This window comes from Electrona antarctica (genome assembly GCF_951216825.1).
Source record: "Electrona antarctica genome assembly, chromosome: 15".
In the NCBI taxonomy this organism is placed as follows: Eukaryota; Metazoa; Chordata; class Actinopteri; order Myctophiformes; family Myctophidae; genus Electrona; species Electrona antarctica.
Genome location: NC_136796.1, coordinates 22,890,227 through 23,034,405, shown reverse-complemented (window position 1 = coordinate 23,034,405; position 144,179 = coordinate 22,890,227). Strand labels below are relative to the sequence as shown.

The window sequence follows — 144,179 nt, the reverse complement described above, 5'->3', positions numbered from 1 at the left end:
GAAATCGGTCTTGAAAGTAAAAACTTGAGTGGGGTTTGAACTCACCATCTCCCGATCATGTGGTAGTGTCCTAACACACTGCGCCACAGATTCCAGACAATTCAACTGCTTTTTTATTGGTTTTCTTCTTCTGAAATCGGTCTTGAAAGTAAGGACTTAAGTGGGATTTGAACTCACCATCTCCCGATCATGTGGGAGCGTTCTAACACACTGCGCCACTGGATCTAGACAATTCACACTGATTTTTTGTTGGTTTTCTGCTTCTGAAATCGGTCTTGAAAGTAAAGACTTGAGTGGGGTTTGAACTCACCATCTCCATATCATGTGGCAGCGTCTAACACACTGCACCACTGGTTCCAGACAAATCAAGTGCTTTTTTGTTGGTTTTCTTCTTCTGAAATCGGTTTTGAAAGTAAAGACTTGAGTGGGGTTTGAACTCCCCATCTCCCGATCATGTGGCAGCGTCCTAACACACTGCGCCACTGGTTCCAGACAATTCACACTGCTATTTTGTTGGTTTTCTTCTTCTGAAATCGGTCTTGAAAGTAAAGACTTGAGTGGGGTTTGAACTCACCATCTCCCGATAATGTGGGAGCGTTCTAACACACTGCGCCACTGGTTCCAGACAATTCACACTGCTTTCTTATTTGTTTTGTTCTGGTACCATATGGTAACCAATCTGGTAACAGACAACTAGGGTTAGGGTTAGGGCTAGTGTCCGTTGGCGGGTAATTGGGTGATTTAACATGGAGTTGATGAGAAACCGTGAAACACCCAACCCACCCTCAACAAAATCCGGGATGCCTTCAACTTGATAAGAAGATGGATTAATGGGATTGATATGCCTTTGAATGTGTTGGTTGATAGGTCGTTGGTTTTCTTCTTCTGAAATCGGTCTTGAAAGTAAAGACTTGAGTGGGGTTTGAACTCACCATCTCCCGATCATGTGGCAGCGTCCTGACACACTGCGCCACTGGTTCCAGACAACTCAACTGCTTTTTTGTTGGTTTTCTTCTTCTGAAATCGGTCTTGAAAGTAAAGACTTGAGTGGGGTTTGAACTCACCATCTCGCGATCATGTGGCAGCGTCCTAACACACTGCACCACTGGTTCCAGACAATTCAACTGCTTTTTTGTTGGTTTTCTTCTTCTGAAATCGGTCTTGAAAGTAAAGACTTGAGTGGAGTTTGAACTCACCATCTCCAGGTCATGTGGGAGCGTTCTAACAGACTGCGCCACCGGTTCCAGACAATTCACACTGCTTTTTTGTTGGTTTTCTTCTTCTGAAATCGGCCTCTAAAGTAAAGACTTGAGTGGGGTTTGAACTCACCATCTCCGGATCATGTGGCAGCGTTCTAACACACTGCGCCACTGGTTCCAGACAATTCACACTGCTTTCTTGTTTGTTTTGTTCTGGTACCATATGGTAACCAATCTGGTAACAGACAACTAGGGTTAGGGTTAGGGTTAGGGTTAGGGTTAGGGTTAGGGTTAGGGCTAGTGTCCGTTGGGGGGTAATTGTGTGATTTAACATGGAGTTGATGAGAAACCGTGAAACACCCAACCCACCCTCAACAAAATCCGGGATGCCTTCAACTTGATAAGAAAATGGATTAATGGGATTGATATGCCTTTGAATGTGTTGGTTGATAGGTCGTTGGTTTTCTTCTTCTGAAATCGGTCTTGAAAGTAAAAACTTGAGTGGGGTTTGAACTCACCATCTCCCGATCATGTGGTAGTGTCCTAACACACTGCGCCACAGATTCCAGACAATTCAACTGCTTTTTTGTTGGTTTTCTTCTTCTGAAATCGGTCTTGAAAGTAAGGACTTAAGTGGGATTTGAACTCACCATCTCCCGATCATGTGGGAGCGTTCTAACACACTGCGCCACTGGATCTAGACAATTCACACTGCTTTTTTGTTGGTTTTCTTCTTCTGAAATCGGTCTTGAAAGTAAAGACTTGAGTGGGGTTTGAACTCACCATCTCCATATCATGTGGCAGCGTCTAACACACTGCACCACTGGTTCCAGACAAATCAAGTGCTTTTTTGTTGGTTTTCTTCTTCTGAAATCGGTTTTGAAAGTAAAGACTTGAGTGGGGTTTGAACTCCCCATCTCCCTATCATGTGGCAGCGTCCTAACACACTGCGCCACTGGTTCCAGACAATTCACACTGCTATTTTGTTGGTTTTCTTCTTCTGAAATCGGTCTTGAAAGTAAAGACTTGAGTGGGGTTTGAACTCACCATCTCCCGATAATGTGGGAGCGTTCTAACACACTGCGCCACTGGTTCCAGACAATTCACACTGCTTTCTTGTTTGTTTTGTTCTGGTACCATATGGTAACCAATCTGGTAACAGACAACTAGGGTTAGGGTTAGGGCTAGTGTCCGTTGGCGGGTAATTGTGTGATTTAACATGGAGTGATGAGAAACCGTGAACCACTGGTTCCAGACAACTCAACTGCTTTTTGTTGGTTTTCTTCTTCTGAAATCGGTCTTGAAAGTAAAAACACAAGTGGGGTTTGAACTCACCATCTCCCCGATCATGTGGCAGTGTCCTAACACACTGCGCCACTGATTCCAGACAATTCAACTGCTTTTTTGTTGGTTTTCTTCTTCTGAAATCGGTCTTGAAAGTAAGGACTTGAGTGGGATTTGAACTCACCATCTCCCGATCATGTGACTTCAGTGTTTTGTACCAAACTATTGTATGAGTACCGAACAAAGAATGTTTGCTTTCGCCATCTTGGTTGAAGAAGAGTCTGGGCAATTAAGTTTTAGTCTTAAAAAATGTCTCAATCTTATATTTAGTTTTAGTCAGGCTTAATCTAGTCGTATAGCTCTGAGGTCAACGATTAAAGTGTTGATTGATGATTCAACCTTGATGATTAAACTTTTGAGGGGATTAAGTCCACCCATCAAGCCCATTAGTGTCAACCTCAGACCAAGATGGTCTGATTTTGAATCTGAATGGCTTTGTGTTACTGCTATTGTCCTGGCTCTGTTCTAATTAAGAGCCATTTAGGAGTTTAGCATTTATTTACTATCCTGTTCCCTGTAGGCCTATTGGATTGGTATTGTTTAAGCTGTGTGGAATTTTGGTGTTTAATTTGAAAATCCACTGCTTCTCTGCATATCTCCTTTTCCCCTCTGTCCAGGTTTGAACCCACAATCTCCAGATCATGCAGCCAGTGTGCTAAGTCACTGATCTACTTGCTACCTGCCACAACACAGTCTGCTGTTCCCTTTGAGTACAACATTGATACAAAAATAAAATACAAAAAATAAAATAACAGGAGATTTGTCTATTGTTTCTTTTGCTGTTGTTTATCTCTAGACGTTCGAATGTTTATGAACCACAATGGAAACAAGTCTCTGGCTCTTCTGTCATTATCTATTCGGCCTTTTAAGAACAGCATGCACAGTGGCTCACTGGGTACAGAGCCTTCCCGGGAATCAGGAGGCTGCAGGTTCAAGTCCTGGCTCTGACATAGTGTCCCGAAAATATGACAAAATATATTATGCCGTCCCAAACCATGGACTATAGTATGTCGTTTTTTCATGATTTTCACCTTTTTTTCAAATCCTCCAAAATCATGAAAAACGACATGCTATAGTATGCCGTCCGAAGCCATGAACTATATTATGTCGTTTTTTCATGATTTTCATCTTTTTTTCAAATAGTCCAAAATCACGAAAAACGACATGCTATAGTATGCCGTCCGAAAAAAATTATAACTTTGGCATGCTACTAGTCCTACATACTTACACCTAGAATCCCCATTCAAACCTATTTAGGTTCATCTTCCGGTGGACATGTTTGCCTGAAAAGGAATCTTTGAAATGTTTCATAGTTTTAGAAATATAGTGCTTTAAATTTGAGAAATTTATAATGGCAGATAGTGGCACGTCAAAAAATTATTCACCTAGAAACTCCATTCACACTTTTTATAATTCAGCTTTCTGTGGAGACACATGATGGAACTTTTTACTTTGAAATGTTTTGTAGTTTCTGAGTTATTTAAGTTAAACGCCCAATGCATTCCCAATGGCAATAGCACAAACTTTGGCATGCTACTAGTCCTACATACACCTAGAAATCCCATTCAAACCTATTTAGGTGCATCTTACGGTGGACATGTTTGCCTGAAAAGGAATCTTTGAAATGTTTCATCGTTTTAGAAATATAGTGCTTTTAAATTTGAGAAATTCAGAATGGGGGTCAATGGCAGATTTTGGCGAGTAAAGATTTGAGTTGGGTTTGAACACACAATCTCCAGATCATGCAGCCAGTGTGCTAAGTCACTGATCTACTTGCTACCTGCCACAACACAGTCTGCTCTTCCCTTTGAGTACAACATTGATACAAAAATAAAATACAAAAAATAAAATAACAGGAGATTTGTCTATTGTTTCTTTTGCTGTTGTTTATCTCTAGACGTTCGAATGTTTATGAACCACAATGGAAACAAGTCTCTGGCTCTTCTGTCATTATCTATTCGGCCTTTTAAGAACAGCATGCACAGTGGCTCACTGGGTACAGAGCCTGCCTGGGAATCAGGAGGCTGCAGGTTCAAGTCCTGTCTCTGACATAGTGTCCCAAAATCATGAAAATATGACAAAATATATTATGCCGTCCCAAACCATGGACTATAGTATGTCGTTTTTTCATGATTTTCATCTTTTTTTCAAATCCTCCAAAATCATGAAAAACGACATGCTATAGTATGCCGTCCGAAGCCATGAACGGTCAGGGGACCTTAGTATAATTGCCTTATTTGAATCTGAATCCAACATATAAAAAACATATTTGTGATTTTTGTTCGTTTAATTTGCTAGTTTTTCCTTTTTTTGTTCAGAATTGAAAAATGGGAAAACGCTAAACGAAAAATCACAAAAACTGGTCAAGGGACCTTAGTATAAGTATGTTTGTTCAATTTAATCCAGCAAAAAGAAAATTGCAATTTTTTTCCTTTTTTTGTTCAGAATTGAAAAATGGGAAAACACTAAACGAAAAATCACAAAAATGGTGGTGCCTTAGTATAATTCTGTTTGAGTCCAGCAAACAGAAATTTGCAATTTTTTTCCTTTTTTTTTGTTCAGATTTGAAAAATGTGAAAACTCGAAGCCAAAACCCAGCTTTTAAAAGCTGCGTCAAAGTTGAGTTTTCAGGAGAAAAAAAGCACGCAAAAAAAGCTGTTCATTCCAAGCTTCAAAACGAAAAAGCTGGTATACATAGAGATAACATGGGAGCACGAAGCAAGAAGCTGCTTCTAGCTTCCTTGGTGTTAACGCGGCTTAAGTCTGATTATGCCTTTGGTTTTTTTGCACTACTGATTGTTACCCGTTTCCTTTCTTGTCAGTTAAAATTATCATTCATCATCACTTCCATCTTGTCCATCACCTAACCCTAACCCTAACCCTAACCCTAACCCTAGTTGTCTGGTACCAGATTGGTTACCATATGGTACCAGAACAAAACAAACAAGAAAGCAGTGTGAATTGTCTGGAACCAGTGGCGCAGTGTGTTAGAACGCTCCCACATTATCGGGAGATGGTGAGTTCAAACCCCACTCAAGTCTTTACTTTCAAGACCGATTTCAGAAGAAGAAAACCAACAAAAAAGCAGTGTGAATTGTCTGGAACCAGTGGCTCAGTGTGTTAGAACGCTGCCACATGATCGGGAGATGGTGAGTTCAAACCCCACTCAAGTCTTTACTTTCAAGACCGATTTCAGAAGAAGAAAACCAACGACCTATCAACCAACACATTCAAAGGCATATCAATCCCATTCATCCGTTTTCTTATCAAGTTGAAGGCATCCCGGATTTTGTTGAGGGTGGGTTGGGTGTTTCACGGTTTCTCATCAACTCCATGTTAAATCACCCAATTACCCCCCAACGGACACTAGCCATAACCCTAACCCTAACCCTAACCCTAACCCTAACCCTAACCCTAACCCTAACTCTAACCCTAACCCTAACCCTAACCCTAGTTTTGGTTACCATATAGTACCAGAACAAAACAAACAAGAAAGCAGTGTGAATTGTCTGGAACCAGTGGCGCAGTGTGTTAGAACGCTCCCACATTATCGGGAGATGGTGAGTTCAAACCCCACTCAAGTCTTTACTTTCAAGACCGATTTCAGAAGAAGAAAACCAACAAAAAAGCAGTGTGAATTGTCTGGAACCAGTGGCTCAGTGTGTTAGAACGCTGCCACATGATCGGGAGATGGTGAGTTCAAACCCCACTCAAGTCTTTACTTTCAAGACCGATTTCAGAAGAAGAAAACCAACGACCTATCAACCAACACATTCAAAGGCATATCAATCCCATTAATCCGTTTTCTTATCAAGTTGAAGGCATCCCGGATTTTGTTGAGGGTGGTTGGGTGTTTCACGGTTTCTCATCAACTCCATGTTAAATCACCCAATTACCCCCCAACGGACACTAGCCATAACCCTAACCCTAACCCTAACCCTAACCCTAACCCTAACCCTAACCCTAGTTGTCTGGTACCAGATTGGTTACCATATAGTACCAGAACAAAACAAACAAGAAAGCAGTGTGAATTGTCTGGAACCAGTGGCGCAGTGTGTTAGAACGCTGCCACATGATCGGGAGATGGTGAGTTCAAACACCACTCAAGTCTTTACTTTCAAGACCGATTTCAGAAGAAGAAAACCAACAAAAAAGCAGTGTGAATTGTCTGGAACCAGTGGCTCAGTGTGTTAGAACGCTGCCACATGATCGGGAGATGGTGAGTTCAAACCCCACTCAAGTCTTTACTTTCAAGACCGATTTCAGAAGAAGAAAACCAACGACCTATCAACCAACACATTCAAAGGCATATCAATCCCATTAATCCGTTTTCTTATCAAGTTGAAGGCATCCCGGATTTTGTTGAGGGTGGGTTGGGTGTTTCACGGTTTCTCATCAACTCCATGTTAAATCACCCAATTACCCCCCAACGGACACTAGCCATAACCCTAACCCTAACCCTAACCCTAACCCTAACCCTAACTCTAACCCTAACCCTAACCCTAACCCTAGTTTTGGTTACCATATAGTACCAGAACAAAACAAACAAGAAAGCAGTGTGAATTGTCTGGAACCAGTGGCGCAGTGTGTTAGAACGCTCCCACATTATCGGGAGATGGTGAGTTCAAACCCCACTCAAGTCTTTACTTTCAAGACCGATTTCAGAAGAAGAAAACCAACAAAAAAGCAGTGTGAATTGTCTGGAACCAGTGGCTCAGTGTGTTAGAACGCTGCCACATGATCGGGAGATGGTGAGTTCAAACCCCACTCAAGTCTTTACTTTCAAGACCGATTTCAGAAGAAGAAAACCAACGACCTATCAACCAACACATTCAAAGGCATATCAATCCCATTAATCCGTTTTCTTATCAAGTTGAAGGCATCCCGGATTTTGTTGAGGGTGGTTGGGTGTTTCACGGTTTCTCATCAACTCCATGTTAAATCACCCAATTACCCCCCAACGGACACTAGCCATAACCCTAACCCTAACCCTAACCCTAACCCTAACCCTAACCCTAACCCTAGTTGTCTGGTACCAGATTGGTTACCATATAGTACCAGAACAAAACAAACAAGAAAGCAGTGTGAATTGTCTGGAACCAGTGGCGCAGTGTGTTAGAACGCTGCCACATGATCGGGAGATGGTGAGTTCAAACACCACTCAAGTCTTTACTTTCAAGACCGATTTCAGAAGAAGAAAACCAACAAAAAAGCAGTTGAATTGTCTGGAACCAGTGGCGCAGTGTTTTATGACACTGCCACATGATCGGGAGATGGTGAGTTCAAACCCCACTCAAGTCTTTACTTTCAAGACCGATTTCAGAAGAAGAAAACCAACAAAAAAGCAGTTGAATTGTCTGGAACCAGTGGCGCAGTGTGTTAGGACGCTGCCAAATGATCGGGAGATGGTGAGTTCAAACCCCACTCAAGTCTTTACTTTCAAGACCGATTTCAGAAGAAGAAAACCAACGAAAAAGCAGTTGAATTGTCTGGAACCAGTGGTGCAGTGTGTTAGGACGCTGCCACATGATCGGGAGATGGTGAGTTCAAACCCCACGCAAGTCTTTACTTTCAAGACCGATTTCAGAAGAAGAAAACCAACAAAAAAGCAGTTGAATTGTCTGGAACCAGTGGCGCAGTGTTTTAGGACGCTGCAACATGATCGGGAGTTGGTGAGTTCAAACCCGTCTTTACTTTCAAGACCGATTTCAGAAGAAGAAAACCAACAAAAAAGCAGTGTGAATTGTCTGGACCCAGTGGCTCAGTGTGTTAGGATGCTGCCAAGTGATCAGGAGATGGTGGGTTCAAACCCCACTCAAGTTCAAACAAAAAAATAAAGGTCCAGGGTGCAATCCCACCCCAGTCTTTACTGTGACACTTTGCTTTCCACACTGACATCAAGTAGCACAGAAAAGCTGTGTTGTAGTAACCATCAGTTAGCTCAGTGTGATGAGAGGCTGTCCTTGGGAGCCACAGGTCCAGGGTTCAAATCCCACATTAGGCATAACTGTGACACTTTGCTTTGCACACTGATTTCCTGAAGGACAACTTTAAAGCAGCCCAGAAATTCACCATGATTGTGTGCCGGTAAGTGGCCCAGCGGATAAGTCAGATGATATCCGTAGTATACCTAGTAGAAGTGTGCCGGTTCAAACCCGACATACTCCTAGTAGGCGGTGATGGTTCAAATCACTGACACCTAGAGTAGGAGTGGCCCTGTGGATAAATCAGATGATATCCGTAGAATACCTAGTAGAAGTATGCCGGCCGACATACTCCTACTAGGATGGTGCTAGTTCAAACACCTACAGTAAGTAGGAGTGTGTGCAGTTAAGTGGCCTGGTGGATAAATCAGATAATATCCATAGAATACCTAGTAGAAGTCTGCCGGTTCAAACCCGACATAGGATGGTGCTGGTTCAAATCACCATCACCTAGAGTAGGTAGGACCGTGTGCCGTTAATTGGCTAGGTGGATAAATCAGATAATATCTGTACCTAGTGGGATGGTGCTGGTTCAAATCACCATCACCTAGAGTAGGTAGGACCGTGTGCCGTTAATTGGCCCGGTGGTTAAATCAGATAATATCCGTAGAATACCTAGTGGGATGGTGCTGGTTCAAATCACCATCACCTAGAGTAGGTAGGACCATGTGCCGTTAATTGGCCCGGTGGATAAATCACATAATATCCGTAGAATACCTAGAGTACACCTAGAGTAGGTAGGGGGTCAGGTAAGAGTATGTAGGGGCAGGTTGAGGTGTAGATAGGGGGAGAGTAGGCGAGGGTTGGTCAGTTAGGTGGAGGTGGAGGAGTAGGTGAGGGGGGTCAGGTAGGGGGAGAGTAGGTGAGGGGGTGGCAGGCAGGGGGAGAGTAGGAGAGGAGGGAGGCCAGGCAGGGGGAGAGTAGGAGAGGGCGGAGGCCAGGCAGGGGGAGAGTAGGTGAGGGGGGAGGCCGGGGGAGAGTAGGTGAGGGGGGAGGCCATGGGAGAGTAGGAGAGGAGGGAGGCCAGGCAGGGGTAGAGTAGGAGAGGGGTGAGGCCAGGGGAGAGTAGGAGAGGAGGGAGGACAGGCAGGGGTAGAGTAGGAGAGGGGCGAGGCCAGGCAGGGGGAGAGTAGGAGAGGGGGGAGGCCAGGCAGGGGTAGAGTAGGAGAGGGGGGAGGCCAGTCAGGGGGAGAGTAGGCAGGGGGGCTCTTCCTATTTTTAAAAAATATTATAATACAAAAAATTATAATATGTTTATAAAAAAAGATTTTTTTAAACTTATTTACTAATTATTTTAAAAAAAAGTCAGGAAGAGCCCTGCCTGGCCCCCCTCGCCTACTCTCCCCCTGCCTGGCCTCCCCCTCGCCTACTCTTCCTCTGCCTGGCCTCCCTCCTCTCCTACTCTCCCCCTGCCTGGCCCCCCTCGCCTACTCTCCCCCTGCCTGGCCTCCCTCCTCTCCTACTCTCCCCCTGCCTGGCCTCCCTCGCCTACTCTCCCCCTGCCTGGCCTCCCTCCTCTCCTACTCTCCCCCTGCCTGGCCTCCCTCGCCTACTCTCCCCCTGCCTGGCCTCCCCCTCGCCTACTCTTCCTCTGCCTGGCCTCCCTCCTCTCCTACTCTCCCCCTGCCTGGCCTCCCTCCTCGCCTACTCTTCCTCTGCCTGGCCTCCCTCCTCGCCTACTCTTCCTCTGCCTGGCCTCCCTCCTCTCCTACTCTCCCCCTGCCTGGCCTCCCTCCTCTCCTACTCTCCCCCTGCCTGCCCCCCCCTCGCCTACTCTCCCCCTGCCTGGCCTCCCCCTCGCCTACTCTCCCCCTGCCTGGCCTCCCCCTCGCCAACTCTCCCCCTGCCTGGCCTCCCCCCTCTCCTACTCTCCCCTTGCCTGGCCTCCCACCCTCTCCTACTCTCCCCCTGCCTGCCACCCCCTCACCTACTCTTCCCCTGCCTGCCACCCCCTCACCTACTCTTCCCCTGCCTGCCACCCCCTCACCTACTCTTCCCCTCCCCCTATTATCTGATTTATCCACCGGGCCAATTAACCGCACACGGTCCTACCTACTCTAGGTGATGGTGATTTGAACCAGCACCATCCCACTAGGTATTCTACGGATATTATCTGATTTATCCACCGGGCCAATTAACGGCACACGGTCCTACCTACTAGGTGATGGTGATTTGAACCAGCACCATCCTATGTCGGGTTTGAACCGGCAGACTTCTACTAGGTATTCTATGGATATTATCTGATTTATCCACCAGGCCACTTAACTGCACACACTCCTACTTACTGTAGGTGTTGGTGATTTGAACTAACACCATCCTACTAGGAGTATGTCGGCCGGCATACTTCTACTAGGTATTCTACGGATATCATCTGATTTATCCACTGGGCCACTCCTACTCTAGGTGTCAGTGATTTGAACCATCACTGCCTACTAGGAGTATGTCGGGTTTGAACCGGCACACTTCTACTAGGTATACTACGGATATCATCTGACTTATCCGCTGGGCCACTTACCGGCACACAATCATGGTGAATTTCTGGGCTGCTTTAAAGTTGTCCTTCTGGAAATCAGTGTGCAAAGCAAAGTGTAACAATTTTGACTAATGTGGGATTTGAACCCTGGACCTGCGGCTCCCAAGGACAGCCTCTCATCACACTGAGCTAACTGATGGTTACTACAACACAGCTTTTCTGTGCTACTTGATGTCAGTGTGGAAAGCAAAGTGTCACAGTAAATACTGGGGTGGGATTGCACCCTGGAACTTTATTTTTTGGTTTGAACTTGAGTGGGGTTTGAACCCACCATCTCCAGGTCATGTGGGGGCGTTCTAACACACTGCGCCACCGGTTCCAGACAATTCACACTGCTTTTTTGTTGGTTTTCTTCTTCTGAAATCGGCCTCTAAAGTAAAGACTTGAGTGGGGTTTGAACTCACCATCTCCAGATCATGTGGCAGCGTTCTAACACACTGCACCACTGGTTCCAGACAATTCACACTGCTTTCTTGTTTGTTTTGTTCTGGTACCATATGGTAACCAATCTGGTAACAGACAACTAGAGTTAGGGTTAGGGTTAGGGTTAGGGTTAGGGTTAGGGCTAGTGTCCGTTGGGGGGTAATTGTGTGATTTAACATGGAGTTGATGAGAAACCGTGAAACACCCAACCCACCCTCAACAAAATCCGGGATGCCTTCAACTTGATAAGAAAATGGATTAATGGGATTGATATGCCTTTGAATGTGTTGGTTGATAGGTCGTTGGTTTTCTTCTTCTGAAATCGGTCTTGAAAGTAAAAACTTGAGTGGGGTTTGAACTCACCATCTCCCGATCATGTGGTAGTGTCCTAACACACTGCGCCACAGATTCCAGACAATTCAACTGCTTTTTTGTTGGTTTTCTTCTTCTGAAATCGGTCTTGAAAGTAAGGACTTGAGTGGGATTTGAACTCACCATCTCCCGATCATGTGGGAGCGTTCTAACACACTGCGCCACTGGATCCAGACAATTCACACTGCTTTTTTGTTGGTTTTCTTCTTCTGAAATCGGTCTTGAAAGTAAAGACTTGAGTGGGGTTTGAACTCACCATCTCCCTATCAAGTGGCAGCGTCTAACACACTGCACCACTGGTTCCAGACAAATCAAGTGCTTTTTTGTTGGTTTTCTTCTTCTGAAATCGGTCTTGAAAGTAAAGACTTGAGTGGGGTTTGAACTCCCCATCTCCCGATCATGTGGCAGCGTCCTAACACACTGCGCCATTGGTTCCAGACAATTCACACTGCTATTTTGTTGGTTTTCTTCTTCTGAAATCGGTCTTGAAAGTAAAGACTTGAGTGGGGTTTGAACTCACCCTCTCCCGATAATGTGGGAGCGTTCTAACACACTGCGCCACTGGTTCCAGACAATTCACACTGCTTTCTTGTTTGTTTTGTTCTGGTACCATATGGTAACCAATCTGGTAACAGACAACTAGGGTTAGGGCTAGTGTCCGTTGGCGGGTAATTGGGTGATTTAACATGGAGTTGATGAGAAACCGTGAAACACCCAACCCACCCTCAACAAAATCCGGGATGCCTTCAACTTGATAAGAAAACGGATTAATGGGATTGATATGCCTTTGAATGTGTTGGTTGATTTTCTTCTTCTGAAATTGGTCTTGAAAGTAATGACTTGAGTGGGGTTTGAACTCACCATCTCCCGATCATGTGGCAGCGTCCTAACACACTGCGCCACCGGTTCCAGACAATTCACATTGCTTTTTTGTTGGTTTTCTTCTTCTGAAATCGGCCTCTAAAGTAAAGACTTGAGTGGGGTTTGAACTCACCATCTCCCGATCATGTGGCAGCGTTCTAACACACTGCGCCACTGGTTCCAGACAATTCACACTGCTTTCTTGTTTGTTTTGTTCTGGTACCATATGGTAACCAATCTGGTAACAGACAACTAGGGTTAGGGTTAGGGTTAGGGTTAGGGCTAGTGTCCGTTGGGGGGTAATTGTGTGATTTAACATGGAGTTGATGAGAAACCGTGAAACACCCAACCCACCCTCAACAAAATCCGGGATGCCTTCAACTTGATAAGAAAATGGATTAATGGGATTGAAATGCCTTTGAATGTGTTGGTTCATAGGTCGTTGGTTTTCTTCTTCTGAAATCGGTCTTGAAAGTAAAGACTTGAGTGGGGTTTGAACTCACCATCTCCCGATCATGTGGCAGCGTCCTAACACACTGCGCCACTGGTTCCAGACAAGTCAACTGCTTTTTGTTGGTTTTCTTCTTCTGAAATCGGTCTTGAAAGTACTGACTTGACTGGGATTTGAACTCACCATCTCCCGATCATGTGGGAGCGTTCTAACACACTGCGCAACTGGATCCAGACAATTCACACTGCTTTTTTGTTGGTTTTCTTCTTCTGAAATCGGTCTTGCAAGTAAGGACTTGAGTGGGATTTGAACTCACCATCTCCCGATCATGTGGGAGCGTTCTAACACACTGCGCCACTGGATCCAGACAATTCACACTGCTTTTTTGTTGGTTTTCTTCTTCTGAAATCGGTCTTGAAAGTAAAGACTTGAGTGGGGTTTAAACTCACCATCTCCCTATCATGTGACTTCAGTGTTTTGTACCAAACTATTGTATGAGTACCGAACAAAGAATGTTTGCTTTCGCCATCTTGGTTGAAGAAGAGTCTGGGCAATTAAGTTTTAGTCTTAAAAAATGTCTCAATCTTATATTTAGTTTTAGTCAGGCTTAATCTAGTCGTATAGCTCTGAGGTCAACGATTAAAGTGTTGATTGATGATTCAACCTTGATGATTAAACTTTTGAGGGGATTAAGTCCACCCATCAAGCCCATTAGTGTCAACCTCAGACCAAGATGGTCTGATTTTGAATCTGAATGGCTTTGTGTTACTGCTATTGTCCTGGCTCTGTTCTAATTAAGAGCCATTTAGGAGTTTAGCATTTAAGGGTATGTTTACTATCCTGTTCCCTGTAGGCCTATTGGATGGGTATTGTTTAAGCCGTGTGGAAATGTTGTGTTTAATTTGAAAATCCACTGCTTCTCTGCATATCTCCTTTCCCCCTCTGTCCAGGTTTGAACCCACAATCTCCAGATCATGCAGCCAGTGTGCTAAGTCACTGATCTACTTGCTACCTGCCACAACACAGTCTGCTGTTCCCTTTGAGTACAACATTGATACAAAAATAAAATAAAAAAAATAAAATAACAGGAGATTTGTCTATTGTTTCTTTTGCTGTTGTTTATCTCTAGACGTTCGAATGTTTATGAACCACAATGGAAACAAGTCTCTGGCTCTTCTGTCATTATCTATTCGGCCTTTTAAGAACAGCATGCACAGTGGCTCACTGGGTACAGAGCCTGCCCGGGAATCAGGAGGCTGCAGGTTCAAGTCCTGGCTCTGACATAGTGTCCCGAAAATATGACAAAATATATTATGCCGTCCCAAACCATGGACTATAGTATGTTGTTTTTTCATGATTTTCATCTTTTTTTCAAATCCTCCAAAATCATGAAAAACGACATGCTATAGTATGCCGTCCGAAGCCATGAACTATAGTATGTCGTTTTTTCATGATTTTCACCTTTTTTTCAAATCCTCCAAAATCATGAAAAACGACATACTATAGTATGCCGTCCGAAGCCATGAACTATATTATGTCGTTTTTTCATGATTTTCATCTTTTTTTCAAATAGTCCAAAATCACGAAAAACGACATGCTATAGTATGCCGTCCGAAAAAAATTATAACTTTGGCATGCTACTAGTCCTACATACTTACACCTAGAATCCCCATTCAAACCTATTTAGGTTCATCTTACGGTGGACATGTTTGCCTGAAAAGGAATCTTTGAAATGTTTCATAGTTTTAGAAATATAGTGCTTTAAATTTGAGAAATTTATAATGGCAGATAGTGGCACGTAAAAAAATCATTCACCTAGAAACTCCATTCACACTTTTTATAATTCAGCTTTCTGTGGAGACACATGATGGAACTTTTTACTTTGAAATGTTTTGTAGTTTCTGAGTTATTTAAGTTAAACGCCCAATGCATTCCCAATGGCAATAGCACAAACTTTGGCATGCTACTAGTCCTACATACTTACACCTAGAAACCCCATTCAAACCTATTTAGGTGCATCTTACGGTGGACATGTTTGCCTGAAAAGGAATCTTTGAAATGTTTCATCGTTTTAGAAATATAGTGCTTTTAAATTTGAGAAATTCAGAATGGGGGTCAATGGCAGATTTTGGCAAGTAACGTTTTGAGTGGGGTTTGAACCCACAATCTCCAGATCATGCAGCCAGTGTGCTAAGTCACTGATCTACTTGCAACCTGCCACAACACAGTCTGCTGTTCCCTTTGAGTACAACATTGATACAAAAATAAAATACAAAAAATAAAATAACAGGAGATTTGTCTATTGTTTATTTTGCTGTTGTTTATCTCTAGACGTTCGAATGTTTATGAACCACAATGGAAACAAGTCTCTGGCTCTTCTGTCATTATCTATTCGGCCTTTTAAGAACAGCATGCACAGTGGCTCACTGGGTACAGAGCCTGCCTGGGAATCAGGAGGCTGCAGGTTCAAGTCCTGGCTCTGACATAGTGTCCCAAAATCATGAAAATATGACATACTATAGTATGCCGTCCCAAACCATGGACTGTATGCTGTTTTTTCATGATTTTCATATTTTTTTCAAATCCTCCAAAATCACGAAAAACGACATGCTATAGTATGCCGTCCGAAACCAAATATGAGAAATGTATAACTTTTGGCATGCTACTAGTCCTACATACTTACACCTAGAAACCCCATTCAAACCTATTTAGGTTCATCTTACGGTGGACATGTAAAAGATTTGCCTGAAAAGGAATCTTTGAAATGTTTCATAGTTTTAGAAATGCACACATGCTGGAACTTTTTACTTTGAAATGTTTTGTAGTTTCTGCAGTTATTTTCGTCTTTTTTACAAATCCTCAAAAATGATGAAACGGCATGCTATCGTATGCCGTCTCGGACAGCTATAGCCTATGGTATATATGGTATACGCTATAGCCCATGGTCATAAATGGTCAAAAATGATGAAAAACGAGGATTTGAAAAAAAGACGAAAATCTCTCCGAGACCATGGGCTATAGCCACTTGCCCAAAATGTGCTGACCTTATCACATTTTTCATGACGTATATGGCCGTTTTTAGCCCAAGGAGTGTTTTTTTGTGCAAAACTAATGCTTGGAATGGATTCAGAATCATGACAACGCCTTAGTTTGACATCACATGCTACTTATAGCATAAGGAAAGTTTGACATTTTTGACAATTTTGCCTGCCATATATTTTATATTAAAAAAAGCCCAATATTAACAGCCGGTCAGCAAGTGGATTCATGAATGTATGTATATAGACAATATTTTAGGCCAATAAAAAAGACTATATACCAAATTTCCCACTTTAAACAAAATAATCCTGTCGGCTGCCGGACTAAATGGAAAAGTTCTAACTGCACTCACGTAAAAAATGCACCATCAAACTTTCTGAAGTTGTTTTTCTCCCAGTGTGGAGGAAGAATGATTAGGATTTTTAACGGGAGGTGCGCTCATGATAACGGCAGCAGAGCCTGTTTGTCCATGGCTGCACGCGCACCTGCAGCCCATCAAGTATAATTTATGCTTCGTCCCGCGATGGTGTCGCACAGATGCACACGCAGACCTCTACGCTCACAACAGTCACATCCGCAATGCGAGCTTGTATATCAGCTGTTCTCTGTGCGCAATACTGTTGCGCTTTGAAGTATAAATGTCTCCTAGGGTGCATCTCACTAGCCAACACACAAGAGAGATTGAATGGACTGAAACCAGCGCTCCCCAAATCTGTTGGGAATTGATTACATGAAACAGTCACCTGTGCGCCCAGTCCCAATGTTTGTAAACAAATAATTGGTCTATTGGAGGCAATGTCGGGTTCAGTATCTTGCCCAAGGACACTTCGACATGTGGACAGGAAGAGCTGGGATTCAAACCGCCGAACCAGGGACCGTTGGACGACCTGCTCTACCTCCTGAGCCACAGCCACCCATGCTTCCACTTATGCTATGGAAGCATGGAAGATACAACTGACAGCTATAGCTCATGGATGAACATTTTCCAAGTGCTGGTATCAAACTAACAAACTTCCAATTCCAAATGACACACACTATCCCCTATGCTGCAGTGGATTCAATGATACTGGTGACCACAAAATAGTTAAGCCAATAGCCAATAGTTAAGCCAAATTAAGGAATTAGATTCAAAATACAAAATAAAACATTTGCATATTACACACCTCCAGAGGGAGTCGTTTAAGAAAACTTGCATATTTCACAGAATCCTATAGTGCTTCTCATTATTAGTTTAATATCTTTTTTAATTTGTTTGTTTTTTACCCATTTTGTATTCACTTCATTAGTTAAGTTGCTCCTGACTGTGCCCACAAGTTAAGTAGGTACAGGGCCAGAGGTGACCAAGCTTATTTTAAAGTAATGCTTTTTACCTTTAAGGCTGGAGCTTGGATGACAAAGAATTCCACCCACTTTTTATTTACACCGCTAACCCTGTGATGTGAAAAAGTAGAGTTGAGTGTGTGCAAAAAGAGAAGAGTGTTTGTGTGTGAGACAGTGAGAGACCAAACCGTACCCAACAGAATAAAACTTTGAAAACTTTCTAAACTTGCAATTTTGACTCTTAACTCTTTCCTGCAAGTTTTGGTAGACAAAAGCATCTCTCAAGACTACATCTGTTTGCTCTTTTGGCCTCGCCAGCCATCTGGATCACACAGCGCCCGTCTCCACGCAGCACGCAGGTAGACAGGTGTGTGAGTGGTTCAAATGAGAGAGTTCTGAGTTGCCATGTTGTTGGAGAGATTTCATCTGTTGAAGTGTCTTGTTCCTCCTGCTGGCTGTGAAGAGCTTAGAGGGAGATGCTTCAACAGCTGGATGGGGGCCGCAAGTCCTGCAATCTGGCACCCACCCACACACCCACGCACACACTCAAACAACACAAGAATACAAACACATGCACACAATGTTTCTCTTAGACATGCATTCATACTGTACTAATACATGGGCGCACAATGGCACACAGACACACATGTACTCTCTCTCTCGCACACCCGCACAGTGTTTGTGTGTTGCACTCTCTCTTGCCCTCCCTCACAGGCGTACACATCATTTCCCCCTCATCGTCACACACTTTGTATCATGATTTACTCTCTCTCTCTCTCTCTCTCTCTCTCTCTCTCTCTCTCTCTCTCTCTCTCTCTCTCTCTCTCTCTCTCTCTCTCTCTCTCTCTCTCTCTCTCTCTCTCTCTCTCTCTCTCTCTCTCTCTCAGGCTGAGCTCTTGGCAGATGCTGTACAGTCTCTGGGGGCTGTGGTTGAGTTGGTACAGTCCAGAGAGTTCTCTGTAATCCTCTGGCCCCCCAGGGCAAACTGGGCAATGGGCCGACCCGGATCCCAACTCCAAAACCTGATACTAGTGCATGAAGCTCAACCCTGTGTGTGTGTGTGTGTGTGTGTGTGTGTGTGTGTGTGTGTGTGTGTGTGTGTGTGTGTGTGTGTGTGTGTGTGTGTGTGTGTGTGCACGTGCGTGTGTGCGTGCGTGCGTGCGTGCGTGCGTGCGTGCAGTTTTTATTTTTGCCTTAGAGAAAGAATATGAAATATGGTTATACTGTATACTGTATGTTTCAGAGAGAGAAGCGTATGTGTGTGTGTGTGTGTATGTGTGCGTGTGTGTATGTGTAAAGGGCAGATCTCTCCAGTAAAGGGATTCTTATACTACTCACAGCTTCACACATGCCCCCCCACCTTCTCTCCTGTTGTGTGAGAGAGGGAGTGCACGTGCGTGCGTGCGTGCGTGCGTGTGTGCGTGCGTGCGTGCGTGCGTGCGTGCGTGAACAAATGTCCTATTGTGAGGACCATTTTCTTTTTTATGGTTATATCTGTGCAGTTCGTAACCTGACTCCGCCAGATGGTGGCAGCATTGAGTGAACTCAATCTGGCGGAGTCAGGTTACGCAGTTCGGGCATATAATCAGGAAAAGGTTCAGGTTGGTTCAACTGGCATCCGTATTGTGGGGAAATTAAGCTATCGCTGAAAATAGCAGATCGACAAGCTTGTCAATCGGAAAAATACACTAGTATAGAAAACATTGCAAGTAATACGAACGTGTGTGTGTGTGTGTGTGTGTGTGTGTGTGTGTGTGTGTGTGTGTGTGAGAGAGAGAGAGCAGCCTGGATGTGTGATGGTGTGATGAGAGCTGCGTGACAGTCGGGGTGAGTGATAGAGTGCATGCAAGAGCGAGTGAGATAATCCGCGTGCATGCATCTGTGCTCCATAGTCAAGTCACTTTCAATTACATAGCACATTTAAACAACAGGGCTTGACCCAAAGTGCTTTGCAATCGAGGCAGATGGATAACAACAAAAGTATACATGAATAAAAGGAACGAGGAGTATGAGTCAAAAGCAGGACTAAGAGAAAACACATAAGCACAAGAACATAAGAACTAGAAACTGGCGGGCTGAGGCCTGGTAAAGCATGGATAACCCTTTCTAGGTCCTTTAGCTATGGTTGCCTGTTAAAGGCTGCCACTCTCTCGCCCCCTTTCCTGTCTAATTACTGTACCCTATCAATAAAGGCAAAAAAAAAAAAAAAAAAAGCTGCCAATCACAACACTACCGACGATAGACCATAAATTGAACCTTGGGGGTTGAAGAACAGTTCCCCATTGAATAACTTTGAGTCCCTAGAAAAGGGTTATATAAATCTGAGATATTATTAGGTTCTTTCTCTCAGGGAGTAGGAGAAACGTTGCCCTGCAAGCTTTTAAAAGAAATGTCGATTGTATCAAATGCTACCCTGGACTAAATGACACCAGAACCAAAAATCAACAGAGAGGATGTTAGGCAGTATTCTGTACTCTGCAAGAGCCTTAAAACCAGACAGGAATTTGTCAAAGATTTTGAATGATTTCAAGTAAGAGAATACCTGAGGACACAGCTTTTTCCAAATATCTATATAAAAGAGACGTAGCGTGGAGATGCGTCTGTATATTTATGTCCGTGTTGTTTGGGTGAGGTTCCTTTAGTAAGGGTTACACAATTGCATGATTAAATAGCTATTACAGCCAAAATAAGGGAGCATATTGTGACAGAAACTTCCATTAAGGTAGCTCTCCACCGCACCGAGCATCTGTTGCCAAAAATCAGCTGTTGAATGGGTGGTGGGTACACTGTCGCGTCGGGTCGCAAACTGTAGGGAAGAGTTGAAAAACCGTCAGATAGCAGCGAGTGTGTTGCTGAAAAATACATCAAGCCATAGGCTACTTTTAGCATCATAGTAGCCGTCTGTCGGTGTCGGCTCTCAGGTGCCTTCAGCAACTTTCTTCACACCTTCCAACCGACAGACTGATCCCCCGACTTCATTGGACTGCCAGTCTGTGGTAATCTGCAGTAGAATGTCTGGTGGAGAGCTACCTTTACAGTCTGTGGTAATCTGCAGTAGAATGTCTGGTGGAGAGCTACCTTTACAGTCTGTGGTAATCTGCAGTAGTCTGTCTGGTGGAGAGCTACCTTTACAGTCTGTGGTAATCTGCAGTAGTCTGTCTGGTGGCTGGATCTTTAAATAATTGGTTCTCAAAGTGGGGTCTGGGTACCCTCAGGGGTCCATGGAGGGGTCACAGGGGCCCTCAGCAAAATGTGTTACTATAGCGTCGCAATCATTTTAACCACTTGTCTTTAACCATATGTTGTACTTTAGAAATTTTTTAAAATGTGTGCAAATCTTCAAATATATTTGTTAACACATCAAGAACCACTGCATGTCTTTAGGGACAGAAGGTGGAATTGATGTGTGAGAACACCTCAGACAGCTGGGAGGAAGACCTCACTGGTTGAAACTGTTGGAGGTGACTGAATGGGAGTGCGATGACAAGATCTCATTTGGCAGAAATTCAGAAACTTCTCACACTTTTTTCTGTAGTGGCACCAGAGGTGTAGCAAGGAACAGCAGTATTGCATTGTGTGTGTACATGCGTGCTCAACCCTCAATGATAACAGGCCAGGTGGTGCGGAAACCAGATACTCCTTCAACCCTCAACACCACCACCCTCTTCACTCTCGCTCTGTCTTTCACAGTTCACACACACACACACACACACACACACACACACACACACACACACACACACACACACACACACACACACACACACACACACACACACACACACACACACACACACACACACACACACACACACACACACACACACACAGTTAACTGTGAGTGGACGACCCAATTAAGCATTACACTTGTTTACAAGAGGGTCCACCATGTTCAATTCATCAAAACATTTAGAGACGTACAAATAGACACTTCTATATAGTCAAAGAACTTCTGCTGAACTGCTTCTGAACATATTGCTGGTTTGACCACTTCAAATGCTCTAATGTTAAAAGAATAACCAAATATAGCCCATTTATAAGTTCTGCTACAGTACATGCTTCCATAGAAGACATGTTGGCTTCTATAGAATCCTAATGACTGAAATCGTGACAACTGCAGAACATTAATCCATGCAGCGTGCTAAATGGAGAGTAAAATTGGCACTCTGGACTTCACTGTGTTCACCACTCTCCACACCGCCACCTTCTCCTTTCTGTCCCTCAACTAATTGCACATATTGTGTTTCTGAGAGTGGAAACTGTGAAACGATATGAGTAGAGCTTCACCTCCTCGACCGCTCCCTGTCGGTCCGCCACAGACCACACAGACACCTCTCGCCTCGGAAGAAAGCAGAGCAGATGATCAAAGCACTCATCGCCTCGTAAAAGGCCAAACCGCATCGCTATACTTTCCTATACTTCAGCAAAGCGTTATGATGCCTCTTATGATCTCACTCCCATGCTACCTTGAGACCAGAGAGAGGGAGAGAGGGAGAGAGAGAGAGACAAGGCGGCCGGGGGTGGTTAACCTGACAGGAAGATGCGACTGGAGCAGCAATCCTCTCTACTGTGGCTGTGTTTCTTTTTCAGAGTGTCAAGTACACCAGGGGTGTTCAACAGGGAGTCCGCCAAATCTGATAGGCACTTTTTTACATTAACCACTTGAACCCTTGCATCCCTATTAAATTAATATAGTGGTTGCAACTGTATTAATTGATTGTGGTGGGAGTTCTGCTCTGGTTTTGGTGAAATATTAAATTTATTATATAAGTATTTCCGGTCATTTTGTGGGGGGCACAGGGGGCCACGCATTAAAAGTAAATTAATTATAGTGCAACTTTCGTTCGTTTTTGTGGGGTTCCCTGCTTCATCTCTTTCTCAGCTAAAGGGTCCTTATTGGCCTGAAAAACCTTGAAGATCCCTGCTCTACACAATACTGTATCTCTTATAGCCGATGTACAAGCTCACAACACGTGCTGTGGGCTTGTAGATCTGCTGTTTTTTGACCCCAGAATATGAATGCCAGAGTTCAAGTGGTTAAGTCACTGTGCATGAGAGAGTGATTCTGAGCAAGCTGCAATAAACAAATTAAACGAATTCACCTATACTGAGGCTGGCTGTGCAAACACAATTGTGACCTCGATTGCGACCTTGACTAAACAAAAGTTAATCACCACTTTAGGGCATATAGCCGACTGATCATTTCCACCAGTCTTCATGTAAATTCCGCCAACCATTGTAGACCTTGACCTTGACCTTCCTAGAACGAAACCAGCCCTCCGTGTCGGGCAGCCTTCTCATCACTCCCACAGTTTAAATGAATATCCGGCCAACCATTTTGCGAGTTGTTTTGCCTATTGTTAGACTGTGACCTCGATTCTGACCTTGGATCTGTTATGATGACCCTAAAAGATAATCGTCTATTCAGGCCAGACTACTGATCATTCCCTCCAAGTTTCATGAAAATCTGTCTGTGAAGTTGGGAAGAACATTAGGAAAGTAGAAAACCTTTTTCAAATATACCCAATACCTAAATGTACCCAATTATCTTAATATTAAGGGAAATTGAGTCCCTATTGTTTACAATGGACAAGCTGCTGTTGTTGTGATCGCCACTATGGAATCATTTCTACACTTTCTTTTCAAGCGATTACACTGTGTGAAGTGGATTTTCATGACAAGCAACTCAGTGGTCAGTGCAGTGGCTGTTCAAAGGTAACTTTAAACAGCTGTCTAGCCTGGAAGACGGCCGTAAATTGTCCACAGTCAACCTGTTAATCACTATTCATGTTTTATTTATTTATTTATACTCGGTAATTCAACTAGCTCTATTCTTATTAAGCTACAAGCTTCCTTTCTACCAACAACGCACACCACACGCAGCAACAGGGAACCATTGCTCTTCCCAGGGACAGAGAAGGTGAAGCACTTAGCACCTCATAAAAAGCATACTAACATGAGCCCCACGTCGCTTAGGCGTACTGTAAACGTAGTTGCGTGGTTATTACCACCGCTGCTGCCTCAGACACGCGGCCGTCTTCACAGGGAAACAGCAGGTGAACCAATTATCACCTCACCATGAGCAGCAACAACTGGAAGGGCTGCAGAAACAGCCAGCAGGGCGAGAAAAGTAGAAACCCCCCTTTTTGTGTTTTATTTTTGAGTGGTGCAACCACTCCTATATATAGACAGTGTGTATGTGTGTGTCCCAGTGTCCGTCCCTGTGTCCCAGCACGGAAGTAGCATATTGTCACCACCAAGTGTTGTGCAGAGTGTCACTGTTGTGCAAGCCTAACACACAGGCCAGGGAGGAGAGCTTGTACAGTACAGTACAGTACAGTACAGTACAGTACAGTACAGTACAGTACAGTACAGTACAGTACAGTACAGTACAGTACAGTACAGTACAGTACAGTACAGTACCACTCACTTCAGACGGGTCTGATTTTTATTTTTTAACCATAATAAGCATCCCTATTCTGGGCTAATCGAACATTCAGCAGAAATAAGCAGAACTGAACTACAATCATGAGTTTCAATGATTCTCAAAGTCGGGTCCCCAGCCTAAATTAGTTAAAGCGGCACTATTTATTTCTCATGAATAAAATGTTAATAAAAGGTCGGTGAACCAATAGGATTCACCGTCTATTTTCGCCAGGAAATGTTGAATTTGCCCCTTTTTTGAAAATCTTTAGAAAAATTATAATAATTAAAAACAAAATGGGTCCCATCCCGACCCACTGTTTGGGAAACCATGGTCCAGAGTCTTTCATTTCTGCTCAGAGGGGCTCTAGGCGAGGAGGATACAAGGGAGAGCAGCCTTCCCTTCCCTTCCCTGGAAGATTTACCAAGCTGAACGGCCTGACCTTAATGACTCCACCCCTACATCTGGAAATGTAACGAGGCGTCAGAGACGTTTCATCCATGCACAGCCCGTTTAGTCATGTCATAAATCTAAACACTAACAGGCCCCCTAACATGGGTTATGTCTATTGTTCAGCGGGCCCTGTGTTAGCAGTGGCGGCCATGTTGTGGTTCCACAAACCCCATGCATTCTTCCCATATGAGATTTCAGAAAATATTTGCATTAATTATTTTAAGCCTGGAAACGAGCCATCGAAACATTTGATTCTGTGTCTATTTTTTTTTAAATATAAATATTTAAATATATTTCTGTCTGTCTGTCTGTCTGTCTGTCTGTGTGTAATCCATAACTCGAGGACCGTTCGCCCCACCGACTTCAAATTCGACACACGCGTTCCACACCACCACAGGGGGTGCAGTGCCCGGTGTCGAGTGGACCCATGGTTGTCCAGAACCGCCCCTAAAAAGGACTCTGCCCGGGCTCTGAACCGGGCCCCTGCCCAGCGTTCATATATGGAGCTGGCCTGTTCTGACCTCACAACACTCCATATTTGGGCATGCTTGACACAGAACTCCATAGGAATAAAGGGACACAGAGAGACACATACATACATCTGACATCATTCTGATGTTGGGCATAAAAGCAACACAGACATGATATCTGGGTGGGGCATTCATTTCCAACTTGCATCATTCCAAGTAGGCCAGTGCCCAACAGGCACCACCGTAGAGGCCCCACGGGCACCTCTCTTGTATCTATACATGCACCAAGTCTCTTTGCGTCTGTCTGTACGTCTGTCCGTGTGTAATCCACGTAACTCGAGAACTGTTTGCTCCACCGACTTCAAATTCGACACACGCGTTCCACTCCACCACAGGGGGTGCAGTGCCCGGTGTTGAGTCGGTCGGACCTACGGTTGTCAGAACCGCCACAAAAAGGCCTCTGCCCGGGCTCTGGACAGGGCCCCTGCTCAGTGTCCATATGGAGCTGGCCTGTTCTGACTTCATTCTGACGTCTGCATATAGACTCCATATTTGGGCATGCCTGAAAAATAACTCCATATGGGCATAAAAGGGACACAGACAAGCGGGTGGGGGCATGCATTTCCAACTTGCATCGTTCCAAATAGGCCAGTACCCAACAGGCACCGCTGTAGAGGCTCCAACGCATACTATCTGGGTGGGTCATTCATTTCCAACTTGCATCGTTCCAAGTAGGCCAGTGCCCAACAGGCACCACTGTAGAGGCCCCATGGGCACCGCTTTAGTATATGAAAACCTGCAAAACCGGTCAGTCCGTCAGTAGTCTCTCGAGACAGACTGTTGACTGGCGTCAATAATGAAAAGAGGGCGCTGTTTTTCCTTTATTTTTTGACGATTGGTTTTCAGATTGTTCCGTCAGTGACTGTCACGCCGCCATATATAGCCGTCAGTCCATAACGCCTTGTGACACGCTCCATATATGGCCATCTCCATATATGAAGATCATAACACTGACCTCATCAAACCCTGGATAGCCATACATGGAGAAGACTGGATCATCACCTAGATCTGCATTTGGAGTCGGCCAGTCAGGCGCTCAAAAGTGTGGGGACAATTTATTATTTTCGTCTAGCAAACCAATGGAATAACTATTAACTTTGCAGAAGTGGGGGCTTATAAATGAATTAGAATAATTAGAATTATTTGTACAGGAATTGTTCATCTTCTTTGAGGTTAACATCTAAAAATCAATAAGGGTTGTCGTTTTCACATTTAGTTTATGCGTTGTAAGCTTATAGATTGTCTATTTTCACTTATAGGGGAAAAAGGATGGAGCCTAGTATATACCCCTGGGGTACCCATGTCAACAGTACAGTATAGGGTTTAAGTGGTTGACATGGTTTCACACTCACTTCCCCACTGTAGCCACTCAGGCAAACAGCGTATACTGTATACTCACGGCAGTGCAGGATAAAAGCATCTACCAAATGCTCTGAACTCCAGCTCCAAATACCATATGACCTTCACCGGCTGACGTGCACCACAGGAGAGATCGGCAAAGGGGGCAGAAATGTCAGAGGAACACAAGACACGTAAATACAGCACGCGCAGTTTGATCTCGCATCCGTCATTGATCAGCAAGACCTCTTTTATTCCCTCTCATTTTGAGAGTACAAAGCGGGAGCGGCATTTATTCAATATTCACAGAACTAGATGAGCCAAGCCGAGTCAGATTCCTCCCCGAGCCATCGTAGCTGCTAATTAGATCCGTGATCCCCACCGGGCAGCACATGACCCGACCCCTTCCCCTTATATCGGATCAACTTCATATTAGAAATAACTTTGTGACCTGCGTCGACCCAGATCTATGTCACACGGGAGATGAGAGGAGCAAGGGGTTGGAAATGTCAGAGGTGTTGCGGGGACACCGTTTGTGTGTGTTATCTCCATATTTTAAGTTTTTGTGTAAATTAACGGCCTACTTGATCATATACTACTGCGTCACACAAAAGTATCAAGAGTAGCAGATCTGTGTTGATCTGCTACTTTTGCCGTTTTTGTATTTAAATCAATTACAAAAGTTGTCAGAATGGTTAAAATGAGCCTGGGTGTGTGTTCCATGATACAATTAAGTTCACTATTCATTTGTGATCGAGATGAGAAAGAACACCTTAACGCTGCATTCATTTGTAATATTCCTGGTCATCACAACAAGGCCTGAAACTAAAATGATAGTATGATCGGTTTCAGTCGATGTGGTTCGCGGGCATCTAATATGGATGCCAGCTGGGCACGTCCCCAGGGACATTTTCCAGGTATGCCCAGCTGGGGAGAGACCACGGGGCAGAGCAAGGACCAGATGGGGGGGATTATATATCCACGCTGGCCTGGGAGGATCCCCCCCCCCTCCCCCCTCCTGTTAGATTGGACTAATGTGGCCAGGGGAAAGGGGAAGTCTGGGATTCTTTGCTAGAACTGTTGCCTCTGTGGCTTGTCTCTGGAGGTGGATGGACGATGGTTCCATTGAAATACAACACTGCCAACCGTTGTGCACGAAAAGTCCAACATGGGTCTGATTCACTAAGCTTGTTTACGCCAAGTTTTTTTACTTAAAAACTCTGTCCCAACTCTATCTGCCCAGTGTCCCCCCAGTGCCTCCTCAGTGCCTCCCCAATGTCTGCCCAGGGCCTCCCTAGTGACTCCCCAGTGCCTCCCCAGTGTCTCCCTAGTGCCCAGTGTCCTCCAAGTGCCTCCACCGTGCCTCCCCGGTGTCCCCCCCTCCTTTAATTAAAAAACTGATAATTGATCAGTTCTTGTTTTACATTCCGTTTCTCTCCAAAGTTGAATGTTGCCACTACTGTTGGAGCAGCCATAAACTACGCAGGTTCATCCCGATGTTCTGGGCATCTTTGTAAAGTTAGTGTTAGTAAAAAGCAGGTAAAAAAAGAGTAACGTTTGAGCAGACTAACATCAGTCACTCTACCATTCAATGTAGTAGAAGACCTGCCTGTTTACAATTTACAATTTACAATTTAGGCATTTAGCAGACGCTCTTAATCCAGAGCGACTTACATTAAGCAATAACAAAAAGCATGGCATACATCACATGTATAAAAAGTAGTTATCATGAATCATGCGTAAACTAAGAACGTAACAGTGGAGTATCTATGTAAACTATACATACTATACTATATAATATATTATACATGTGTACTATAAAGTGCTATGACTACATAAAGTGCAAGCTGTCTACATAACAAGCTATAAGTCTGTTTAAAATACTATCTAAGTCTACATAATGTGCTATCTAAGGGGCTAGGCTAGGGCAAGTGCTGCGGGCCATGGTGGAGTCTGAAGAGGTGGGTTTTCAGACTACGGCGGAAGATTGGGAGTGAGGCTGCAGTTCTGACTGCAATGGGAAGTGCATTCCATAGTTTTGGAGCCAGAAGGGAGAAGAGTTTGGGACGTGTGGAGCGTTGTCCCGGCGTTTTTAGTGAAGGTACCTCCAGCTTCCCTGCGTTGGCTGATCTGAGTGAGCGGGAGGGTTTGTAGGGTACGATCATACTTGTGAGATATGGGGGGGCCATGCCTTTGGTTGCTTTGAATGCCAGCATCAGAGTTTTGTATTCTGTGCGGGCAGCGACCGGGAGCCAATGGAGCGAGCGGAGAAGGGGGGAGACGTGTGAGAATTTTGGTTGGTTGAAGACCAAGCGTGCTGCGGCATTTTGGATCAGTTGGAGGGGCTTAAGTGCACATGCCGGTAGGCCAGTAAGGAGGGAGTTGCAATAGTCAAGTTTTGACAAGACTGTTGTCTGGATTAGGAGCTGGGCTGACTCCTGGGTGAGGAACGGTCTAATTCGTCGTATGTTGTAGAGTGTAAACCTACAGGATCTAGTGACAGCTGTGATGTGTGTTTTGAACGAGAGCTGACTGTCCAGGACAACACCAAGGTTCCTGGCTGTCGGGACAGACTTTACCAGGGCGTTGTCTACGGAGATAGTTAGCTCCCGCATAGGGCAGGACTTAGCTGGGAAGAACAGAAGCTCAGTCTTGTCTGGGTTCAGCTTGAGGTGGTTGGAAGACATCCACTGTGAGATGTCAGCCAGGCATGCAGTGATGCGCTCTTCTACCTGGGTGGCAGAGGGGGGGAAGGATAGAAACAGTTGTGTGTCATCGGCATAGCAGTGATAGGATATATTGTGAGCAGAGATGATGGTGCCAAGGGATTTAGTGTACAGTGAGAAGAGGAGGGGACCAAGTACAGATCCCTGTGGGACCCCAGTTTGGAGGGTGCGGGGGGGTGATAGCAAACCTTTCCAAGAAACCTGGTAAGTCCGGTCAGAGAGGTAGGAGGAGAACCACTTCAGCGCCGTCCCGCCTATGCCTAGATCAGCTAGGGTGCCTAGGAGCAGCTGGTGGTTCACTGTGTCAAATGCCGCCGATAGGTCTAGGAGAATCAGGACTGCAGAGTGGGAAGCAGCCTGGGCAGCATGTAGTGCTTCTGTGACTGCGAGGAGTGCAGTTTCCGTGGAGTGTGCCTTCTTGAATCCTGACTGGTTGGGATCCAGCAGGTTGTTCTCTGAGAGATGGAGAGAAAGCTGGTTAGAGACAACACGTTCAAGGGTTTTGGAAAGAAAGGAAAGGAGTGATACCGGTCTGTAGTTCTTGACATCTGAGGGGTCAAGAGTTGGTTTTTTGAGGAGTGGTGATACCCTGGCTGACTTGAAGGCAGATGGGACGCAGCCTGAGGTTACTGAGGTGTTGATAATGGAAGTGATGAAGGGGAGCAGGTCAGGTGCGATGGTCTGGAAGATTGGAGACGGGGCGGGGTCGAGAGGACCGCAGATATGTCGTCTCCGCATACAGGAAATACGTTCGCTGCCTATATTTGTCTATACAGGATCTCCTCTCCTCAGTGGTCAACAAAAACACCCTGAAGACCCCAACAGGAGCCCTCGTACAAGGTTTCTTCGACTATGCATGCACCTCTTGGTACCACAGCACCTCAAAGGCCCTTAAAACAAGGCTCCAGACTTCCCAAAACAAACTGGTCAGGCTACTACTTGGCCTCACTCCCCGAACCCACCTCACCCCTGCCCACTTTGATAGGTTGGAATGGCTTAGGGTTGGCGACTGAGTACAACATCTTGCAATGGGTCTGGTCCACAAGATTCGATACACCACCAAGATACCCATGTACCTGTTTAAATACTTCCTTAATGTCAACGAAGTCCACACCCATAACTCTAGAGGGAGTTCAACAAACCATGTGCAACCCAGATTCGGCACAAACAAGGGACTAAATTATTTTCGCTCCTATGCCACCAAAATGTGGAACGCCCTACCAACAGTCATTAAGACATGTGAATTCCTTGACTCCTTCAAAACCGCTCTCAAAGGGCACCTATGGATGGCTGCAATTCGAAACTGGCCCCCGTAATATCCGAATCCCCCACCCACCTCTTTTTCCCCTCACTGTATATGTTTTTTCCCCCTTTTACCTCCTCTATGATGATTTCCTGTTTTTGGCAATAGAAGTGTATATTTGTACTAGGGCCGGGACTTTAACGCGTTAATTGAGATTAATTAACTACAGAAAAATTAACGCGTTAAAAAAATTAACGCATTTAATCGCACCTTTTTTTTCCACCGCGGAACGTTTCTCACTGGGTGCGTTTCTAGTAGTACTGAATAGGCTGCGGCACGCGAGCAGCAGCAGTTGTTTACTCTACACTACAGGCTACAGCTCCGTCAGAAAGCCCAAACCCAAATTAATCGAATGAAGAAGCCGCTTATATCGCTTTTGCTTTAGATGTAAAAGCTATCGGATGGACGCGTGGATAGCGGCATGGCTGTGTGCAATGTCAGAGGGAAATGATCCATTTATGACCAACGTTAGCTTATATGCTAGGCTTGCTAGCTGCTTCAGTTTAACATGTCTCACAGACCACCGGAGACGCGCGGTGATTTCACCGCTGTCAAGCTGTCCTCGATGCGAAACATACTGAAGTAGCAAGCGTGGGTCAGCCCCAACCTCATGTGAAATGTTTCCCCCATAATAAAGTTGTTTTTATTTGTTCTCATGCCCCGCCATGTAAAGCACATTTGAGTATTCATATACACACTGCTGCTCTTGTTTATCTGTTGGGATAAAAAAGTTGTATTGCTTAAAGGGGAATACCACTCATTTTCAACATTTTTCTATGGAGTTGTGTGCACTGGAAATAATAAAGTCCCCCCATTATGTGTTGCCTATAGAACTGGAGGTCTGAAAAAACAGTAACGTTATGAAGTACATTTTTGTGATGTCACTGAGATGTACTTCATAATGTTACTGATTTTTTTCAGACCTCCAGTTCTAGGCAACACAGAATGGGGGGGACTTTCTTATTATATCCACACAACAACTCTAAGGTATATTAATGACAGTAAAATGTTGAAAATGAGTGGAATCCCGTAGTCACTATTCACTGGGATACCAAAAACATTTGAAAAAAAAAGGTTTCTCACTGTTCTCGGGTTGAATAATGGTATGCGATTAAAATGCGATTAATCGAGATTAATTAACTACAAAGCCTCTGATTAATTAGATTAATTTTTTTAATCGAGTCCCAGCTCTAATTTGTACGTCTCTGGACCCTATTCTAAACAAGTGAAATGCTTTATGGTGTCGTCCACAGTTTTGTATTGAGTTGTGCTTGAAATGTACTGTAATTCTCCAATCTGTTAACACTTAGCCCGCTAGCATTTATTGAAAAATTAGGACCTAATTCACGCCAGCATTTTTTCCAGTCGAGCTCTTATTTTGAAAAGCCACATTTTCAGTCGACCGGAAGTGGATTATCCCAGCAAGCTAGACGGAGCCGAGACAGCCTTTGTTTAAATCTATGCCGGGGCACTGGAGAGCTCCACATCGCCGTCTCTGTGCCGTCAAAGAAACGCTGTTTTGACCAAAATGCCATCTGGGACAAGGAATAGGAGATACAGGCGATTGAAAGAAACTGATAGAATGGATTATTATGGCTACGACGATCTAAGATGAACGATCCAGTGCTGTGCTAACAACACAGCTAGCTAACCGGCTAACGTAAGTAGCATTATGGCTCGATCCATCGAATGCACTATAAAAGCGCAATTGACAAAGGTCTTCGGCAATGGCGGTAAGCGTTAGTATCAAAATTAGGCTTCAATTGTTAATTGTGTTAACACATACTTCAATCAATCAATCAATCAATGGGACCAAAGATTGCATAAACAACAAACTTCTTATTGTCATTACACGTGAGTCGGTTATTTACTTACGAGTTCAAGTGGGTGCATCCTGCCAGCTTGTAGATCTGTCAATTTTGTGGTGACATTTTTCGTCTGACGTTTCAATGTTTCTGGTTGCCTTTAAATGGGCCGTGGATCAATGCAAATGATTCTCTACATGCCGTTTCGTGAATCACAGATCAGTTTGTGCTGAGATAATCTACACACCCCTTTAGTCACTTTATGTACATGCTATTTACAAAGAGTTTGAATCAGGCCTGTTGTCTTCCAGTTCCACTCTATTATGCCTGATTTATACTTGGTTGTGCGTTGTGTCGTCGTGCATCACAAATTGCAGATCTAGCTCAGAACACAGCTCATAGATGGGCTATTTTCACGTGAAGAGAAAAAAGTATGGGGCCGGGGGACTTAGGTCAAGGAAGCAGTATAGGGTTTAAGTGGTTAAGTGTTACCTTGGGATCCAACCTTTGCTCGTTAAAATTCCAAACCTCTCACAACAACGGTGGTGCATTATCCAGCGCAAGATGACCAGTTGTAACCAAGTTGTCTTACTTTGGCTGGGCTTTAATAATTTAGCCAAAATTGTTTATCCAGCACATTCCTATGCGATTCCTAGCATTGCAGGTAACCACAATGAGAACCCACGGAGCCCTGGCATTACCACTAGGGAACATGCCAGGACAAGAGTGAAGAAAAGTTCAATGAACCGCAGATGCCAATTTCCATGTATCAACATGGGAAACTTCATTAAGCCCTTAATGTTTACTATGAAAGGAGGAGGATTCTTAGATGTTCATAATAACAAAACAACAATAAAACGTGCACCAATAATGCAATAACTTTGATATAACTTGATATAGAGAACAACCAAATCCACGACAGATCTTTGTCAGTAAATGAGCTTATGGAACAACAAACATGACCTTTTAGAGCGAGGATGTCTCTGGGAAACCCAGTCCCCTGGGGTCCAACTCAACAAACCCATTGATGATCTAAGTTAAAATGCAAAACAGAAAAATGTGTGTGAATATAACCTAGTGTACTGTAAGGGTATTACAGAACATGATTACCAATTAATAACAAATCGCTTATCTCCATATTTTAACCTTTTATGTTTTTTTGTAATTAACGCCATAGTATTTATCATACTACAACGTCACACAAAAGCATCAACAGTAGCAGATCCACATTTGAATCCTTGAAAGTCACAGTTTTGAATATGCGGTTTCCCCCCCGACAGAAAGGATATGGATTACTTGAGGGGATTCCAAATGGAATCAAATGGTCCAGTATTTGTACACTCTCACAGTTATGGCGGTCCTTGAAATTAAAACATTTGAGAACAAATGGTATCGTAATTGTATAGCAGAAGTCCAGAATACAAGCTTCGCCAGTGAGGGAAAAAAAGAGAAAAGAAACTGTTCCAAATGTGATTGAACCATGATTGAATCCTCGCCGCTGGATCTGGTTCCGGATCCCAAGCCTATTTGTCACTTCCGACATCCTATTATTACGAAATAGCAGATCACAATGCATCTCGCAAACGTGTTTTTCAGCAATGTTATTTGGTGTAGAGGGGAAAAGGCGGCATAGACCCCTGGCGGTCTAATTGGTTTATGATAATCACCTGGCATTTATTCGCATAGTGCAGCTTTAATGTGAGGTATACTCTGAATTTACTGTCAGAGCCAGAGACTCAGTGATATTATATAACGCTGATACTTTTCAGGCTTGTGTGCTCCACAAACTTTATCTTATCTCCACGAGCTAGTACTGTGCCATTTGACCTGACATCGTTGTCTGCCCTTTCTATGATTTGCAGCCTAAAAATAAAAAACGGCTCCAACTGTCCGAGTTGCTCCTCCTGTGCCTTCTTCTTTCTACTGTGCCATTTGTCAGATTATTCTTTGCATACACAAGTGCATGCTACTGTATGCTCTCACTGTCACTTCCCACACAGTACAGACACATCATCTCTGGCAGGGTGGAAACCTCAAATGTCGAAACTTACTTTTCAGGATTCAAATTCAAAAATGGCAAAAGCAGCAGATCTACAAGCTAGTAGATCAAGTACTGTATGATCAGGTACATTTTCGGGGAAAAAAACACAAAAAGTTAAAACATGATAAGAGCTTCCTGGCCCGACAGCAACGTCATCTGTGTGTGTTCGTGCTTGCCTACATACTGTGCAAGCAAACAAGCACGCACACACAGGATGTGAGAATCTTGTGCGATCATTCAAGTTTATTTTCCTATGAGAGGAAAAAACAAGCAGCAATAATGAGAAGAATGCATAAAAGATGCATCAGTGGGTGTATGGGGCTGAAGCCTGGCAACAAGTCTCATTCCAGGTCATCACCTCACCCTCCACAGTATAAGCCAACAAACACCTGCTCCACCCCCCCCCCCCCCCCCCCCTTCATCCCCATCCCTACCATTTGTGCGGGAACCCCCAGGAGAGATTTGTCCTAAATTGATAAGCAAATAGTAGATGTATAAGCTTGCAGTGAGGCACAAAGTGATGCGATGTGAGCTTGTAGATCTGCTATTTTTGAGAATAAGAGTTTTCTGAACAACGTATGTTGCTATACAGTATATTCTGTATAGCTAAAATCCCAAATGACACAGATGCTTCTTGGTTTTAACTGGATTTTCAAAATTTCTAAAATAATGTCTGACAGTATGCAGACAAGGCACAATTTAATTGGAATACATTAAAGCAAGGTCATGACTCATGGCTGATATCTATAACTGCACTAGTGACTCCTACAGTGCATGTTCAGAAGCATATATACAGTACCTGCCAACATTAGACTGTGAAAAATCAGGAGATTTCCTTCAAGGGGAGAAAAGGTTGACACTTTCGAACACAGGGGGGATGTCATTTCCTGTTTTCTGGTGCATTTTAACAGGGATTTGATATTTTATTTTTTTAACATGGATACATTTTGGAATTTCAATTTAAACCTAAAAGTTCAGAAATTGTTAGGTTTAGGGTTGAGAGAGATGCCCCAATTCCAAAACAAAAGGAATAGTGTGTGTTCCTCCACATGCGTTACATCCTCCTGGTTGAACATCTCACTGTCGGGTTTTCGCACATTTCGCAACTTTTTGCATATTTCGCAACTTTCCGCAACATGCCTCAATTTCACAGCATTAAATCACATAAAAACCCTACATATTTCATCGCAAAAGGCCTGCGTCACTTCGTGTCATGCTGCAAGCTTGTACGTCTGCTAAAATGTGTCTTTTGTGTAATGTCTTGAATTTTAGATTTTTAGAATTTAGTTTTTAACACAAATCTTCTCTTTTGGGGGTCCCTAGTGGCACAAAACATTTTCAGATGGGCGTCCGCGGCCCGGCCAAATATATTTCACATCATTTTGGGGGTCCATGACACGAAAAAGTTTGAGAACCACTGGGCTACATCACCTGAGGAGGTGTTGAAGGATGAGGAGGAGGAGGAGGGGGCAATGGCAGCGAGAAAGGCAAAATGTCACGGGCGCCGGCGAGGACACGGTATAATAATTCTCTTTGACGGCCACTTAAACGGCTGCTACCAATGCTTCTGCTGCTGCTCGCTGTTCCTCGCCCGCTCAGGGAACCGGTTGGTTGATGTAACTAGGGTGAAATCACAGATTTGACAACCCGGTGTGTCGGCGAATCTTAGCAACAGACAGTCTTGACACCAGCCGGCGCTGCAGAAGTGTCAAATCACCTGCACAGGCGAGGCAGAGGCAGGCAGGCAGGCAGGCGCACGCGCACACACGCACACGCACACGCACACACACACACACACACACACACACACACACATACTCCGTACTTAGAGGCTAGCCTGGCTCTTAGACACATGCACATACACTTAAGAATACACTAAAGCAGGCTTTAGACACACGCATACATGCTGACATGTGGGCCCACACACACAGACAGATACCCACAAAGGCACACTAGTAAATGAGGCACACATATACACGCTGAAATAGATATGCACATTCACTTGCCACATACTCATACAGCTTACATTTGTACATGCAGGCAAATGCATGCGGTTAGATTTGAAAATAACATGTTTTGGGTGAATTGATCAGGACATGCCTTCAGATCATTTCTACTGTGATTTAAGCCTTGACTAGACTAACACAGAATAACTAACTCAAGATAGTCTCATAGACTCAGAAAAGTCTATCTATCTATGTCATCACGCAGTAAAAAATATAAATTATAATAAGTATAACATTTTATCATCTATTGTTAGGTAGGCTTTGTCCATATTATGATAGGCTCTAAAAGTGTGGAAAATGTACTTTTCATTTCACCACGTCTTTAAAAAGCTACAAGAAAACATTGCTTGTAGCCATTTCAGATTTTTTGCGTGACACCATCATATGAGTAAGTCTAAAATATGTCTGGTTAATTAATAAATGAATATTTAACTCAACTTAAAACACCACACCATCATGATTGGTTGGGGTCACTGTTTAATATCATTCTTCCATTCTATTCCTACACTTCTTGGGATCCAACAACGCTTTGTAATTTACACTTTCCCATGCACCTTACAAAATGTGAATCTTAAAAATCTATAAAAATCACACCCGTGTGAAGTGAGGGGCGCTAATATATTAAAGTCTAACTCATGTTGATGTAATGGTGATGTAAAACAAACGGTGCCAACACAAACATTAAACGCCATTAACAATAAAGAGACAATATGACGTAAACGAAACATTATGACGTAAATTTTCCCTTCATTGTCAATGCGTTTACTAAACAAACTTTGAACTAAAGACAAACATTAAACCTGTGTGTAGGAGGGGCTAGCGCCCCTCAAAAACTGATGAAACATTGGCCAAATTGTCAAATAATATAATAGATTTTTTTAAATGCCAGTTTTCACAATCAAAGTAATCAAACTAAATGTAATACCTCAAGTCCTACAAGTCCAGCTGCTTCTCAGGGTGGGGGGTCCCCAGGGTGGGGGCTCCCCAGTTCAAATGTGATTATTTTGGGGGTCCTGGCCTGAAAAGGCTCTCCTGCATGATATGGACAAAATGTCATATCTCGATATTTATACGACCGTAACAAGCGTTACAATTGCAAATTCTATGTTGCAACATTGAAAACTAAACATTATTCAATACACACACACACGCACGCACACACGCACGCACGCACGCACGCACGCACGCCAGCAGGAGCATGAAAGAAGGAGAAACAGAGTGGTTTATTTTCCGAGGGGCACAAGGCCTAAAACAGTTGTTGCTGGCTTTAGAAGTGGACGATATATTGACCATTTTTGTGATACTGATATTGCGCATGTGCATACCTCTATAACGATACGATAAATTGTATAGTCTTATATGACCCAGGGCCCCAGATGTGCAGTGCGGTGAGCTTCTAGATCTGCTATGCTTGGAGAAGGTAGCAGGGACTCAAGTCAACTAGATATAGGATTCAGCTGGTAAAAAGAGTTTTGTCCAACCCAATTTTACTGCACGACTGACTTTAATGGTGTTCATGTGAGTGGAGGAGTTAGGTGAACGGACACACACACACACACAGGTACTCTGTGTCCGACCAGCAGCAGATGGTGAGTGTGATTCTGAACAGACAAATAGCACGTCTGAATACTGTCTTTGTACAGGCCAGACCTCAATGGTGGACACCACACAATTGTGCCACGGACCTCCTTTCGCTCGCTCGCTCGCTCGCTCGCTCGCACGCACGCACGCACGCACGCACGCGTGCGTGCGTACACACACACACACACACACACACACACACACACACACACACACACACACACACACACACACACACACACACACACACACACACACACACACACACACACACACACACACACACACACACACACACACACACACACACACACACACACACACACACACACACACACACACACACACACACACACACACAGTGAGTAAAGGGTAGGGAGGGGGGCTTAAAGAGAAGGGAGGTGTGTGTGTGGGGGGAGACAACAGGGTGATGGAAGGAAGATCAATGACAGACAGAAGGAGAGAATATAACCATAGGAGTGATAAAGAGAGAATGACAGAAAGCCTGGCAGAAGAAAGAGAGGCTAGAATGTGTAACAGAAAGATAAAGATAAGAGAGAGATGACAGACAGAAGAGAAAGAGAGAGAGAGAGAGAGAGAGAGAGAGAGAGAGAGAGGGAGGAAAGGCAGGTGGAGGACAAACATAGGCATAAACGAGAGAGAGAGAGAGAGAGAGAGAGCGAGGCCAGACTGAGAGTTTAAAGAAAACAGTAAGTCAGCTCAACAAGACAAGAGGAGAGAGACAGACAGAGAGAGAGATAGAGAGAATAATAAACCTAGACAGAGAAAATAAAGGCAGCAGAATACTAAGAGGAGTTGAGAGTGGTGACTGACTGCGGTTCACTTTCTCTCTCTATGGTCGAGGCAGGTTGATCTGAACTGGAGTTGTGGCGCACTCGCTGCATGTTCTATCAATGGCTCCTGAAACTCTCGCTGCCCTCAAGTCAACTGTCCTGCAGTTTCCAGGCTTGACACAACCACCAAGACATGACATACCATGTGTATGTGTATGTGTATGTGTATGTGTATGTGTGTGTGTGTGTGTGTGTGTGTGTGTGCGTGCGAATGCAAGAGCGCATATTTTTGTGTATGTGGCGTGCGTTCACGGTGTACATAATAATGTATCATCTTTCAAGTGTCTATAGTGTAGTCTGTGTGCCTTTGTGTGTATGACTGAGTAAGGTTGTACGAAAGTGGGTTTGTTTATGTGCCAGGGGTATGTCCATGCATGCGTGTGACAGGGCATGAGTAAGAGTTCTAGCACACCGGAAGTTCACAAAATGTACAAAAACAAGTGTGAGACATACATGCACTGATTTGCACGTACTGTAAACACACACACACAAGCACAAACAATATGTGTTTATACGTTTGTGTGTACATACATATAGGCCTATATATAAGCAGAATGAATCGCCTTCATCTCCAACCGTTTGGTGCTGTTAGTTGTGCCGTTACACCATAGAGTATATAAAAGCGTTACACCCACGCTCTGCATAGCAGAGTGCTTAAAAAAAACCCACAAAAAAACCACATCTTGCAAATAATCTCTATTTCACCTATACTGTCCAACAAAAACAGTTTCTGATTAAAGTTTATAGGCGAGATACAGGCAGTTGTTGCTCAATCTTGATTTATTACACAGCTTTTTTAAAAGTTTAAAAGTTTGTTAACAACATTGGGGAGTTTCCATGAGGGAATGGTTGCATAATATCCCAATGAAATTTGCAGTTGGGACTATCTCACCTTTGACCCTCTCCTCTCCTGCTCTGCCGTCCCACAATTAGGCCCGTCACAATTATTACATAATCGTCTAATCGCAATTATTTGAGATAACCGCCACAGTCGTAATAATCGTTTCCATGTTGAAAAATGTTCATAAAAAAAGCAAGAAAAAGAGGGATAACCGCGATTACTCCCCATTTATGTAGGAAATGAATGGGAACCGATTGGGAAGGAAAATCACACCCGTGTGAACTGAGCGGTGCAACGATACATTTATTGATATAGTTATTCTACTGTACTGTGCTCTGTACTGTACTTTGAGAAATGACAGTTACCATGTGGGGGTCCCCAGAACATCCAGACCCACAGGAACGCGCCCAGGGGGCCGGCCCAGCTCCTTCCTGCATCCGAAACGGTCGAGAAATAACATAGTTACCGCGCAGGGGTCTCCGGAACATCCAGACCCCCAGGAACATGCCCAGGGGGCCGGCCCTGTTCCGGTGAGCCTTCCCACATCCCAAACAGTCGAGAAATGACAGAGTTACCGTGTTGCAGCTTTCCGTGCTCGGACAGACACGTACAGGGACACGTACGTATGGACACACATAGCTGCGTAATGGAGCGGAGGCACCGCTCCAAAAAAACACCACACTGCCTACGTGTGTAACGTGTATCTGCACAGTGTGTGCGTTTCTGAGGGCAGGGGCACACATGCAATGCCCACGTGTAGATTGTAGGTGCGCTTATGCGTTTGACTCATGATTTGACTGTACGTTGTGTGCCTATGTGTGTATTTTGTGCGTGTGTGAGCACATGCATGCATGCCTGTGTCCACATGTATTGCAAATGTGCATGGCTGCACTAATAGAAATCTCAAGTCTGGTTTATTGCATGATTATATGGAGTAAAATGCAGTGAACACAACTTTACACATCAGTTGATTAAATCCAAGTAATCGAAACTCAGTATGTTATATTATCTCTACAGTATACTTTATTCCTTGCTACTTTGCATTTTCAGTCGTCTCTGTCATCATTTAGCTGTGTCCTTCAGAGTGACTTACAGCACAATGACAGAACGGTCACATTGATTGTGATGGGGATTAAATGTGTGAATTCTTATCCACAGTAAGATAGGCTATTCAAGTCACATTTGGTTGAAAACCCTGCTTTGTCTGTTCTACGACCAACATTTTTATAAAAGGTGCCATTTTAGCCCCAGCACCAAATCTAATCAGCTTTTTTGGCATGTGGACATTGCTTTCATCTTCAAAGAAAAATTCTTATCCAGAGTGACGTGCATTGACTGAACAGATTTTTAAATCCTGTGTTCATTTATCCATGTGTAACACAGAGTGTTAAATTAACATTACAGACCAACATTTCAATGCAACTCGATTCATCAGAGCTAGCTACAGGATATGATCCATGCAGCCCAACACAAGGCACAGCTGGGAAGTGAAAGAGGCGCACAACCTACATAGACACACTGCGGCATGACAGAGGAGCTGAGCCAACAACACAGCAGAGCTCATGAATGCATACTGCCAGTTACTGGTGAATCTACATTGGTATACATGCTGGGAACGCTATGCACCATTTGCACACATCGTTACCTCAGTGGTTTCGCTGCGGCCACCTTGACTGAGGAAAACCACACAATTATGGATTATATTTGGACCAAAAGAGTCACGCGAGTTTCAAAGTTGGATACAGTGATCAACTGCCACATTTAGATACAATTACAATGTACAATTTGATGTTTGTAGCTGCTCCAAAAGCTACAAAAAATGGTGGCCTGTATCTTTGTAGCCGCCAGTGTGAATGCAGCATAAGGCTCACAACCTAAAATGAGTTTGACACCCCTGTCAGTGACTGTCTGACCTCCCTGTCTGTCAGGACAGCAGAGTCACACTGCCCATCTTTCACCGCAGTCTGATATCTTCATAATATAGTAAATAGTAAATTGATTTGAAGCCTTGAATTCATGGAGATTTTTTTGTGTTTGTCGCATTCCTGAGTCAATAATTTGATGACGTAGAGTATCCGGTAGGACTCAAATACTGTAGTCTCCTACAAAATCTGATTGAAAGAAACCTGACTGAGTCTCCTACTGAGCAGCCATCATAAAATCAAAAAGTCTGCATCAATTCAAGGCAATTGATAGAAATTGATAGAAAATACAATATTTTTTTTGGGTGAACTACTCCTTTAACCCATTCTGGGTTTTGGTGTTTTAAAGGAGCATTCAGTGATTTGGGTGATTTGGACAACCACCCGGTCCGCCCCGGTAACAAAATGTGCACATGCACACGCTCTACAGTGGGGGGAAGTGCAACAGGCCAACAGCATGTGCCCCAACTCGATCATGATTGGAGGAAGGCCCCTCTCATCCTGATTGGATGAAGGCTTTGCCACCCGCCACCAAAACTGAAACTAGGGTTTTTTGACCCCAGGGGCTCACTGGGGACAGGGAGGAACTCCTTATATGGTCAGCACACTCTATGGTAGGGAGGATTATCAAAAAGAAAAGAAAAAATAAGTGATATTTGAATGAAGTGAAATCACTGAATGCTCCTTTAAGCATTATGTTATACTTTAGCTATTGAAAAATAGCAGATCTACAAGCTCATAGCGCTGCACTCTACAAGCTTGTAGGTCTGCTATTTTTTATTGCAAAGTCGTGAAAATGCAGCACAAATCTTTAAATATATATTCTTTCAGAGCAAACGTTTTTAACTCAAAACTTTGCTTCTGAGGGGTTCCTGGAATAACATATTTTCAGATGGGGGTCGTGGCCAATTACATATCATTTTTGGGGTCCTTGACATGAAATATTGAGCACCATGGATACAGAAACATAGGTAGCCTATTTCAGAAAACTGTCAGGATTTAGAAGACATTTTTTAAATTTCGACCTAGGCCTAAAGTATGTTATTTAAATGGCATGTTATTGTTATGACAGATTCTAGGTTTCATGTACTATTTTTATAGAATTATATTCCTAGCACTATAATTACTCAATCACTGTTGTATGTTGCCTAGGACCATGCCTGTTACCTGATCCTGTACTTTTGTACATTACTCTGGATAAGGGCAAAAAGGCCTAAATTGTAAATTTGAGTCAAAACCAAACATGACACGAGGGCTGTTGTAGGGAATCGGGATCAAGATCGTGACCTTAATGGTCACTGGTCCACTTAGCCAGCCTCAAACCCCATTCCTAATAGCAAATACCCAGAAGCGTATTCACCTCGTCATGTTCAGACTACAAGGGAAAAACTCTGCTTTCCATGTCCCCTTTGTTAAATTGTGACAAATTGCCCACTTGAGTTGATGTTGGCAAAATGCTCTACATAAAACAAAATTGCATCCACCAGTTCCAGAGTGCTGCGCCTCTGCAGAGGAGAGTCCAGTCATTTACTTTGATACCTCCAGTGTAAAAGTAGGTTAACGATACAAATTGGCCCACAAACACTGCGGTACAATTGGTTGGCGAGCTGGAGCGATATTTGAGTATATGAGGTCATTTAAGACAACCTGCCACCTGGCTAGTTAGTTGAATGTCTGTCTGTCTGTCTGTCTGTCTGTCTGTCTGTCTGTCTGCCTGCCTGCCTGCCTGCCTGCCTGCCTGCCTGTCTGTCTGCCTGCCTGCCTGCATGCCTGTCTGCCTGCCTGCCTGCCTGCCTGCCTGCCTGCCTGCCTGCCTGTCTGTCTGTCTGCCTGCCTGCCTGTCTGCCTGCCTGCCTGCCCATCTTACTGGATGGTTGTCTGTTTCTGTCTGTCTGGTGAGTTGAACTTCTTTCCGGATGGTTGTTCTGGTACATTTGCATGTCACTTTGGGACATATGCATGTTTTGAGTGTGGGTGTACTTCCACCATGTAGATTCATGTGACTGCTTGTTTATCCACATCTTGAGAACAATCTGGCCGTACACAATAAAGGCAACATTTATAAAGGAGAAGAGAAAACTAATGTATAAAGTAGGTTAAATTAAAAACACAAACTAGTCCACAGCTATACCAGTACAACCGGCTTAGAACGTGGGGTGGAAATGTAGCACACATTGAGGTTACCCAAGGACAGCTAGTCAGTCTGGTTGGTTGTACACATTGTGACAGCTAACTCGCAGTGCGTAAGCGTGTTCGCGTGCATTCATGCATGGGCATGCATTCATGCATAATGTATTTGCGAGTGTGTAGGTTAAGTGTGTATCTGAGCTTGCTTCGCAAATACACGTAACTTGAGTTTTCGGATTAACTCGCACACATAACATTAAAAACACAAACATGTACACGCTGTGTGCGTATGGTTGTGTGCTAGCAGCATTCTTCTATGTGTGTGCGTGCGCAGTGACCTAAAAAAGCTGTTAGCTAATGTTTTAGTTCATGTGAACAGGAACAGTATATAAATCTCCCCTGCCTGATTGAGTGTCTGGCTGAATGGGGTCTTTTTAGGACAGTGAACCTCGTGGCCAGCCAGCCAGCCAGCCAGAAAATCAGCCAGTTCAGTCCACTGTAGGGCTGCTGAAACTAAGATTATTTTCTTAGCGACTATTCTGCATGGATTACTTTTTCGATTAATCGAAAAATCGAGAAGTGCAGGGTAGATTATAGATATGATTGAATTTAGTTGATTTTTTACAATCTACTAAAACAATTAATCTGATGAACCACTAATTTCTCCTACAACAGTGCCGTGCAAAAATAGCTGATCTACAAGCTCATAATGCGATCGCGATAAGCTTTTCTGTGCTTTTGAAAAATTGATTCGTTTGGACAGCCGTTGGTTGCACCCGACGTTGAAAAAATGAAAAATCACACTTGCTATTTGTTGCTTTATACTCTGTAACATGTATATAACGATGCAATGTGACATAGCTCTGTTTACAAAATGCTGTACCCCCTGCAACTGAATATACTCCCCAATTTCAACTGTTTTTATTGTATTTTGACACTTGCTTTGGCAATGTAAACGTACGTTTTTATCATGCCAATAAAGGTCCTTTGAATTGAATTGAATTGAATTGAATTGAGGGGCACCCACTGTGGCCGACACATGACGTCACAGCTTAAGCCTTAAAGCAAACATCAAAGGTCCATAGGCTTGGCTGCCACATGACGTCATGAGTGGGGGACTGTTTTTATTTTTATTCTTTTATCCATAGACTTGGCTGAGTTTTAGGGCGCATGAATAAGACAAACATTAGATGTTCATAGACTTGGCTGAGTTTTAGGGCGCATGAATAAGACAAACATTAGATGTTCATAGACTTGGCTGAGTTTTAGGGCGCATGAATAAGACAAACATTAGATGTCCATAGACTTAGTCCAGATACTGCCATATGACGTCATGTCTGAAAGCCCCTCAACAATCACACCCAGTGTGAAGTGAGTGGTGCCTACCCAGGTGTTGAAGTAAGGGGTCTATATAGTAGCAGTTCTGAGAACAAATGACATCTCGAACATCACTACACAGAAGTGTTGGATCGGCTAGCACAGCAAAAAAAATAACAAGCAGTCAGACATTGAGTCATGGAAGTAAGTCTTCAAGTCCTGCTATAATGAAATTACAATACCAGTGGTTCTCAAACTTTCTATTTTTAAGGGGCGCTGCCCCTTCTATAAACAGCTTTTGTCCCCACACGTCTCAAGGGTTGCCATTGACAATGAAAGGGGAATTCCGGTCAAATGTCCACTAAATATGACGTAAATTAAACATCAAAACATTAAACGCCATTGACATTGAAGGGAAAATTGACGTCATATGTAAACGTCGCAAATCAGCCAAATCATCGGCAACAGGCATTCTGATTGGCTAGTATGAGATGATCCATGATGATGTATGATGATAAGAGCTGATAATTCCGCTAAATATGACGTAAATTAAACATCAAAACATTAAACGCCATTGACATTGAAAGGGAAAACTTCACGTCATATGTAAACGAGCAAATCGGTTAACCAATCAAATGTTGGTGAGATGAGATGATGAGATGAGATATACTTTATTGGTGGGAGCGCTTGGCCATTAAGGGACCACCTTATGTACATTATGTAGCAATGTCAAATGTCCGCTAACATAAATCGATGTACGATGACAAGAGCGCCCCTCATTTCACACAGGTGTGACTTTTTATTTTTGTATTTTATTTTTTCAAGGACCATCATAACTCTCAGGGTTACAGACCTGTAGGGGTCCATTTGAAACGTCCTATACTAGGAATTGTTACGGGAATCGTTAAGTGGGAATCATTAAGGAACCGGGAACGCTAACATCCTAAAGGATCCCAACCTACAGCTAATATCCCAACAGAGCACATGGTCACGTGCTCACGGTCTAGCGTCTGCGTGCTCCCACCACCACGGCAACGTGAGTGTGTTCATGCGTGTGTTACGGTGTGTGTGTGTGTGTGTACATTCTGCTGACTGCCTCCGTGTCCCGAGAAGCCCTCACTCTCTCTCTCTCTGCATCACACACACGTGACTCACATCTGACAGTTCTTCTGCATTAATGAAGATTAGAAAGAAAAAAGAAAAGCCAGCGGTATGGGGCCCTGCAGTCTAAGCGCTGCCAGCACACATCCATCCACAGTCAATACGAGGTGGTCTTCTGAGGACACAGCCCCAGTCTGTCAAACAGACAGTCAGCCATTTAGCCAGCCAGTCAGTCAGCCAACCAGACCACTCTGAGCAAGTCATCCAGCCATTAAGCCGGACGGGGCAATCGATAGGCCTGTCATAATTGCCTGATTGTAATTATTTGAGCTAATGGAACTTTTTCGCATAATCGTTGGAATAATTTCCTTTCATCTGTTATCGGTATGAAAAAAGAAAGATAAAAACAGCTCAAGAATCAAAAGGTACAAACAAGTAGTGAAATGCAAGGGCCGCAAGACTAGCTGCTAATATTAACACAACAAGAACAGTATAAGTACAGTATATCCTCGGTGTCGGGCAGAAATCTCCTATCTCCAGTCCATATTAAAACTTTGTTTTTGTTTTGTTTTTCGTAAATGAATGCCCTACATGGTCATACTACAGCATCACACAAAAAGCATCAAAAGCAACAGATCAACAAGCTTGAAACGCGGCACGTTATGAGCTTGTTGATCTGCTTCTACCCGACAGAGACAAAATGATAATATGAAATGTAAATGTCATATTTCCATCATATCTCATTGTCCACACGTGTTTAACCACTTTATATACTTACCGTTTGAGGTCCAATGGAGTAAGAGGTTTTCTCCGAAGCACTTTTAGTTTTTACTAATTTCCATTTTTGAGAGGCCGTCTGACTGATAATCACAAGGTCACTGGATCATCTCCCGGCCCCCGGGCCTATGTGCCAAAGTGTCCTTGAGCAAGACTTTTAACCCCAAGACAGCTCCCTCCCAAGCATCATAAGTAGATTTAATAATAATAATAAAAATAAATCTTCCCCTGCGGGACAATAGGGTAATCAATCATTAGTCATTCAGTAAGACAGCCGTTTAAGAAGGTAGTTACACCAACCTATATCATGCAGGCATACAATACATAGATCTGTGGTGCAAAGCCTGACAGTATAGAAGTGCATGTGAGTGCATTGGAGCATAATGTCGCTGTCGGGCAAAAACCTGGTATCTCCATATTTCAAGTTTGGATGTTTTCTTTTCTTTGTATATTAATAATAATGCCCCACTTCATCGTACAAGGATATCAGAAGCAATCTACAAGTTCAGTTCACATCACGTTGTGATGCTTGTAGATCTTAGCCTGATTATCAGACTCTGAAGCTTCCTGAAGGGCTCTATGGGCTGGATGTAGATCTGCTATTTTGGAAAACTTTTGAATGTGAAATTAAAGCGGAAGTGTATGGGTTTTATTCATATTTAATCAGTACAAAGTATTATGAGCGTGTGACTAAATAATACCTACATTTAATCTATTGGAACACAGGTTATTTTTTTTTACATTTCCTGAAAGGTAACGCTTTTGGTCATACAAGGTTTCAGAGACAGATGAGCCGGAAGGCATATATACTGACTCAACCACTTTTAACTACTCATATCCTGTAAAAGCCTCAGCCTATATAAAAAGGGTATTTTGAGGACAGCAGGTAATCCATCCAGCCAATCTGTGCATATTGCGCGTGTCTGAGACAGCCATTAGTTCAAATGGAGGCTGGGATGGATTGACGGCAGCTGATGTTCTCATGTTCGAGGGGATTATGACCAAACGGAGAGAGGGAGAACTGCTGCATTGTGAGGTTTGAGGGGATTATGACCAAACGGAGAGAGGGAGAACTGCTGCATTGTGAGGTTTTAATCTATGCTAGCAGAGGATTGGACTATCGCAGTTATAAATGGACGAAGGATGGGGGGGATGACACCATTTCAGGCGGACGGCACAATATGGCTGAAAGCAATCTGCGGAAGGGGGAGAGTAATGTTAGCATCCATGTTAACATGAATAGCACATTATTTCAGGGAGAATTTTGTTCCAACATGACATACCTAGTCATACTTGAATGAAATATGAAATGACTGGAGCAGCTCCATTAAATCAAAATGTGATTCTATAAAGGCAGTTGGTTAACTTATGTGTTGAGTTGGGAAAGGTATGCCATTTCCATTAAGTCCCATTAATATGTCATATTTTGGTATTTAATTCTAACTTTAACGAATTAAAACATATTCATTTAGCAGATGTGCTCATCCAGAGCAACTAAAAGGGTGAAGTCAGCGTGAATCTCAGTCACCACACAACAGAGTAAAGTCACATATTAAGTAGAGAGGAGCAAAGAGATGACTAACAATGTAGCGCTTCAAAGAGATTTGCATACCAGGTGAAAACATCAAACCTAGTCTCGCCTGAAACGCCCTGAATGTCTATGCAGAATCTGGTTCACTAATTGATCTACCGCACAGCATCTACTAATGAACTCACATTCCCACAGCAATACCCACAGCAATACCGTATACGACAAGTTGCAGCTGCAGACGCCAGCTGTTCCATTGTCCACATAATGGAGTGCTTAATTTACACACCTATTTATATCGTATGTACAAGCTTGCAGAGGACGGCTGTGTACGCAGCCAATAAAAAAACAATCCCTTCCAGGCCCCTTTTATATATATAGACACAGAGGACGCCATCAATAATGCAGGCAATGCTATTTAAGTGATGTCACAAAGTTATGAATAAATGAATGAATGGGCTGCTTGACTCGGATGCATGAATGAATGGATTTGGTGGGAGAAAAATGACTGTTTAACACTACTCAGTACATTTCCAACAAGTACAATCTAAACGAGTAAATTCACTGTATGTGTATATACACTGCATTGGCTGAGTGCAGGCAGTCAACCAGTTAAGATCTATTTTATATTTGCAAGACAATGTTCCAAACTTGGCTACAAGATCACAATGCATCGCATTTTTGAAAATGAAAATGTGATATTTGATTTTGTCCATATATCGTCCAGCCATATCAGGAGTGTGGTCTGTTTTTATGCACTCAAACACTGCAGATTATCCAGCCATCCATCCATCCAGTCAGACATTAGGCCAGCCATCCATCCATCCAGTCACCCTGTCAGACATTCAGCCCGCCAGGTAGCTAGCTGGTTGGCTAGGCGGTGCCGAGGTGTTCTAATATGTAGGCCGATGCAGCGATCGAGGGACCGCGGGCGCAAGCAGCAGACACACTCGGGAGAGGAGGGAGGGTGAGGCGGAGGGAGAGAGAAAGAGCGATAGGAAGGAGGATATAGGAAATGGTAGAGGAAGAGGAGGGAGCTTATTGGAAGGCAGCGGGAGAGGAGGTAGGAAAGGGAAGTGAGAGGAATAGATGGTGATAAAGAGAGAGATACAAAGTGAGACAATGGAATGGAAAGAAGGAGTCAAGAGAGAAGAGAGTGAGCTTTGGGGATGAACAGAGTGATGAAGAGGAGGGGTTTGGGGATGAAGAGGAGGAGTTTGGGGAGGGGTTTGGGGATGAAGAGTGATGAGGAGGGGGGTTGAGAGAGGAGAGGTGTCCTCAGATTGACCTGCGGAGTACCAGATAGCCTAGGCCGCCTCTCTCTCTGCTGCGTAATCGGCTGAAAAAAAGAGAAAAAAGCTGTAGCAACCGCTGCCAAGATGGGTGGGGGAGTGGTGATGGGGGGGGGGGAAGAGTGTGTGTGTGTGTAGAATGCATTAAGCGCAGGCTTAGTTTCTGCCAGCTACCATATAGACCCCCTTCCTCTCTTTCTCCCTAGAACAAACACACACACACACACACACACACACACACACACACACACACACACACACACACACACACACACACACACACACACACACACACACACACACACACACACACACACACACACACACACACACACACAGAGAGCGTACAATCAATGTATTAGTACAAGTAGGTCAGTGGTGAAAGGGTATTCTTATGTCCTCAGACGGCCTCTGTTCTCCCAATGCAGTCCCGTCACACACCATTCTTGTCGGGTTTAATTTTCTCTTCCTCTTCTCATCTCATTCCCCCTTCTTTGGCCCCTCCCTTTCTCCCTTCCTCAATTCTTTCCTCATCCTATCATCCCCCTCTCTTGCGCTCTCGCATTCACAGTGCTCTCTCTCTCCTTTTCTCTGCTCTGATTAGGAAGAGAACAGGTCCCACCCCTGGTTCAAATGGCTCTCCGGAAGGTTAACTCTTCCCTAACTGAAAACAACCCAACAGCTACAGTACCCTTCCTTCCTCACTACTTAAGCCCTATATATACGCACTTCATCATACGACGCATAGCATTACGACACACGTTAGCTTGTAGATGGTCAATTTTCACCAGTTTTTGTAAAATGTAAACACCAGCATCAGCCAAGCTTATCAGGCATGTCATGCTCACTCCACAGCTGCTTGCAGCAGTGTGAGGTTTTACTTTTTTTTTCTTCCTAAGTTTTTATAACTGCCATTGCCAAACCATTTGTGGTGTTTTCAAGGGAGACCCAACACCACAAAATGTAACCCAGTACAATCTCGTGAACGGCAATAATTCAGCACTTTCCACACGCGAGTTACAAGATATTTTTAAAGGCTCCAGCTACCACCATACTTCCAGGAAGTAATGTCCAGATCTGAGCCCAAATGTTATATTACCTAACCCTACCCAGCTTTACATGATTTACATTTTACAGTACACAAGCACAGCACACTTTGCCATGAGAAGGCGGGCAGCACCATCTGCTGGTGACAGGATGGCAGGCGTGCACAGCTGGCACCCGCATGGCACAAAAGGCTGGGCACAATTTCTCCCTCTTGTGCCAATCTGTCCCAACATGGCTCCATTGGCTCCCGAAAATGTCCGTGGCAACCTTAACGGTTGATTAATGCACCCCGATTCAGGGCCAGGTTATTGTTATTCACAACCCAGTTAAAAACCCAGGGTGTGATATGCTCCTACAATTCTCATTTCTCCCATTAAACAAACAAAAGGATTAAGTGCAAGGAGGTGAGTACATTCTGTTCCCGGTCCGGACTGGTTAGACTGCTTTCTGTGTTTAACAAAAGCACATTAAACTCTTGATGCCGAAAAATACCATTAATACCTTTGGAAGGACTCATCAGGCCGCAAGCCACAGCGAACAAGGACATTAAGCTATTGATCTCAAATGAAGGGATCTCAGCCCTTAAGCTCATAAACCACTGCATGGGTACACAATTTGTTACATTCAATAACAGAGTTTTACAATATGATAGGCTATAAATAGCACTCTCCGTCTCAAGCAGGTCTATTTTAAGACCAATGATTAAAAGTATGAAAAATAAATTGCTTTTTCATTCCAACATAACGCTTTTAAAAGTAATTCTTCATACCAATACAGATGAGAAAGGCAAACCTTGGCCCACGCAATTTGGATAATTTCACCATTGTCAATATGAACCGAAAAACTAGTGGGATTCAAAATGTAAAGACCTTTACATATTCAAGTTGTCAGAAACAAAACGGTAAAACCTACCATCTACCTAATATGTGTGCATATTTACTCTGAAACCAAAAAGTACTGAGCTTGTGGATAACCATGTTGTTGCACGCGTTTCGATAGTTAGAGAACCATACTGTTTATTTTTTAAGAAGATATCTGAATTTATCTTTAGGTAGGGGGGCCAATATGGGACGACATTGACACCCTCCCATCTCCTGAATGGTTGGCTATTGTGGTTAATCAAACAATATTTTAACAATATCATATAGTCTTACATGTATGGAAAAATGTGTTCAAATCTAATGGTCCGGAAAAAAAGACAATCTTTTATTATCATTATTTTAACAGGTTTTATTAATTTTGCTTGCAGACAAAAAGTTATCCATTAAAGTCCAGATATAATAAATAAATTAACTACTAGAAACTGTCAGCTATTAAAGCAACTTTTAAGAATGGCAGCAAGGCTTCATTTGCAGATTTAAAAAGAGCACGTAGATGAAATCATGGAAAGCCCAACAAATACAAATAAAATAAAAAAAGAAATATAATTGTACAATTCACAATCCACCACTCTAGTTACTCAATGATTGTTCCATGATGAATATCGTTGCATATAGAAGATGCTAGAGAGAACTTCAACATAGTCTACACGGTGCAGTAAACATCGGAAGGTAAAAGTGAAGAAGAAAGCGTTTTTGAAGCGTAAGAAAAAGTTAAAAAGGTCCTCACAGGAACCGAGCGAAGTGCTTGTGGTTTCTTGTCCCCTAGAAGAATATTAGCCTATGTTTTTGTCCTGCGGAACACCTGAAAGACATTGTATGCTAGTACACCCGTATTCAAGGAAAAGAAAAATGCACTAATAACTATGCCTTTAAAGTAATTCACTTTTTTTTCTTTTTTACTTTGGTGGCGTAGGAATAAAAACGCCATCTGAGAGACCTTTTATTACTGTGTAGTAAAAGACCCATATTCATGCATACATTATTGTATTCTCTCTAAAAAAAAGAACTGTCTAAAGTGTAAATATCACAATCTTCTGACTTGGTAGCTTAAATGACTGAGGTAAAAGTGGCCTATTTCCTGAAGTAGAGCACGCGTGCCATAGTTTCATTTGGACAGCCCCACATACAACAGTATAACAGGGCTTGAGATTGATCCCCTTTCAATTCCATCAAATCAGATCAGATCTGCATTAAAACACAGAATACGGTTGACATCTTATCCAGTGAAAGTCACTATGTGTGGGCCTCTGGGTGTAGAGTCAGTGTCCTGTGTCTAATTTATACTTTGTCACATGACAGCATCTCCGTTCGCTGACGTAGGACGATGTGGTGTGTTGTGAGTTCGTAGATTGGCTATTTTTGGCACAGGACACCATCATACAACAAAGTATAAATCATGCTATTTCTTTTCTGTGTTTTACCGGCATAGGACAATGCCACTCGTTTGGAGCTTGTCGATCGGGCTTTACTTTTCAAGGACACATACGGCCGTTGGTGGACAGACATTAGCTGTTGCCGGGCTGAATTCCGCCGGGCCTATCTCTGCAAGTGCAAGGCTCTCTCTAAAACCGTGTGTCCTATTGCTTATTCGCTGTTTTATGAGCAGAGCATTCATTAATTTAAGCCATATCACGCTGGAAGTTAAGGATTCAGGGCACTAACCTCATGACGGTCTTGATTTATAACTAACTATGTGCTGATTTGATGATATTGAAATGGAACGGACCCAAACACCTGCGGAGAGAGAAATGTCACCCATTCAAAGAACTAATAGCATAATATTACAATGGATTCAGTCCCCAGTTCCGTTGTCATGATTTAACAAATGAACAGAACACATACAAAACTAAAAACATTGAAGCAGAATTACTCCAGCACTTAAAAACAGAATGGCACTGATTTAAGTAGTCTATTCACAAGAAAAACAGTGGGGTTTTTAAAAACCGTTACAACATCAAAAGTTGTGAAAGATCAGATTGTTGGGGGAGATCATTCCCTTGAGGAAAATCTGATGATGGATCTTCTGAAGAAAGTTATTATATAACCTACAAGAAAAGGAGTTGAGGTTTCACCTCATAGAAATGTATTGGATGATTTTATTTTATAGTATCAAGGTTAACTGTAAAACATTACCGTTTGTAAAAAATAAAATAAAAACAACATTCGGTCAAAATGACAGCCTAGCCATTTTGGAACAAAATAAAAGCCTGCCATTTTTCACTGGGCCAGAGGTGGAAGATGCTCAGGTTGACCTTTGCCCCATGGCATTTGGCGAATACGCGTCGTCTCGTGTGACATTGACACGTCTGGTTGGTTGGTCCCCACAGCTTTTACAGCCAATACAAACCCAAAATAAAAAACAAAATGTGTTTCTTTGTCTTTTTACTTAAGTGTCTCTTTGTTGGTTTCCATATACCAATGGTTCTCAAATGCTTTTGCAATCGGGACCCAGATTTTTACCCTGGCCATGAAGGCACAAAATAACAAATTAGTCAACACAGTATTACACAACCCAAGATGGTCTTTGTCCATAACCCTGTACATGCCTTTCACAGCCAACATTTTGGGTCCCGAACCTCCCAGTTGAGAAACACTGACATGTTTTTGTTCTGTGTGTCCTCTCTCCACAGTAGGGGAACGCAACATCAATTCTGTAAGATGGAAAAGATGTAATGAATACCAGAGTAGTATATGGTTCCAAGAATACTCCACATTTTGGTTAACATTGCGCAAATTGACCCCATCTGGCGTCTATTTATATCGCATATCTAATGGATGGTCACCGTGGCTCTTTGCAGGCACTCTGCAGGCAACATGTTCTACTCAATTAAACCATGAACCTTCCACTCAACACCACAGGGTGACATCAAGTGTTGAGTAAGTAAGCACCGCCTTATTCATTATCTAGCTGAAGGGGCAAAGTGGGGACATTTCAACTAACGCCATCGGTTAGACATGCACTTCCTTTCTTTCCACCATTTATGCTAGCAAATTTAGACACATTCCACAATGTATGTCCAAAAGCTGATAAATCACTTTGAGTAAAGGAAGAATAAAATCAAACTTATTGGTGTACGAGATGAGTGTGCTCATCACAAGTCCATATAACAACTAAAGGTACACATTCCAAAGGCATAAACAGCATATGGAATATGTGTATACTTTTACAAAGAAGGGAGAACTGCATATAAAATAATTTTATATAGAACTAATAGTAATACATATGTATTAACTTAAGAGATCAAAATCTTTTTCCAAATGAGTTTTTCCAGATCCGGACTGTGCCGATCCTCATTCCGATATTGTAAATCATGCTGTGTAAAGGCTTTGCTGTGCCTGTTGGATTTATGCATGATTTATACTTGAGCACCGCGTTGGGTGAAATATACTTGGTGCGTGCCAGGTATCACACACTGAAAATATCTACAAGCTCACACTGCATGGTAAATCAGCTATTTTCAGTGCACGACACCGACGAACAAACTAAGTATAAATAAATCACAACTCATTCTCTGCCAATCACAGGTTTTGATGTGTTTCTTTTCAAAAGCTCTTCGCTAACCTATGATTCACCGAGTCTCAATGAATCCAGGAACCAGGAAATCACGTGTTCACTAAAACACAGCTCCCAGAGTTATTTTCTAAAACACGTCTATCTCCCTTCCTGTATCGTTCCACTTCCACGGCGACCCGACCACCATAGCATTTTCATTGGACCATAACACAGGAACACATGGACCCTTTTACTTTTTTTCTCTCTCTCTCTCTAACGCACAGCGAAGGGCTCTGTGATTATCAACGGTCGGGCATGCGATCGTATTGGAGATGAATATTCTGTGACTACTTAAAAGGTAAGGAAACACGAAATTAAACTTGGCAGTGATTTAGGTGTTTAATCTGGCAGTGTGAGTGAGTTTAGAATGAGTTAAGAGGCTTGTGTGGACTTGTTTTTCATTCTCCATAATAATACTTACAAAAAAAATGAAAGACATCACCCACCTGGCTGTTCATGTCTGTTCCTCTGTCTGAGGCTGTGATTGGCTGTCACCTTGAGTTTCGTCCTCCTCCTCCTCCTCCTCCTCCTCCTCCTCCTCCTCCTCGGCTGCTTCAGCTTCTGTCTTCCCATCAACCTCATTCGTCTTCCGTTCCTCCTCCTTGTCCATGGTCGCCACCTCCTCCTCCTCCTCCCCTTGTTCTCTAACCTCCATCTCTCCCTCGCTGTCCTCTGCCTGTGCCTCCTCCTCCTCCCCCATCTCCCCTTCCTCCTCCTCCTCCTCCTCCTCCTCCTCAGCTCCTACGTCGGCGGCAGCGCCCCCGTCGTCTTCTTCGTCGCTGAAGGGCGCCTTGGCCTCCTCCACCCTCTGGGCGGTGTGGGCGAACCACTCCCTCACCTGCTCGTAGCTCATGCTGGACTTGTTCACCAGCTCGTCCAGGTCCTTCTCGTTCAGGACGCGGTACTTGAGGTAGTGATCCTTCAGGAAAGATTTGCCCGTCTTCACCTTGGTTCGACGTAAAAGGGAAAATAAAGAAAAGGATCAATTCATAAAGTTCAATTATTAAGATGAATGTATACTGTGTGTACCATAGTGGTTTCACAAACGGTGTGCCAAGGCACCTCCCGCCTTGGGAGAAGTCCAGGTGTGTCTTAGGATTTTGTGACAACCACACATTATTATTGTAATATACAAACTTTTTATTTTCATTTTCATGTACTAATAATTGTGTGTGCAGTGCACTCACTTTAAGATGAATGTATAAAATGTATAGAATGTACAAACGGTGTGCCGAGGCACACTGGTGGCTCCTTGGGAGAAGTCCAGGTATGTCTTAGGATTTTGAGACATCCTATTATTATTATGTTTATATACAAACGTTTTATTTTTTATTTTCATGTAATGTCTAACTGTTGTGTGCACTCACTTAAATACAAAGGGAATTTATACACCCTTTGTTTTCATTAGTACCGTAAATACAAAATAAAGGTTTACACAGTGATGGAGTGATAACATGTGAGAAGCTATTTAGCATGGATATGCCTACAGTTATGCCTTTGAGATTTTGACTTGCCTTTCATGTTATTGCAAACAACTGCTGTATACAACTCATACAGATTCCATGCCACTCTTTCAACTGCAGGCATACTTATATCTTCTTCTCTATTCCACCACCGATTTTTGCACATTTTCATTCAGTTTTCGTACACAATTTCTGTTTGTTGAAGCCTTTTGTGCTGCAAATGAAATAATGCAAAACATATGTCATACATTAACATTTTGATATGAAAGTCACACAGACCTTGATGGCAGGGGCGCCACTGCCATCCTGTGCTAAACGTTTGCAGGCGTTTGGCCTGCGCGTCCTCCTGGACCAGCCACGGAAACGCTTACGAGGCTTCTTCGGGGTCTTGGTCCCACCATTCAGAGCCTCATCCACCTTGAATCAACCAATCAAATCCAGGAATCATTAGTCAAAGTGAATCGATAATTCCTTTTTTCAAAATATAGGGGGGAATACATGTATGCTTTCTGCGAGGTGTTGATTCACGGATTGGAAACGCAAGTTTTGCATTTAATCTCCATCAAAGCATGTACATACTGTAACGTTTTAGCAACCTGAGCTGGAGTCGAACCCCGATCTCCAGCTCAGTAGACAAGGCAAGCAACAAGCCGCACCAAGAGAGGTAGCTCCCTTGGAGGAGCAAATTACGGACAGGTCTTTTGCAGGTTCGTTACACTATTGCGCTATGCTACTTATTGCTTGGGTTGGATACAGTTCCCAGTTTGATAGCGTGTTCTTCATCACTTTCTAGAAATTATATAATTAAATTTGTATACATTTTTTATCCCACGATTTTGTAACCCATTTTTCACCCAGTGTCAATTATCTAATGTAATCCTGGGCTCTACACTCCCTCCGCCAACCTGGGGAGAGCAACGGACTGACCTCATTCTTCCTTTAGTGCATGAGCGCCCAAGCCCCTTCTTTTCACCTGAGTTTCCCTGGTTGGATGCAGCGCGTGGAAGAAACACGTTATTCCAACCAGTTCCCTTCCACTCCATCAGGCCAGGGAGAGGCAGTTTAGAGACCAGGATTACTGCATTTTTTTGTGAGGGTACCTACCCTTGGGGACACGGGAGAACATGCAAACTCCACACAGAAAGGCCCTTTCGCCAACACCATCCAGAGTATGAGGGTATGGGCACTTTCTGCTGTGTTTACCGTTTATCATCTTCAAATAATGCACACCGTTTTCTAGTACTACCCGAGGAGGAAGATCAGCCTGCGGTAACTTCCAGCAAGCATTCTGTGTATCTCATGCTGCGGATTTGCGCACCGTCTGCAGTGAGAGAGTAATGCCGTATACACAGTCGGCTCACAACATCCTCTTCATGCTGTCTGCATCCCAGGGGATTCATGTTTGTCCCAAATACATATTTTAATGTCCCATGGACGATGGGACACCGTTAAGTCTCGAGTGACTAAAGGTCTTGCATTGTCTGTCTCAGATTGCATTTTGTTTTGCGTTGCTCCAACTAAACTATGTATTGTGTGTGTGTGTGCGTGTGTGTGTGTGTGTGTGTGTGTGTGAGACTGTGTGTGTGTGTGTGTGTGTGTGAGACTGTGTGTGTGTGTGTGTGTGTGTGTGTGTGTGTGTGTGTGTGAGACTGTGTGTGTGTGTGTGTGTGTGTGTGTGTGTGTGTGTGTGTGTGTGTGTGTGTGTGTGTGTGTGTGTGTGTGTGTGTGTGTGTGTGTGTGTGAGTGAGAAAGGAGAGAAGGATGAGAAATGGACAGATCCTATAATTTCCGATACTAGTACAGCATGGGCAGTTTTAATTAATTTTGAAAATCAGTAGAATTAATTCTAGTAATGCAAAAACCTGAGCCCTCAGGCGTCTTACTGGTATGTATGAGACTATGAGTATAGGTGGTAGCCTACAGTACAATGGGTGGTATGTATGAGACTATGAGTATAGGTGGTAGCCTACAGTACAATGGGTGAGAGATCAATGCAATTCTGTGCTACTGTACATGTATCCAACCGTACGTCCTCAGAAGGGACAGATATGAAAAGCTAATAATGATAATATGAAAAAGATAATTTTTTACCCTTCAATCAATAGGAACTAATAGGAACCTCTAACTTTTTAGATATCATTTCACCTTTGTTTATGGTTTCCGTGTATATTTTAATTACCTCCTGAATAATTGAGTCAAACCTGGAGTCATAGTAAACATGCCAGACCACCGGTTTAATCCTTTTTGAGTGGTGCAACCACTCCAAGGAACAGCAATGTCCGTGTTAACCTATGTGACTATGTGTTAACCTATGTGACTATGAGTAGCAGTAGGGGCAAAAGTGGCGCTGTTGTGCCAGAAACAGAGAGAGAGAGATAGTGCTGCACTGTTGCCTGCTAATGAGAGGGAGAGAGAGGGGGGGGGGGGGGGGCAGGGGGAGAGGGGAGTTGCACCACTCAGTTCACACAGGTGTGATTTTTATGTTACACTGGGAATGGCTGATTAACAGCGTCAAACTACGACAGCTACTGGGTGACACTAACTGTTGAGTAATATAATGATGATATAGCAAAGTACCTTGCCACTCTGGTAGAGGTAGTACCACTTGAGGTTGCTGTTCTTGCAGGCGTAGCGCGTGTCTCCGAACCAATTGACGATGTAGGTCCGAGGCAGGCCACTGTCCTCCGCCATCTGGTCGTACTCCTCGGATGTGGGCCACTGGGTGCTCACGAAGGCCGACTTCAGCACGTGCAGCTGCTCCGGAGTCTTCTTCACGATTTTCCGCCCGGAGGAGGGGGGTGTGGCCGACTGACGCTCATGAGCGGTGGAGGACGCCCCGGCAGGCTTTCAGTGGTGGAAAAATAAATCCCATTGTTTACTTACGTAAAAGTACCAATACAGCAATGTAGAACTACTCTGTTACAAGTAAAAGTCCGATATTCAAAATGTACTTGAGTAAACGTACAAAAGTATTGGTATCAAAATGTACTTAATGTACCAAATGTAGAAAGTACTCATTGTGCAGAATATCCCATTTCAAGTTTCCAAATGTTTAAACGTCTTTTGAAAATAGCAGATCTACAAGCTTGCGATGTGACGCATTGTGAGCTTGTAGACCGGCTATTTTCAAATGGCCGAATGTATAGGCTTTAGTGGGTAATGCATGTTTTTTATGTAATAATAATCAAAATCTATAAAGTAACTAAAGCTTTCAAATACATGTTGTGGAGCAAAACTACAATATTTGCCTTCGAGATGTAGTGGAGTAGAAGCAAAAGTATTAGAAGTTGAAAATACAATTGAAAAAGTAAAGTACAAATACCTAAACAAGTACTGTATTTAAGTAAATGTACTTAGTTACTTTACACAGTTGGGCTTTACCTTCTCGGCAGTGTACCCGGCGGCGTCAGCTTCGGCGTCTAGTCTGGCTGCCTCCGCCGCTTTCCGCCTCTCGGTGAACCAGGCGTCGACCTCGCGCCGTGTCAACTTGGTTTCGGTGCGCAGGCGGCTCAGCTCCTCGTCCGACGGCGTGTCCAAATTGTGGAAGCTGGCCTCCAGCACCAGCAGCTGCTCCGGGGTCTTCTCCTTGAACTTCTGAGGGGTGAAGTCCGGGAAGGCGTTGCGAAACTTGACCCGCGGGTCGCTCGAGGGTGGGGCTGTCACGATTACACATTTAAGTTGACGATTCATTGTCACACTAATATTGCGATTAATGATTTAATTGTGTTTTTGGCACTGAACATCGAAATATACGAGTTCAAAAATAATTCTGTTTGCCTCGTAATCAAACATGCACAAGGCAGATGACAAATAACATAAGAATACAAAGACAATTACTGACGTATTCATTCATCTTAAAAAAAACATTGTTGAAATAGCTCATCTACAAGCTTACAACACGTCTTGTAGATCAGCTAATTCAGCTATTTTTAATGTACGAACATTTTTCAACATGGAAACTATTATGACGATCACGACAAAATAATTGCGATCATCTCAAATAATTGCGCTTAGACGATTATGTAATAATTGTGACAGGCCTACTTGAGGATGAAGAGGACGATGACGAAGAACCGGGAGGGTTGGCCGTCGTCGGGGAGTTGTCGCTGGCGTCGTCGCTGGAGTCAATGACGATGGTCATGTCGCTGTTGGCGGCGGCCATTTTGTTACTACTGCTACTATTCCGGCTAACGCCTCCGCTGCCTGGTGTTGCTGCTCTGGTCAGAGGAGGTGGGTCGTTCAGCGGGAGCCCGTGTTGGTCCTTGGAGTTGCGCTGGTTGTAGCGTGTGTCGCTGAACCACTTCTTGATTGCACGCTTGGTGAGGCTGGTAATGCGCATCAGCCGAGTGATCTCTGCCTCTGTAGCGAACTGCCGCCGGCCGTAGCTGGCCTTCAGCTCGGCCAGCTGCTCCTTTGACTTCTTGGGCTTGGCACCAAGCAAGTCTGTGTTCAGAGGACTGCTGTTGGTGGTTGAACGGGTTAACCCCTGAGATGACATCAAAATACGGAAATACATTATTGTTCCTTCACAATCAGTGTTGAATATATTTCAGAACACAAACACACGCACAGGTTACAGTACTTTTTGATGCTTGCCTCTGATGTTTGTAGACTAAACTTAGTAAACTTAGTTTGTAGACTTAGTAACTTAATCAGACCGAAGCCAAGCAAAAAAACATGAATCCAGAGGAAGAATTTTCCAGTCCTTCACCTGTGTCTTTGACTCCATTGTGGACGTCTCGGACACTTTGTTCTGGCCGCTCGCGGTGACAGAGGGAGCCACCGTCAGAGTGATGGGGGAGCCCACCGGCATGGTGCCTCCGTTGCCGGCCACCTGCGTGACAACGAGCCCCGGCTGGCCCAAGATTTGGCACGTCTGGAAGATGGACTGCAGGCCGTTGGTGGCCGCGGCGAGGTTGGCGGGGATGACGGTGATGGTCTGCGGCATGGCCTGCACAGTGCCATTGAACTTCTTCCTTCTGGCCTCCTCCACCTGCAGAGCAGACACGCACGCACGCACGCACGCACGCACGCACACAGGCACACACACACACACACACACACGCACACACACACACACACGACAATTAGAATCAACCAGAGATTTTATCAAGTGTAGGGCTGTAACGATTATCACATTTCACATAATGTGGCGATGAATTGTCACTCAAATAATTGAGATTAACGATTTAATTGTGTCATTGAACATTGGAGTATATAAGTAAAAATTACATTTCCATATTTTGGCTTTTCGGCTTTGAAGTCACACAGGGCAGATATGACAAATAATCTATACAGAAATTACACTTCATACTTTGATGTCATAATCACTATGCGATACACTGTGAGCTTGTAGATCCGCTATTTACACAACTGCTTACTACGGTAGAAAGTCCCCTCATAGACACACGGGGACTACAAGTGTCACGCCCCCAAATGAGCCAGCGGCCCCACTTCAGGTCCGTTAGAGAACGGTGTACTGCAGCTGTCAATGCAATCCCTATGAGAGGCATCATAAAATACCCTAATTTCACTAGTTGATTACTGAGGCTGTAGCGATCTTTTTGTGTTCTAATAAAGTGTCCCATACATTTGATTTGTCCTTTTCAATGTCACATACCTGCCATCTCAATATACAACCCACAATGTACTATAATATACTGTGTCAAAAGTGCTAGCATTGTAAATCTCAAGTTAAAGTGGTCGCACGGTAGTACGTCACGGTCGCATCCCTTGAGGTTTTCAATATCCAGATATATTTGTTGTTTCGTTTTATAGGCTATTTGTGTTAAAACTAACTCATTATTAATACTCATCTGGAGAATTCACTAGGTAGTTTAAAATGTCAGGATATGTCACTCCTCCATCCAACTATTCAGCCAATTAATTATACAACAACTTGACAACGGTAAAACACACCGTCGGAGCTCTGCGGTAGGTAGAGCATATATATATATTTAGTGTAAGCCCATGACATGTTCAAAATATAGACATGAATGAACCAAGTCAGTCGGGATCGGGATGTATTATTGAGAATTCCACTCGGCGCTCGTAGCTTCGTAAATGCAGTGACATCCCTTTAGCCGTTTAGATTGCTACAAATCTTGCAGACAAACGCTGCTAGATTAAGAGAACAACATTATGATATCAGTATGCTGATTACACCAAATAGACAGACAATTATGAATGGTCTAAGAAAGATAAAATATCAGTCCTACCGTGCTATGTTTCTAATTCTTATAGGCTAAAAGAACAAAAGCTTGTCCATGTGTTTAGGCGATAAGCATGTCCAATGGCAGTTTGTGGAGCACCTGCCCCACAGTGGAAAACTACCAGGTACTGCTGGTAGCAAGGAGGCAGAGTCTCTGGTAAGGTTTTCATTAAGCTCATTGAGTAAAATGTAATTTTGCTTTCCTTTGTCTGCTGCGCGGTAATATTCCCTGCATAGAGCTCTGATTGCAGAGGAGCGTGTGGTCTCAAAATCAACATTTCTATCATAATTTGACACCTTTGACGCTTTGCCATACTGGCTATGCAACTAGATCAGCTATTTTTTTATGCTCGTTCCCAATCGACAGCTGAAGATAGACATCTACTGAACTGAGTAGGTACTGTTTCATGAGGAAACATCTGGAAACCTATACAGTGCATGAGGTAATATCCTGTATCACAAGGGTTCCCAAACTTTTCATTGCCGTGACCCCCACCCCCCCAAAATAACCATCTTTGAGCTGGGGAGTTTAAAGGCAATACATTTAGTTTGACTTAAACTAAAAATAGACAAACTACAGGCTCTACGAGTAGTCGGTAGATCGGCAATTTTCACGGTGCGTTTCTTTCTTACGTAATATTTGACAATTTGGTATTATAAAGTGTAACTTTATTATTACTGTATACTGTATGTTGGCTTGTTTACTGTTGAGTGAGAAAAGAATGTTGCACATTAAACGATTAATTTGGGGACCTCGTACAAATTGGCTTATGACACAGCTGAGCGACGAGTAGTATACGTGTGGGTATAGAACATGCTCAGCTCCCACGACGTAGTGGTGACATGAATGCTCTGGATACATACTCCGAATAGTGAAAACGATGTCTCCCAAGAGTCTTAATGAAGAAATGGACATCCTCCCCTTTCTATGATGTTAGTTCTATTCTTGGGCATTGATTTGTCTCCCCCTTCTGCCTAGGTCTCTGTGTCTGTGTTTTCAGGTATTGCCCCTACATATTTCACTTTGTAGAATAATGGAGGATCCTCTATTACCACACACCTTATGACAGCCTAACAGCTTGATGGTCCTCTCTTTTAACCCCACAAGTACATGGCCTTTTTTGTATAATGTTGAATCAATGTATTTATGAATGTATGTGTGTGTCATGTTGTATACAATTGTCTGAGTAGTGACATTTATTATGTTTATTTATTGTTTCTTTAAGATCATGCAAGTCACTTTACATTGATGTCCCTCACCATCTTGTCCTGATCATGTGAGATTGTACCCATTCCAAGTGATCATTACTAGTGGGTTGTATAAAGATGTGTTCCTCTGTGTTCACCTTAGTCTGAGGAAGAGCCTTGTGTTCGAAACGTCACAGCAACCTTTGGTGCAATAAAGGCATCTATTATAGCATCGGTGCCCTCAGTATGCAAGTGTTTTTCATTTTTATTCTTGTATAGATTGTAAATCACTCACCTCCTCTGGTGTCCAGCTGACCCCATGTTTCAGCCGCTGAGCCGAGAACCACACTTTTATCTGCTCCTCGCTGAACTTGGTCTGTGACGACAGTCCCATGATCTCGGAAACAGAGGGATAAGGGAACCTACAATACAAACATAATTGTTGATGTTAGTTTTGATTGGTCTACATCCGCTGTGAGCCTGAGAATTTAGGAAGCTGAAGAGAGGAGATAAAGTTGTGTTGCAATATCATGCCGTGTAACAGAAAATAGCCGATCTAGAAAGTCACACTGTCTTGCAATGGTTTACTGTGAGCTTGTATATCTGCTATTTTCAGAGCACTACAGTGACTACTGTCCTTTCGAGTAACTGAAAGTGACTAAAATGTTCATATCCCACTTCCTGTTAATATCAGCCAAGAGTATTCATTAATAACAACATCTATTGCAGTGTATTTTCCTAGAGTTGTTTCTCATGAGAAAACGGAACAGATGCCAAGAGTCCAGCACTGAGTGAGGCTGGTGTGTGTTTACACTCATCGGTTAACAGGGATGCCAAAGGGATGCCTGCATTCATTCTGTCTGTGAGCACTCCTCATCCTCGTGAGTTAAAGGCCATAGGAGGGCCCAGGTCTCAGACAGGCCTTTTACAGATGCACAGTTGACTTTGATTTTCTTGACCTTTTGAGTATATTATACTTGAGTATATTTACCTACAATTATTTACTACAATAATTTGAAAACTTTCATTTAGTTTGGATGTTGATTATTATTACATTACATATACACATACAGTACATTTCAGATATTTGAAAATAGACGATCTACAAGCTCACAATGTGAAAATCTGCAATTTTCAAAAGATTTGTATAACTTTGAAAACGTATGAAATAAAACATTATTCAGCTGAGACACGAGTATGTGCCTGGACACATGCATGAAGGCACTAAGAATGCCTTCATTGTTTTTGCAAAATCAATTACAGTAGACTACAGCCAAACCTCCAACAAAATGTTTCTGTGCCCAACATTCAAGTTCCAGTGTTCTACAGGACAGAATCATCAGGCTTACATAATATCCTGTCATGATTTATTATTATTTGGTCCTGTGATTGATTGATTGAAATATTTATTAACAGTTTGCAGAATGGGTACATCTCACATGAACGCACAACTCAATACAAAGACTGTTACTGTGGACGACACACTGATAAAGCATTACACTTGTTTACAACAGGGTCCACATTTTCAATTCATCAGAACATTTAGAGACGAACAAATATACACTTCTATATAAAAAACAGGAAATCATGCAAGGAGGTAAAAAAGGAAAAGAAACAAAAAGTAAGGAGTAAAGGGGGGGGGGGGGGCAGTTTTGAATTGCAGCTGTTATAGCAGTCCATAAGTGCCCTTTGAGCGGTTTTGAAGGAGTCAAGGGATTTGCACGTCTTAATGGCTGTTCAGGGCGTTCCACATTTTGGTGCCATAGGAGCGAAATTAATTTAGTCCCTTGTTTGTGCCGAATCTGGGTTGCACTGGTTTGTTGAACTCCCTCTGGTGTTGTGGGTGTGTGAACTTCGTTGACATTGAGGAAGTTTAGACAGGTACAGTATCTTGGTGGTGTAGCGAATCTTGTGGACCAAACCCATTGCAAGATGCTGTCCTCTATCGTCAACCCTAAGCAAAGTGGGCAGGGGTGAGGTGGGTGAGGGGAGTGAAGCCAAGTAGTAGCCTGACCAGTTTGTTTTGGGAAGTCTGGAGCCTAGTTTTAAGAGCCTTTGAGGTGCTGTGGTTGGTACCAAGAGGTGCATGCATAGTCGAAGAAACCTTGTACAAGGGCTCCTGTTAGGGTCTTCAAGGTGTTTTTGTTGACCAGTGAGGAGATCCTGTAAAGTAATGTTGTTTTTTGGTTGACTTTTTTTGATTACGTGACGCACTACTTCACCCATTTTCTAATTGGTCCTCACTAATTACAATATGTTTTTTGTCTACTCTAAAAGGAGGGTTGTGGACAGTTCAGAAACCTGACTACCAGTGATATCATCGATGTGGAATATAAGCTAAATTGCAGGTTTTCTATCATTTAGCTAAGAGCAATACTTTATTCACTGCACTGACTCTCATAAGTTTATCTTAAAAGCCATCACGCATGGCACTCACTTGCCAAAAACACCAGATATACAAGCTGACAAGCAAGCAATGAGATGCAATGCATTGTCACTTGTCAGCTTGCAGATCTGTTCATTTTGTCAAGTTACGCCATAGTACAGTAACAGAGTAATGTATCGGGCGTTACTCTTGTTGCACACATCCCTTCAGTGCAAATGTACTGTCTGTGACAATAATACTCCTTTTTCCTCTTTCCCCTTGATATTAAAACACAGAAGAATTTTGTAAATGAGGAACCGCAACTTGGGCCTGTATCCATACTAAATTATTAACTGTTCTATATATAAATCTCACATGCATACATTACATAATTATGTTTCTCAATGTCTTACTGTGCTTCCATCACCTTGGAGGCGTTCCTACAGTATATAACAGTGTTCACCATTTCCCAAATAAGAATTCCAGACTTTTTTCCAAACTCTTTCAAGTGTGTATTTTTCATGGGATTCTGACGTTCTGATCACCGGCGGTTATCTCAAAGCAATGGCAGGGAGAATTGGCATTTCTCCCAGTAGATGGCTGACCAATGCTGGTGGCAATGGCAATGAATGTCAATTTATTTAGTGCAAACTTTGCATAAATGCTTTAGTGTTTACTTGGGGACAGGAGTGTAAGGTTTTATATGTGGGTTGACCCAAACAATGACCCACTTTATTTAACTTGTTTTTCAACATGTAATGGGGTGATGCTAGTACAGGTGCCGCCACAAGTACAATTTACATTTTGCATGACATGAGAAAATGCAATGCCAGAAATTATCAAAACAAACACTAGAGTGCACATGTGGACAATTTTCAGATTCAGATCTTTTTTATGCATGCCCTATGTGCAAAATACTTTCAACACACACTTCCATAATTTTCAAGGTCTGGAAAACAGCAATTCATAATTCCACACTTTTCCAGACCTGCACAAGCACCCTGCTGTGTATGCTGCAGTACCTGTTGTATGCGCTGACCAGCAGTACATTGTTGTCCATGGCGGTGTTGTAGGTGGGGATGCTGCTGATGGGGATGAGGAGCTGGGTCTGAGTCTGGGCGCTGTTGTTCTGCTGGTTCTGTAAGGCAGACAGAACCTGAGCAAGTGTGCCCGGGGGCAGCATGGTGGCACCGCCATAGCCTGAGGTGGCGTTGGTCTTGAACTGGAGCATGTTGTGGCCGGCGATCATGATGTTCGGCTGTACAGATTGGACCTGTATCGGCGCCGCCGTGGAAAAAGGCATGAGCCGAGGGGAGGGAGCGACCGCGGAAACCGGGGCGGGGGAGAGGGTGGGAGGCCCCTTGTCGTCATCGTCGTCGTCTTCATCCTCGTCGTCGCTTTCCACCTTGATGACATCGTCGGCAGACAGTTTGTGAGCGCTGCTGACAAACTTCTTGGGCTCGGCCCTGCTCTTGATCCTCATGATGGGGGTCTTGCTGAGGGCGATGCCGCGGCAGGACGTCTCCACCTCCACCTCGTCCTCCTCCATCTTGACGAAGCTGCCGTCGAACGTCAGGTCGTTGACCGTCTGCTGGAAGACAGTCTGGTTGTTGCGCCTCACCATCGTCCGCATGAAGTTGTCCTCGCCAGGGTGGTGCCGCGAGTTGTGTTCCATCAGGGCGTCGTACCTGGGGGGATGGGGCGGGAGAAGAACAGCATGTTTTACATTTCAGTTAAGTTACATTTATGAGCAGGAATTGTCAGTTGCGGTTTGTAAACACAACATTCAAAGTTGGCTTTCTGGCTCAACAACACCAAGCAATAACGTGCACCTACTGCCCAAAAGGTTGATGCCCAGAAATGTCCCACATACACAGTAAATAAAATAGAATAAGAAATTACAAGCGGAGGGAAGGGTCTCCCTAGCGAGACACACTAGACTAGTGGGTTATAAGTGATGATTGAGAGGGATTCTTTTTGTAGGGAAAAGAGAGAAGATGAAGAAGGCATGGATTCAAACCCAGGTACTCGTGCTGACTTGCTCACAAGGAGCATGTGGTCTGTGCACTAACTTCCTAAGCCTCCAGGTAACGCCATTGATTTTAGGAAAATCCTACTCGCTTCGCTACACCTTCAAAGTTGTGGTTAACACACATACACACACACACACACACACACACACACACTTTCCTACTACCTCTTTGTGTGGAAGTCACACTCCATGCAGACGTAGGAGGAGTTGAGCACTATGTCCGGATGCTCCGTGTCCACATGCACGGTGAACAGGTTGAGCTCCGACGTTTGGAAGCTGCAGTACTTGCACTCGTAGCCTCCCTCTGCCATGTTGGAGTCCATGTAGTGGTCCGACACCTGCCTACCCCCCGAGTCCTCGTCGTGACCCTTCTCATCGGAAATGTCCGCGGGCATACCGGCGTTAGTCCCGTTGTTGCCGTGCGCCTCCTCGGCGGCAGCCATGTCCTCCATCTCCTGGTCCGAGTCCTGGGCCTCTCGCCGAGGCACCATGCAGGGAGTGGTGGTCTTCCTCCGGCTAGCCATCCTGGCTGTGTGCTCTCTCTCTCTCTGGGGTGCTGCGTTTGCCGCTGGAGTGACTCAAAGCCGTGACTTAGTTTGAGCAGTCTATGGTTTCTTGTAGCGCCATAAAAGCAGGGCGGCTCATGTGTGATCAAATGTGTATTTAATCACCGTTTAATCTTCAATTCCTGTGTGAAAGAATGGCAAAACAATCAGATTATTTTAAAGACATTTCTGCTCTCTGGAAAAAATGCAACTTGCTCCACTGAACGTTGAGGGCAAACTGTAGACTAATCGCAAACTGATGCTTGTAGTTAGTAGAAAATATCCAGAGAATGAGCTGTGAGAAATGACTGAAATGGGGTAGAAGTAGAAGAACACTAGCTGAGACCTAGCAGAAATATTTAAATACTTATACCCTTGCTAACAAAATACTACATTTACTATAGTCCTAGACCCCAGGAAAGTATGGCCACAAAAGATTACGGGATCTACTGAATGTAAAGGGAGATATTAGGAGGATGTCATATACTGTGTGTCGTAGGCTCAATATGTCAGTTTGTCAACTCCCCCACTTCACATTCAATAGATCCCGTGATCTTTTGTGGCCAGATGTAATTTCCTGGGGTCTAGTAGGACTATAGTAAATAATAATAAAGAAAGCCGTATTTGTTTTTACAAAAATACATATTTAGCCACTTGTTCGAAACGAATGCCCCTGCTCCCTATCAAAAAGTCAAAATCGTTCAAATGAAAGAAAGCAGCAAATGAAAAACATTTAACACTCAGCTTTTACTTTCTCAAATAACATCCTAAAACAACTATATAATGATAACGTCATTATATAGATATGTTCTAGTTACGTTCTTAGCTTACGCATGTTTCTTGATAAATGCATTTTATATATGTGATGTATTCCCATACTTTTGTTCTTGCCTAATGTAAATCGCTCTGGATTAAGAGCGTCTGCTAAATGCCTAAATTGTAAATTGTAACATGAACCCTGGTTGAAGTTGTCCTTTAAGCTAGTTTGGACTGGAGGGTTCCTTAAAATCTGTTGGATATTGTAAAGTCTATCCTACAAATGTTAGTCCTGTCTACATCAACAATGTATAATAATAATTGTATAAATGTAATACATTTTAATTAAACTGAATGTTGATTGATTGATTGATTGAATATTTTAGACAGAAATGCAAACAGCACAAGGCACAGTAAAACATAACAGACTAAACGGATAACACAAAAGTCCTGGGGACGAAATATTACTGGTCTATGGAATCGATTATAGACTTTGATTTATCTTGAAATAAGTGCTGCAGTGGTTCAGATTAATTTGCTTCATGGGCATAAATGATGCATGATCAATGTCATGTTACGCAATCAAACTCAAATGCAAACTATGGCATACAAAAATGCACCCCTGAAAACATTTTGGTGTGAAGCCTCATAATTTCATTCTCCAAGCTGTTAACTTGCATTGACCCTGTATGGTGAAGTAATACTGGATGCATTTTCAATAATGTCTCGGTGTGTAATATGAAACTGCATAATATTGATGTGCCTGGCACACACATTTAAATAAAGTGATCGTTTCTAAATATGCCACCAACACGTTACTACTAAATATACGTACGTCATATCCTTCTGAAAACAAAAAGCTGTCCCTATTTTTGTATAATGTATACATGGTCTTGGACATGTAGTTGGCCATGAGGAGAAGAATGAAATATTCACTAAATGAAATGCATATTGACATCTGTCATCTGTTGAGTAAGTCATGCAACATTGCTGTGTGGCATTCATTTATCCATTTGCAAATCTGACAAATGGAACCAATATACCAATTTATTACACTGTCAAGAAGAGAGTTGAACCAACAGATTGTTACTAACTTGGCATGCGTTTTCAGCCAGGAGAACAACAACTGAAAACAGGAACAATCACAACATCCTCTTTCCAACAACTACGTTAGCTAACATTTAGTGGGAACGTCTATTTTTTTTCCCTCTCTCTCTCCAGAAGTGTCAATGTGTGTAAACTGTTAATAATATATTCATACGCAGCCCACCACTACGTCTCTTCAACGTATATTATCTATGCACATGTGGCGTGTGTGTTTTGTTACCTTGTGCCGTTGTTGTTGTTGTTAACACACATCATTGTGTTTGCAAACAGCTAGCCGTTAGCATGCTAGCGTCGGTCTGTTCTCCGGGGGGGTGGGGGGGGGGGGCGAAACGCACAGTCTTCCGCCTTCCTTCAACGTAGCTAGACCCTACTCTATGAGCTAGACCTGGTGTCAGGCGGCGACGCGACGAGCAGCACATCTGTGTGTCTCACAGCTCTGGTTCATGTGTTCACCGTCGCGCGCTGCCCGTCGCGCATTCTTTTACTTTGTACCCCCCGTGGTGTGCATTATAAACACCACACACAGCAACACACTGATGATAGTTCACCACCGATGGTGGTGATGATGGGCATTTTTTGTGTGTATTCGGCAATTTCGGCTGTCGAGCGGCGCTAACCTCGCGTCACCAGGCTTTCCACCTCGGAGGAAAAGTCGAGCGCCGTTTGACATAACTTCCGGGACAGTGTTTTTCAAAATAACAGTCGGTAGTTGGCTGCCTATTATGATTATTGATTGATTGGTTGATTGATTGATTGATTGATTGATGTATTTATTAACAGTTTGCAGAATAGGTACATTTCAAGCACAACTAAATACAAAAACTGTTAACACCCTGAGCGGCATAAACGGAGGTCTCCATCCTATCAAATAGTTACGCTCAGCGCTCAGGACGGAGATTAATCACAGAACTTTATTGATATCATAACCGAGCGCACCGCTCCACAGGCTGGGAGCCATAGTATAGAGTATATAAAAGGATAGAGACTGAACTGGCGCGAAGCTCCGCCCCCCCAGCTATTCATGTCAGTGGAAGTTGCTCAGTGGCGTTTTGAAGCACCCGGAAGACTGCCGGAAGTACCTCCTCCGGACCTCAAATTTGAGGGGTGACGTAGGGAGTGATGGTCCTACATGTTAAAGCCCAGCTGCACGGGGTTTCCCGGTCATGAATACACGGGTCCGCCTGTAGTCCCTCCTCCTACCACTAGGGCCCAGAGCTTCAACGTTGAATAGCCTCACTGGCCCCTTGCTGGGAGCGCCTGTTGGGCAACATTCGATGTCATTTCCGGTTGGGACGTCATCCAAAGTGGTCCCCCTCCATTGTAGTGGATGAGATCGAAAATCTTAAAATGTGAATAACTCTTGATCTAAATCAATCCGTCCAATTCTAACCAAAGATTATGTTTTTGACAGCCCATCGCGGTCCCGTCGCTAGTCGCGTTAGAAGTAATCATACATCTCGTTGTTGTCGATCGCCTCAGGGGTGTTTCGGCTACATCTAGCTACTTCAGCTACATCCAAGCAGAGTATAGTAAGAGAGTGGCGACACTAGCGTTGACTCCCATTGTAAAAATGGAATGGAATGGAAGGGAGACAGTGTTCCGTTCACATCCACCATCTATTCACTCCCCTCCAGGATCACTGAAAGAGCAGAGCAGACGAGAATAATACCCATGCATTTATTACATTATTTGACATGTCAAATAATGCGGCTAGTGAATTTGACAACTCATCATCATCCATGACTCAGTCTCGTCCACAGTGTGGCTAGGGAGGCTGCAGTGCACTTAAGTGTGGGCTTATGGGAGACAATTAAGGCTCAACCTTTGGGTAAGAGGTACGGTCCCCCCCAGGGACGGATTAACCCCCATGAGGGCCCCTGGGCCGGTAATATTTTAAGGGCCCCCATAGCGCGCGTCCGCGCAACATTTTCGTGTTTTTCTGTGTTTTAATCATATTTTTAACCTAAATGAAGGGCCCCAGGAGCCCTTTTCAGGGCGTCAAACCTAGTACCTTAAGGTCTAATTTCCCCGAAGGGCCCCTGAGAGCTAAGGGCCCCTGGCCCAATGGCTAATTTGTCCCTGGTCCCCCCTTTTCCATCTCGCCCCAATACTCTACCTAGCTGTAAACAACAAACATAATTCATGTTGGTGATTATTAAAGGTTTCATATTAATTTATCATTGTTAAGTTCACTCTGTATATCCATGGGCATAATGATGCCATTACAAAACATGGGCTACATGGAAGAAATGTGTTTAATACAAAACTGCTAGAAGGTCCTAAATTAACTTAAGTATATAGAGATTGACTACTATACAATCAAATAAATCTGTATACAAGATCATTTCAGATAGGGAGGGAATTAACTGTTAAATACATTAACACTTTTCCCGGGGGCAAGTTGGTAAAGGGGCGAGTCGTCTGGTATTCAACCTTTGTATTTTGAAAGCTAAATGTGTTCAAAGCTACACGAACTGAGGACAACTTGATACATTTTCCTTCCTCACAGCATCAGTGCAGAATATTTGTGCGTCCTTGCGTCATCGTGAGGCGACTTGGATTCCATAAATGAATCAGGTTCAGGTTAATTTATTTGTTTGTCCTCGAAGGGCAATTTGGTGTACAGCAAAGCATAACAGGCAGATAACATGAATCACACACAGTAAAAAGCACAGTTACTGTGGAAGGTCTGATACAAATCAGGAGACAGATGCAGTACCAAGGGTTTGACACACGGTGGCGCCCTTTCTTTTATTGAACATAAGTGAAACAAACGCCACTTTTAAATCAGAGACATGAATGCATCAACTTTATTTCACATAGTCTGGTTTCTTCAGGAGGGTCTCCCACTACAGAGGACGAGAGGAGATGATTAAAGGCGAGTTCACAGGTAAGGTAGTGTTTGTTGGGGCCTCAGGCTCCAGTCTGGGCTGTCTACCAACTATACCACCGACTAACTTTCTTCTTTTTCCCTTCCAGGTTCCAGGAGACGGTGTGAGGATCACCGGGGGTAGGTAAGTACTTGAGTAGGGTTTTCTATCCACAGGAAGCGATAGAGTATTTTTAGAGTAGAAGTACTTGGAGGTAAGTAATCAGAGTAAAAAATACTTTATCTAGGGCCAGGTGAGTACGTAGCGTAGGACCCCTTAGGTTCGGCCAACAGGTAAGTGTACTCAGGTAAAGTATTTATATTGGATTAGACTTGCATTAGCTAGGGACAGCTCCCCGCTAGCAGCAGCGAAGGAGTTAACAAATAAAGTCTCTTTCAAACCAAACAGTGTCCGTCTTCTTTCACAGATAAGTGGCGGGAGGTTTGGGCAACTTAAAAGCTTTACACAAACATGAGTCTCTGTCTTCATTCACAGGTTTAAGGTGGAACGGAACTTAAACATCCTTTCTTTGGTTAACATCAACTGAGGTGAGCGCCACGCTCATAAGGTGAGTTTCTTCATTCACAGTCTTTTATCTTTAGCTTCTCAACCATTAGGGAGTGCTTCTTCTTTAAATCAAACATGTGACGAAAAGAGAACGTTTTCCTTACGACCGTAAGATGCGGTGGACTGCCTGGAGATACGAGGTTCCCTTCTCCTCGTCTCGAACCGAGCCAGGACCGTATAGTGTTTCCAGACCTGAGCAGACAGGCGCAGCCGTTTTACGTTGTCTGCCGGCGTCTTTTCCGGGTTTTTAGACAGCTGGTGGATGGAAAAGAAGCTCCACCCACGCGGCTGAATGCCGCGACAGCCTGATTCCCGTAAACGCTTGCCCCAGTGGCAATGGCCGTGACTGTCTGCTTAGGTCTGGATCAAGGGGCCAGTGAGGCTATTCAACGTTGAAGCTCTGGGCCCTAGTGGTAGGAGGAGGGACTACAGGCGCACCCGTGGATTCATGACCGGGAAACCCCGTGCAGCTGGGCTTTAACATTGAGCGCTCGGTTGCACTTCCGCATTTGACCACCAAAATTTGGTGGTCAAATGCGGAAGTAGACGTTCTGAGACGGTACTTCCGGCAGTGTTCCGGGTGCTTCAAAACGCCACTGAGCAACTTCCACTGACATGAATAGCTGGGGGGGGCGGAGCTTCGCGCCAGTTCAGTCTCTATCCTTTTATATACTCTATGGTCTGGATAGTAGACAGCCTCTATGACACGCCCACGGGCGGGTCTAGCTGTCTTCCGCGTCTGTGACGTAGGTGTTTGGCTTGTTACCATGGGAATGTACTTATCACTCTGGCGGTACCGTGGCGACTCCACAGTACACATAGAAACAATAAAACAGGATGGCAGTTCACTTCAAGGTATCAGTGTAGCATTGAAATTCATAATATTTTCAAAAACAGTTGTATAATAATTCATACAACAAGCGAGTGAAGCGACAAGTTGTTTTCAGATATGTGAGCCAGCCAAGCACTACAAATAAGAGAATAACTGTCAGCCTATATCATGAGTATAAAAGTCTTAATACATACAGTATGTACATCCACTTTTCAGGAGAATAGAGAACACGCAAATAATCAAGTGAGGTTTAATTAAACATCAGTTTAATTACATGTAGCACATTACATGGATATGGCATAGTCAAATAATAAACATAAAAAGTAGTTAGTACTAATAAAAAGTATTTCAGAATAAGATTTATTGTCATTGTAACATGTACAACAAAATGAAAAGTGCCAACCGATCAGTGCATCAAATCACTAAAATAATAATAAGCAAGAAAATCTATAAATAAGCTAAAAAATAAATAACTAATATACAACAAATACACACAACCATACATTTCCATATATTAGGCAATTTTCGGACAAGAGTCACAAGACCATTGCAAAATATAAATGGCAATAATACATTGGACATCAGGAAAATTTGTCGATTTCTCTCTTCATTTCCTAGAGAGAGGAAAATCATAAATTAACTGCAAAAATGACAAAGGAAGTCAGTCTAATTTTTAATAGGTGCAAAATTAACATTGACGATCCGAGCACTCCGAAATGTTAAAGAGGAGAACAGGCTATATTAGTTAAAAAGCCAACATGTTTTGACCTCAGGTCATCATCAAGGCAGGAAGGAACATAATTTGCTACAAAAATCCAGTTTCAGGGATTTAGCTGAAATTCGTATTGTTATGGAACAGGTAGGAGTGCAAGTGTCCTACCAGAGAGGGTCAACCGTGGCCATTAATTAATTTACAGGACAACCTCTCTAATCACCAGCTAGTGTGCATGTTAGTAATTAACTTAAATAACCACTTTTAGTATTGTACCTGTATGAGTTTAACTTTTGTTGAAAAGAATAGAACGACATGCACATCCACAGTTCCACACCCTATGGCAGGCAGGTCACGTGGCCTGACATAAACCGCACCAATGCAACTCCTTGCAACAAAACAGTTTTAAGGACATCTCACATCAATGCAACTCCTTGCAACTGCCATTGATGATAATGGTTTCATGCAACTACATACAACTACTCGCAACCGTTTGGTTGCAAGAGTTGCATGGTGAATCATTAGTGCGGTTTGGGCCTTAATTAGTAGTCTGATGAAGAGCATGTAGCCCGAAATCTCACAGCACTTGTAAAGGGTACGATATATTTTCCCTTTAAACGGAGCCCACCTGTATGAGTCTGGCCTTGTTGTAATTCTTACGTTGCCTGTAGATGCACTGTGCCAGCAAAGTGTACAGTTTCTCCAACTGGCACACATTCATGCCCTCTGTCTTCAACACAACTCTCTTATGTAGGTCCTGGCAAGGGATGAAAAATGACAATGACAGCCGTTTGCCATAGTCTGCACTACGATCTATGAAAAATATACAATTATTATAACGTAACCCCCCCATGCCAAATATTGTTTTTATATATTTTTTTACCAGAGGCTGGATCACCGAACAAAAAACTGAAAGTATGACTGAAGATATTACTGTGGAGTCGTGGACTAAGAGACATTCACTACTGACTACTGACTAGTGTGTGTGCTTCACTGGCCCCAGTACAGTACAGGGCTCTCAAAATGCTAGGTGTACATGTGACCACATGTGAAAATATATGCAGCTTTAATAGAACTGATAAATATCTCTTCCAGACATGAAGAGTCACTAATTAAAGTTGTCTGAAGCAAATCGATTCAGCCAGGTAACGAATACGAGATCATTTACACACTCACACTTGGACAGGTCTGCACATGCGCACGCACGCACGCACGCACGCACGCACGCACGCACGCACGCACGCACGCACGCACGCACGCACGCACGCACGCACGCACACCCTCTCTTCAAAACACACTATCATACTAACACACTCTGCTCACCCTGAGTTTGTCATGGTCGACTACCAGAGGTGCTGGCATCTCATTGAGCTGGGTGTCCAAGGTTTTGTGCGTTTCCTGCGTACGATAATCTAAGGTAAAGGAGTTAAAGCAAATTAATATTGCCTGGTAAGCCATTAGCCAACAGTAGATGGCTATGGCTGAGTTGGATGCCACAAATACTGTACAAAGTTTGGGAGGAAATGTATAGAATATATACTATGATTTTATGGCAGCTGGTGTTAGTATTGTGCATTTCAGAGGGAGAAACAATTAACCACTTGAATCCTAGCATCCCTACTCTGGGCATGTCAGTGAACATTTGGTAAAAGTAGACAAATGAAAGTAGCAGATCAAAAGCTCCCTATTTTCAGCAAAGACATTAGCCCTGGGTACTGGGTCTGCCACTGTGAAATAAATATATCATAGCTCTCTCAATTACTCTGTGTGACTTAATACACACATTCAGACTGGATACACTTTAGACTAGATACACTGCGTGAAAGATGACTCAAGGACATAAAATAAATTGTGAAAATCAACTTTTCACACAATTCTCTCAAATACATATCAGAACTGTGAAGGTACTGTAGAAAGTTTTTGTCATTATGTTCCCAACTTCCCATGTGGTGAGTAGAGTATTTAGAAAAAGCCTGTAACTTGGCTCAGAACCAAAACGTGCATGAATACAAAAAGCATTCATGGCTTGGAGTCTTTGCTTGTAGCGGCTTGCACAACAGCAGTGGCAACACAATGTTAACCACACTATCCATTTATATGCTGCATAGAAAGCAGAGAGAGAGAGAGAGGCAGCGTCAGCTTTCTTTGTTGATCACCGTTGCTTAGGAGCTGCAGCAGCCAGCAGCAGGTTACAGGCATGGTCCTGCAGGTGTAGGTCAGTGGTAAAAGCATAGCACTAATACCACCAGGGGTATTATTAGTACCATTAGTAGCTGTGGGATCAAATCCCACTGGTACAACCCCAGTACGTATTGCATTCAAGCTGTGAATGAGCTTTGCATAAAAGCATCCCATGAATAGCATATATACAGACCCATTTCACTCAAGAGTTCCCCATTCCCCCTAGTAAAACGGGCTCGCTGAGGGGGAATACGGCGCGTAGAGTTCAATGGCTCCAGCCGGTGGTTCCCATTCACCAGCGGATGGTTCTGGGTAGTGACGTGAATGCCATTTTGAACCCCAGGGACCTCATACAGCTCTGGGTCATCCCAGGGGGCCAGGTCCAGGTGTAACCCGTTCACAGCTGGGGCATGAGTGGATTGCTCTCCCTCGCCACCCCAGTTCACGCTCCCCGATGGAGAGGTGGAGCTCTCATCCAGTGAGTCACCATGGCAGCCATTTTCTAGAATGGGTCCTGTTACTCTGGTTGGGGTCTCTCCCCTCTCTGCCTCCATCCCACCAATCTGCTCATTTGGAGTGGAGGAGGAAGGGTGGTTGGGTGGTTTCATCTTCGTCTTCATGCCTTTCTGTATAATGCCATTGCTCCATTTGGTCTTTCGTGGATGCTTGTGCCGCTTTTTCATACGAGCTGTAGAGGCGAGGGTGTGGGTGGAGTGGGATGGGGGGAGAGACAGAGTGAAGGGAGGAGCTCAATGGAATGGATGCAAGTGGAACAGAGACAGACACACAGGATGGACCTGGCTGTGTCATGGTGGCCTGTTGATGAATATGTACCTCCTGCCTTTCATACTTTTCCTCACCTCACTTGTATGTTCCAGTTCAACTAAATTTACTCCCGTCTTGCCTACACATCTGCATATATTTGACACATCTCTCTCCCAAATTCACCTTGTAGAAATTGAGTTTATTTGTTTTTTATATACATTTTTATCTCACGATTTTTGCAACCCATTTTTTCACCCAGTGTCAATTATCTAATGTAATCCTGGGCGCTACACTTCCTCTGCCAACCTGGGGAGGGTAGTGGACTGACCTCATGCTTCTTTCTATGCATGAGGAGTCCAAGCTACTTCTTTTCACCGGAGTTTCTCCGGCCAGACGTAGCGCGTGGAACACTTTATTCCAACCAGTTCCTTTCCCCTCCATCAGGCTGGCCAGGGGGAGGTAGTTTAGAGACCAGGATTGCTGCATGTTTTTGTGAGGGTACCTACCCTAGAGGACACGGGGAGAACATGCAAACTCCACACAGAAAGGCCCTTACGCTATTTGGCACTCTATTTACTTGACCATATTATTTGACTAAGGTTCATGACATTTACTCTGATCTTGCAGTTTCTAATGTTTCAATAAATGCTACACAAATAATGCTATTACTACAATTACAAGTAGTTATTACACTTGCTGATAGTCAGATAGTAACACAATGCTCCAGAGAGTCCAGACAGTAGTACAATAGTGTAATTTAGTATAAAAGGGTCAGTGGTAATGCAATCTGAGAACCCATCGTCAAAAAATAAAGGAAAAACAGTGCCCTCTTTTCCTTTGAATTTATTGATGCGAGTCAACAGTCTGTCTCGAGAGATTAGTGGTAATGTAACTCACATTCAGATCGTGGCGTGTCATGGGGAGTGAGGAGCCAGCTGGCATCTTTGTTACCATCCAAGTCCTCTGATGTGGTGTGGTTCTGGTAGTAGGATTCAGCAGAGTCCTCTGATGTGGTGTGGTTCTGGTAGTAGGATTCAGCAGAGTCCTCTGATGTGGTGTGGTTCTGGTAGTAGGATTCAGCAGAGCGGGATGAGGTACAACCTGCCAGCATAAATAACATGTTAGATACAGTTTACGGTCAAGCTACACCAGACCCGCGCGTGCGTTTTTAAAAATAGGACTGGACCTAAATTCAACGCACGCGTTTTTGGGTAAACGCGCACATTTTGTGCGCGAAAAGCCTGGTGTAGCTTGGCCGTTAGCAACCGAAGGCATGCTGATAGTATTAAACTTGGGAGAAAAGACAGAAAACTGGTAAATATTTGGCGAAAGGATTTGGTGCGGGGAAAGGAGGGGCCAAATATAGACTAAGGTGAACATATTACATAGGGTTTGAGTGGTTAAAACATTCCATCTCATAATGCTAGTAACGTTGTCTAAGTTGCGCTTTGTCTCAACCCACTGGCTGAGAGGATTCTTGTGGAGGAATTTTCCTCCACAAGAATTGAGATCACGATTCTCACACGATTATTATTTTTTCCATGAAAATATTTATTGTCTTTAGTCTACAGTTGCTGAACATTACTACATTCAAAATGTGGCACCTGGAGCCAATACTGTGGCTTAGTTTAAACAGACAGCATCAAAGTGCTTGACTTAAACCTCTCTTTAAGTCTCTGTCTTGTAGCAAAAACAGTAACTAAAATGAATTGGACAGCCAACTAGTTCTGCACGATTCTTGCTCAAATTTAGAAATGAGATTGCATAGGTGTCTGAATCTAAATCGCAATCTTTTTTCAATTAATCATGCAACCTGCTGCATGATTAATCGAAAAAAGATTCCATAACAAATCTCTTCATGTGTGATTTGAATTAAGTCACACAAAGGTATTCACATGCTTAAAGCGGTAAAAGCGATAGCCAGGAACTAGTTGAGAAGTCTCTTTTGATGCGTAAGTCTTTTGACTCACCAACATCTAGGTATATATTAAATAGGTATGGGATGTAGTAGGAATGTATTACCTCTCTTGATACGTGACTCCATGATCTCCTCACAGACTTTCTCAAAGTACTCATCCAGCTCATGTCTGATGATGCTGTGCACTGTGTCCTTGAACGCATATGCACAGTGACGGATCAGGCGTGTCTACATCAGGCCTGTAGACACACAAAAGACACACACGCACACACACGCACGCCTATATGTGATAAGAAATAAGGATGCATTTGCCATTGGCTTAGGTAGTAGTGGGGTGGTGGTCATAAGAAGCCTAGCTAGGTGAGAGCAACAATCCAAACTAAACAAGACATAACATAACATCAAAAAATATTTGAAAACACAGATTTGCATTGCCTTGTGCCTAAAAAGTACAATATAGACGGAAGGAGCGAGGGTTTAGATTGCCTTGTGTCTAAAACGGTACAGGGTAGAGGGAAGCAGTCACATGAGGAAGTGCTCAACCACACTACTGCATGCGGTTTGTCTACAAATGATGCTCAGGTCCTCCTCACCACAGGGGTCGCTCTCCGCGTTGTACTGCAGGGCGTTCTGCCAGATGAGGTCCACGTCAGCGACAAACCCACCCACCGTGACGTAGCGCTGCTGGTCGATGTTGGACAGTAGTGTAGACAGGTCCATGGGCTTCTTGATCACCCTCAGATAGTTTGGCACCTGGACACAGAAAACAGCACACAAACACCTTGACTGTATCGACAGGTTTTGTGCAAGGAACTCACACACACACACACACACACACACACACACACACACACACACACACACACACACACACACACACACACACACACACACACACACACACACACACACACACACACACACACACACACACACACACACACACACACACACACACACACACACACACACACACACACACACACACACACACACACACACACACAATGATAGACCCCAACACACTAACCTCTTCTATGTCAACAGGCTCGTTGAAGGCCTTGAAGCGGTGGTCCACCCTCAATCGCTCTGTGACGTCACGCAGGAAGAGGCGGAGCTCCCGGAGCACGTCCTCCTCCTGCTCATCCAATCGCAGACGCTCCTGCTCTGACAGCCGCCACTGGGCAGGGGGAGCCGCCACGGGCTGGACCTCCAACTCCTGCATCACTGAGTGGAGGAGAGGGTGGAGGTGGCGAAGAGAGTAGAGTATAGGAGGAGTTATGGGTTAGAGGTGGACATACACATTACACGGTATTTACATTAATGTAATTGTACAGTCCATCCAGCTGACTGCATCGTCAGATACAACAGATCTAATGGCTCCCAAACTGTGGAACGAACTCCCCATTGCAGTTAGAACTGCAGACTCACTTCCAATCTCCAGCCGTAATTTGTAGACTCGACTCTTCAGACTCCATTTTAGCCCGTAGCACTTGCCGTAGCACAGCTAAAATGTAATTTAGATATACTGTATATAAATATTATGTGGACTAGCCAGGTTCATTTGTAGACCTGGCATCCTATAGTCATAGTGTGTACAGATTATACATACTTTGATATTATACTGTTTAGACCGATGATACGTTTTGGTTTACCTTGGTATGTCGCTCTAGTCTGGATTGAGAGAGTCTGCAAATGCCTAAATTGTAAATTGTGGTATATTTCTTTCATTTTACAGTGTAATGAACCTCAGATCAAAAAGAACAAAGCTTTTAATTTGGGGCACCGTGTCTCAGACACCTACATGCTTTCTTCTTAGAGGCCGGGGCCTTGGCAGCCTGGCTGAGTACCAGGTCCTCAAAGAATTCACTCCGCTCCTGCTGGGTAGGAACCCTGACAGAGTGCACCTCACCGTAGTCCACACGGAACAGAACCTGAAGCTGAAGAGAGAGAGAGAGAGCACAGGCATGGAAGGAATGAAGGAAGGGGGTTCGACAATATGGGTGAAGAAGAGACAGTGGGAGAGACAGAAAGCAGTACAGAGTCTGTGGGGTGACAGAGGTCATCAAGCCATTGTCCAGTACAGTGTATTTGTAATCCATACTGTGGGTACTGAGTCTACTGACTGAGATTGAGTTAAAGCTGATTCATACCAAAAGATGAATAAAGAAATGGAACAGACTTGTCCAATGTCCACCATCTTCACAATGGAGAACATCGATGTTTGCATTTTTGGGGGAGTGCTGAGAGCTGTTTTCACGCTTCCCATAATGATCTTTAGGCCTATGTGTTTTTCTTTTATTTATTTCTTTGTTTCACAAATTCCTTAAAGGAATTATATTTTTTGCTTATTGTCAGCATAGTCTCTTCTGGTCTTCTGGTCTGGTCTGTCTTGCCAAAACAAAAATAGCTCATATCCCAGAAGTCATAGAACTCCATTGTTGTCCAAACACCTGCTAAAACGAGTCCCAGAGCCGTACCGTTGCTTTGGTCAGCATAATCCATCATTGCAATGAACCTGGACATTGTAATGTTTCCAACTTTATGAAGCGGTAGCAATTTTGTTCAACCTCAGTTCCACATATGCTCATTGAAAAGTCTTGCCATCGATAAATAAAGTTGCTCCCAGAGAAGTACAAATTTTAGGCCTTGACATTTTTGAAAGCTACAGTATCTTGACTATAAGAGAACATTTTCTAATTATTTTTTAATTATTCCAGCCTTATCCTTTAAGTCAATCAAATCTTAGCATGGATGCTAAAATTGCAGAAATTCACAGTAGAAGCATGGGTTTATTCTTTTTAACCGACATCCGCACATCCCAGGTGTGTGTGTGTGTGTGTGTGTGTGTGTGTGTGTGTGTGTGTGTGTGTGTGTGTGTGTGTGTGTGTGTGTGTGTGTGTGTGTGTGTGTGTGTGTGTGTGTGTGTGTGTGTGTGTGTGTGTGTGTGTGTGCGTGTGTGTGTGTGTGTGTGTGTTTCACGCTTCAGTCCTCACCTCAGCATCCAGCTGTTTGTGTGGGATGTCGGAGGTGGCGAGGAGGAGGACGGGGCAGAAGGAGGGGATGTCTTGCAGCAGACTGATGAAGGTGGTCCTCAGGACGGGGTCCGAGGTCTCCCACCACTGCTGGATGTGGGGCAAGTAGAGGATGCTGGGAGATGTCCTCTTGGCCTCCAGGAACACCTGGGGCAAAGCAGGTTACTGGAGTAACACGGTGTCATAATTATCTGCTCTGAAATTGTGTTTTACCTTGAGTTGTTACAGTTACCTTCTGATGAAATGATTTTATGTTGTTTGTATATCCAGTCGGCCAATCTTTTCAAGAATAGAGAAATTAATTAACACAACTTGCATTCTTTTTCAAACCGGATAAATGGATTATATTGACCTCTTGTGTGTACTCTATTCTGGTATCTTTGGTTCTTTCTGGTATATTGTTTTAATAATTCTAATAATATTTCACATTTATATAGTGCTTTTCTAAGTACCCAAATACACTTTACAAAGAGAAAACACTAAGAAAAGGCTAAGAAAAGGATTTGACTTGTTTGTTTTAATTTAGCCAAAATGTAGTTCACAATCACATTCTCTGCAATAATCGTAGTCTCATGTCAGTAGAATGTGCTTGCTAATGTTACCTGAGCACAGGCCTCCTCTGGGGAGATGTAGCTGACACCAAACAGCTTGGCCACATCCAGCATGTGGACGGTGAACCTCTCCAGGGCATGGAGAACGGCAGGAGCCAGATGAGAGCTCTGCCCCGCACCGGGAAGGTCCGCCACGAGAATCCTGGGACGGTGAGACATAGGGTGGTGCACCGCACCCCTGGAAGGATCGAGGTGAAAAGGGTGAAGAGGGGAAGGAGTGAGACATGGACGGAGAGAGCAACATATTTGGAATGTGGAAGAGAAGGCTAGGAGAGAGGAAAAAGCTATCAAAGAACAAAAAGTATTAATAAAACATTTCCTGCAATATTTCAATTAGGCAGTCTATTATTCATTTATTTATTTTACCTACAATCAACACTCAATATTAGACAAATACAGATGATTAGATCCTTTGGTAGCTTAATATGTAGAGAATAAATCATTTAAAGTTGTAAGAACAATTTCAAGAACATTTAAAACAGGATTTAAAAAAGGCTGGCAGTACATGTATGCATTCTTTAAGTATGTATGTGGTCAGACATACTTGTCTGTGCAGTTCATGTACAAGGAACTGTTGAAGGGGGAGGATTTAGAGATGGAGTCACAGGAACACTCTTCTCCTCTGTGCATCAGGTCATCATCCAGGATACTTGTGGTCAGATCTGATGGACGATGAATATTCCTTACTTGCGAACCATACAAAATGTAGCTTAACCCTGACCTGCCTTAGGCCCTCCTCAGGCCCTGCCGAGCATGAGGAAATGCTTTCATAGTCTCCACATCCCTTATTCTATATACCCAAAGTTCCGACAGAAAAGGATGACAGAAAAGTATGACCTTGACCGTAGTATACAAACCAAATGGATTAGGGTTATGGTTTTAACAATAGTGTTTAGGTGCTAGCCTTAACCCCTGGGGTATGGGGTTTTAGTCCACACCAGGAGCGACCTAAATAAACAATACACTACGATACACACTTTTTGATTATGATGAACGAGCCATTCTACCAGCAGTACCTGGGTCCTTTTCTACATCATCAGACACTGTTGACCACTTGACCCACCTCGTTTCTTTTCCAGCGCCTGCTCGGCATGGGGGAACTGCCTCAGCAGGGACTCCAGGATGCGTTGCAGGGCGTGGCCCAGCAGAGGGCGCACCACAGGCGCCAGGGGCTTGGCAGGCGAGGTGCCGGAGCGCTGAGACGCCGGCACCATCTTCCCCATGGCCGCCAGGAAGTCGCAGCCGCTCACGGCGATGGAGGACACGTCCAGGAGGAGCTTCTGCGAGGTGTCGTAGATCTGCGGGTAGCGCCGGCGCAGCGCGCACAGCGCCGCCTCCGTGCACACAAACCTGATGTCGGCACCGCAGTAGCCTAATTGGGCGGTAGGCAGGAAGTGTGTTTATTACTGAGAATAATGTACTTTGCATTGGTGACTTGACCTTGGGGCAGAGACAAATTGACCTAACTTTACACATAGGCTTTATGCTTGTTGTATGCAAACAGAGTACAAATGTAGCGTAGATACACAGGGCTTTTTGTATTATTGCCGTCATAAAACTGTCTCCAGTATAATATAACCCATACCAACAGTCTTCTCTGCTAGTTCTTCCACGAAGGCCTCAGAGGGACAAGGGTTCCATTGCCTGGTGTGGATCCTCAGAATATCTCTGCGGGACTGAAGACATGTGCACACACACGCACGCACGCACGCACGCACGCACGCACGCACGCACACGGTTTTTGTCAGGCATGCCAAAATATGGAGTCTGCAATCATCGTGATGTCAGAACAGGTCAGCTCCATATATGGAGTATGAGCCCTGTCCAGAGCCTGCGCAGAGGCCTTTTGTGGCGGTTCTGGACAACCGTGGGTCCGACCGACTCGACACCGGGAACTGCAATCCCTGTGGTGGTGTGGAACGCGTGTGTCGAATTTGTTCCCGAGTTACATGTACGTGGATTACACAGAGACAGACAGAGGCTTGCATTTATAGATAGCTAGATAGATAGATAACAGCATCACAGAACCAATACAAAGGCTTTGGTATTAGATTGGTTTACAGAGCAGTGGGCAGTTTTGTTACCGCTGGTTTTCTCCGTTTAAATGTCACCAGACGTATCAGTAGGCGCAGATGTCTGGTCACACAAGACTAGGGTCAACCACGCTCTTCTTTCCTATTGGTTGACGGTCAGTCAAAGTTCACCAATGTTGAACTCGACACAATGAATGCGACACGTCAGTTCTCCACCACTTTGCTCGCATTCAATGGAATGGAACAGAAATCAGCCATCCCCACACACGCTCTGGAGAGACACAGACCATTCAGCAGAAAGAGCTGAAGCCCTGCTGTAGTCTGTTTGCTCCTACTAAGCCATGGTACACTGGCTGGGAAACGCAGCAAAGCACCCCTTGGCAAGGGGTGTCAATCACCTTACCACCGGCACCGTGCTGGTGTCTGCATACTACTGTACTGCATACTGCAAGGGTTCCCAAACTTATCAGACCTCCAAAATAATCATATTTGGAATTGTATTACATTTTGTTTGACTCAGTTCCACAGATAAATATTGTGGAAAAAGCCAAACTACAAGCTCCCAACTCCTCGCACTACGAGCCGTTGTAATTTGGCTATTTTCACACTGTCTTTTACGTGATGTATGGCATTTTGGCCAATTTAGTATTAATAGGTCTTAAAAGTCATTAAATTGCAACTTTAGAAATGTGCAGATACCCCAGTTTACTGTTTACTGTTGAGTGAGAAAACAATATTGCACATTAAGCTATAGCTGGGGACCCGCCAAGATAATTGTTGGGGGGTCCTACTGCATACGGTAGTACTATGACTATAACTACTACTAGAAATAATAATAAAAACCTCTCTGTCAGGCAGGCTGAAGAGCAACTCCCGGTCGAAGCGTCCAGGGCGTCTCAGAGCCGGGTCAACTGAGTCCAGTCTGTTGGTGGCTCCAATCACCACCACCCCCCCCCTCTGTCATCCAGACCATCCATCAGGGCCAGCAGGGTCGACACGATGGAACTATGAAGATAATCTTCTGTTAATGTCATTCAGTCCTACCAATATCATCTCAACTTTCAGTTGACCAAACAATTCATCAGAGGTGGGGAGAGTGGAGACTGGAGAATATAGACACATAGGTCCTCATTCAACGGAAATATATGACAAGGTGTAAATTAAATCACGTATTTATCCGTTCCGATCAAGCTGCGACAAGCTCACGTGTCATTCAGCGAAGGTGGTGTCAATCAGTTCATTTGTGTGGATCGCCCATGTATCTCATTCCGCCTCTTTCCCAAGCGATTCGCCTGGTGTCGCCTGGTTTAATGGAACATCCACGCCCATTCCACGCCATATAAGGCAACAGGAAATATCCTGAATATCTGAAATAAGTCATCATTACAGCCTGCAAAATGCACTGATCCAGTGAACGCGGTGCTCCGCGATGCATGAGCTTGTAGAGCAGTTCATTTTGATAGCAATGTCAACGGACTGAACGTTATAAAGTATAGGCTACTCTCATAACCAACTCATTCATTTATTGATTTAAGTTCAAGCTCAAGGCTATAGCCTATAGGCCTACTTGGCAAATACCTATAAAGAGCCATTTCTATTGAACAATTGCAAACTCGCCTTTGCAGAGGTAAAAAATATATCCAATTGGATTTATTTTGCCTTCTATACGTTGTTAATTGTATGGTCACATATTATGCCAATTATGAAAATTGCTCAACATATGCAAGTTAGCATCCGGCAGTTTCTACATTTCTAACATAAAACTTTGGTGTACTCAACGTGTCCGGGTTCACAATGGGGCTCTATGGGCTGGCAACTAGGTATACAGTAGGCTGACAGGAGATGGGGAGAGAGAGATGGGGGGGGTGACACGCAGTGAGGGCAGTCGGGATCGGGAGTCGAACCCGCGGCACGCTGCCAGACTGGATTACCAGCCAAGGTGCCCAGAAGGCTTCGCCAGCCGCCCTGGCCAGGTCTGGCGACTATTAATTGATTCAGCATGAAGACTATAGCCTTCTGAATAAATATACGCATGCCTTGATCGCGAGTACACTACCCTCTGAGCTGACGTGGAAATGAGCGGAGTTTACGACCAACGGCCGTCAACGTCAAGTTCATGGCCATGGCCATGAATTCCCACGTAACGTGGGAATCCTCGTAAATGCCTGTACGCTCACACTCCGCTCACGATATGAATGTAAACGCCGTTGTGAATGAGGTCCAATAATATGTATGGGAAGAGAGAAATACTGCAGACTGCAGGTGTGTAACATTACTGTCACATTGACCAACATATTTATTGCTTTAGTAATCAAGTGAATTATTTCATGTAGAAAAGCAAATGCAATTTATATTCACCCACTGAGCCACTAGATGGCATCAGAAAGCACTAAGACAAATACAGAACTAAGCCAACCACCTATTAGTTAGTATACAGCTGAATTGATGGGGAATGACTGCACGCATTCATTGGAATAAGTAGATAAATAAATCTCGCTGATTCTTAACAACACTGAACAACTGCAGTTGTCTGACCTGTGAATGTGGTCCTGTCGACTGGACCGGACTGGCACCAGCCCGTCGATCTCATCAAAGAAGATGATGGAGGGACGCATATGATAGGCCTGAAGAAGACATGCAGACAAGAACCAATCATTACTCTCTGGCTCTGAAACATACGACCAAACCAATTTCTATTCTAGCCCTGATGAAGACCGTATAGGTCGAAACATGTCGGTTCAATAAAATATTTCCTCCTTTTACATTAAGTGTGCCCGGATCTCCTCTTTGCTCTATATCGTTGTGTTATCCCGATTGATCCCAGGAGCACCTTTTTACCATTTTTACATTTTTTACCTACACACCTCCTGAGCACCTGGTTGCCTCCTTGCCTCTGCCCAATTTCTATTCTATTTTACATTTTTAAGATGAGATACATTACAAGGAATAACATACTGTACACATGCCACATACAATGTGACAGTTCAAGTAACAGTAGAATCGGTTAGCCTATCAAACAAGCAATTGAAATACAAGGCCTGTAGCTAATACCCTGAAAATAACCCTCTTACAGTGAAATGATTTACCCATTAAAACCGGGAAAGCATCTGTGTCATTTAAAATGTTTGCGTTGGCTATTCAAAAATAGCAGTGTGTCACGAAAATCTTGAAAGTGTGAGAACTGAGAACTACTGATTTAGAGGGCATTTGCAGAATCAACCTTAGGTCTTAATGGGTGAGACATAGTTGGGGTAACAACAACAAGGAATGAGCCTGGTTTACCTGTTCGAAGAGAAGGCGGAGCTGCCGTTCAGTCTCCCCCACCCATTTGCTGAGGCAGTCGGCTCCCTTACGCATAAAGAAAGCCACCTTCCGCTCACCTTGGCTGCTCTCGTGGGCCAGTGCCCTGGCAACCAGTGTCTTCCCCGTGCCAGGGGGCCCATAGAACAGACACCCCCTGGAGAGAGAGAGAGAGAGAGAGAGGGAATGATGGGGGGGTGGGGGGGGTGACAAGGTCATGACCCACAACACATTTATTTATAGCTCTAACTTGTCAAACTAGTGTTATTTACAGTGTGTCAGGCATGTACTCCTTGTGAATGCACGTGTGCGTGCGTGCGTGCGCGCTCACGCACGCACGAGCCCCCACCCATTTGCTGAGGCAGTCTGTGCTCAGACGCACGTGCATGCGTCTGAGCACATAATGCCTAAATTGTGTGTGTGCGCGAGCATACGCTCACCTGGGCGGCTGGATCTTAAAGTTGTCAAAGACCTCTGGGTAGAGCAGGGGAAAGACCACCATCTCTTTCAGAGCGGCGATGTGTCCAGAGAGACCCCCCACACTGTCAAACCCCACCTGGGAGAAGGATGGAACAGACAGAAGGCGAGGGAGAAGGAGTCAAAGGAAGAGGAGAGAACAGAGAAGAAGAGTGTCTGTTTGATGCTCTTATCCAGAGAAACTTGAATACCAGGATGGAGGATGTGGTGTCAGCATGGATTGTGAATTTGTGACCAGTGGTTCTCAAGTGCACATGCCTACTGGCATGGACACTTAAGCCTCTCCAACTGATCCAAAATGCCGCAGCTCGCTTGGTCTTCAACCAGCCAAACTTCTCACACGTCTCCCCCCTTCTCCGCTCCCTCCATTGGCTCCCGGTCGCTGCCCACAAAGAATACAAAACTCTGATGCTGGCATTCAAAGCAACCAAAAGTATGGCTCCCCCATATCTTGCAAGTATGATAGAACCCTACAAACCCTCCCGCGCACTCAGATCAGCCAACGCAGGGAAGCTGGAAGTACCTTCACTAAAAACGCTGGGACAACGCTCCACACGTCCCAAATTGTTCTCCCTTCTGGCTCCAAAACTATGGAATGCACTTCCCATTACAATCAGAACTGCAGCCTCACTCCCTGCAATCTTCTGCCGTAGTCTGAAAACCCACCTTTTCAGACTCCATCATGGCCCGTAGCGCTTGCCTTAGCCCCTTAGATAAGCACTTTATGTAGACTTAGATAGCATTTTATACAGACTTATAGCATGTTACGTAGACAGCACTAGAATTGCATTTGATGTAGTCATAGCACTTTATAGTATATGTATAGTCAGTGTTGTAACTAACGCCCTTACATCACGTTACGTTACCTAACGGCGCTACTTTTTGCAGTAACTTGTAACGGAGGCTTTACATTTCCCTATTCCATAACGGCCTTATAGTTATTGTCCGAGCGTTACCCGCGTTATAGCGTTATTATGTCAACGTATGATCCAAGTGAAAAGTTTCCCCATACAGCGCCGTGAGTCTGTCATACAGGCTCTGCTGACTGCTGCTGAGAGAGCGCGCCGCTCTGTGTTGTACTGTGTTGACAGTTTGTGCTCTCATACTAGCCTAGTCTGAGCCCACATGGCTACGCACCCTAACTGAACAAAGCATGTCGCAGAAGAGGTCATTGATTGGCTAACGTAGGGACAGATTTCAGGGTAAGCCAATCAGAGACAGTCTGACAGAGTAGGGCGGGTCTTTCGTATGGCTGTGGTAAACAGTTCTAAACTCAGACACACAAACCCTCGTAACGCATAAACAGAAAACGCCGGTTGAACGAACATTATTACCACACGCTACAATGGCAAATACGGATGACAGCGAGATCGGATGCTTTGTGGGTTGGAAATACAAGCATTATCTGAATACTTGCGGGTCAAGGAAATGTTTTAACATGCCATGGAGTGTCCCCGCTGTGTGTGATTCGATTCCCCGTACTGCCTTTATTATTACTGCTGCGTCCCTCGACTCCCTCCTGCGCAGCACAGTGCCTGACGTTAGCCGTGCGTTAGCCTTGCACACCGTTGCATGCAACCGGGGACCCGTGGCCACCTACCCGGGCACAGTGATAGGGCTGTCCTCTCCCCCCCAGAAAAGCATTGAGGTGAAAATGCTAATTACCAAATACCTGAACAGTGAATATTCTAAAATGGAAGATGAGCTCAAAAATACATTTGATGAATTAGAATATCTCTCTACCACTGTAAATAGGCCTATATGGACTCATTTTGTATTTGATTATTATTTATTTTTTTCATATTGCAAATTTGCACAGCACCATTTGTTTTGAAGGCAAGTTGAGGCTACAATGCCTGTCAAAATTTCTGAACATGTTTTATTGTTCCACTACATTTCATAATGTTAGGAGGGAGTTGTCTTTTCTCTTACTGTGCGGCAGAACAAAAAACCTTCTTTTAAATCGTTTTTTATATTATTATTTTTTAAAGTAAAGTAAAGTAACTTTTCAAGTTACTTTCATAAAGTAAAGTAAAGTAAAGTAACTTATCTAAAAAAAGTTACTTTTTTAGATAAGTAACTATAACTATAACTCTTTACTTTTTAAAAGTAACTTGAACAACACTGTGTATAGTATAGTATAGTATGTATAGTTTATATGTATAGTTTCATTATATAGATATTCCACGGTTACGTTCTTAGTTTACGCATGTTTCATGATGACTACTTTTTATGTATGTGATGTATTGCCATGCTTTTTGTTCTTGCTTAATGTAAATCGCTCTGGATTAAGAGCGTCTGCTAAATGCCTAAATTGTAAATTGTAACCTTTCTTTTTAATTGAACGACCCATAACTCTGAAGAGTTACCTGTGAGGGTCCCATTGTTGGCGGCCATCTTGCTTCGGGGCTACAGTACAGTATGTTCAATGGCAGCTCAAACAAAAACAGTAACTCGCTCAAATCTTGACGGATTTACAAACGGGTTGGTTTATTACAAACGTTGTCAATATGGCTATGATTCAGGACGCTTATCTGCTTAATTTTGTTTTTTTATATGAACGTCGTATAAAAGCATATAAGTATGCGGACGTCTCTGACGTTTATAACAAACCAAACCGTTTGAAAATCGGTTGAAAATTGAGCAAGTAACGCATATTTAAAAGTACATGCCCCATAGACACAATGTTATGCTGCCCCGAGGTAAGATGGCCGCCACGTAGCAACGTCGCTCTCCATTGGCCAGAGTGCGGGTGAGCCATCTAGCTTTCACTACTAGTACTATTAGGCTACTACAAAACAATCTAAAATAAAGGGATTTAAGATCATTAAAGCTGGGCTGTTGCCTGAGTCCAATGCATTTCTACCTACTTCCGGTCCAGGACTTGTCCCCATTCTCAATAGAAGTCTATGTAGGAGATCCGCCATTGGACTGGCCCCATTAAGTGAACGGAGTTTGCGTAACTCTGTCTGTATCTAAGGCTCTGGCCACCGCAGGCTACTTGTGATTCCGATTGGGACGAAAGAGGACTGGAACAAGAGGGAGAGTGATGGAAGACAACAGAACAGTGAATATTTCTATTATGAAAATCTTTTAAGCATTTGAACCCCAGCATCCATAATCTGGAGGAAACATTAGCCCATTCGCCATGCTTAATGCATGGCAGACAGGCTTTAGGGCTTCATCCCAGAGCACCAAGCTCTGGGGGGCACCGACTAAACGCCTGGCCAAATAAATACTTTTTTCTTGTATTGCAAGTAACTGCGCCAAAATAGTGTCTTGCGGATGCTGAAGTAGAGGTAATACGGTGTCGGAACGCATCGGCAGCATCCCTCACACCACTGGTGAAGCGAAACATTTCCGAACGCAACTCACTGCCTGGCCAATAACCATGGGATCCATTTCTGTGAGACCTGCTCCCCCCTTCATCCGGTGTCTGTGAGTACCCAGAATACCCTCTCTACGTAGGTTGAGAGGCTGACACCTGGAGATAGACGGACAAAAACAAAGATCAGTCATCATTCCAAAATTATACAACTGAAACGTCACAGAACTCTAATTTCAGATTTTGTGTCTAAAAATCAGTGTTTGTTAAAAAAAAGTAGTACAGGGTCATGGGTCAACTCTCAATGGCTGATGTGGTTGATGTTGTGGTTTGCCCCTGGGGTCTGACATTGCTGGAATGGAACCAAAAATTCTGATGACTATTGTACTGTTGTATATTACTTAGTACATAGTAAGTTGGAATGGCAAGACAGAAAAAACAAACAAAACCAGTAGGAGCAGGAGATACAAGCTCACCCCCAAGGTTTCAATGTATAAACAACACAGGTCATAACCATTAAGTAATTGAGCATATGCAATGCATTGTTTATGTACAGATTAGCATCAAGACTTAAACCTAGTTTACTGACCTGCTGTGGAATTCTCTTTGCTCAATGTCATCATCATCATCATCACCATCATTTTCTTCTTCTTCGGAGCTCACTTCGTGTGGACACTTTTGTTGTCTGGGGAATAAAGGATGATAGATGGGAAAAGATTGTTGGATGAAACAATGAAATAGATAGTAATAGTAGTACTGGACTTAGTTGAAAAGTGTATTGCACTGGGCCAAATAATAATAATTAATAAGCAGAGTTTTGGTTCAGGAGGCAGTTCATTCAGTGCATCAGAACATCCAATTTCAAAATATAAAATGTTCAACTGTTTGGAATGAAAAACATAATGAGCACAAAAGCAATGAAGCTAAATCTTTTTATCATTACATTTATATTTAATATAGTTTTATTCCCCAGGCATTTACATAATCGTCACATTCCTTTTAATTGCTCCTAGACTACCATGCTTGCCATCAGCAGGACAGTTGTACATTTTTAAAGTGACTGACCTGCTGGGTCGACCGGTTCTGTTATTGAGTCTGGAGGCACTGATGCAGTAGTTCCCTCTGTGGCACGGCCACGACTGACCCCTACTTAACTCTGGACAGGAGAGAGAAGGGACACGATGGAAATTTGACCATAAACACTGAACATAACTAACTACTGTCGCTGTGTTTTATAGCACTGGTTATGTGAAGGCTTTAGACTCCATGACTCAGAACAGGATCATCAGAGAGAGCAGTTAATAAGGCATAGAAATGATGGCCCAGTGGGCAGTGAAAATACATTCATTCTTCCCATATAGTTTTCCGAAAATATTTATATAAATTATTTAAAGTCTGGAACCAAGCCATCCAGGATCCTAGTGATTCATGACCATAAAACATTTGATTCTGATCTAAAAAATATTAAAAAAAGAAAATAAAACTGCAAAACTTTTGACAGTATTAAATAACAGTCACGATTCACCAGGAGCCTGGATGTATTTTATGTAAATAAATCTATATGGGAAAAAGTAATGGGCTTTCTATCGGTGGAACCACAAAATGGCACCACTGCTATGCCTGTAACATTTTGCTAGTTCATCTACCCTTATTAATCTGTTTTAGGTTAGTCATGACTAGGGTTTTAATGAAAAATAAAAATAAACAAATGTTTAAAAATCTTTTGATTGCATATTACACAGTAAGGGCGCTTTCACACTGGGGCTGTTTGGTTACTTCTGTCCACTACCGGGGGCTTACAGATGGTGTGTCTCACTTACTGTTTTAACCTTTGTAGGGACTAGCCATATGCAATTAAAAGATTTTTAAACATTTCTTTATTTTTATTTGTCATTAAAGCGCCCTTAGACACACCATCTGTAAGCCCCTGGTAGTGGACAGAAGTGGCTCTATTCAGTCCGGGGTCAAAGCTTGTGAATGTGAACATTTATGTCCACCAGTTACTTTATATAACTGCAACACTAAAGACCCCATGCAGGCAGGTTGGTACAAGTTACAAGTAGTTTTGGTATCATTCTGTCATACTTACCACTGTGTTCTTCTTCCTCATCATCACTCAAGTCTCTATTTGCAGCCACCAGAGTTTTCCTCCTCTGGGATTGAGAGATCTTGTGCGGAATAAGATAAAATATATAATTAAAAAGCTACCTGATATTGCATAGTAATAAGACAGGATACTGAAAACGATGTCATACATCCCTTTTCATAAGAATCTGGGCAGAATGACAACATTTGATACAGGATCACTAGTATGTTACTTTAGCTACTGTATGAAAAACATTATAGTTCAACATCTTGAGGGCCCTTCGTCAGACCAGAGCTATTCAGCTTCATCGTCAACTGTATCAAGGCTAATTTACTTCAACAAACATACTGTAAGACAGAATATTCGGGAAAGCATCTGTGTCATTTTATATTTTAACCACTTTAAGCATTATTTTATACTTTGGCTATTATTATTTATTTATTTTTTGCTTTTTCTGCCTTTATTGCTAGGAGGAAAGTATAGTCTGACAGAAAATGGGGAGAGATGGGGGGAAAGGCTGTTGGGATCGGGAGCTGAACCCGTGGCACGCCGCCAGGCTGGCTCAGCAGCCTAGGTGCCCAGGCTGTTGAGCTAACCTTCCGGGCCAAATTGAGACATTTTTAACTCAAATATTTGCTCCTGGGGGTCCCTGGAACAACACATTTTGAGATGTGGGTCCACGGCCAAATACATAACTTTGGGGGTCCTTGACATGAAAAAGTTTAAGCTTTTAGGTTTGAATTTAGGATTTAGAAAACATTTGTAGAATGGGCCTGATTGAGGTCTTAATGGGTTAATGCATTAGCTTTTGAAAGTATGAACACAGGTCAAAAACAAACAATCCATAACTTTCAGACTGGGCTCTGCAGTGTCTCCCAATATGTTGGTGACTGATAATCTGTTTGTCAGTGGGCTGCTGCTTCTGCTGAGATCAGCTATCTGTATATGTGAGAGATTAGCCAAAACATCCCACTCCCAAAGACCACCACCCACAGAGGGTTGGCAGACAGAGAGGAGAGAGAGAGGAGGGTGGAGAAACTTTGCAAAGTGTAGATGGGTGCAACACCCTTCACGTTAGTAGACTGATAAGAAAGGCATGCGCAAAATAATATAGTCCGAACACAGGATAAAGCTCCAAAAGTAATATATAATGTGAACGTTCATACTCATAGATACAGTAAGTACAACAAAGCACACACATCCACTCACTGAACCGGGTTAGAATAATAGAAAAAGATCTGAGGTCCGCACACTGGATGATGCTCCAAAACTGAAAATGTGTTTCCTTTACTACACCATTCTTCATCAACGTTTATACTCATACCCCCATGCCCCAACACTGTTACCTGCTAACCAGGGGACACTTCAACTTTACCATGACGGAATAATACCAAGAGAAATCAGAAAAGCATGCTGAAGTACATTATGTCTGAATTTTGAAATGAGATCATTGTAAAGCCTGTTGAGGTCCAGCCTGAACAAAAGGCACTGACTACAGTATAAAAATCCTTCTTTGACTGCATGATTAATTGATAGTAGTAGTAGTAGTAGTATAGTAGTAGTAGTAGTAGTAGTGGTGTGTAATAGTATAGTAGCAGTAGTGAGAGCAAGCTTTACTCCTACATTGGTCTTGCTGAATCGCCCTTTCTTCTTCACGTCACCAGTTCTTTTAAGGACAGCATTGCTGGAAAGACACAATGGGAACGGACAGAGATGACCTGAAACTCTACTGTGATCCCAGAACAGAAACATCTTCACAACGGAGCATAATATGTTTAGTGGATTGTGTAATTTCTGTACAATTGTTCATTATTTTCGTGTATGAAGAAAATGATAGGATCATAGGATGTCATTCTTTGTGGCGATGCCGTCGTACGTACATGTTGTTCTGGCGGCGGGTTGTCAGTGTGATGGTTCTGCTGCTTCTCCTGAGTGGACTCTGAGGTCCTGCACTCCTCCCCGGAACACCTGCAGAACCTCATTTTATCAATGTCATGTCACCCACACCACATCACATCAACAATCACATAATAGCTGTATACTGTCTCAGGTCAAAGGGGGGTTGAATGTAATGGAGTAGCCCTGTCAGCTCATAAGCATAATATCTCCCCTGAGCCAATGTGAGATTTTCCTTTGCATGAGCGGTGGATGTTTGTTTTCCCGTGTATGGCAGACCATGGTTTAAAATCCTGGGTGTTTCCTACATGCAAACAAACACACATGCATACTGTGCACGTACACGTGCGCGCGCGCACAGCCGCACACACACACACACACACACACACACACACACACACACACACACACACACACACACACACACACACACACACACACACACACACACACACACAGTTCACCTCTCCAGTGAACTATTCTATTCATCATTGAGTTGAGGTGTGTTTGTTTCTTAAGTGTATACTGTGTATTGGTCAAACGTACCATTCACTTCACCAACCCCATTAAGCCTTGGTGACTTCCTGTGAACAAAAACAAGTGTAAGCAATTGTGTGTGTGTGTGTGTGTGTGTGTGTGTGTGTGTGTGTGTGTGTGTGTGTGTGTGTGTGTGTGTGTGTGTGTGTGTGTGTGTGTGTGTGTGTGCGCGCGCGCACGTGTGCGTGTGCGTGTGTGTATTTTAAAGTTGTTTGGCTGGAATGGAAGTGCAGAAAGAAGACTTCATCAGTTACAGGGAGGATGCATTTAGGCCTACATCACCAGGTACACATGTATGGAGTGTCATCTTTATACTTGTCAGGTACAAATACATGGGGTGTAATTGTCTAGGCCTACCTTGTAATCATCCTTACTAATTTCCCACAATCATCCATTTGTGTGTCTAAGATTACCATGTCCCTCTGCTTCTGTCCACTATAGGCACAGAAAGACAAAAAACACATCTTCAGGAGAAGAAACATATTTTTGAACCACACTGAAAGAAGTTCACATTTAAACTTTCTGAGTTTGCATTGCTAGTCTGAGTGTGTTGTCATTGTCAACCAGGACAATGTGCCCACTTACCTCCACTTGTAGGGTGTCCTGTGTCCAAATGTAGCCAAGCCAGTGCGTTTTGGTGAAAGTAGGCTAAATTAATCCTATTCCTAGCTCTTTTTTTCTGCTATACAGACATTCTTTATTGAATCTTAAAAGAAAGTAATATTTGCCTGTGAGGCCCAATCGTATTCCTAACACATTTATTTTGAGGTCTAAAGAAATCTATAAGCTATAGTCTATTTGCAGATTCTAGCAGCAGCTAATTGACAATTCACATGTCCTGCTGCACGGTGGTGAAAGAGTCTGAAGTCTGAAATCAATAAACCCGTGTAAGCAGCTGATTTGGGACCGGTCAAATGCAGGTTGTATTCAAAACAGTATACTCTGGCGCCGCCTAGTGACGGTGTCACGGTAGGTCTATGCTACCTACTCCAAATAATTTATCCCAACTGCAACGGGCAAGCTAGCCCTATAGAGCGTCGCAGCCCCGCCTCCTACCCTGGCCCAGGAAATGAAACCCAATGCATTATTCTCATAGACATTTCGTAAAGTATTTATTTAAAGACGGTTACGCCGCGGACAAAGCCAACTCGAGTCGTGACAACTTATGACAACACAAACAATATTTTGGACCAAACAAATAATTAGAAAGAAGAAAAAAACGGCAGGTTACAACACTTTTTTTGTTGTTTTTCTTCTTTCTAATTATTTGTTTGGTCCAAAATATTGTTTGTGTTGTCATGAGTTGTCACGACTCGAGTTGGCTTTGTCCGCGGCGTAACCGTCTTTAAATAAATACTTTACGAAATGTCTATGAGAATAATGCATTGGGTTTCATTTCCTGGGCCAGGGTAGGAGGCGGGGCTGCGACGCTCTATAGTCTACAAATTCAGGAATGTTTACTTTGAATTACAATCATTGTATGTGTTACAATGCAGATGTTCATCTCTAGTTTTGGTCAGTAGCTCAATATAGGCTGAACAAAGTCAGAAGTGTTAGACCCTATACTAATCAAACTATAGCCTAGTATTTATCTTGATGGTTAACAACTCAACTTCATTCAGTGTGATGCTTGAATTCCACACACTGATAGTGATAATACCTATAGCTGGGTAATAAACCTGTTTCCTGCCTGACGTTGCTGCTTCCTGAAAGTCTTTACAATACTTACAATACAATACTAATCAGACAAAAGTCATTACAATACTAATCAATCAAGACAACAACAAACCATTAGCAGTAGTTTATTTGTATAAATGTGCATCATGAAAATCGTAAAATCATTAAACAAATCTAATATTTGTGTTGGTCTAAGTCAAGATATTCCAACTGCAATACTACATTTGATTTGATTTGATTACAAAAAAATGAGAGCAAAAAAACAATATGACCAAAAATTGCAAATGCAAATGTAGACAGATGGCAACTTAATTTGTAGACCTGGCATCCTATAGCATGTATAGTTTCAATATACAGAGTACAGAGTGATTTTCTGATATAATAGTTTAGAGGATTAGGTTATTGGTTTACCTATGATCCTATTTCTATGCATTTGATGTATTGCGTCCTCGTGTTTTTCTTTGCTTACTGTAAATCGCTCTGGATTAAGAACGTCTGCTAAATGCCTGAATTGAAAAAAGGTATAGGCTGAAGCCATATAGCTTAATGCTGTATTGATTAACAATATAAAAAGGGTGTTCATTATTTTTTAATGACATGGTAATGAAAAATGTATAGTGCACAAAATATTTGGTGTTCTTGGGGAAACCTCAAGTCACTTTGTGTATACTGTACATGAAAGATTTTAAGAACTTTAGGAAGAAGTCAAGTGAGCATGATTTTGTCCAGATCTACTAATTTAGTCTCACCAGTCGCTACAAGTTGGATTAGAAGATGGATATACCAAAAAACTATTCCTATAAGCTAAACTACACCGCATCAAGGGTTTTATTGAGCAGGCCCTAAAATGATGATGCCCTTGATCGTGAGGAATTATTTGGGGTAATTCTGGTTCCGGTTTGGTGGTTCCGGCCTGATGACTATACAAACCAGTGACAAAGTTATTTCCGCTTCCGACCGGATCAGAAACCCGACAATTGTATTAATCCCAGGCTAGGTTTAGCCTATGTCATCATTTCTGTCGACATCCCCTACTTTGATTCTGAAATTACACAGGTGCAGCAGTACATGTAGTATCAGTCACTCGGCATTTCCCCCCAAGAGGCTGGTGGATTCAGGGGTGGAGCTGATGGAGCCTTGGGCTGGAAGAGTGAAGGAAAAGCAGAATTTAGTTGGTTGGTTTCTTTTTGGGCTAATTATTTGTTACAGTTTTGTCACTCTATTTCATTTTGTGATTTCAATCTCTTAAAATTAGGGATGAGACATTTTGGCCGATATCGATATCCAATATAAATAATTGCTGTTATGGCAGATATTCTAAATAAAATCATTCAGATTTTGATGCTAAAAACATATTGTCAAACCGTTTGGTTTAGACTAGAGTCTTACCTGAGTCGCTGGAATTGCTAGAAGTTTCACTCTTTCTTGCTGTAAATGTAGACAGTGTTGTATTATGTCGTACAAATTCCAAAAAGTATTTTTCTTTAGATTTTTTTTCTTTTGACTATGTTAGTGTTATGTTATTGTTGTTGTTGTTGTTATTATTATTATTATTATTAAAAAACAGGCACACATTATCATACCGTTCAGGTTCTTCATCTCGTCATCCTTTCTCTCTGGAAATATAAACAATGTTGTATTAGGTCAGGTCGTTTTTAGGATGAACATGGTTTTACATCATTTACCTCTACAGAAAATGTGAAACTGTTATATTAATTAATTTCAAAGATGCTACATTAGCATTGCAAATCATTATTTATTTAACTAAAATAGCGTCAATTTAGTAAAATAATCTGTGTGTGACAAGGCTGTTAGGATCATTAGGCAAAAGAGGCCTGAAAGTTGAGTGAAAGTCTCATATAGGAAGGTTTCTGTTTCAATCATTGCTGCCATTCTAAAGTGTCCTTGAGCAAGGCACTGAACTACCTACCAACTAATTTGTTGTAAGGTGTTCTGAGAGTTTTAACTTAAAACATAAATGTACATTTCCAGATCCCCAGGGTTAATAAGTGCGATGTTTCACCAGTGCTACTAGGGGAAATTGCTAAACAATATTCATACATTAATTTCCTCCATTGAGACTGAGAGGGAGCCAACACAAAGGAAAACGCAACTTGTTTCAGCGAGGAGTTCTAGTGGGATTTGCCAGACCAGTAAAAGTGGTTGTGCTTTAATACCATCTCTGTCAATGGTCTGATGTACAATATAAACTCCAAGCTCTATAATTTTTCCTTGTTGGTTTTATCTCTTGTTTCATCTGTATTTGCGTCTTGCTCTCTATGAAAAACTTAGTGAAAAGCAGCAATGTATTTTTGTTTCGTTTTTTGCTTTTCAAAGTGGAACCAGCATTCCTGGAGAGATATTTAATTTACTTCCTTGTACAATAGTCAACTTCAAAAACCAGTTCACACTGTGTGCAGTGTAATAAAATGAGACCTTTGTACAAGAGGCTGGTGGATTCAGGGGTGGAGCTGATGGAGCCTTGGGCTGGAAGAGTGAAGGAAAAGCAGCATTTAGTTGGTTGGTTTCTTTTTGGGCTAATTATTTGTTACAGTTTTGTCACTCTATTTCATTTTGTGATTTCAATCTCTTAAAATTAGGGATGAGACATTTTGTCCGATATCGATATCCAATATAAATAATTGCTGTTATGGCAGATAACCGATGTCGATATGATCTCATTCTTGAGTTAATAGTTGTCTTCCTTATGGAAAATAACTTTGTACTTGACATTTAATTAATCAAGTGAAGTGAAGTAAAAATGCAGGGATATAGAAAGTAATTACCAGAGTCCCTGCTGAACTCACTGGAATCTGCAAAGAAAAGGAAGAGTTAAACCATGAATGAGTTTTGCAGTGCTTAATGCACTCAGCTGGATCGAAATAAGCCCCTGGCCTAGGGCCTAGGGCTATCCTTTTAACAATCATTGTAAAACTGTACCACTGTACTAATTGCAAACTGTTAATAAAGTATTTTGTATTTTTGTATTGTATTTATTTATTCAGCACAATATAAAAAACAACACAGTGAACATATAAATATAAGAAGGGTAAAGTGCTAGGCTGAGGCAAAAAAGCCCAAGGGGCTTATACGAGGCCTCTACCTATGTAAATCAAACATGAAACATTGTACAAGAGATATAGAAGACATAATTGCAGTATATAAAACAAGAACAAAACAAAACAAAAAAAACAACAAGAACATGATTAGAATTATTGGTTATCTACATGATTAGAGAAAAGAAGAGATGATACAAAGAAATATAATGAAGTAATCTGGTCAATTAAGTGGGTCCTAAAGTTATGTTTGAAATTATTCAATGAAGTAGAATTCGATGAGATTGCTGTATAGGTGTTCCATAGCTGGGCCCCCCTGTATCTGATGGAGAACTGACACAGACCAGTACGGAACTTTGGGAGATGTAAATGATTTGCCTGTCTCGTATTGAAATGGTGCACATCACTGTTGAACTGGAAAAAGTCTTTACATGGCAAAGAAAATGAAACTGGCTGGAACAATACTTTGAAAATAAAGTTGCAGGTTTGGTATGTATTTAAATAAAAAATTGGTAAAATATTGAGTTGTTTGAAAAGAGGGGCAGAATGAGCAGACCAATCACTGTATGTGGCAATCCTGCAGAATCTTTTTTGCAGGATTGCCATTTTGATTGATTTAAACAATCAATCAAAAGTAACTGTGTACAGTGACAGTATATTTAGAAAAAAACAACAACATATGGCCATAAGTTCAACATTCACTCTCAAAATGGCAAAGAATCAATTATGTGATTTTGTACCTTACATTTTATTGTTTGTTTGTACTTGTCAATCATGAGTATCTTGTTTTTGAGAATACAACCATTCAAATCAGTTCTATTCTATTCAATAATACCGTTCGTATAATAAAGAATAATAATAAAGAAATGTCAATTTTGAAAAGGTAGAGAAGGGCAAACATGATCATACAGTACCTTTCCATTTCTTCTCCGTGTCAACCTCTTCCAGATCGCGTTCCCCTGCCAACCCTGAAAAAAGGGGGAAAAAACTGACAGTGAACAGACATGATCTGCCTTTCTTTCTTTATTTTGTAAACAAAACTGGATGGATGCAGATGAAATCCCTAAGTCGATATTCTAATTCCATACTGTATAAAAACCTGTATAGCAAAAAAATGTGTTTATTCTAAATAAAATCATTCAGATTTGTTATGCTAAAAACATATTGTCAAACCGTTTGGTTTAGACTAGAGTCTTACCTGAGTCCCTGGAATTGCTAGAAGTTTCACTCTTTCCTGCTGTAAATGTAGACAGTGTTGTATTATGTCAGTGTCGTGATCTTCATATATGGAGGCGTGGCGTGTCACAAAGCACATTATGGAGATCTAAGGGTCTTCATGATATACTTCATGATGTCACAAGGCATGACCATATATGGAGACGTGATGTCAAAAGGCGTGACAATGCTTATGGCATTGTAGAGAATCTTTTTATTTTCACTCAGGTTCATTTCACTTCCTCATTCATCATACTTGTCAAAAGTGTATTTGTTTGTGACAGTGCTATGAATTTCAAATCAAACTCTGCTGAATGGCTATAAGCAACATTTGGCAGAAATATTGTAGCATCATTTATCATTATGCTGAATCTCTTTACAGAAAAATCTATATTTATTGATTATCCAATAAAGGGCCGATTCATACTCCTATTTTAGAGCCGAATAAAAGTCGGTTCGGCTCTGTAGAGCCTACAATGTGACGTCATTTGAGGTTTGGGGGGGGCGGGTACCGTCCTAAAGTCGGCTCTTCGGTGCTACTGAAAATTTCTGACGAGCCGAAATCATTTCGGCACTACAGCGCCGAAACAGCGGTAAAATAGGAGTATGAATCGGCCCTTAGAATAATAGAAAAATATCTGAGGTCCGCACACTGGATGATGCTCCAAAACTGAAAATGTGTTTCCTTTACTACACCATTCTTCATCAACGTTTATACTCATACCCCCATGCCCCAACACTGTTACCTGCTAACCAGGGGACACTTCAACTTTACCATGACGGAATAATACCAAGAGAAATCAGAAAAGCATGCTGAAGTACATTATGTCTGAATTTTGAAATTAGATCATTGTAAAGCCTGTTGAGGTCCAGCCTGAACAAAAGGCACTGACTACAGTATAAAAATCCTTCTTTGACTGCATGATTAATTGATAGTAGTAGTAGTAGTAGTAGTAGTAGTACTACTACTACTACTACTACTACTACTACTACTACTACTACACACCACTACTTAGTGGTGTGTAATAGTATAGTAGCAGTAGTGAGAGCAAGCTTTACTCCTACATTGGTCTTGCTGAATCGCCCTTTCTTCTTCACGTCACCAGTTCTTTTAAGGACAGCATTGCTGGAAAGACACAATGGGAACGGACAGAGATGACCTGAAACTCTACTGTGATCCCAGAACAGAAACTTCTTCACAACGGAACATAATATGTTTAGTGGATTGTGTACTTTCTGTACAATTGTTCATTATTTTCGTGTATGAAGAAAATGATAGGATCATAGGATGTCATTCTTAGTGGCGATGCCGTCGTACGTACATTGTTCGTTGTTCTGGCGGCGGGTTGTCAGTGTGATGGTTCTGCTGCTTCTCCTTAGTGGACTCTGAGGTCCCGCACTCCTCCCCGGAACACCTGCAGAACCTCATTTTATCAATGTCATGTCACCCACACCACGTCACATCAACAATCACATAATAGCTGTATACTGTGTAGTGGCAGTTTTAGAATGCCAATTCTACTATTCAATAAGAACTATAATTGTATTCCATTCAGTCAAATAGGATGGACTATCACAAATACGCATTCGGACTGACCGACAGCTGTCACCTGACAGCTGTCACTATTGCCTCTACCTACTTGGGTGTGTTCTCAAATTAGTTGTTTCCTGCTTGCCTCCAACTATCTCCCATTTAGAGCAGTCTTTCTGTCAATCTAACAGCTGACTTGACTCCTCCATACTGTCAGCAAAGGTATACTTATTTGTGTGTCACCCTTATCTATAGCGCAGATCCTTATATGAACATTTTGTATAGCATCTCTGTTATCCCATTTAGAGTAGGTTCCTGTCTGTCAGCAAACACCATGAACAACACCATGAACGGAGATGCTGTAACACCACCTGTTATTATCTGTCCATGTCCTGTTGTATTTGAATAAAACACCTGTCACTGACTGTCAATTTGGGGGTGTGTGGTTGGGAAATAAAAGGGGGTTGGATGTCATTGATGAGGAGAGCTGTGGGAGAGTGCTGTTGGACTGTTAAACCATTCTGCTGTACTGAGATGATGGGAACGATGAATAAAGAACGAATTGACGATATGCCGGACTCCTTGTGTCGTGCCTTCGCCTCTGCTGATTGCCAATGATGGGACCTCATAATTTCCCTAACAAATGGTGTGTGAGCAGGGTATTGGCCAGACGGGTCATTGACAAATGACGCTATGTGAGCAGGGTATTTGGATCAGCGTTGGCCAGACGGGTCATTAACAAAGGACGCAGTGACGCAGGGCCGAAAAAAAAACCCGACGATTTTAAAGATGGGGGCAAGGCAGAGCCGAAAGAAACTTCGACAAGAAATGAGCGACGCACAGCAAAGGGAGGCGATTCTTCAACTCCAACTGGAGGACCAGAAAAAGCTAATCGACCAGGCAGTATCACGTGTGACACTCCTGGAACAAGAACTTCAAACTGCGGCGTTACTACTACACGCCAACACAACCAACCACCCGGACCAAGCCAACTACGCCGAAACAACCATTCCTGTCAACGATGAAGATGATAGCTACTACAACGACCAAGGAAGGGACACACAACTCCAAGTGTCCCTACCAAACAACAACTATTATGCCGACCGCAACCACAACAGAGACCAGCCAGAACCAGACTTTCAAATGACCAAACACAGAGGAAAAGAAATGACCAATCAACTGAGCGGCTTCCAGCTAGACCACATCAGCAAGCCTACCCCAAGACCAAGACAACACCCACCGCCGTGGGAAGCCTGGCGTAACCAGCCTGGCAACCCAGGACCATACCACAGCCGACCAGTGAGAGGACAAGTACAAACCCGAGCCAGGGTTGATGCTGTACTCCAGGAAAGGAAGGACAGAAGAAGACGGCAACTAAACCACGCACGCCACATGGGAGAGGATGAAGCCAGCGCAGCCAACACCATTCCTGTCAACGACTTGTGCTATTACTGCGGCCAGACAGGTCATATGAAACGTTGGTGTCCACTGAACCATGCGGCTGTATTACGGCGCACAGCAACGACGGGCCAGCAAATCAATTTTGGCTAAAGAAAACAAACTACGACAGGGTAAATACAATTGAAAATAACTAGATCTTTAGTTTGTAATTGGTAAATACAATTGAGAATAACTAGATCTTTAGTTTGTAATTTACCCTATGTGATTTAATCTATTTAGTCTTACATGTGCAAGTAGTGAACTACAAGAGTTTTGATAAACTACTAAAAATCTAATCTAAATTTTAATCTAACTAGACTCCAATCTAAAATTTGTAAAAGTATAGGCAAGAACAACAATGTTAGAAAATCCTAAAATAGGATGATAAGATATTGGAATTCATTTCCACGCACATGTACTGTACTAAAAGGACTCCTCATTGAACACCCCGTGCCCAAAATGGCAAGAGGGGGAGGGGTCATTGGTACAGCCTATGTGTGGGTTAGTTAAAAGGAATACATTTATAGTTTTGCAAATAAATTAACATGGATCTAAGTAATTATTCAAATCGTGAGTGTTTCAAGGTGTTAAAATCAATAGTGTGAAATCAATCATTTATGAGGGTTTAACAAGGTTAAACGTCTAATATTATTTTATCTCCTGTCAATTCTGGTATTTACTAGGTAGCACTAGGCCTTTAGTATAGAAAACAGAGAGAAAGGATTTATTTTCGGGGTGAGATCTGCAAAAAATCGAATCTAGTGAGCTTACGAAAGTTAAATAGTTCCTTTCTCTTCAAGGTTGAACGTCCTTTATCAGTATAGTAATACATGATATAAAGCAGTTTCGGGTTGAACGTCCCTTATCAGAAAGTCACTGGTATAAATATGAAATATTCTTTGGTTGAACGCTAACTTAAGTAATATAATACAGAAAATGTTGAACGAATGGAGATAATATTAAGACAAAGAGACCTCACCTTGGTCACATCAGTAACAGTTTAATTTGAATTAATTCGATATTGGAAAAAAAACAAATGTCTGATTGACAGCCTTCCTTTCTCTCTCTTTCTCTGTCCAGCTGGCAGAAGGGGGGGGGGGAGGAAAGGTATTTGTGCGTTTGTGTGTAACTGAGTTAAAAGTAGCAGAGAGCCTAAAATACAGGACGTGGTCATTATCAGTCTATTTATTTATTTATTTTCGGGTGTGAAAAACAGCCTGAGAGGGGACTAACAGTGGCCATAGTTTTGTTCAATGGAGAATATCCTAATGTTAAAGTTTTACCAGGTTAAAGTTTTAAAGTATTACATTATTTTAATTGTTGAGTGTTTAAATTCTATCCTAATATAATCCATTTCAATTATTTTAATTTGAGTTAAATCATTTCAGTTCATTTGGTTCTTAAACTAACTATTATAGGTATTTTGTAGTGTGGAATTACAAAGTTAAAAAATAGTATAGGGAAAGAAAAAAATATATAAATAGCAGATCTACAAGCTCTACTATCTTCTTAAATTTCTTCCTAAATTTAACTAGATGTGTTTACTATCTTCTAATTTAACTATAGATGTGTTTTTCTTGATTCTAGATGTGTCCAGTAATTTTTAAATTTCTTAATAGCGAAACCTTCTTTATCTGACCACTGTCATCAAACATGAATCTAGCCATACAGTTTTAATCATCAATATTTGTCATTCTAAAAATCTCCTGGGCCATGTAAATTAATAAGGTATCAATTTTCATATATAAAGCGGTGGATTGTAGTGGCAGTTTTAGAATGCCAATTCTACTATTCAATAAGAACTATAATTGTATTCCATTCAGTCAAATAGGATGGACTATCACAAATACGCATTCGGACTGACCGACAGCTGTCACCTGACAGCTGTCACTATTGCCTCTACCTACTTGGGTGTGTTCTCAAATTAGTTGTTTCCTGCTTGCCTCCAACTATCTCCCATTTAGAGCAGTCTTTCTGTCAATCTAACAGCTGACTTGACTCCTCCATACTGTCAGCAAAGGTATACTTATTTGTGTGTCACCCTTATCTATAGCGCAGATCCTTATATGAACATTTTGTATAGCATCTCTGTTATCCCATTTAGAGTAGGTTCCTGTCTGTCAGCAAACACCATGAACAACACCATGAACGGAGATGCTGTAACACCACCTGTTATTATCTGTCCATGTCCTGTTGTATTTGAATAAAACACCTGTCACTGACTGTCAATTTGGGGGTGTGTGGTTGGGAAATAAAAGGGGGTTGGATGTCATTGATGAGGAGAGCTGTGGGAGAGTGCTGTTGGACTGTTAAACCATTCTGCTGTACTGAGATGATGGGAACGATGAATAAAGAACGAATTGACGATATGCCGGACTCCTTGTGTCGTGCCTTCGCCTCTGCTGATTGCCAATGATGGGACCTCATAATTTCCCTAACAACTGTCTCAGGTCAAAGGGGGGTTGAATGTAATGGAGTAGCCCTGTCAGCTCATAAGCATAATATCTCCCCTGAGCCGATGTGAGATTTTCCTTTGCATGAGCGGTGGATGTTTGTTTTCCCGTGTATGGCAGACCATGGTTTAAATCCTGGGTGTTTCCTATATAAATGTAAACAGACACACATGCATACTGTGCACGTACGCGCGCACACACACACACACACACACACACACACACACACACACACAGTTCACCTCTCCAGTGAACTATTCTATTCATCATTGAGTTGAGGTGTGTTTGTTTCTTAAGTGTATACTGTGTATTGGTCAAACGTACCATTCACTTCACCAACCCCATTAAGCCTTGGTGACTTCCTGTGAACAAAAACAAGTGTAAGCAATTGTGTGTGTGTGTGTGTGTGTGTGTGTGTGTGTGTGTGTGTGTGTGTGTGTGTGTGTGTGTGTGTGTGTGTGTGTGTGTGTGTGTGTGTGTGTGTGTGTGTGTGTGTGTGCGCGCGCGTGTATTTTAAAGTTGTTTGGCTGGAATGGAAGTGCAGAAAGAAGACTTCATCAGTTACAGGGAGGATGCATTTAGGCCTACATCACCAGGTACACATGTATGGAGTGTCATCTTTATACTTGTCAGGTACAAATACATGGGGTGTAATTGTCTAGGCCTACCTTGTAATCATCCTTACTAATTTCCCACAATCATCCATTTGTGTGTCTAAGATTACCATGTCCCTCTGCTTCTGTCCACTATAGGCACAGAAAGACAAAAAACACATCTTCAGGAGAAGAAACATATTTTTGAACCACACTGAAAGAAGTTCACAGTTAAACTTTCTGAGTTTGCTTTGCTAGTCTGAGTGTGTTGTCATTGTCAACCAGGACAATGTGCCCACTTACCTCCAATTGTAGGGTGTCCAAATGTAGCCAAGCCAGTGCGTTTTGGTGAAAAGTATATAGTAGGCTAAATTAATCCTATTCCTAGCTCTTTCTTTCTGCTATACAGACCTTCTTTATTGAATCTTGAATCTTAAAAGAAAGTAATATTTGCCTGTAAGGCCCAATCGTATTCCTAACACATTTATGTTGAGGTCTAAATAAATCTATAAGCTATAGTCTATTTGCAGATTCTAGCAGCAGCTAATTGACAATTCACATGTCCTGCTGCACGGTGGCGAAAGAGTCTGAAGTCTGAAATCAATAAACCCGTGTAAGCAGCTGATTTGGGACCGGTCAAATGGAGGTTGTATTCAAAACAGTATACTCTGGCGCCGCCTAGTGACGGTGTCACGGTAGGTCTATGCTACCTACTCCAAATAATTTATCCAACGGCAACGGGCAAGCTAGCCCGGCTATAGTCTACAAATTCAGGAATGTTTGAATTACAATCATTGTATGTGTTACAATGCAGATGTTCATCTCTAGTTTTGGTCAGTAGCTCAATATAGGCTGAACAAAGTCAGAAGTGTTAGACCCTATACTATTAAACTATAGCCTAGTATTTCTCTTGATGGTTAACAACTCAACTTCATTCAGTGTGATGCTTGAATTCCACACACTGATAGTGATAATACCTATAGCTGGGTAATAAACCTGTTTCCTGCCTGACGTTGCTGCTTCCTGAAAGTCTTTACAATACATACAATACTAATCAGACAAAAGTCATTACAATACTAATCAATCAAGACAACAACAAACCATTAGCAGTAGTTTATTTGTATAAAAGTGCATCATGAAAATCGTAAAATCATTAAACAAATCTAATATTTGTGTTGGTCTAAGTCAAGATATTCCAACTGCAATACTACATTTGATTTGATTTGATTACAAAAAAATGAGAGCAAAAAAACAATATGACCAAAAATTGCAAATGCAAATGTAGACAGATGGCAACTTAATTTGTAGACCTGGCATCCTATAGCATGTATAGTTTCAATATACAGAGTACAGAGTGATTTTCTGATATAATAGTTTAGAGGATTAGGTTATTGGTTTACCTATGATCCTATTTCTATGCATTTGATGTATTGCGTCCTCGTGTTTTTCTTTGCTTACTGTAAATCGCTCTGGATTAAGAACGTCTGCTAAATGCCTGAATTGAAAAAAGGTATAGGCTGAAGCCATATAGCTTAATGCTGTATTGATTAACAATATAAAAAGGGTGTTCATTATTTTTTAATGTCGGTAATGAAAAATGTATAGTGCACAAAATATTTGGTGTTCTTGGGGAAACCTCAAGTCACTTTGTGTATACTGTACATGAAAGATTTTAAAAACTTTAGGAAGAAGTCAAGTGAGCATGATTTTGTCCAGATCTACTAATTTAGTCTCACCAGTCGCTACAAGTTGGATTAGAAGATGGATATACCAAAAAACTATTCCTATAAGCTAAACTACACCGCATCAAGGGTTTTATTGAGCAGGCCCTAAAATTATGATGCCCTTGATCGTGAGGAATTATTTGGGGGTAATTCTGGTTCCGGTTTGGTGGTTCCGGCCTGATGACTATACAAACCAGTGACAAAGTTATTTCCGCTTCCGACCGGATCAGAAACCCGACAATTGTATTAATCCCAGGCTAGGTTTAGCCTATGTCATCATTTCTGTCGACATCCCCTACTTTGATTCTGAAATTACACAGGTGCAGCAGTACATGTAGTATCAGTCACTCGGCATTTCCCCCCAAGAGGCTGGTGGATTCAGGGGTGGAGCTGATGGAGCCTTGGGCTGGAAGAGTGAAGGAAAAGCAGAATTTAGTTGGTTGGTTTCTTTTTGGGCTAATTATTTGTTACAGTTTTGTCACTCTATTTCATTTTGTGATTTCAATCTCTTAAAATTAGGGATGAGACATTTTGGACGATATCGATATCCAATATAAATAATTGCTGTTATGGCAGATATTCTAAATAAAATCATTCAGATTTTGATGCTAAAAACATATTGTCAAACCGTTTGGTTTAGACTAGAGTCTTACCTGAGTCGCTGGAATTGCTAGAAGTTTCACTCTTTCTTGCTGTAAATGTAGACAGTGTTGTATTATGTCGTACAAATTCCAAACAGTATTTTTCTTTAGATTTTTTTTCTTTTGACTATGTTAGTGTTATGTTATTGTTGTTGTGGTTATTATTATTATTATTAAAAAACAGGCACACATTATCATACCGTTCAGGTTCTTCATCTCGTCATCCTTTCTCTCTGGAAATATAAACAATGTTGTATTAGGTCAGGTCGTTTTTAGGATGAACATGGTTTTACATCATTTACCTCTACAGAAAATGTGAAACTGTTATATTAATTCATTTCAAAGATACTACATTAGCATTGCAAATCATTATTTATTTAACTACAATAGCGTCAATTTAGTAAAATAATCTGTGTGTGGCAAGGCTGTTAGGATCATTAGGCAAAAGAGGCCTGAAAGTTGAGTGAAAGTCTCATATAGGAAGGTTTCTGTTTCAATCATTGCTGCCATTCTAAAGTGTCCTTGAGCAAGGCACTGAACTACCTACCAACTAATTTGTTGTAAGGTGTTCTGAGAGTTTTAACTTAAAACATAAATGTACATTTCCAGATCCCCAGGGTTAATAAGTGCGATGTTTCACCAGTGCTACTAGGGGAAATTGCTAAACAATATTCATATATTAATTTCCTCCATTGAGACTGAGAGGGAGCCAACACAAAGGAAAACGCAACTTGTTTCAGCGAGGAGTTCTAGTGGGATTTGCCAGACCAGTAAAAGTGGTTGTGCTTTAATACCATCTCTGTCAATGGTCTGATGTACAATATAAACTCCAAGCTCTATAATTTTTCCTTGTTGGTTTTATCTCTTGTTTCATCTGTATTTGCGTCTTGCTCTCTATGAAAAACGTAGTGAAAAGCAGCAATGTATTTTTGTTTCGTTTTTTGCTTTTCAAAGTGGAACCAGCATTCCTGGAGAGATATTTAATTTACTTCCTTGTACAATAGTCAACTTCAAAAACCAGTTCACACTGTGTGCAGTGTAATAAAATGAGACCTTTGTACAAGAGGCTGGTGGATTCAGGGGTGGAGCTGATGGAGCCTTGGGCTGGAAGAGTGAAGGAAAAGCAGCATTTAGTTGGTTGGTTTCTTTTTGGGCTAATTATTTGTTACAGTTTTGTCACTCTATTTCATTATGTGATTTCAATCTCTTAAAATTAGGGATGAGACATTTTGTCCGATATCGATATCCAATATAAATAATTGCTGTTATGGCAGATAACCGATGTCGATATGATCTCATTCTTGAGTTAATAGTTGTCTTCCTTATGGAAAATAACTTTGTACTTGACATTTAATTAATCAAGTGAAGTGAAGTAAAAATGCAGGGATATAGAAAGTAATTACCAGAGTCCATGCTGAACTCACTGGAATCTGCAAAGAAAAGGAAGAGTTAAACCATGAATGAGTTTTGCAGTGCTTAATGCACTCAGCTGGATCGAAATAAGCCCCTGGCCTAGGGCCTAGGGTTATCCTTTTAACAATCATTGTAAAACTGTACCACTGTACTAATTGCAAACTGTTAATAAAGTATTTTGTATTTTTGTATTGTATTTATTTATTCAGCACAATATAAAAAACAACACAGTGAACATATAAATATAAGAAGGGTAAAGTGCTAGGCTGAGGCAAAAAAGCCCAAGGGGCTTATACGAGGCCTCTACCTATGTAAATCAAACATGAAACATTGTACAAGAGATATAGAAGACATAATTGCAGTATATAAAACAAGAACAAAACAAAACAAAAAAAACAACAAGAACATGATTAGAATTATTGGTTATCTACATGATTAGAGAAAAGAAGAGATGATACAAAGAAATATAATTAAGTAATCTGGTCAATTAAGTGGGTCCTAAACTTATGTTTGAAATTATTCAATGAAGTAGAATTCGATGAGATTGCTGTATAGGTGTTCCATAGCTGGGCCCCCCTGTATCTGATGGAGAACTGACACAGACCAGTACGGAACTTTGGGAGATGTAAATGATTTGCCTGTCTCGTATTGAAATGGTGCACATCACTGTTGAACTGGAAAAAGTCTTTACATGGCAAAGAAAATTAAACTGGCTGGAACAATACTTTGAAAATAAAGTTGCAGGTTTGGTATGTATTTAAATAAAAAATTGGTAAAATATTGAGTTGTTTGAAAAGAGGGGCAGAATGAGCAGACCAATCACTGTATGTGGCAATCCTGCAGAATCTTTTTTGCAGGATTGCCATTTTGATTGATTTAAACAATCAATCAAAAGTAACTGTGTACAGTGACAGTATATTTAGAAAAAAACAACAACATATGGCCATAAGTTCAACATTCACTCTCAAAATGGCAAAGAATCAATTATGTGATTTTGTACCTTACATTTTATTGTTTGTTTGTACTTGTCAATCATGAGTATCTTGTTTTTGAGAATACAACCATTCAAATCAGTTCTATTCTATTCAACAATACCATTCGTATAATAAAGAATAATAATAAAGAAATGTCAATTTTGAAAAGGTAGAGAAGGGCAAACATGATCATACAGTACCTTTCCATTTCTTCTCCGTGTCAACCTCTTCCAGATCGCGTTCCCCTGCCAACCCTGAAAAAAGGGGGAAAAAACTGACAGTGAACAGACATGATCTGCCTTTCTTTATTTATTTTGTAAACAAAACTGGATGGATGCAGATGAAATCCCTAAGTCGATATTCTAATTCCATACTGTATAAAAACCTGTATAGCAAAAAAAAAAGTTTATTCTAAATAAAATCATTCCGATTTTTTATGCTAAAAACATATTGTCAAACCGTTTGGTTTAGACTAGAGTCTTACCTGAGTCGCTGGAATTGCTAGAAGTTTCACTCTTTCCTGCTGTAAATGTAGACAGTGTTGTATTATGTCAGTGTCGTGATCTTCATATATGGAGGCGTGGCGTGTCACAAAGCACATTATGGAGATCTAAGGGTCTTCATGATATACTTCATGATGTCACAAGGCATGACCATATATGGAGACGTGATGTCAAAAGGCGTGACCATATATGGAGACGTGATGTCACGAGGCATGACCATATATGGAGGCATGGGTGGGTGACGGACGGGAGATGCACGTTTTAGAATAGATGAAATAAAATAAACAAAAACTTGCGAGAAGTTGCGAGTCTCCATTTTAACATCTAATGAAGTAAAATGCCTCTGTTTTTTGTACATACTCATGAAACACTCCCTTGACATGTGAAGATTAAGCAAATTATTCAACGTCAAAATGAAAACAATCATCTCACCCCAATCCTGGTTCTTGCGAGTGTTGGTCGCAGGGTGTATCACCTCACAGCTGTATTTGGCAGAGTCACTTCTTAAAATCTCCACTCGATTCATGATCTGGTAAGTGCCGTCGCCGTTGGGTCGAACACCTGTGGTGCTCATGCCGTCCAGTCGATCCACCACCTTCCCATCTCTCCTGATGGTCAGGGTAACTTCTTTGGGGAAGAAGTCTGTTGCCAGGCAGTGTAAAATGATGGAGGTCGGATTCTTGCTCTTCTTGGCATACACATGGAGCACTGGTGGTTCTGAGACGCCATGAGGACAAATTTGAGTTTTGAGTAGATGCATAGGCTTATGGCATTGTAGAGAATCTTTTTATTTTCACTCAGGTTCATTTCACTTCCTCATTCATCATACTTGTCAAAAGTGTATTTGTTTGTGACAGTGCTATGAATTTCAAATCAAACTCTGCTGAATGGCTATAAGCAACATTTGGCAGAAATATTGTAGCATCATTTATCATTATGCTGAATCTCTTTACAGAAAAATCTATATTTATTGATTATCCAATAAAACATTAGGGATGCTCCAACCAAATCAGTGTTCCTATTCCACTGTCATCTAGTCAGAGCACATTTTAACATTCTTTTGAAAACTGTTACACTAATAAAGTTTATTATTATTTGATATTTTAGTCTTTTGGTGTATCCGTCCTTAGTGGTACCTGTAGCGCATATTGAGCTGCATGTACTTGTACACACAAACACAATGTATGAAAGATGTTAATAATGTAAACTAATACTCACTGTTCTTAAAACTGATATCCTCTTCCTCGTAACCAACAAAAACAGTTTTGTCACTCTATTTCATTTTGTGATTTCAATCTCTTAAAATTAGGGATGAGACATTTTGGCCGATATCGATATCCAATATAAATAATTGCTGTTATGGCAGATAACCGATGTCGATATGATCTCATTCTTGAGTTAATAGTTGTCTTCCTTATGGAAAATAACTTTGTACTTGACATTTAATTAATCAAGTGAAGTGAAGTAAAAATGCAGGGATATAGAAAGTAATTACCAGAGTCCCTGCTGAACTCACTGGAATCTGCAAAGAAAAGGAAGAGTTAAACCATGAATGAGTTTTGCAGTGCTTAATGCACTCAGCTGGATCGAAATAAGCCCCTGGCCTAGGGCCTAGGGTTATCCTTTTAACAATCATTGTAAAACTGTACCACTGTACTAATTGCAAACTGTTAATAAAGTATTTAAACAATCAATCAAAAGTAACTGTGTACAGTGACAGTATATTTAGAAAAAAAACAACAACATATGGCCAAAAGTTCAACATTCACTCTCAAAATGGCAAAGAATCAATTATGTGATTTTGTACCTTACATTTTATTGTTTGTTTGTACTTGTCAATCATGAGTATCTTGTTTTTGAGAATACAACCATTCAAATCAGTTCTATTCTATTCAACAATACCGTTCGTATAATAAAGAATAATAATAAAAAAATGTCAATTTTGAAAAGGTAGAGAAGGGCAAACATGATCATACAGTACCTTTCCATTTCTTCTCCGTGTCAACCTCTTCCAGATCGCGTTTCTCTGCCAACCCTGAAAAAAGGGGGAAAAAACTGACAGTGAACAGACATGATCTGCCTTTCTTTATTTATTTTGTAAACAAAACTGGATGGATGCAGATGAAATCCCTAAGTCGATATTGATAGATAAATTCTGACATGTTGTTTACACGTCATGTCAAGTTGGCCATTCCATCATATTCTGTTGCTCAACACATATAGAACTTTGGGCCCAGACCGTGTTCCATATAGGTCATATTTTGTCATCTCCCATATCATAATTTTACTCTTGGCCTACTGCCTGTTTACTCCGGGTTGTTCTTCTTATCATCATAAATGTCATGTCATCCATGTTTATGGCCAAAATATGTTTTCATCTGTCCCATTTAATATCTTGTTGACTCCTTATTCGGTCTCCATACTGTCTGTCCCCAGGCAAGTTAACTAGCATACTGAGAGGTCTATTTTGATTTGAGACTACATGCATTTGACCTTGATGCCTAGTGAGAAAGTAGATAGCAGGCCATTTCTCTCTGTCGAAGAGTTCACAGCAAGCAGGGAAAGAATGTTATCTTCAGGTTGCCATAGCAACGCCAGCCTCTGTGCTTTCCCGGTCTATGGTCATCAATGACTGAACCAAGGAAGATGTCACGATACCAGTCTCATCATCCATGCTGGTCCAATGAGTGCTCGACAACGAGCACCACCGTGGGACATTGCGGAAATGAACTATCTCAAGCCAATGAACAGTTTATCAACAACTGACGTCAGATGCAGTATAAGCCAGGAAGATGCTGAGGGGCAGTTCGGATCCATATTGGAACAATTGAATACTCTAAATTATAGTGATGTATTGTACTATTATTATTATTATCTGAACCATGTAGCACATTCTCTATGTAAATTGACTTTATTACCTACTAAAAATTACAGTTAAAACCTTAAACTTCCTCTCAGAACTTTATTTCGTCTGTCTCCAATTCGTTTTTAAGGTATCCTTCTATTTTTTATGGTAGAGTGACTGTCATTCAAGATTTAAAGGGCTACTCACTCATTTTTAAGGTAAATACAGCACGGTATTTGGTCTCCCTGCTGGGTTATTGAAGATATATATATTTACAGTCCTTTCTAATTAGCATTACAGAATAGATATAATTTATTTTTATCCATTAATACGATCCTTGGGGTCGCCGGAATTTTATTTCCATCAATTGGTCGATCGAGCCGGATTCAGAACCCTGCAAGTGTTAATCACTAGACAGGGGGACAGAAAAAAGAATCAGTTTTTTTTCCAAATTTACAGTTTTTTTTTCCCCATTTTTTTTTAACTTCCTCTCAGAACTTTATTTCGTCTGTCTCCAATTCGTTTTTAAGGTATCCTTCTATTTTTTATGGTAGAGTGACTGTCATTCAAGATTTAAAGGGCTACTCACTCATTTTTAAGGTAAATACAGCACGGTATTTGGTCTCCCTGCTGGGTTATTGAAGATATATATATTTACAGTCCTTTCTAATTAGCATTACAGAATAGATATAATTTATTTTTATCCATTAATACGATCCTTGGGGTCGCCGGAATTTTATTTCCATCAGATATTCTAATTCCATACTGTATAAAAACCTGTATAGCAAAAAAAAAGAAGTTTATTCTAAATAAAATCATTCAGATTTTTTATGCTAAAAACATATTGTCAAACCGTTTGGTTTAGACTAGTCTTACCTGAGTCGCTGGAATTGCTAGAAGTTTCACTCTTTCCTGCTGTAAATGTAGACAGTGTTGTATTATGTCATACAAATTCCAAACAGTATTTTTCTTTAGAAAATGTGAAACTTGACTATGTTAGTGTTATGTTATTGTTGTTGTTGTTGTTATTATTATTAAAAAACAGGCACACATTATCATACCATTCAGGTTCTTCATCTCGTCCCCAAGACTGCCTTCCTCTGCCAACCCTGCCAAGATGACAAATTGAGACACTGAAGACTGAACAGACTTGTTTAATTGCCTTTCTTTCTTTATTTTGTAAACAAAGCTGGATGGATGCAGATGAAACCTATAGCAATAATCTATTTTTTATTATAAACACATTTGTTTATATTACTCCTCCAGATTCTGTCCAAAAATCACCACCAGGAGGCCACAACCTGACCTGGCCTGGTGGAGACCTGTGCCATCTAGTTCTGAATAAAACAATTCTGATTTTGATCCTAAAAGCATATTGTCATAGCATTTTGGTTTAGAGTATTACCTGAGTCCTTGGAATTGCTAGAAGTTTTAGTCTTTCTCTCTGGAAATATAAACAATGTTGTATTAGGTCAGGTCGTTTTTAGGATGAACATGGTTTTACATCATTTACCTCTACAGAAAATGTGAAACTGTTATATTAATTAATTTCAAAGATGCTACATTAGCATTGCAAATCATTACTTCTTAGATACAATAGCGTCAATTTAGTAAAATAATCTGTGTGGCAAGGCTGTTAGGATCATTAGGCAAAAGAGGCCTGAAAGTTGAGTGAAAGTCTCATATAGGAAGGTTTCTGTTTCAATCATTGCTGCCATTCTAAAGTGTCCTTGAGCAAGGCACTGAACTACCTACCAACTAATTTGTTGTAAGGTGTTCTGAGAGTTTTAACTTAAAACATAAATGTACATTTCCAGATCCCCAGGGTTAATAAGTGCGATGTTTCACCAGTGCTACTAGGGGAAATTGCTAAACAATATTCATATATTAATTTCCTCCATTGAGACTGAGCCAACACAAAGGAAACGCAACTTGTTTCAGCGAGGAGTTCTAGTGGGATTTGCCAGACCAGTAAAAGTGGTTGTGCTTTAATACCATCTCTGTCAATGGTCTGATGTACAATATAAACTCCAAGCTCTATAATTTTTCCTTTTTGGTTTTATCTCTTGTTTCATCTGTATTTGCGTCTTGCTCTCTATGAAAAACTTAGTGAAAAGCAGCAATGTATTTTTGTTTCGTTTTTTGCTTTTCAAAGTGGAACCAGCATTCCTGGAGAGATATTTAATTTACTTCCTTGTACAATAGTCAACTTCAAAAACCAGTTCCTGATAATGACTGAGAGAGAGAGAGAGAGAGAGAGAGAGAGAGAGAGAGAGAGAGAGAGAGAGAGAGAGAGAGAGAGAGAGAGAGAGAGAGAGAGAGAGAGACTGGTTTCCCATGTGACCTATAATCACACTGTGTGCTGTGTGCAGTGTAATAAAATGAGACCTTTGTACAAGAGGCTGGTGGATTCAGGGGTGGAGCTGATGGAGCCTTGGGCTGGAAGAGTGAAGGAAAAGCAGCATTTAGTTGGTTGGTTTCTTTTTGGGCTAATTATTTGTTACAGTTTTGTCACTCTATTTCATTTTGTGATTTCAATCTCTTAAAATTAGGGATGAGACATTTTGGCCGATATCGATATCCAATATAAATAATTGCTGTTATGGCAGATAACCGATGTCGATATGATCTCCTTCTTGAGTTAATAGTTGTCTTCCTTATGGAAAATAACTTTGTACTTGACATTTAATTAATCAAGTGAAGTGAAGTAAAAATGCAGGGATATAGAAAGTAATTACCAGAGTCCCTGCTGGACTCACTGGAACCTGCAAAGAAAAGGAAGAGTTAAACCATGAATGAGTTTTGCAGTGCTTAATGCACTCAGCTGGATCGAAATAAGCCCCTGGCCTAGGGCCTAGGGTTATCCTTTTAACAATCATTGTAAAACTGTACCACTGTACTAATTGCAAACTGTTAATAAAGTATTTAAACAATCAATCAAAAGTAACTGTGTACAGTGACAGTATATTTAGAAAAAAACAACAACATATGGCCATAAGTTCAACATTCACTCTCAAAATGGCAAAGAATCAATTATGTGATTTTGTACCTTACATTTTATTGTTTGTTTGTACTTGTCAATCATGAGTATCTTGTTTTTGAGAATACAACCATTCAAATCAGTTCTATTCTATTCAACAATACCGTTCGTATAATAAAGAATAATAATAAAGAAATGTCAATTTTGAAAAGGTAGAGAAGGGCAAACATGATCATACAGTACCTGTCGATTCTGTGTCAACCTCTGCCAGATCGCGTCTTTCCAACCCTGAAAAAAGGGGGAAAAACTGACAGTGAACAGACATGTTGATCTGCCTTTCTTTCTTTATTTTGTAAACAAAGCTGAATGGATGCAGATGAAACCTATAGCAATAATCTATTTTTTATTATAAACACATTTGTTTATATTACTCCTCCAGATTCTGTCCAAAAATCACCACCAGGAGGCCACAACCTGACCTGGCCTGGTGGAGACCTGTGCCATCTAGTTCTGAATAAAACAATTCTGATTTTGATCCTAAAAGCAAATAGTCAACTTCAAAAACCAGTTCCTGATAATGACTGAGAGAGAGAGAGAGAGAGAGAGAGAGAGAGAGAGAGAGAGAGAGAGACTGGTTTCCCACGTGACCTATAATCACACTGTGTGCAGTGTAATAAAATGAGACCTTTGTACTCTCATATCTTTGATATGACAGCCATAACCAGTTTCTTTGTTTGAGACTTGTAATTTCTATGAAGTTTTACTTTCTGTGTTACATTGCTGTATAGCTTCAGGTCTTGACTTTTTAAGCACACTGCTTTGCTAGAAGTTTCACTCTTTCTTGCTGTAAATGTAGACAGTGTTGTATTATGTCATACAAATTCCAAACAGTATTTTTCTTTAGAAAATGTGAAACTTGACTATGTTAGTGTTATGTTATTGTTGTTGTTGTTGTTGTTGTTATTATTATTAAAAAACAGGCACACATTATCATACCGTTCAGCTTCTTCATCTCGTCATCCCCAAGACCTTCCTCTGCCAACCCTGCCAAGATGACAAATTGAGACACTGAACAGACTTGTTTAATTGCCTTTCTTTCTTTATTTTGTAAACAAAGCTGGATGGATGCAGATGAAACCTATAGCAATAATACATTTTTTATTATAAACACGTTTTTTCATATTACTCCTCCAGATTCTGTCCAAAAATCACCACCAGGAGGCCACAACCTGACCTGGCCTGGTGGAGACCTGTGCCATCTAGTTCTGAATAAAACTATTCTGATTTTGATCCTAAAAGCATATTGTCATAGCATTTTGGTTTCCCACGTGACCTATAATCACACTGTGTGCAGTGTAATAAAATGAGACCTTTGTACTCATCTCATATCTTTGATATGACAGCCATAACCAGTTTCTTTGTTTGAGACTTGTAATTTCTATGAAGTTTTACTTTCTGTGTTACATTGCTGTATAGCTTCAGGTCTTGGCTTTTTAAGCACACTGTTAGTGTTAGTTACTCATAGTCATAACTTTAAAGAGAAGCCGCTACTAAGCAGAAAAATAGAAAGTTGTTTTAAAATGAGCCCAACCTTGTCTTTTCTTCACACAGTAGATCACAGCAGCCACTAAGAGTCCCAGCAAAACACCAACACCAACACCAACACCAACTCCGATCCAGAGTCCAGAGTCGTCGGTGGCGTCTAAAACCAAGACAGGATTGTGTAATTACATGACATGGTTTATTGATAACATTTTCCAGAACTTGCTCTAACCAGGCATGCATGCTCAGTAACATACCCTACAACCAGTAAGACGCCCTGAGGGCGAGAAGCGACCTCACTTGTGTGCACACATCCGCCTGGATGATGGCAGACTGCTGGGCGAGCGCTGGCGCTTTGGCATGGGGGGTCAGATCAACATTATGGAATTCATTCTGTACTGGCCATATTGGAGCGTGTCTTGAGTGTACAGGGTTTGATGAGGTCAGATCAACATATGGAATGTCAGAACAGGAAGGACGGGTGGGAAAGGATCAACTTCAGCATTGTGATTGTAGCCGTTGTTTACATTCATCCTGGAGCTAATAAGGACACAGCTATGAGGGAATTACACCAGGCGATCAGTGCACAAGAAAATCGCCACCCGGACTGCGCAGTCATCTGCCTAGGCGACTTCAACCGGACAGACTTAAAAAAGGTCTTTCCCAAATTCCACCAGGATGTCACCTGCAGTACCCGTGGTGACAATGTTCTTGACCACTGCTACACGCCCTTCAAGGATGGATACAAAGCTCTCCGCCGCCCACCGCTAGGAAGCTCTGACCACTACGCCATCCAGCTGCTACCTGCCTACAAACAGAGGCTAAAAAGGGAGCCGGTCGTTGAGAAGGAAATCCGAATCTGGTCTGAGGACACAGACGCTATGCTACAATCCTGCTTCTACCAGACTGACTGGGGGATGTTTAAGAACGCCGCTGGGAATAACATCAATGAACTCTCAGACTCAGTCACTGGCTTTATCAGTAAGTGCATAGATGACATAGTCCCAAAAAAGACAGTTCGGATCTATCCCAATCAGAAACCATGGATGGACAGCGGAGTACGTGCACATCTGCATGAACGGGATGCTGGTTTCAAATCTGGCGACGTGGAAACGCGCAACACAACGCGCGCGGCCCTAAACAGCGCCATCAGGAAGGCGAAAAAGGCCTACACAAAAAAGATGCAAGACAAACTCAGCAATGGCGACATCAGGAGCACATGGCAGGCGGTACACACCTTGACAGACTGCAAAACAAGAACCAGAAGCGAGGTGAACCCGCCTGCCTCCCTCCCCAACGAATTGAACACTTTCTACGGCCGGTTTGAGATCAGCCCCAACCGCGGCAGCCAAGCGGGGCCATCAGCAGCACCAGCAGAGGAGAACCCTCTAACCATCTCGGAGAGAGAAGTGCGTACAGCCTTCGCACGGGTCAACATCCACAAGGCAGCCGGACCTGATGGGATTCCAGGCCGGGTCCTTAAGGCATGTGCAGACCAGCTGGCGGGTGTCTTCGCTGACATCTTTAACCTCTCCCTCTCCCAGGCTGTGGTCCCTGCAGGGTTCAAAATGTCAACCATTGTGCCCATTCCCAAAAAGGCCAAAGTGACATGCCTGAACGACTGGAGACCTGTCGCTCTCACCCCGATCGTCAGCAAGTGCTTCGAGAAACTGGTGAGGGAATACATCAGCTCCACGCTACCTGCCTCGCTGGATCCGTGGCAGTATGCATACCGCAAAAACAGATCCACCGACGACGCTATTGCCATGGCTCTCCACACCGTCCTCTCGCACATGGACAACAAGCTGCTGAAGGACAAATATGTACGTATGCTGTTCGTGGACTACAGCTCAGCATTCAACACCATTGTCCCAGCAATACTTGACAAAAAGCTCAGAGACCTAGGGCTACACCCAAGCATGTGCGACTGGATACAGGACTTCTTGTCCAACCGACATCAGGTGGTGAGAATGGGCAGCATCACATCCGACCCCCTGACCCTCAACACCGGAGCACCCCAGGGATGCGTGCTGAGCCCTCTCCTCTACTCCTTGTACACGTATGACTGCATAGCCACACATGTCTCCAACACCATCATAAAGTACGCGGACGACACGACAGTGATAGGCCGAATCGTCAACAACGACGAGTCTGACTACAGAGAGGAGATCAAATCACTGGCACTCTGGTGCCGGGAGAACAACCTCTCTCTTAATGTCGACAAGACCAAAGAACTGATCGTGGACTTCAGGAGGCCGCGGAGAGACCATGCGCCCATCCTCATCGACGGTGCTGCAGTGGAAAGGGTCAGCGAGTTCAAGTTCCTCGGAGTACACATCGAGGAGGACCTCAAATGGGAGACGCACTCCACACACGTGAGGAAAAAGGCTCAGCAGCGACTGTACTGGCTCCGCCGCTTGAAGAAGCTCGGAGTAGGACATCGCATCCTCAGGCTGTACTACAACAGTTCTGTTGAAGGCATCCTAACAGGCTGTGTCACGGCCTGGTACGGGAACTGCACTGCCCGAGAAAAGATCAGCCTACAACGAGTAGTGCGATCGGCAGAGCGGATAATGGGAATCGAGCTCCCAGCGCTCCAGGAACTGTACAAAAAGCGGTGCGTGGTCAAAGCCAAGCGCATCATCAAGGACAAGCACCACCCAAGTCACAGACTGTTCAAACCCCTACAACGACCGCGACCGGGCAAGGGGCTCTACCGCAGTATCAAGAGTTCCACCACCAGGCTCTGGTGCAGTTTTAATCCGGCTGCTGTCAGGATGCTGAATGAGGCATAAGCCTTGTCCAGCAGCCTGACAGCAGGCAGTGTAAAAACTTCTCTGGCTCTTCCTGAACACACCTGTGGATTATACCAGGGACAATGACTTGGATTTAGCTCCCCCTCAGACACACCTGTGGACTACACCAGGTACAAATGACTCTTTGTTGCACTCCCTCATGGAGCTACTTGCGGATTATACTAGGGTCAGTCCACCCTAGGTGGACACGCACTGACCTTTTGCACCTTAATCCCATGTATAACGCACTGACTTTTTGTTTTTCTATTATGCTCTTTTTTTCTCTAAGCACCTTAACGTCCATATGTATAACATGCACAGTATACATACATTGCTGCTATGCTCAGGCACCTTAGTTCGTTTTTTTAGTTAGTTTATTTTTATTTTTATATCTCAGGTACTTTGTAATATGTAGATAACTTGTCTGGCCTTCTGTTGCTCTCTTGTTGTGATCTCCTTCCCATTTGCCCCCCACCCCTCTTCTTCTCCCCCCCCTCTTCTTTCTATGGAAATTAACGTTGCGATGGGAACGATGTACAAAAACGAATTTCACCCACTTCTTTACCTTGTAAACCTGTGATGTGACAATAAAACTGATTCTGATTCTGATTCTGATTCTGAACATATGGAATGTCAGAACAGGTCAGCTCCATATATGGAGATCTAAGGGTTTGAGGTTTGAGGTCAGATGTAGAGTTGCTGGCTGGCTCCATATATGCAGATCTACAGTAGGTGATGATCCAGTCTTCTCCATGTATGGTTATCCAGGGTTAGATGAGGTCAGTGTCGTGATCTTCATATATGGAGGCGTGGCGTGTCACAAAGCACATTATGGAGATCTAAGGGTCTTCATGATATACTTCATGATGTCACAAGGCATGATCATGTATGGAGACGTGATGTCAAAAGGCGTGACCATATATGGAGACGTGATGTCACAAGGCATGACCATATATGGAGGCATGGGTGGGTGACGGACGGGAGATGCGCGTTTTAGAATAGATGGAATAAAATAAACAAAAACTTGCGAGAAGTTGCGAGTCTCCATTTTAACATCTAATGAAGTAAAATGCCTCTGTTTTTTGTACATACTCATGAAACACTCCCTTGACATGTGAAGATTAAGCAAATTATTCAACGTCAAAATGAAAACAAGCATCTCACCCCAATCCTGGATCCTGTGCATGTTGGACGCAGGGTGTATCACCTCACAGCTGTATTTGGCAGAGTCACTTCTTAAAATCTCCACTCGATTCATGATCTGGTAAGTGCCGTCGCCGTTGGGTCGAACACCTGTGGTGCTCATGCCGTCCAGTCGATCCACCACCTTCCCATTTCTCCTGATGTTCAGGGTAACTTCTTTGGGGAGGAAGTCTGTTGCCAGGCAGTGTAAAATGATGGAGGTCGGATTCTTGCTCTTCTTGGCATACACATGGAGCTCTGGTGGTTCTGAGACGCCATGAGGACAAATTTGAGTTTTGAGTAGATGCATAGGCTTATGGCATTGTAGAGAATCTTTTTATTTTCACTCAGGTTCATTTAACTTCCTCATACATCATACTTGTCAAAAGTGTATTTGTTTGTGACAGTGCTATGAATTTCAAATCAAACTCTGCTGAATGGCTATAAGCAATATTTGGCAGAAATATTGTAGCATCATTTATCATTATGCTGAATCTCTTTACAGAAAAATCTATATTTATTGATTATCCAATAAAACATTAGGGATGCTCCAACCAAATCAGTGTTCCTATTCCACTGTCATCTAGTCAGAGCACATTTTAACATTCTTTTGAAAACTGTTACACTAATAAAGTTTATTATTATTTGATATTTTAGTCTTTTGGTGTATCCGTCCTTAGTGCTACCTGTAGCGCATATTGAGCTGCATGTACTTGTACACACAATGTATGAAAGTTGTTAATAATGTTATGTAAAATAATACTCACTGGTGTTCTTGAGTTGCGCTTGCCCATAGTCAACAAATTTACTTAACCAGTTGACACACTCTCTCTCCAGGTAGCCTTGGGTGTAGTCGTTCAGCATCTTGACTTCGTCCCACTTCCGCTTGGTGGGAAGTGCAAGTGGGTTGGGGGCGATCCAGCGCTTATTATTATCATCAAAGGACAGGAAGTCGTCACCGTCATAGCTGTATTCATCCTTGCCGCTGATGAACTTTAATGATTTGTCATCTCCAGCTCGATTCTCGGCCGTGCAGCCATGCCTCCACTGAAGAATGTGTAAATCTGGTGAAAAGGTTAAGAATACAATGACAGGGGAAGGCACAACAACTTATGAGGCATCATAACAGAGGAAACAGTCTGGAAGGAAGGTCATGACACAAAACAACATCTAGTTTAAACGTTTCTTTATAGTTTAATGCCATTTTCTATGGGACTAAAAGAACACAACACAACAAGAGAGTTAGGATGAAATAAATGCCAGAAAATTATCCATTTTACACACAGTGTGACTTTAATATTTACAACAATAGCGAAGCGATTCACCCTAACTGCAGTGCTACGTGCTATATTTACAAGTGCAATAGAAAGACGGTGGAAGGAGGCTACGCTATAAGGGTCTATTTGGTTAGTTACACTCAGACTCACTCGAACCACAGCAAACAGACAAACAAAATGCAGTCTAATCTCACGAGCAAAATGGGAGACATGCTCACAAAGAGAAGATACAAACACAGGGTGACCGTAACAATATTAGGGAGACCTTAATCGTGTGGGAGGAATGGTTCTATATGATGATGAGCGCTTGGATTTGGGGGGTATTTAGGGGTGACGTATTTTGCTCAGGGACACTTTGATAGGTTATAGACCGGGGCTGTGAGGCAAACCGGTGACCTACTGACCTTCTGATTTTACCAGACAGCACTAATATACGGTGTTGATTGCAGAATAGCGAGCTTCCATCAGTTCACGCATGTGACTTCAGGGTTCTTATAGGACCAATCATCAGTAGGCCTTAGTCAATAGCATTTAGGCAACATATCACCATTTGGTATTGCCCCTGAGCCCACTTAGAAAAAAGTCTGTTCTGGTACTTGCTGAGCTTGGAATTTGCTATGGTAAAGAACCATGCCTATGTTGCTCATACGAATAAATAGCTACAACAGAACCGAAATGTATACAATAGCCTACAGTAGGCTACATGGACAAAATATCATGGCTGAGTTGTTTTTTTTTGCCCTCCCAGGAGTTTGTTTTGTAATTTAAATTGTGCACATTAAATAGTTTAAAGGATTAGCAGCAGTGCAAGATCCTACTGTTTATCTCAGGTTATCTTTTTATTGTAGAATATTGCGTAGACTACGTTTACAATTTGTTTCATTAGTTATATATTTGTGTGTGCTAATGTTCAATTTCAAATGGTTAATTAATGGCAAGGTTGGGCTAACAAAACAGCCTTCTTGTAGCCTATGTAATCCTAAAATGAATGATGGCTAGGCAATCTTCATCTAGATTTGCAAAGTGAAACATTTTGTAGATATATCATATATAGCTGATACTGAGACACATATACTGTATGAGAGCAGGTTGGAAAAGAAAGGCTGTACATTCATGCGCACAACTAAGGCCTGAAGTTCCATTTTGCCCAATCAGGCCAATGACTTAAAATTAGCTTGACAGCCCAGTTTCACACTATATTATTGTCTCCACCAGGCCGAAGGCATGGGGAGTCAGGGGAGAGTATGTTTTGCATTCCGTCCGTGTCCGTCCGTCCATCCGTTACCATGCAGCTAATCTCTGGCACCATTGGCCTGGTCGATGCCAAACGTTGCACACACACTCCCTGGATGCCAAAGACGAACCTCTGCCCCTACATTTCCAGAACGGCCTGTTATAGCGCCAGCTTTTAACATTTTTACCTATAACTACATCGATCTGCATGAAACTAGAGGGCAAGGAAAAACCTTTTTACATCTGCCTTTTATAGCGCCACCAGGAGGTCGACGTTTGTAAAACACATTTTTTGATATTACTTCTCCAGATTCTGTCCAAAAATCCCGAAAATTGTTACACAGTATAGTCGTGTGCTCAAGACGGATCTGTCTGATATTTCATATTCCATCCTAATTGGCTAACATTGGCTGCAAAGTTTGCAGGATTGGCCCGTTTAAAACAAAAAGCCTCAAATCATGAATGCAGCGCACAATTTACGTGAAATTGTTCACACACTTTCCTACTAGGCTGAGGAATAAATCCCACCCTTTTCACATTGGCCTGTTATAGCGCAATACGTGACCTTAAGAATAAGAGTGATTAACACTGAGTTAACTTTAAAACATATATAACTTTACGGTATAGGAAATGCTTGGATGTCTAACCGGTGTCATTGCTGTGTCTCATTCGATCCCTGAGGATCCCCAGGTTGACTTTGAACCACTGCTCCTTGCTCTGGCGTGACTGCGTGCCTTTATCCCAGTAGTCCTTGTCCAGCTTCTCCTCCATCCACGGCTGCATGGGGATCTTTTTCTTAAGCGAGCTGTCATAGTAGTCAATCATTCTGCCATCCAGCAGGCCCATGGCTGTGAACACATGGATCCCTGGGAGGTCGATAGGCTTGGAGAAAGCTGTGTAGATGTAGGTGAGTGAGTGTTGCTCTGGAAGTAAAAAGAAGAAAAACACTAGATATATATACACGAGAAAGACAAACAGGTAAGCACACAGACATAGAGATACATATAATATAATGTATGAGAACTAGTGGTCTATATTTTTGGTATTCCAATTTATCTGTGAAATATGGTCAACCTTGGGAGCTGTGCGCGGGACAACGCGCACAGTGTTTTGTTGGCATCATTGGTGTATCAAGTTAATGAATACACACAGTATGAATCAGTCACCCCACATACACTCTCGGTCATGCCAGCATGGTCTAGTTCAGTGGTTCTCAACCTGTGGGTCGAGACCCCTGGGGGTCCCCACATATTATTTTAATTGTATTTATTTATGTTTTGACTGTATATGTAATGACTCAACTCCTACAATCCTAAGTGCTTGTCAGGGTGGGGATCCCTAGATCAAATATGATTATTTTGGGGGGGTCACAGCCTAAAATAAATTGAGAACCACTGGTATATCTTCTCCATCTGTAACCTCCTTTTTCCATGTGATGGTAGCAACTTTGGGATTATCAGTGTCCTCTGTTTGATTTTTGGAGGGTCACACTAGTAAGATACTTCTCAGCAACAATCACTGGAATTTAACAATAATTTCAAAATGAGATATCCACCAAAGTATGGCCTCTCTTAATGTCTGCCATTGAGATATAATAATCACCATGGCACAAGTTGAAACTTGTGTTGCCAGGGATTATGACATTGTTTACCCCGCTTCCTGAAATAAAGCTGGTCATATTGAAATACAATTTATGGTTTTATGATCACCAATCCGGGAATCTTGTGTCCATCTTGCTGATCTTTGTGCAGTACAGTGAGGTTGGAGAGGTATGTTTCCAGACTCCAGGTGATGTAGGCTGTATATCAGGCATTTTTGCTTTGAGGAAAAACTTTCAAATGAAAAGATGGGTGTTCTTTTATTTGGGTGACATAAAAACCTCCAGTCCCCTTTCTTCCTAGTATTTCCTGCCTGTTTTACTAGCATTATGTAATAGATATTATTTCCTAAATAATACCAAATTGTATTTCAATTACCAAAAAAAAGAAAAAGAAAAAAAGAAATAATAATTTAATAAAATTCTACAGAATTGTTTTGAAATGTGTTTATAGTTGTCCTGAATTGACATTTACTTTCACTTTTAGGCTGTAAAAATACAATACGAATAACTGCATGATAAACGCTTGTTCTGTCTTGTTCAAATGTTGCATCAGTCACCACCAGTATACGGTGTAACACAAGTTTAAAAAAAGAAGAAAACAAAGTGTTTCTTCACATTGAATAAACTGACCAATGGTTGTAGGATATATTAGTCCGGATTAGAATTAGTTAAAAACACAATACTCACCACAGTTCACTGTCCACAATGTCCCAACAATCAGGAATGTTAATATGGAATACATATTGTTACTATCCAATAGTCTCAGGACATTGCTTGGAAGGTTTCAGTGAGGACTTATTCCGGCAGTTGAATTGACGAGTATGCGAGTATACTGTACTTTACCCGTCTACCCGTTTGCCTTGGGTCCAAAGTCCTGTTAATATGGGTGCCGCCTTTGTAGGAGACATTACATTCATATAAAGGCCAGGTGAAACAGTTCTGCTTCTACATTCTGTTAAAAGTTGTCAAGTCACAGGCCTATTTCTTCTTAGATACGATCCTTGGGTATTACTGTTTTACCAGCATTATGAGAGCAGAGCCACAATCAGACAAGAAAGCCACACTTGCGGCTTGAAGATGTTGTAAATGCACTTTATTGGAAGTAAATGCAAAGCAAAAATGACATTCAACTTGTGTACAACTAAAAGGCAATTTTTACAATTTTTTACAAATCTGAAATCGAAAGAGACATTTTTTATAAGCCATTGTCTCTCTCTCTCTCTCTCTCTCTCTGATCAGTAGAATCTGTCATAGGTCCAGTGTAAGAAGATCATATCTCATATTTTACCTGAATCTCCAATGTGGGGTAATTTACAATGAAAAACACAATTTGTAAATAACATTTCTTAACAATAGCATACCGGTAAATATGGCACAGTGTCATGTAACATTGCTATGTAACATTGGTATTTGGTATGTAACAGTAAGCATCTAATTTAACAAAACAATATTGAATAAGGACCTGCACTCTCAGAATTAGTCAGATGAAGCTGATGTTTAAAATGAAGAAATATTAGGTTTTCTGTCAAAATAATGTTTGGCTGTTGTGGAGCGTTCTGTGTGATTTGAATGTCTTAGTATTCATGTTCTGTGAAATATCTACTCAATTCAGAAAGGAAATAGATTAGTTTTGAAGTTTGCAAAGATTAATTTGTTCGCAGCAGCCATGCCGTGCTGTGAACAATTCATTTTAATGTATTTAATGTATTATTTATATCAGCAAGATCTAACTGATGTTGACAGAGCAATGTCACATTTATAGATGATCCTGTATGTCACACATTGCCAAAATATGCCATATCGGCCACAGTCAAACCAGAAAAGCAATTCACTTCAATTCCTATATATATATATATAATAAAATGACAAATAAAACAACCGACTATTGGTCTCAATATACTGCCAAGCGTAGTGTGTATGTGCCTCCACCGCAGAATAAAAGTATATACACTATACATAATTTGCTTATACATAATAAGCAAATTATAAAGACAGAATAACTATATATATATATATATATATATATATATATATATATATATGGAAAAAAAGAAAACGAAATAAAGTCAAATATGGTACATAATTGTAAAGGAGGGGGAAAATATTATTATTATTTTGACTTAGTGGTGGAAATGGGCTTCCATTGCTTATTACTAAAAGAAGCCCTCGGAGGCTAATGCGTTTGTCATTCCCTAAGGTGGTGAACTAAGAGATCAAGGTCTTCAAGGCTTCAAGGTTTCTTCATTTTAATTTCTTTTGTGTAATAGCTAGCGATCTTATTCAGATCGCTAGCTATTAGACTTCATAGGATGATCATTCTGGCATTTTCCCGTAGGATGTAGTCAATAGAATTTATTTTATCTTTGAAGGTTTTGTGGTCTGTGGCCCGGTGAGGCTGGCCCTCTCTGGTTGTGTCATCATTGCAATTTACAGTACAGCCCTGCTGTACAGCTCCAGCTGTCACAATTAGCCCTTTTAGACCTGAGGCTTCTAAAACCTAACCTAAGGTTTGTGAAAACCTTCAAATTCTTATTCAAAAATGTAACAAAATAAATAATAATGATGTTACAACTAATGAGACACAGATGTAGCTCCCGGATTGAAAGTTAAAACAATGTATAGGTTGCAAGAGGTCTAAATGGGTTAACATCGAATTCAGTTATTTTATGCATATGTTTTCCAACATTCAATTTATTTATTTTTTTCTTTTAACTTTGTATTTTTATTTGTTTATCTTGTCTATCCTTGTTTTATATTATGTTTCTGTGTTCATACATAATGTCCATGCATACGTATTCTGTTGTTGCTTGTGTTCGTTTTTTCTGTTTTCTGTTTTCTGTATTTGTAAAAAATCCAAATAAAGTACAGATCATAAAAAATGTTAATAGCACAGGCAGACTCTTCACATACTAGAGCATGTCTGAAATAAGTGTCGGAGCTGAAATCGACATGTAAATATGAAATAAATGCTTAAACATGTAGCTAGGTCTAATGTTAGAAACCACAGAAGTGATCCTTTCAAGCCTCTTTTCTCAACTTGCTGTTTTCTGCAAGACATTACTCTATAAGCCATATCTCCAAAAATGGTGGGTCAAACTGAACAACCAATATATCAATTTGAAGCTATGATTCCCTGCTTTCATATGACATATTATTATTATAATTATTTTCAAAATAGCTAAAATAATGAATCTACCAACTCAACATTATTTTAGCTATTTTTCAAATATGTTTATGTCATCACCTTTTTTTGACACCCCCTCGTTTTTACTGACTACAGCTCTGCAGTACAATATCAGGCATACACCAAGAGGCTAGTGGATTCGGGGCTGGAGTTCCCGGGGCTGGAGTCCGCAATACTGGAGCGATTTTAGCCGCCGGAGCCATGGCCTGGAAGAGTGAAGGAAAAGCAGCATTTAGATAGCACATTTGGTTTCTCTTTGAGGTAAATATTAGTTTTTTGGTAACCTTTGAATTTCTTCAACAGATAAATCCATTTAAAAGTAAAAGCTTGATATACACCGTTAGATTCACACAGAATCTCAATATACTGTACATATTGAATATTGTGAGCTGAAGTGTGCCACAAAATGCACCTTTCAATAATCTAATACAATGTTACATTGTAACATTTGTCATGTAACATTTGACCAGCAGTGGTTCTCAAACTTCTGGGCTCACATCACCCCAAATTACATTGTTACTTTTCACCTTATGTTTATGGCATATATTACAATTTGGATATTAAACATAAGAGAATGATCGACCATCAATTATAATATTAATAATAATAAAAAACAAATATTATTATTAATTATTATTAATGGTGTCCACAACATTCAAATGAACGCGTTTAAACTAAAGCATACGTTCGTCGTTCACTCTATTTCATTTTGCGATTTCAATCTCTCAAAATACTCAATGTCTTTGGACTTGTATCCTGAATGCTTCGTTTGGCAAATCAGCAAGTGCCTTGCTAATTTGCTTGGCACTATCACTGCATTGACAACGTGAGGCAATAGAGCGCCGAAGTCGTGACGTCACTCGCTCATCCCCTCGATTCCCTTGGTTCACGGAAGTAATTTCTCTATGGAGATCGGGGTGATCTTAATATCGTCTACTATAAGCATTCATTGTGGTCCAAAAATAAACAAGCTGTCTCTGCGTTATTGTCAGGGAGGTGTCTCTCTATCGTTTGCGACAGTCAGCCACTCATATATGATAGTCTGTTTCTAGCGAAAATGTAACTAATTCAGTAGCAGTAACAATAGCGGTTTCTCTCAGTCAGTTCATTCTTCATATCCATGAGTGAAGCGGCCTGGATGATTTGTTTATTTTTCAAACACAGTCGACTGTGGCTCAGGAGGTAGAGCTCGAATCCCGGCTCCTCCTGCCTACATGTTGAACTTCTGCCGCAATTGGTGTATGAAGGTGTGTGAATGGGTGAATGTAATGCACAATCTATGTAAAGCGCCTTGGATAAAGGCGCTATATGAATGCACCATTTACCATTTACAGTCTATATCTAAAATCCTCCTATGGGGATTACAATGCAAATAAAAAGTACATGAACCTGTGGATTTGCGCCCTCTACCGATATTGACGTCAGACTTCGGTGCTCTATAGTCATCTTCGTGATTGATAATCAAAGTATTCTGTGGCACCGCTGGACTGGTGTCATAACACCCTAGGGTGCCTCGGACACACTTTGTACATAAAGCTTCTACCTTTAAATAATGTCATATTATAGTGAAGTAAGAAATTAGAATGCAGGGATATAGAGAGTAATTACCAGAGTCACTCTTGAGGGAACCTGCAAAGAAAAGGAAGAGTTAAACCATAGTTTTGCAGTGCTTAAAGGGATTGTGACATAAAAAAATGTTTTGTAATTTTTCTTAATTTTTTTCTGAACTCAATTGCACCCAAACAACCTGAACTTTTAACATTCAGTAGATTTTCTGTGGTCTGGGGTTTCTGGCTCAAACAAGTCCTCTGATTTTCCTGCTGACTGTGATCACACAGCCTGCAAATGCCATAAAAACTCAGCAACAAAAGTTCGGAAACTTAACTTTGGTCCATTATTTCTCCACTTGAATAATACCAATTGGTATTGTATTTTATATAATTTTGATTGTTGATTAGTCACCTTTACAACAAGGTACAGATTGTAAAGATCAGGCGTTCGTGGAATGAGCAACACAGCTAAACGTGTGGGTAGCACCTCCAAAAGCAAGTGCTTGGTATTCAACCCTTGCTTTGAGTTGCTTAATGGATTGGATGATTGCACTCTGACACAGTAATAAGGTGGGGAAAAAACATATTGGCCATTTTTTACACTTTAGTTAGGTCCCAGATTCTGAAGATATGGGATCGCCGCTGGCTCCAGAATCTCATCCCAATATCTCACTGCATTGATATTGCCTTCAATGATGACATCAAGTTCTGTCTTGCCTGTGAGAGATACTGCTCCATACCATGCCAAGTGTTGTGGCTGCGTATGGATCTTCCAGGCTCTACTGAGTTCCCTAACACTGAGAGTAAAGTTAATAAAGCATAAAAATGGCCAATATATGTTTTTTTCCCTGTTTTGAAAAGGTAGAGAAGGGAAAATATTATCATACCGTTCAGACTCTCCGTCTCGGTAACACTGCCATTTCCTGAAGACAAAGCCAAGAGGACAAATTCAAACACTGAACACTTATTTATTTGCCTTTCTTTATTGCTTTTGTAAACAAAACTGGACGGATGCACATCTCTAGGTTTTAATGTATGAAAACCTATGTATGAAACCAATTAAGTCTCTTTTATTCTGAATAAAACAATTCAGATTTCGAGCCTAAAAGCATATTGTCATACCGTTTTGGTTTAGACTCAGAGTCTTACCTGACTCGTTGGAATTGCTAGAAGTTTCACTCTTGCTCTCTGGAAATGTAGACAGTATTTTATTAGGTCACATAAATGCCAAACCATATTTTTTTCTTTTTGGGATGAACATGGCTTTACATCATTGTCATATTTATTAATTTAAAAGATGCCGCATTAGCATTGCAAATCATTATTTTTTGAACTACAGTAGTATCAACTATCAAGGTATTATCAAGTAAGTAGTTCTGTTGGTGGCAACGTGGTTTCAGGATCATTATGCATAGGCAACATTGTGGCCTGAAAGTTGAGAGTGACAGACTCATAATAGAAAGTTGGGAAAATTAGTTCCTAAAAATGACAGACTGGTTTCCCACACATTATGAATCCTAATAAAATGATAAGACGGTTGTACTCATGGTGCAACAGTGATATGTTTGATATACCAGCTATTACCAGTTTAGAGTATTTTTAATTCTATTGGTTAGTATTACTTTCTGTGTTACATTGCTATAAAGCTTCAGATATATAGATTTAATAGAATTTTAATATTGGCTTTTTAAGCACAGACATCATATATTATTTCATTCAAATTGTGAAGGCATCATCTTTTTGTGAAGCAACACTAACCTTTCAGGTCTTTCCTTCCTGAAAAGTAAAAGAGTGGAGAGAGAGAGGGGGGGGGGGGGGGTTAATGACCGATCATGTAGCAAAATGCCCCACAGAAAATCCAACTTTCCCCAAACACAAGAGAAAAAGAGAAAGTTGTTCTGAAATGAACATAAACTTTACTTTTCAAGATCACAGCCAGTCCAACCAGCAGTCCAACTGCAGCAACAGTACCACCAATAGCTCCGATGATTAGTCCAGTGTTGTCAGATGTGTCTCGCTTTGAGTCGTCTAAAATCCAGAAAGAATAATGTAATGTAGTTAGATGACACGATATACTGATAACATTTGTCAATACTACAATTAAATGTAATTTAATTAGCAAAATGCAAACCACCCTCTTACCCCAAATCCTTGATCATCCTTGACCTTGACACAGGGTGAATCACCTCACAGACCACACACACAATTATTCAACAGCAAAATGCAAACAAGCATCTTACCCCAAACCAGGATCTTGCGAGTGTTGGTCGCAGGGTGTATCACCTCACAGCTGAATTCGGCAGAGTCGCTTCTTAAAATCTCCACTCGATTCATGATCTGGTAAGTGCCATCGCCGTTGGGTCGAACACCTGTGGTGCTCATGCCGTCCAGTCGATCCACCACCTTCCCATCTCTCCTGATGTTCAGGGTAACTTCTTTGGGGAGGAAGCCTGTTGCCAGGCAGTGTAAATTGATGTTGTTCGGTTTCTTGCTCTTCACTTCATACACATAGAGCTCTGGTTCCTCTGTAAAGCCATGAATTCTTCATTCAGTTTAATTTCATTTTGTCATTCATTCATCATTATTCATGTGTCAAAGGTTAATTTGTGTGTGATACTACTTTGTATTTAAAGCGCTTTGAGCTGCATGTACACACAATGTACTGTATGAAAGTTGTTAATAATGTAAACTAATACTCACTGTTCTTAAAACTGCTATAGTCTTCCGCGTAACCAACAAATTTACTTAACCAGTTGACACACTCTCTCTCCAGGTAGCCTTGGGTGTAGTCGTTCAGCATCTTGACTGCATCCCACTTCTGCTTGGTGGGACGTGCAAAGGCAACAGGGGCGATCCAGCACTTACCTTTATCATCAAAGGACAGGTAGTCTTTACCGTCATAGCTGTATTCATCTCTGCCGCTGATGAACTTTAATGATTTGTCGCGTTGGCTTTCAGCCTTACAGCCATGCCTCCACTGAAGAATGTGTAAATCTGGCGAAAAAGGAAAGAAAAAGACAGAGGAAGGATGTAAAAGATATGAGGCATCATACCAGAGCAAACAGTCTGGATGGTCGTCACATAAAGTTTAAATTGTCTGCATGACTTTCCCAGGGTTAATGCAGTAAGTGGCATTAGCAGTGATTACCACTCAGTCAATCTCAATTATAACCCTTATAATAACTAAACTGTACAGTATAACAACAACTTGGATGTCTAACCGGTGTCATTGCTGTGTCTCATTCGATCCCTGAGGATCCCCAGGTTGACTTTGAACCACTGCTCCTTGCTCTGGCGTGACTGCGTGCCTTTATCCCAGTAGTCCTTGTCCAGCTTCTCCTCCATCCACGGCTGCTTGGGGATCTTTTTCTTAAGCGAGCTGTCATAGTAGTCAATCATTCTGCCATCCAGCAGGCCCATGGCTGAGAACACATGGATCCCTGGGAGGTCGATAGGCTTGGAGAAAGCTGTGTAGATGTAGGTGAGTGAGTGGATCTCTGGAAGACAAAAGGTCAAATATAGGCAAAAGCACATTAAATTTCATTTCTACATGTTGGGTTGCCTCAGCAGTAGCTCAGACAACTTTTACAGTAAGACGTTTCCATAACATGCAGTTAAGCAGACAGGCACAAACAAGCAGAGTTTGTGATACATTCAGAATACCATCTATGTCCCGATTTAGCAACATTATATAAATCTGCACAAATCTAAACATTTCACCCTTTATTCATCACTACAGTAGGGATAATGGCCGGGTACCAATTTCTGTGAGTTTTGGACAAAATATATAGGAGTATATATGTTACTAGTAATAATTAGTAATAATAAGTGTGCTTTTGCTTTGAAATAGTGGGGAAAACATGCAGAGTTTCACACCAATCCGTCCAGCAGTGTATCAAATATGTAGCTGTACAGACGGATGAACATATAGTGAGTCAGAGATACATATACATCACACACAATCCGTTTTATCAACTGGGGGGAAAAAAACACTTTCACTTTCACATACGGCCACAATTCTCCATGTAAGGTCCATATACTGTAACCACACAAGACTAACGGTACGATTATGTAAGTTATCATGTAACGTCAATTGGGGCTTTTAAATCCCTCCTCAAAACTCATCTGTTCTCCCTCGCCTTTAACTGCACCTGATTTACCTGTATTCTGATTTCCTGCTCTGTGTTATTGTATGCTCCGTTTTATATTTTATTGTCTCTTTTTCCACTGTTTTATATTGCAATGCTCTGTTGTTTTGTTTTGACCATGTTCAGCACTTTGGTTAGCCTTGGCTGTTAAATGTGCTATACAAATAAAGTTTGATTTGTTGTGATTTGATTTGATCATCAAATACATTTTGATCTCAGGTTTGATTGATTGATTGACATATTTAGTAACAGTTTGCAGAATTACAGTACATTTCAAGCACAAACTCAATACAAAGACTGTTAACTGTGAGTGGACGACCCAATTAAGCATTACACTTGTTTACAAGAAGTTCCACCTTGTTCAATTCATCAAAACATTTAGAGACGTACAAGAAGTTGATGTTTTTTTCGTTTCACAATAAACCCAAGCGTTTAGGTTCTAAACACTTTTGAGTAACACTTTTTAATCGTGTCAGTGTTTAGATTCTAGTATAGTATAGTATAAATACAATGAAATGTATTTTGCTCAGAGCATTCTCAGTCTTACATACACAGGACATAAACAAACATCTATAGTGCAGAGAAAAACACAAAAAAAGTGAAGTGACAATACAGTGCAATACAGTTCAAGGACAGCTGTTCAGTAGCCTCGGAAACCCAGACGTTTTATTTCCTGGAAGAAAAGCTGTTCAGCAGCCTGACTGCCTGGGGGAAGAAACTGTTACTGAGAAGCCCTTTCCACACCTAAGCGCAAAACGGTCGACAGCCACGCACTTCTTAAGCTCTGCGCAGCTTAAATTCCGAGTTTTTAGACAGCTGGTGGATGGAAAAGAAGCTCCACCTCCGCGGACTTTTTGCGCGGAGGAGAGCGTTTCCGGGAATCTGGCCGTCGCGCAAAAAGTCCGCGGAGGTGGAGCTTCTTTTCCATCCACCAGCTGTCTAAAAACTCAGAATTTAAGCTGCGCGCAGCCGAGAACGTGCGCGGCTCTTTCGATAGTGTGGCAGCACCCAGACGGGTGGTGCGAGATTTGATGATCTGGTAGCGTTTTTTGGAAGGGAGTGGTTTGAACAGGGTATTTGCGGGATGGCTGGTGTCTTTAATGATGTTGTGGGCTTTTTTCATACAACGAGTGGTATAGATGTTGTGGAGACTGGGCTGCCGATGATTTTAGCTGCTGTTTTAACGGTCCTCTGCAACCTGTTGCAGTCCTGGGGCCTGTTCCACGAAACTTGGATTAACTAATCCAGGATTTAGGCCAAAACCAGGCTTTTTAAATCCTGGTCTTTACAGCCTGGTTTATTCTGTTCCACTAAAGCCAAGCGAGGCTTAGAATGGGCGGATTTATCGAGCCAGGATCATAAAGCCTGGCTGAATGCAGAGCCTGGCTTTTTGTTTCTAGACCCATTCGGTGGAACACAGATTTACTGATCCTTCTTCTTCATGGGGTATTATGGCAGTTTGCATCATTAATAGTTGCATTACTGCCCCCTTCTGTATATCTCAGTATCATTACTAATCTATTCAAGACTTACTGATACAAGGACTTAAGCTTCTAAAATAAATACTGCTGCTGTAATTAAAGAGAGAACATACTCTCAACAGTGGATAGACTGAATGATTAACTACCCCAAAAATATAGTTTACATTTTACCACTACTATTAACTTAAAACAGAATTCTTAATATTGTAAGCATAATGATATTGTCTCATTGTGATATTTGGCCATAACTCCCTCCTCTGAGGGAGCTACCTTTGGGGAAGGGGGTTGTTGTCCAGACAGGGGCCAGTGAACTGTGGGTCATGGGTTCAATAGTGGGTGAAATGGTTACAATGGTAATATGTTGTAAAACAATGAGTAATGGTAATATTTAGTGGTTTTCACTTTTACAAAAAAAAAACATATAATATAATATAATATAATATAATATAATATAATATAATAATTCTTCTTAACCGTGCACTTGCACGACAGCAAACCTATTCTGGGGAACATTCACCAAAAGCAGCTGATCTACAAGCTCACAAGCTGTCATGATGTTGTGCAGCCTATATATTTTGTTTTTTTGTAGTTTTATATAGTGCTTAAATTAGTCCTTTAATGCAGACCGATAAAAATAAGGCAACATAAACCTATAATAATTGAATAAGTGTGGAAAACATCATTGGTTTGTGATCAGTTTGACTGCTTAATGAACAGTAAAGACATCAGGATTAGGTTAAATCTGGCTGTCCGGAGCAGGCTAAATCCAAAGCATTAGTTTCCATAGTAACTAATGTAGCATCACTTTCATGAAACCGAATCAAGCCTCAACATATCCAGGTTAACTGGTTAAATTAATCTGGCAAGATTAACCAGCTTTCATGAAACCGGTTAATCGCTGATCCAGGATATATTAAACAAGGATATCTGTTAAATCCCGGCTTAATCTCTAATCCAAGTTTCGTGGAACGGGCCCCTGGATGGTTAGAGTGGCGCGATTACATACAAAGTCAATGCAAAGACGAGAATTGGGCGAACGGGCGCGGCGCGACCTGGCGCTGTACAAACGGGACGAACCATACTAGGCGAATATACTGTACATATTCAGGTCTAATTCCTCATGGGGGCTCGAGCCCCGCTGCCCCCACGGAGTCTACGTCATTGCTACATTATATTCATGTTTCTACATATTCTAGTCATCATCGATGGGGAATCCAAGCTGATAGAAACCGCAGGCTTTCTATTCCTGAAAAGTTGCAATGTGATAATGGAAGCCATCGTTCTCACGATAATAAAAATCTAAATATGTTTTACCAATTATTATGAAGATATAGCCTAGCCCCATATGTGCCCTCTCCCTACGCTCATTCTGTAGCTCCGAGATGAGGTCACACACAGGGCCCCTCCCACCTCGTTCAGAAACGGCGCATGTTTCCACAATTCCATGATTCTTACCTTTTCTAAACAATTAATCAAAAACGTGAAGTGGTGTGAAGGGTTTACACTAATTCAACGTCAACAACGGCAAAGAAAATCCAACTTTAAACGGTTACGAGCGTTACAGCGGTTGGTTTAGTCAGCCGCTTCCATGTTTATCAAGGGATTTGTGCGTGTGCGCGTGCATGTCGAGTGAACTGAAGTCAGTTGGAAAATTTCGACCAGGGGAGGCGCCGGGGAGGCGCTAAAGCTTTTCAACTTCCTTGAAAAACATGTTAAACAACCGCTAGACGCTCGTGTAACCGTTTAAAGTTGGGTTTTCTTTGCCGTTGTTGACATTGAATTAGTGTTTAAACCCTTCACACCACTTCACGTTTTTGATTAATTGTTTAGAAAAAGGTAAGAATCGTGGAATTGTGGAAACATGCGCCGTTTCTGAACGGGTGGGAGGGGCCCTGTGTGTGACCTCATCTCGGAGCTATTAGGCCTATCTCACAGCCCGCTTTCCACGCCCACTTCCGGTAAATAGTGGTGTCTTTAACATGAGCATTTACACGTTTTTTTCTCTGGAGAATCTAAGTACATTTTCTAATGTAAAAATGTGACAGACCAATATTATTATGAAGAAAACAAGATGGTAAATCAGGTCGAACAGATAGAACAAACCTTACCTTGAGAAAACAAAAGTTGTAGACTTCTTAAATTACCTCTGTTAACATGTAGCGTCTATGGAGTGACGTCACGCTATCACCACTAACGCCGAAAGGGGGCGTATTTAGGGGGGCGGGGAAATTCTGTGAGATAGGCAGAGATTCGTCAGAATCGAAGAAAAAAAAACTCTACGAGAGTCTAAATGTTTGGGCTAATGAAGATAAGTAGAAAAGTGGTCCTTTAACAACTTAACTATTTTATCAAATAACGACTGTTATTTTCTTGCCAACATTAGATAGTGATTTACTAGGCTGACTGCTTTACTACTAATTCAGGAAGTAGCCATAGCCCATATTCCATTGGTCTCTGTTTTACTTTACCAAGTAACCTACAAAAAAAACAATAAGTTCAGGCTATCCATCAAACGTAAGGCGACTTTTATGGCAAGGGAAAGTTTATTACTAGACACGGTGTATTAGCTTGTAACGGGAGATAAAACGTTATTACGCCCTATTGCGTATTAACAAAAACAATTTACTTTCATTTTCGATATTGCAACATTGTACTCACCACCCCCAGTCACCGCAGGATAAAACCATATATGTGTCAAAAACACAAAAAGGCAGGTGGTAGGCTGAATCATATTGTAAAACTGATATGTCTTAAAATAATGGAAGAAAAGACAATAGCGTCGTCAAAGTCCTCTATGATGGTGGACGGAAATATCCGAGATTGTCTGGGAGTTGTTGTTGACTGTTCAATTTCTAAAACATTGTAGTCCCAATATGATTCTGATTGGCTGGTTACCGTCACGTGACCGGTGTAAATTTTACCGATAACCCAAAATACAACCAGAGACCTTTTAGGTGGCCTTAACTAGCCGATAATCGGGCATTTTTGACGCTCGGGGGGTGCCCGACCGCTCAAAGCGCGATCGGATCAACATCAAGAATGTTTGATATTTGCTCTGCCCCGCTCCGATTATCCTGCTATCAGATTTCAGATTGAAAAAAATCGGCTAGTGTAAGGCCACCTTAACTCTATGGAGACCTCTCGTGGCTTATTGCTTTATTGTCAACCCCCAAGAGTCAAGACCAATAGCACCCAGCTGGGGGTCAATCTAGTCTCGCGTTACTAGACTGTTGCCTCCGCGATTTCCAAACGCTCATAGCATTCAGAGCGTCTATGATTCAGAGATTGTGGATCCTGTCTAGAGCGCATACGGAAACAATCTTTGTAAATGATTGTGGATGTAGATCTCTATGATGT

General features: G+C 42.1%; 6 protein-coding genes across 6 annotated transcripts; all 6 read right to left on the bottom strand.

Annotated features, from left to right (window-relative positions):
- Positions 1-55,568: 55,568 nt before the first annotated feature.
- Positions 55,569-71,310, bottom strand: LOC306937994 (zinc fingers and homeoboxes protein 1-like; the record flags this gene model as incomplete). Its single annotated transcript, XM_079522016.1, has 10 exons — positions 70,861-71,310; positions 68,398-68,920; positions 67,223-67,888; positions 64,131-64,257; positions 61,148-61,429; positions 60,481-60,922; positions 59,818-60,092; positions 59,014-59,280; positions 56,716-56,853; positions 55,569-55,919 (listed from the first exon to the last, which is right to left on the bottom strand). Coding segments are annotated over exons 2-10 (2,907 nt in total), but the record flags the coding sequence as incomplete, so codon positions are not given.
- Positions 71,311-75,168: 3,858 nt separating this feature from the next.
- LOC306938498 (uncharacterized protein) lies at positions 75,169-78,583 on the bottom strand. Its single transcript, XM_079522717.1, has 4 exons — positions 77,996-78,583; positions 76,945-77,033; positions 76,250-76,378; positions 75,169-75,523 (listed from the first exon to the last, which is right to left on the bottom strand). Exons 1-4 carry the CDS (start codon positions 78,483-78,485, stop codon positions 75,491-75,493), a joined length of 741 nt encoding a protein of 246 aa, XP_079378843.1. The 5' UTR covers positions 78,486-78,583; the 3' UTR covers positions 75,169-75,490.
- Positions 78,584-79,581: 998 nt separating this feature from the next.
- On the bottom strand, positions 79,582-96,682 carry LOC306937993 (ATPase family AAA domain-containing protein 2-like; the record flags this gene model as incomplete). The annotated part of the gene is given in 20 exon segments (XM_079522015.1): positions 79,582-79,668; positions 80,590-80,724; positions 81,079-81,238; positions 81,516-81,712; positions 82,290-82,425; positions 83,482-83,667; positions 84,123-84,309; positions 84,676-84,793; positions 85,195-85,503; positions 85,717-85,807; positions 87,008-87,121; positions 87,124-87,169; positions 88,700-88,788; positions 89,447-89,621; positions 89,905-90,020; positions 93,317-93,425; positions 93,856-93,951; positions 94,332-94,422; positions 95,356-95,434; positions 96,677-96,682. Coding segments are annotated over 19 exon segments (2,316 nt in total). The 3' UTR covers positions 79,582-79,668; positions 80,590-80,713.
- A 3,362-nt stretch (positions 96,683-100,044) lies between these two features.
- LOC306938177 (uncharacterized protein) lies at positions 100,045-110,327 on the bottom strand. The gene is made up of 12 exons (XM_079522238.1): positions 110,054-110,327; positions 109,826-109,903; positions 109,482-109,519; positions 105,056-105,148; positions 103,717-103,755; positions 103,433-103,486; positions 102,249-102,275; positions 101,899-101,949; positions 101,046-101,078; positions 100,852-100,890; positions 100,276-100,604; positions 100,045-100,154 (listed from the first exon to the last, which is right to left on the bottom strand). Exons 2-11 carry the CDS (start codon positions 109,882-109,884, stop codon positions 100,543-100,545), a joined length of 495 nt encoding a protein of 164 aa, XP_079378364.1. The 5' UTR covers positions 109,885-109,903; positions 110,054-110,327; the 3' UTR covers positions 100,045-100,154; positions 100,276-100,542.
- A 527-nt stretch (positions 110,328-110,854) lies between these two features.
- On the bottom strand, positions 110,855-122,492 carry LOC306938173 (uncharacterized protein). The gene is made up of 15 exons (XM_079522233.1): positions 122,422-122,492; positions 121,827-121,874; positions 118,912-118,959; positions 118,727-118,765; positions 116,987-117,040; positions 116,501-116,527; positions 115,438-115,722; positions 114,987-115,025; positions 114,703-114,756; positions 113,519-113,545; positions 113,169-113,219; positions 112,316-112,348; positions 112,128-112,166; positions 111,551-111,880; positions 110,855-111,429 (listed from the first exon to the last, which is right to left on the bottom strand). Exons 2-14 carry the CDS (start codon positions 121,840-121,842, stop codon positions 111,819-111,821), a joined length of 774 nt encoding a protein of 257 aa, XP_079378359.1. The 5' UTR covers positions 121,843-121,874; positions 122,422-122,492; the 3' UTR covers positions 110,855-111,429; positions 111,551-111,818.
- Positions 122,493-125,451: 2,959 nt separating this feature from the next.
- On the bottom strand, positions 125,452-143,666 carry LOC306937992 (uncharacterized protein; the record flags this gene model as incomplete). Its single annotated transcript, XM_079522014.1, has 13 exons — positions 143,481-143,666; positions 138,415-138,690; positions 137,894-138,187; positions 137,434-137,718; positions 137,114-137,221; positions 136,952-136,969; positions 136,343-136,381; positions 136,081-136,116; positions 135,252-135,272; positions 129,507-129,782; positions 127,117-127,413; positions 126,332-126,682; positions 125,452-125,459 (listed from the first exon to the last, which is right to left on the bottom strand). Exons 1-13 carry the CDS (start codon positions 143,551-143,553, stop codon positions 125,452-125,454), a joined length of 2,082 nt encoding a protein of 693 aa, XP_079378140.1. The 5' UTR covers positions 143,554-143,666.
- Between the last annotated feature and the right edge of the window lie 513 nt (positions 143,667-144,179).

What these genes read in the sequence shown, in the direction of transcription:
- LOC306938177 (XM_079522238.1), bottom strand. Translation starts at nt 109,884, where the DNA reads ATGGTAATCTTAGACACACAAATGGATGATTGTGGGAAATTAGTAAGG. An exon ending in CACGGAGAAGAAATGGAAAG is followed by an intron (nt 102,276 to 103,432) that starts GTACTGTATGAT and finishes TTTTCTTTGCAG; the next exon opens with ATTCCAGTGAGTTCAGCAGG. An exon ending in TAGCAATTCCAGCGACTCAG is followed by an intron (nt 100,605 to 100,851) that starts GTAAGACTCTAG and finishes TCACTCTTCCAG; the next exon opens with CCCAAGGCTCCATCAGCTCC.
- LOC306938498 (XM_079522717.1), bottom strand. Translation starts at nt 78,485, where the DNA reads ATGAAAAAGCGGCACAAGCATCCACGAAAGACCAAATGGAGCAATGGC. An exon ending in GGAACTCTTGAGTGAAATGG is followed by an intron (nt 77,034 to 77,995) that starts GTCTGTATATAT and finishes CCTTTACCTTAG; the next exon opens with ATTATCGTACGCAGGAAACG. An exon ending in ACAAGGCCAGACTCATACAG is followed by an intron (nt 75,524 to 76,249) that starts GTGGGCTCCGTT and finishes TCCTCTCTCTAG; the next exon opens with GAAATGAAGAGAGAAATCGA.
- LOC306938173 (XM_079522233.1), bottom strand. An exon ending in CACGGAGAAGAAATGGAAAG is followed by an intron (nt 113,546 to 114,702) that starts GTACTGTATGAT and finishes TTTTCTTTGCAG; the next exon opens with ATTCCAGTGAGTTCAGCATG. An exon ending in CACCAGCCTCTTGTACAAAG is followed by an intron (nt 112,349 to 113,168) that starts GTCTCATTTTAT and finishes TTATATTTCCAG; the next exon opens with AGAGAAAGGATGACGAGATG.